Source organism: Cervus elaphus, chromosome 12 (assembly GCF_910594005.1).
Source record: "Cervus elaphus chromosome 12, mCerEla1.1, whole genome shotgun sequence".
Classification (NCBI taxonomy): Eukaryota; Metazoa; Chordata; class Mammalia; order Artiodactyla; family Cervidae; genus Cervus; species Cervus elaphus.
In genome coordinates this window covers 25,616,291-25,733,980 of record NC_057826.1, presented here as the reverse complement: position 1 = coordinate 25,733,980, position 117,690 = coordinate 25,616,291, and the positions used below count along the sequence as shown (strand labels likewise).

Below are 117,690 nucleotides of genomic sequence, written 5' to 3'. Positions count from 1 at the left end.
TCCGACTCTTTGCGACCCCGTGGAATGCAGCACGCCAGGCTTCCCTGTCCTTCACCATTTCCTGGAGTTTGCTGAAACTCATGTCCATTGAGTCGGCAATGCCGTTCAACCATCTCATCCTCTGTTGTCCTCGTCTCCTCCTGCTTTCTGTCTTTCCCAACATCAAGGTCTTTTCCAATGAGTCAGCTCTTTTTATCAGATGGCCAAAGTATTGGAGTTTCAGCTTCAGCATCAGTCCTCCCAATGAATATTCAGGACTCATTTCCTTTAGGATGGACTGGTTGGATCTCCCTGCAGCCCAAGGGACTCTCAAGAGTCTTCTCCAACACCACAGTTCAAAAGCATCAATTTTTCAGCACTCAGCTTTCTTTATAGTCCAACTCTCACATCCATACATGACTACTGGAAAAACCATAGCTTTGACTAGACGGACCTTTATCAGCCTAGTCAAAGCTATGTGAAAGACTTTTAAAAGGTACACTGGTGCCACCTTATGGCCAAATTAAATATTTATACAAATTACAACTTATGATCACATTTTAATTTCCCAGAGAACTTATTAGGGACACAATTGTTTAGTTCAAAGATTATATGAGTAGATTTTAGGCTGTCCTGTTGCTTAATTTATCTATAATTTTTAATAATCACATTTTTATCTTTGAAAAGATGGGATAAAGTTAATACAAATAGAAATTTAATTCTTGGCACCACTGACATTTTGGCTGGACGATTCTTTGTTGTGGGGGCTACACTCTGTGCTGTAGGCTGTTCAGAACACCCCTGATTTACCTACCCACTAGAAACCAGCAGCAAGCTTCTCCAAGCCCCACCCAGCTGTGACAAGCACCTCCACACTGCTAAAGGCCACCGTGGTGAGGGGGACCAGCCAGTGTGATTAGGAACTGTGTGTGTCAGCCTGACAGGGCCGCAGGGCACCCAGAATGTGGTCAACCATTAATATGGGCGTGTCCCTGTTTCTGAATGAGTTAACATTTGACTCAGTAGACTGAGTGAAGACTTCCTCTCTCAAGTGAATAGCTCTCCTACAATCAACTGAAGGCCTGAACTGAACAAGGCTGACCCTCCTGAGAATAATGGAGCTTCTGCCTATTAAGCTGGGACAGTGGTCTTTTCCTGCCTTTATGAGTCTCAAGCTGCAAAGTTTGGACTGGAACTACCTCACCCGCTCCCCTGGGTCTCCAGCTTGCCACCTGCAGATCTTGGGACTTGGCCTCCATATTTGCATAAGCCAATTCTTTATAATCAGTCAATCAATCTCTTTCTCTCCCTTTCTCCCTCTCTCACAAACACAGACACATACACACACAGTGTGGTTCTGTTTCTCTGGAGAACCCCGATTAATACATCCTGGCTAAGAATCGCTGTTGCAGATTCCGCTACTGGAGGGATAGTAAAAAGGGAAGAGAGAAAGGAGCAAAGCAAGAAACTTCCAGGAAAGTACTAGATACTACCTTTCTTTCCAGAGATGGCAGCTGGGAAGCACTACAGACTATGGTTGATAAGAACTGGACCCACTGATGCATTTTTGCATCACACATCCAAAATATTACCTGGTAGAGACTACTTACCTCAACACTAGGAAGACAACATTTGGCAGACACTGCTGTAAAATAAGAACACATTCTATAAGCTGAGCTAATAAAAAGTTTTGTTTATGATCAAGCCACATTAATTTATTTGTCATGATAAAATACATGAAATTCACTGTTTTCATTCCAAATGGAGAATACAAAACTTTCTGAAAGAATATTTCTGAAGCAAACTCACAGTACATTAGGTGGAAGAGTTTAAGCATACAATATATTATTGATTTCAGTCTCTTGTATTATATGTTACTATGTGTTAGTAGTACTTTGAAGATTTCTTCAGGGGGCCTTTTTCATTGTACAGGTTTTGGGGTTTTTTTTTTTGGTTTTGGGGTTTTTTTGCCTGTGCCACATAGCTTGTGGGATCTTAGTTCCCCAACCAGGGATCAAGCCCAGGCCCTCAGCAGTGAAAGCAGAGTCCTAACTACTGGACAACCAGGAAATTTCCCTTTTCCTTTTTTTTTTTTGGTTTAAGTTTTTGAAATCCAAGTTTCTTTGAAAGCATTTTAAGTTGATATTTGATTTAATCTGACTAAATGACTATTTGGCACAAAATAGAAGAGTTGATGACAGTCCACCAATCGCACTGGAACAATATCTGCTAAGTAATCAAGTGTGGACAGATACACACTGAAGCAAAAAGGGTTCTGCAGGTCTTGAAGACAAAAATCACAGTCTGTAACTCCTTACATTTAAGACAGACAGGCTAAGGACTGTATAATCTCACCAGTCTTCAGAAAGTTCAAGCATACAAAAACAGAAGTACAGCAAAGAATAATAATTTACAGATTTCATTCTCAGGAATTTAAAAATTAATTATAATAAAATACCACAGAGCTACATTTAGTTTAAAACATACAAAGATACAAGTTACCTTATGAAATTTCTTCACACGGCCTATTTTTTACCTCAATTAGACAAAAAATGGATACTTGTCAAGGATCTGAGTTACAACGTCAAGAATTCACCTGTGCAAATAAACGTCAATGGAATTATACATTTTCCAGACTATCTTTTTCCATGATTAATAAGTATTTCCTTCAGTTTTAAGTGAAACCTTTTCCAATACTATTTTGATAGAACATAATAAATTACTATGTTATTAACCCTACTCTATTTCTTGTCTCTATCTACTTTTTAGATGATCTACATCAAAGAAATGAAAATGGTATTTTCTCCACTGCTTTTGTTCCTTTTCCTATATGTAAACAATGTTTGGGGGAACTTTCAATAACACTGAACTTGGAAAGTTTTCATTCCCAATAATGCCAAAGAATTACTATCTTTCTTGTTAAAGGCTAAAGAGAAATACTTATGATTAAACTAAGGTAGCATAGGAATTCTAGCAACTCTGCTGTTTCTAGAATATTTGTAAAAAGTAAAAATTTTGCCAATTAATTATTGAGTATTAAATAGCACATGACTGCCTCTGAAGACATTCTAGAATTTATCAGTTGGAATACTAAAGTTAAAGGTTTAGCTACATAAAAAATGCAGAATGTAGTTTTCTTTATATGGTTGGGTTTTTTTAAAAGTCTTTATTGAATTCGTTACAATACAGCTTCTGTTTTTATGTTTTGGTTTCTTGACCCATGAGGTATGTGGGATCTTAACTCCCTGACCAAGGACTGAACCGGCACCCTCTGTGTTGGGAAGTGAAGTCTTAACCACTGGACCACTGGAGAAGTCCCTATATGGTTGGTTTTTATCAATAATACTGATATAACTTACCACAATTTTAAAACAAATCCTCACAACACCCCTGTGAGGTAGGGATTGCTTTCACACACTTTACAGATGGGAAAGTGAATAATAATTCAGAGAAAGAAATAATAATTTCAAGAGTTAAATCCAGAAATGTTGGTTTTCTTATAAGGCAGACTACACTTATCAGATACTGAGTTTAACAATACGCTAACAAGAACAAATACTGCAACAGTCTGTTTTCCTCCAGAAAACAACTATATGTGGGATCTAGAAAAAAGGGAAAATTCTAAGCTGATCCAAAGGGGAAATGTCTGTTTAGCACTTGCCTGATACACTAAGGTGCACGCAGCATTTCCAGTTTTAAGAGTGTGACAATCATTATGCAGACAATACTATATGGCTAACATAACAGCTCCATTTTATAAATGATGTAGTCAAAATTAAAGCCTTTAGCTGGAGGTACTTTTTTATACAAGGTAGATTTTCTTAGGAATCATGTCTTTAAAAATACTCAGGGCACAATATTAGTTACAAAATAATTTTTAAAATATTCCTGTTGAACAAATGAAAAAGATAAAACTGGAATCATTCCCCACACCACTACTCACTGGCTCTCTGGAACCAAGATTTGGGGATTTTTTCTATAAAATGGAGTATTCATTTTCCCACTTCCTAATACAGACAGAATACTATGAAGATGAAGGAAAGAACACTTGCTTTGAATTCCTAATATTAAAAGGAACCTTATGAATAAGAATAAAAATACAGTTAATCACTCCTTTCTTAACACTCAACAAAGTAGATAAATGTCTGCTTTAAGTTAACGTCTATTATGGACAGTCAGTCAAAAGCAAACTCCTGCCTCATCCAGACTCTGCCTTGAACTGCTGTCCTACCCACAACTCATATGCACACTAAATCCCACCCTTTAAGCTACACACACTTTTTGGGTCAAGGACTAATGACTGAGCAAGTAGGAAAGAAAACAGAACAGAAAAATCAAGAAAATTTTTATCTAAACAAGGAAAAATAAAATTTTACTTGCAGGAGGCTAGGGAATATATCCAGAATAGCCTAAGATACATGAAATCAACGTTAATATTTGTGTTCACCTTATGTGATGAAATCATTGAGGACAGTGTAAGTTTGAATAATTGCTGAAATGATTTAAGAATATGATTAGATGAAGTTCTGATACTAAAGAGCAATACATTTGTTTTAACTACTGACTGATACAACTGACTTTGCATCAATAGCTACTTAGATTTTGCTCTTAGCATGTTAATCCTGACCCCACAAGGCTTCACATCCTTGTCTAGGACAGTTCAACCACCTTAGATAATGCCCATTCGTTTTCCTCATCCACTTCTTAAGAAAAACTTACCATTTCATAATCTACCTAAACTCACTGATAACTCAGAGAAATTCCTTGCACCCTTAAAACGAGATGGATTTCTCTCTGAGCTCCCTCCTGACTAAACTCAGATACTTAAGGAACTCTGATGTCAGGAATTGTAAAGTGTGTAGTCATCAGGGAGATTAGAGTTTTTGTATGCAGTTAAATTCTAAGTTGTAGAAACCAAATTTATTAAATTTACTAAAATACTTGTGAGAGTTAGAATTTAACAGGGCAACACACAAAAAAGACGAGGGTGTTCTAAAGCCTCTCTCTTTGGTTATTCTTGACTATCTAGTATTTAAAATTTAAACATATCAGAAACAATTTAGATCTATCCTCTATGGTGAAGTTTGACCAACTTTTTCCCAGCTACACACAGCAGGAGAATCTGCCATTCGGTCCATTAATTTTAATTTTTCTGGAGTTTTAGCTTTGTAAATTTCACTATTAGAAAGGGGAGTTAAGTTGACTCACAGAGGGAAGGCTGGTCATGATTTTTAAACATAGTTCTAGTACACTGACTATATCTACTCTGCTGGTTTTATGTACCAGAAAAAAAGTGAAAACTGTGCCACTGAAAAAGTACCTGAAAAAGTACCTTTTCAGGTTTTTGTTAGAAAATTAATGTCAACTCAAGCAGCCTATAAAATCTTCTGATACTATGGATAGAAAGATAATTTGTATTCTATCATTTTCCTCTTAAGCTCATATAAACCTCTTGTCATAAAAAATCTCAAACTGCTCTTAAGTTCTTTAAGAAAACACTAGATTAAGGTAACAACACCAGGGTGTCAGTCCACACAGATGTGTCTGAACTGCTGTCTCTAACTCTGGAGGCATCTACGCTTACCTACGTATGTGTATCTTACTGACTCTCTAAGTTTTTGTATGTTTCCGACTCTTCTCTTTTTCTCTCTTTTAAATAAAATATTTTTTGAAAATGAGGTATGCTCAATGTTAAATAAATAAAGTCACATAATGGCAACCCACTTCAGTTTTCTTGCCTGGATAATCCAATGGACAGAGGAGCCTGGCAGGCTACAGTTCATGGGGTCACAGTCAGACACTTTGTGGGGTCACAAAGAATCATACCCCAGAATCTGTCTGAATGACTGAGCATGCATGCAAGATGTTGCCCAACTAGCAAATAAACAGTAATTTAAAACTACTCATGATTTGGTATAGTTATGCCCTCAAACAAATGTTTTATACATTATAACATATATTTATATACTAATATAACTATTAATTTCCTATATGGCAGAAAATATTTTAAAATAATCCTCATAGGGGCTTGATTCATGTGGAACATTAACCAAAAGTGATAGTTTAGAACATTCTTTAAAAAAGATTACACTTATTTCATATTCAATTTGCCTTTACAGATTCTACAACCTGAAAAAATTTCCATACTTCCACATTGATTTCTCATTTCTAAGTTGTCATTTAACTGAGGAAAAGGCAGCCCCAGTGGAAGGTTACATTTTGGCAGCAATGTATTGATAGATCTTTACAATAAAAAGATGTAGTATATACAACCTTAGAACTATGGACAAATGGTAAAGAACTTGAGGAGGAAAATAATTTATGAATAAAAAAACACATGTGGAATTCCTTTTTCAGAATTGATATAAAAATTCTGAAGGAAAAACTGCTACTCAACCAGGATCGTGTCCACATTTTCTTGTGTGAGTTCTGATTCTAAGGCACAAGATGAATCTAACTGTTCTTGTGACAAACGAGAACTTTTCAGGGGGATGTCAGACCAGCTGTCACAATATGGCGGAAATCTCTGGGCTAATGCATTACCGAACCTTTGGCACCGGTTATACCTGTAAGATTTACCTTTGTGTGTGTACATGTGCTCCAGCAATTGGCTCTTTCGGAGAAACTTATGACCACAGATGGTACAGCTGATTTTTCTTTTCCTTGAAAAAGAAAAATTACAGTTTAATTCTACTGGCTCGGTGTCTTTGGAGATCAAAGACACCTGACTGATCTGCAAAGGCTCTGTGGCACCCCGGTTTGAGAGGTCAGGCTGCTGCTCATTCTCCTTGACAATAAAGGAGCTGAGCCCGCGGCAGTCAAGAGCCTCGCTATTTTCATTAAGTGGATGCACTTCACCAAGGTCATTACTCTCCAGAATGGAAGCAGGGACACCAAATGGGAGGGATCCAGACACGTGGGTGTGGAGATGTTGTCTTAGATTACTACGGGAATCAAAACGTTCCCCACAGTAATGGCATAAGTGTATTTTGATACCGCTTTCGGTGAAAGTGGGGCCTGTCACCTCTGATGAAGGTGAGGGGCGGCTCTGGGAGATCACAGATTCTGGGTCACATCTCTCCTGCTTGATGGACACTGGGGGCTTCTGGTGCTCCTCCAAGGCCTGGGAGGCAGGATGGGCCCTCTGCTGGTCTGCAGTGCCATCATCCAGCCCAATAGCAAGAGAGAGCTGCAACTGGGGGTGGTCACCCTGGACAGCAGCTCTGTTTCCACTGTTATTGGAAGGAGCTTCCTTGACCTCCAGCCCTGGTTTGACAGCTGTTTTTTGGGTCGTTGAGATCTGAATGCCATATAAATTTGAGGACTGCACAGTCTCTGGTGAGAACACTTGATTCATTTCAGTTGCAATGTGAGAAAGGTAGTCGGCGTGAAGAAATCGAATCCCTTCCTCCAAACGACTATGGTCCACAATCTGTTTTGGCCCTTTCCCCGTGTACATAATGTGCAACAAATAGCTGAATATGTCAGGCTGGATGTCAGTTGGTTGTATTTTTATGCATTCACTGTTAAAAACAAAAAAACAGACCCACACAGAATGAAACAACCCAGTTGGCCTTTTTAGTTAACAGCATACAGTCTTAGGCTAAAGCAGTTTCTTCCTAACTTCTAATTTAACAATCTGCCTTGATGAAACACAGTAACAAAAGCTCAGATTTTCATTGTATACCAGTTTTATGGCCCAGCACCAAGTCTTCAGGTATTCAATCTACTGCCTAAAGTTAAGAAACACAGATATTCTGATTAGTTCAACATTTAGTGACTCCCAAGTGATATGCACTTAAACTGCATGCAGGGGGTAGAAAAATGGATAAAACAGATACCCTGCCCTTAAGGAACTTAACAGTCTATTGGGAATATAACCAAAAGAACTGAATTCAAGGAGTCAAACAGAAATCCACAAACCAATGGCATTTTACATTAACCAAAAGCAGAAAACCACCCAACTATCCATCAATAGATGAATGGAGAAACAAAATGCAGTATATACATACAGTGGAACGTTACTCAGCCATAAAAAGCAATCAGGTTCTGATATATACTACAACATGGATGAATCCTGAAAACATGCTAAATGAAATAAGCCAGACACAACAGGACAAATTTTATATGATGCCACTTGTAAGAAACATCTAGATTTGGAAAATTCAGAGACAGAAAATAGATTAGAGGTTACCGGGAACTTGAGAGTGGAGAGGATGGGGGTTTATTATGTAATGGTTACAGTTTCTTTCTGGGGTGATGAAAAGTTTTAGAAATAGGTAATGGTGATAGTTACACAACACTGTGGATATGATTCATGCCCTTGAACTGTACAATTAATGGTTAAAATGGTAAATTTTATGTTTATATATATTTTGCCACAATAAAAAATAATTTAAAATTTTCAAAGGGCTTATTGGAATTGGTATCATATAGAATTTAAATCATACTCACCTTATTTTGGCTTCCAAGTATATTAATATATCTACTCTTTAGATCACAAATGAATACAAGTGTAATTTTGAAAAGCTTTAAATTAGTCTCAAGCCCAGTTTTTCACATATGAATCTAGAATTCAGAAGATAGATGGAAATAATCGTGTAACAAGAAATCAGGAAACACTGTTAAAATTAAGATAAAGAGAACCTGAGGGAGAGGTTAGATAACAAGGAACAATGGAATCAGTCGATGGACATACCTTCCCTGAAACGAAAGTTTGCCTCAACACATCAGAAAGCAGTCTGGATGCCAGCAATCCATTTCTTTAGTCCTGATATTTTAGGATTCCCTCTTAGGTTTCACTCTTACCTCTGACCCACTCACTGCCATGGTCTGTGGCAGGGTTTTTTTTTTTAGTATCAGCACAGAGGTCTTTTTAAGTGAGGAATTTTACTCAGCAGAAATATCACAGAGTAGGCCTGTTACCTATGCATCTCCTGAATTTAGCCTAGCATGGTGCCTGGTAAAAAACAGGTGTTTTAAGAGCTAAACCAACTCACTGCTCTCAAATGAGGCTGATGTGAAGGTAGCGTTCCTAATCTAGTTTCTACATTGACACTTAAATTGGAGAGGAAACTTGTGTGTGCTGGAAAAGGCTACCCATGACCTGTCCCGGACTCTAATCTCCTCTCCCCTTTTTATCATACATGCCAATCATTCTGATTTACTCCATTTTTTGAATGTGCTAGCCTGGTTCATAGCTGCATATGTTTTCGTGCATTTATTTCCTCCACCTATAATTGCAATTATTGGCATTCCTCTGTAACATCTGAAAAACTCCTCCTGATCCTTTAAGATTCAGAGTCTCTGTAAAACCTTTCTAACCCTCTCAAAATAAGTCTGCTGACACTCCAGTCTACTTTGTGCAACACTTCGACTATAGACATCACAGAAATTATTAATAGCAGCAGCTAACAGTGCAAAGCTCTGATGCAAACACTTTAATATTATTAATCCATTTAATCATCTCAACACCATGGAGTGGATATACTAGTGTTTTACAGAGAAGGAAACTGAGGCACAAAGAGATCAATTACACTGCAATTATTTTCCTTACATGCATTACCTCTCTCTTAGACTATAAATGTCTTTTTTCTATTTTTGGCCAAGCCACCTGGCCTGTGATCTTAGTTCCCTGACCAGAGATCGAACCTGCGCCCCCTGCAGGGGAAGTACAGAGTCTTAACCACTGGACTGCCAAAGAAATGCCAAAAGTAAGGTCTTCTAAAAAAGCAAAGTGTTCCATCACTTTTAACCTAAGATGCATTAAAGCTATTCTTTACCAAGAACTCAGAATCTGGATACCATTTTATACCCCTCTCCCTATCCATGTTGAGTTAACCTAAATTAAAAAAAAATTTTTGAAGAAATATTCGAAACAAATGACCTTTGAATTACAATATGGAATATCGGCCCACCCTCCGTGGGGACGGCGCCACTGGACCCAGGGTCGAATTCAGCGGCGCGGCCAGAAACTGGGGCTGAGGACACCGCTGCCCGCTGACAGGCGGAGCCCGCAGAGGAAAGAAGGGTGGAACCGACTGCCCCGCCCATCGGCGGGGCTCCTCGCCACCACCACGAGGTGGGTGGAGTTATGACATTGAAATCTTGCTATGAAAATGTTAAGGAAAGAAATCAACAACTTAGTGACTAAGAGTACAGATTTGCATTTGAGTTTCACTTATTAGCTGTGCGTGTAATCCTAGATGGACAAGTTACTTAATAACTCAATCACAGTTTCTTTTTCCCTAAGAAAGTATGGATAACGGTAGAATTTACATTAGATACATGCTTAGTGGTTGGTTATGGGATTAAACAAATAAATAAACTTTACTTATTATTGTTTTAATTCTTATCTTCCACCATGGATTCTATACAGAGCTTAATTACAGATGTGTAAAAAAATGATAATTTTTTTTATTATTTACTAAGGTGATCCCATAAAAAAAGAATACCCAAAATGATGTTATAATAAAGCTTAGCTATATCACGGTATTAAAAATTCTTCTGATTTACAAAAGCACCTCCTTACCTTGTTTGGTGAATAAATATCATCTTGAAATAGTTAGAAAAAGCAGCAAGCACTGCTCTGTGGGCTTTGAAGTAGACGTCTCCAATAGCAACGGTGCAATCACACAGAAAACCAAATTCTCGCTGCATGTTCAGCTGCTGCAGAAGGACAAGGCTATGGCTAGCTGTGTCCATTGTGGCTCTGAGAAAAAGGACAATATATATATATTTTATTTACCAAATTGGCTATAGTTCACACAAACCTACAGAGGACTGGGAGACCTAAATCTAAATGAAATTACTCAACAGTTTTCAATACTGTTAATCTAACCCTAAACTTAGCTAACATTAAATACCCCATTATGAATAACTGATATCAACCCTACTGAAAATGTTAACACATGGCATTTTTAAAATCTGGTAAGAAAGTGACTTGCCCTGGGTGCCAAAGATGTGAAAGAGGAAGTCTGTCCTTTTTTATCTATGTGACCACAATGTTTCTAGTCCTCAGTTTCCTCACTGGCAAAAATGCGAATGAGGTACTGATCTTTGCCTCAGGGCCAGATGAGATAAGTTACATGAAAAGCACCTTGCAATGGAAACTACTGTTCAAATGTCAACTATAAATGTTAATAACATTACAGTGTGTCCTGGCTAGGCAAGAGCTCTCCCTGCTCCTTAGGGATCCTCTGCATACTCAGGGGACACTGGTCGCCTATCATATAAAGTTTGGGAAACTTATCAGTCACAGAAGCCCTTAAAATAGATGTCACACCACATGGGGCTTGGAGCCCAGTGGGAAAGAACCTAAGCCCTGATCTTAACTGGACTCAGACACAGACAAGCATGGAGGTTCCCGAAGAAGTAGAATGCTGGATGGGACCACTGCTCTGGGGGTGGGGGTGGGGGTTGGTGGGGAATCATGCCTCCTGAAGAACGTGCAAAAGAATTCTGGTGGAGAAGCCTAGTGTGAGCAGAGCAGCAAGAACATTTGAGGGCGCCCTGAAAGCGGGAGGGTGTGCCGTCCTCTCCATCCACCTTCTCCACCTCAACTGTGCAGAGAGCCCTGATGCTTCAAAGAGAAGGCAGCTGTGGCATAAAGGGCATCACTAGGGTCTGGGAGAACCTCCTCTAAAAGAGCAGGTCCTAAAAAAAGAATGAAGCTTTCTCACTAACCAGACAGATCAAAGTCTTAAGGAGGTCAGTGATGAGAGTGGGGGGTTAGCTGTCGAGACTGGCAGTAGCTTGGGATGCAAAATGCTGAGTGATGGGTAATAAAAATCGTCAACTGTTTATAATGTTTCCTGTGTGTCAGGAATTTTTCACTCATTTACTTTTCAATACAATTCTACGAGAAAGGAAATAATCAATCCATTTTACAGGTGAGGAAACAATCAGCACAGAGAGTTAACTGACCCAAGATCACGCTGCTAGTGAGATGCAGAGCTGGGGATTCAAACCTGGGCACTGGACTCCAGTCCCCCAGGGTCCTCCTCTCCACCTCCCAGAAAAAGACACCACCCACCAACTCAAGGAGCAGAGGGAACAGTCAGCAAGCACCCTGGGAAGTCTCAGAGGAATACCTGGAAAGAAGAACCAGGGAGAAACCCAGATTCCTGCTACTTAAGCAAATGTGACACAGCAAAATAAACATTTAAAACTGGTAAAAACTAAAGCAATTATTACTGATAAAAGGTTAAAGCTATTTTTGTTAAAACCATGTATTTAATGTACTAATATGGAATAATCTCCAATACATACTAAGTAAAAAAAGAGCAAAATGTAAAATTGTGTAGAGAAGACTACTATTTATGAAAAAGTGGTAGAGTGGTTATTTTATTTTTAAAGGTGGGGTAAGAATTTATGCATAAATATATTCTTGTTTATGTAAACATGTCTGGAAAGGTTCAAAGAAACCACTTTCCTTTCTGCCAGGGAAACTAGGGAGCAGGGACTTAAGGGGGGGGGGGGGGGGAACTATCCTGTTTGAATATGCTGAAGTATTTCAGATAAGTAGATAAAGAGAACAATGTAACAAGCACCCACCTCCCATGCACCTGGCCCTGGGCACAGAAAGTAAACAATTACAAATAGGGTAGAAAACCACTGCATTTCTCCCTCATTCTATCCCCTACCCACCCCCTACTCCTTGCCTCCAAAGGCAACCACCATCTTGATTTAGTGTTTATGACTCTACTGTACATTATCATATTTCTACTCCATATGTATATATCCCTTGAAAGTGAAAGTGAAGTAGTTCAGTCGAGTCCGACTCTTTGGGACCGCATGGACTGTACCCTACCAGGTTCCTCCGTCCATGGGATTTTCCAGGCAAGAATACTGGAGCGGGTTGCCATTTTCTTCTCCAGGAGATCTTCCCAACCCAGGGATTGAACCCGGGTCTCCTGCATTGTAGGCAGATGCTTTACCATCTGAGCCACCAGGGAAGTCCCATATATCCCTTAAGAAGGTTTTTATATGAATAATATTATACTTTAAGAATCCTAAAACTGCTTTTAACTCTATATTCACACACTACTTTAAAAAATTCTCCTAATTCAGACATTAATAGTTTCCCCTGGTCCTCCCTCAAGTAACGAAACAAAACCCATATCCCTTTTTATCTCATTTTAAAAGCTTTTAAGCAGAAATAAAATAAGAAATTAAAATAACAGAAACAACAGCGACCTGAGCCTATCCTCTAAGAACATAATAAAAAATCCAAGTTGTGGGTATTGTTCCAAAAGGCCATTTAATCAAAAGTCATTATTTATTTTATCTACCAAATTTCCCTGATTCTAAAATACCACCAATTTATAAGGAGATTAAAAAACCAAATAAAAACTTTATATTGGATATTTCAGTATGTGAAAAACAGGTCTTAGATTCAATAAAATAGTTAAGCTTGAAGTACCTTAAACCAGTCTTACAAATTGTCTCCAAAAACCCCCCTTGGATCATAAACATTTTCAACAGTTCTCTCTCTCTCTCTCTCTCTCTATATATATATATATATATATACACACATGGTGTATATAAATAGTGCATTAGTATAGTGAACTATTGAACCATGTAGAAATGAAAATAGCACACACTAAAAAGTCACATATATAAAAATCTGTGGTTAATGGTCTATGAGTAACAGTTAAATTCACTTATCAAACAAATACTTTGTGAAGAGAAATTTAATAAAGGAAAGTATTTGAAAGCATGCACCGTACAAGGCACAGGGACAGAGAAAAATCACAGTGATGTTGCAGTCAATAAGCTAATAGGGGAGACAAAACATAAAACAGAGTAACTATGACATGAAGCAAAAGTGATTAAGTGCCGTAAGAGCAATTGGACAGCATGAGGGGGAGATAAATGACAGGAAACCCAATGAGAAATAAGCCATTAGAACTGGATTTAGATGAAAATGGAGAAGGTGAACATAGCATTCCAGGCAGGAAAAAATAAAAAGCCAGAATGAGTAAAATCATCATTAGGCCTGAGAATCAAGACTGCTCTAGTAGCAACAAATATAAAAGATTAACAAGGAAAAGGCATGGAGCAATAAAGACCAGCAAGTAGTCTTTCGTAACATCCAGATAATGGCAGTGGGAATGAAGAAAAGAATACAAGAAGATATACCAGATGGAGAACTGACAAGCATTGGCAGAGAACTGGATGTTGTCAGTCACAGGGAAGATCAAGTCAAAAGTGAGTTTCAGAATTCCAGCTTGGGCAACTGGAAGCATTCATTCATTCCTCGGGGTCCTATTTGCAGAGTGACTGCCATGTGCAGTGTTGATATACAGGTGGTATAGCAGAATGCCAGAGGAGAGGCACAGAAACTGACTTGGTAAGAGAGAAGCTTCACTTTGGATACAGTGAGTTTGAGGTGTCCACCCTAGGACATCTAAGTAGAAATGTTCAGTTACCAGTGGAGACAACAGGCAGCACTGGAGAGGAGGTCCTCCGAAATCACTGGGCTGAAGTCACCAGGAATGGATGGGATTGCCAAGTAAAATAAGAAAAGAGTAGGAAAAAAAGCTAAAAATGAATCCTTGAGAAACACGGATACAACTAGACAGACAAAGAGAAATAAGAAAATATATTGTTACTGAGGGAGGTAAAGAAAAGGTGGATCCTCTGAAGGGAATGGCAACCCACGCCAGTCTTCTTGCCTGGAGAACCTCATGGACAGAGGAGCCTGGCAGGCTACAGTCCACGGGGTCGCAAATAGTCGGACACGACGCAGCGACTCACACAACACGAGAAAAGGTAAGAACCTTTTAAAAAAAAAAAAAGAAAGAAAAGGCAAGAACCTTGATGGGAGGGGTGGCTGAGAGACATGGGGATGAGGCCTATTACAAACACCCCCCCAAGTGTGCTGACCAAGAGGTTTCTCTCAACTGGGAAAGAGCAAAGTATCTGATTCCAGTGGGATGTTAGAATGTTAGAAAGCAGAGGCCACTGAGGATAGGTACAGATAGAACAGGATATTGAGGGAACTACAGATCAAAGACTTTCAGGCCGAAGAGTGGTAGAATCTCTAGAAGCTGCGGATAGAATCAAAAGTATAAGTGCAGCAGTGAGCCATGGAGAAAAAAAAGGATCTTTTTTTTTTTTTTGATAGTGGGAAGCACATGGTTGAGGTAAGGAGAGAGAATCTCAGAGTACTCTTAGATGGCACTGGTTTACAAACTATGAAGTCAGTCTACATGCAGAGGAAAGAGGTGAGTTTAGGCCTTGAAAGAAACCCATTAATCCCTGATGTTAATACAAAGTGTTGACGTTTATAGAGAACTTTCACACACAGTAATTTCTCTTTCTGCTTCAGATACAGATCATTTCCATTTACCTATCTTCAAGTTCACCATCATTCCTTAACCCATTTTTTATCTCAGATATAGTTTCAGGACTAAAATTTTCATCTCACTTTTTCTATTTCTCTGCTGAGATTTCCAGTTTATTCACATATTATGACCTTATTTTCCTTTACACCCTTCAGCAGTTACAGTAGTTGCTTTAAATCTTCTCAGTTAAACCCAACCTCTGGGTCATCTTGGGGTCAATCTCAATTAGGATGATAGTTTCCTGTTTCTTCATGTGTCTCATCATTTTGGATAATATCTTAGACACTGTCATTACTAAAGATTCTAGGTACTATAATATTCTTCCAAACAGCACTGATGTTTTTTTGCTTTCTTTTTGCAAATTAAACAAATTTTTAGGCAAATTAAAATTTAAAAAATTAAATTTAAAAAAAAGTCTTTTTGTTTTGTTTTTGCAAATTAAACAAATTTTTAAGCAAATTAAAATTTAAAATTTAAATTTTAAGCAAATTAAACAAAATTTGCAAATTTGCAAATTAAACTCCCAAGTTCTGCCTCCACTATGGTTTGGGGTTTTTTTTTTTTTGTTAGGTGTGCTGTTTGGAGGCTGCTCAACACACATATACATTTCAGGGTTGGCAAGAGATTTAAGCTGAGTTTATATTCAGTATTTGGGGGTCCCTGCAACAACCTTTCTGGATTTTCCTACTTTCTACCTATATGGTCACTTTGAACTCTGTCCTCTTTTCTTCAAGCAAGACTACAGATTACTATCACAGTTTTAGGCATGCCCTCAGAGTTCCCAACTCGGGCCTTTCTCTGGTTAAAAGCCATAAAAATGGAAAACTATTCACAACTGTTCTGTTCTTCCAAGCGTAGACCTCCTTCTAGTTTCTGCTTGCTTTTTATCACTCTCTAATGCCATATGGTCGTTTTCAAACTTTTTTTCAAGTTTACAATTTTCACTTGCATAATTTTCCTGATAGAACTACTCAGTCATTACCCTTTATCAGTTTTTCTAAAGTTTTGTTCTCCAGATTTATTTACACTCTTAAGAAAAGTACTAAGGGCTGTTATGTGGGTTATGTTCATCACCATTTATCATATTCAGAATTAGAGTGAGAAATTTTAAAAATTTTAATGTTTAACAAAAAACCCATTACATATTAATATAAATAACACATATATTCCAAAACATAACTTCTTAAAGTGAGATGGGTGGCATCGGTTTTTAAAAATATTTATTTTTGGCTGCACTGGGTCTTCACTGCTTTTTGTGTATGTGTGTGGGCTTTCCCTAGTTGCAGCAAGCTGGGGCTACTCTTCGTTGCGGTGCGTGAGCTTCTCACAGCGGTAGCTCTCCTTGTTGCGGAACACAGACTCTAGGCACTTAGGCTTCAGTATCTGCAGCACGTGGGCTCAGAAGTTGCGGCTCGTGGGCTCTGGGGCATGTGGGCTTCAGTAGTTGCGGCACACAGTCTCAGTAGTTGCGGCTTAAGGGCTCTAGAGCATGCGTTTAGTAGCTGTGGCGTGTGGGCTTAGATGCTCCGCAGCACATGGAATCTTCCAACACCAGGGATTGAACCTGTGTCCCCTGTACCGGGTAGGTGGATTCTTATCCACTTTGAAGGGTGGCACTTATAGTCTGCAATCTTCTTTAATACCTGGCTTTAAAAACTATAGCTGGGTTCTTTTCTCTGCCTTTTCAATCAATCTATTGCCACATGTTGTTTTGGTTCAAATGTATTAAGAGAAACTGCCTGGCAAAAGGGAGATACTTGTAAACCCACTGAAAGAAATTCAGGAAACTTCAAGGTGTCCATGGACCACACTTTGAGAACCTCTCTCCGACACTATCTTTTTTTGATCCTATGAGGTACTAAAGCAGATCCTGTATTATTTCCATTTTCAGGTTAAGAAACCATAAGCTCAGAGAAGGCAGGAAAGGTACCCAAAATCAGATAACTACCCGTTAAATGGTACTGGCAGAACTTCAAGTCTGATCTTAAACTCAGTACCCTTTCTTCAAAAATCCCCATCTAGAACTATCAACATATATACTGATGGCAGATTTTGCAAGTATATTGAACCAAATAAGGGGATAAAATGTTTCAAGTTTATAAAATGAAATAAACTCAAATCTGTTAAATAAAAAGTCATATATATAAGTTCATTCAAACTTTTTTGCATTATAGACATGTCTTAAGGCAGCACAACCAGACTTTACCTCATGTTACTAGAACCAAAACATCACATAGTTAATTCAGAACGTTTTCTAATACAACTTACTTTACAAATTATTAGAGAGGCTTTTAATATAGCCTTTGCTCATCATTTTTTGTCTACTCATTTTATTTTCTTTAGTATGTGGAACAGTCAAAGTTTCTTATGTGTACAGAAACATCTTAGAAGTTACATGTGAGAAATTTTGGTGGAGATTTAAAATGTAAGAGAGGTTGCAATAAAATAACTTACCATTGTATTTACAAATGCTATAGCCAAATGTAATGGTGCTACATCTTAAAACGGTTTGTCTGTTATCAAAGTGATATTTATAATAATAGCACTGATATTTAAGAGACTACAAAAAATTGTTTACTTACTAGACTGTAATAACTCTGGATTAGCTCAATCTAAGTAAGCTAGAATAGTTTCAACGTTACCTTGATATCCAACATCTTTGAGTTTATTAAAAAAAAATCTTATAATAGACAGACTGGACTCTCAGATCTGGACTCTCAGATCTATGACAGCCAGAATAATGTCCTACAACATGCAACTTTTCATTCAGGCAGGCTATAAGACTTCAATAAAAGAATAAACAAAAGAAGTAAGACATCCGTTTCTCTGGAAAACACTTATTTTCTTTGTGGTTTCTACCACTGTTACTTTAATTATTAGGACATGGAGACAGGAAAGTTGGCCTAGGAATGTGTATAGCTTTTTTGAGATACTTACTCATGGCTATAAATACAAAGGTAAAAGCAGAAATATCCAAAGTGCTACTTACTAAGAATTTATATAATGATTTTAACTTTTTAATTTACCTTCACATGATTGTGGCAGTGTAATGTTTTATAACCAAGAGAAAGAATGTTTGCAGAAATCATTTTAGACCAGAATAGTGGCTCTAACTGCCTTGTAAAACCTTCCATGCAGAGCTGTACTGATGTCTGAGTCCTACTCCAGATTAACCCAAACAGAACTGCTGAGGGTGAGGCACAGAGCCTTTTTTAACATCCTCAGGTGATTCCTGGAGAAGTTAACAGCAACCCACTCCAGTATCTCTTGCCTGGAGAATTTCATGGACCGGGGAGCCTGGCAGGCTACAGCCTGTGGGGTAACAAAGAGCTGGACAGGACTGAGCGAATAACATACAGGTGATTCTAATATAATGCCTCAATTAAGAACCACTGCATTAGAAGAACAAGGGACCCAAGAAATCCAAGAGACTATTTCACACACTAAAATTACAGAGAAAAGCTATTTCACAAGAAGGGCTTAAAATGTGGGAATTATATGAATTACATTAAATGAACCAAAATCAACCACTGTCATTCTAATTTTAATTTTAAACTAAAAACTTGCCAGATCAAGAAACAGAAATACTCCCAAAGTAGTATGGGTCTTGGGGGCAGATGAAGCACATACCATTTTCAAACTTCTTTTTTAAAAGTACTTAGGAAAAAGAGGTATATTCACTCAGACACCATTATATCTATTTTTATAATATCTGAAAATCACATGGAAATTCAAAATCTGAAAAGTATTGTGTGAGGTAAAACCTGCAGTAATTCTAGGCATTTGCTACTGAAAATATCTCTGAGAATGTAAGAGAAGAGGGTAAGGAGCAGACGTGGTAGATGATACAGGAAGAGCAGTTAAGCTCTAGAAACCTTTAACGGAACAGGGGAAACGTTAGTTTGGGGCCTGCTGCCTGTTGGTAGACACAGCCAGCCTACTACATCTCTACCCCCATCTAACCAACACGTGGGATGCCTGATAAAGCCGCAATGCCAGGCAAACAAGAAAGCTAACACCGGTGAGTGCAAATTGCTGCTGGATCTTAAAAATATCAGAACCCTGTAAAGGAAAGGAAAAGTTTCCTCTCAGTCCACTAAAGAAAATTAAGTCTGCATTTCTGAAAGAAAAAGCAAACCACTGACAGGGCAGGAGAAAACTGGAAAACAACAATGCTGGTACAGACCTGGAATACAGTACAAACAAGAATGATTATAACTTCTGAATATAGATGAACCAAGGTTTCCTTTGCCATGGAATGTTCCACAAACACATTATCCACATGCATTAATGAAACCCTTTGCTTAAAGTGCCTAGGATTTCTCAGGAGGAATTAAAGAGCCGTTGTATGATTGATTTGTAACCAGGGAAATAATGAATTAGAAAAATATTCAAAAATAACTAACTTAACACTATAAACACTTTTTCTCCAGGTAAGACTTTTTTAAAAAAGAAAAAAAAAAAATTCCTGCTAGAAAAAGCAGATGTGTTAATAAATTCAACCAATAATCCTGAAACTACTGTTTACTTCAAACACTTTCTTTCCTCTTCCTCCACTCTCCCTAAGCAAGTTCAAGCAGCAATATCTTTTCTAGAGGAAATATTGTTAGTTATCAACAGCTATTATTATAGAGTAAATAGTATGTGTAAGGCCTTGTGCTAAATGCTCTATGTACACTATCTCTTTTAATCCTCACCATGACTATATGTATTCTTTTTTTTTATATGTATTATTTCTATTTCCACTTCACAGATAAGAAAAAACCTAGGCTTAGGACATACAACAAGCAAATAGTACAAAGTGGGGATCAAAAGCTATATTTGACTCCACAGCCTGTGCTGGTAACTATAAACTGGAACAGTATTTTTCTTAGCATTCTTCTCTCAAGAGACTGAAGTTCACATGCAATTTGGAATAAATAAGCAGAAAGGGGGCACAGGAAGTGGTGTAGAAGTACTTTATAATTTATCAAGATAAGAGCACCTGCACTGCTCTTTAAGACAAGGAAAAAACCTGCAATAATATAAAACCCCCAACTCTTTTCTGGCCTTTATTACTAAAATGTACAGGTTTTTCTTTAACAAGATGGTCAAGCACCATCTACGGACCATAGTAAATAAATCACTTTGGTTCAGTGTTGGGGAGGGCATTATGCAACACTTCCCAGCACAGCCCTGACCAGGATAATTTATGGCCAAGGCACTTGGGCCCCTCCTCCCCAGCTAGACAGCCTGGCTCCTCCGCACTCCCCTCAGGAGATAGGGTGGAAGCACACAGCTCTACTTTCTAAGGCATAGAGGGCAGCTGAAAGTCCTGCTCAGCCTCTCTGGGCAACCACAGGCGCCAATAAATCAGCCACAGGCGATTCACTCATCCCCTTCCTGGCTTGAAGTGGTAGCAAGATCTAATGCAAAAGAGCACTGACCAAACTTGGGAGATAAAGTGATTTAGCCTTGAATTCTACTGCAAATGACAGCATCATCGAAGCCAGGTAAATCTTTCTGAGCCTGTTTCCTTGCTTTTAAGATGGGAGACAATACTACCTCCATTTTGGTAAGTATTCATAATTCATCTATGAAAGAGCAGCGGGCCACTGCAGGTTGCTGTTGGGCTGTTTACTCAATAAACAAGGACCAAATCCATCTCTACCACCTCCAAATAAGACATTCAGAGCTGCGCTGGGAGAAAAGGTATAGCAAGTTATAGGAGGTCCCCTCCTGTCTTCTTGCTGATTATCCCTGTGATGTTCTACTGGTTCCTGAAAACCTCCCAACCATCAGGACTCATCCATTCTGCTTCCTATCCCATCAGTGTTTTGTTCTCTATTAAAGAGCTGATGTCTGATAACGGATTAATACTTTACTCTTAATTAAACCATATTCAGATTGCCAAAGTGATCTCTGGTGCCTTTACCCAAGGAAGCAACTAATGCTGCACATCTTGGTTATTCTTGCAGAAAATAGAGCTGAATGTTTTTGTGCGGGGGAGGGGGACAAGCTTTGAGCTCAAAGTACATTAATAAGCAGTCTATTCCACCTAGAAATAGTGCCAACCACATTCCTTAAGAGCCAGAGTCATCACACTAGCCAAGTCTGATTTCTCAATAACCGGAATCAAGTATAATCACCTCTAGCAGATAAGTCTCTACAGTGAGTGGGTTAAACTGGCATCGCACTCCTGGTGTGGTGAGGACTGTGAAGACCAAGACATCTAGAGCCCTGGAGTCTAGTTACTGAAGAGGTATGGGATTTCGATCAAGCTAGTCTTTTGGCCTGGTGTCCTCACCTGTAAAATGAGAGGGATGAACTGCATTTTCTATTAGGCCCCTTTGGCTTTAAGACTTGTGATTCTAAGGTGTACTTTACATACTTCACAAAATCCTGTGAGAATAGCAGCTTTGCCAAAGAGGAGTCTCAAGAGAATGCATGCCACTGGGGGGAACCGGGGCGTTAATTTATGAAACACGTCAGCTGCTGTCAATTTCCAGGTACGGCGCTAGGCGCTGCCTAAGCAATTTGACAACAGCTTGATTTCTCCAAATAAAGAGTGCTAAAGAAGGCAGCGATAGATGGAGCAGGCTTTAAAAAGAAAAACTGACTTAGAATGAGATTAACATAATCTGAAAAAAGAACTATGGAGATGAGGGGGAATTCCGGCCCTAGACACGGGTAATCACAAACGGGGCTGTGGAGGGGAGACTGAGGACAGTGCCTGCAGCATCCCGCAAGTGGCATCTGGAGACCCGCCCACTGGCGAGAGGGGTCGGGGGTGCAGCAGCCTGGAGAATGCCTCAGGCCCGTGGGGGCTACCCACACCGGGTCGCCCCGGGACCCCGAGCCGGAAGGTCTCTGTCCCTTTGAAGCGCCCCGGAGCCCAGTCCCGGCCTGCGTCGGGCCCGGCGGCCGCCTGGTGTGGGCAGAGAAAGGCCGCTCTGGATATCCTCCGCCCAGCTCTCACTGACGGTTGCCATTTTCCTCCAGTGCCCTGATTGACATCTCAAACGGACCAGAAACACCCATCTCCCCAGCTACTTGCATCTGTCCCGCGACCGGCGCAGCTGCAGGCCGCCGCCCCAGGCGGCTCGAGGCGGGAGGGACTGAGCCCGGGGCAGCCCATAGGGGCCGGGCCGCGTCGCTTACCCAGAGGCCGCCGCGGCAGGCAGGCGGCCGAGTTCTCTGTGCGGGAGGGGCGCCTCCCGCGCCGCGTACGTCACGCGGCGGCGCCGGCTCACGCACCCCGCGGCCCGCTCTCGCGCGGCTTCCCGCGCCAGCCGCCCCGCGAAGGGCCCCACGTGACCGCGCGCCTCGTAGCTGAAGAACCAGAGGCGTGGGGGCCGAAGTGTGCGTGCGTGCGTGCATACGTGCGCGCCGGCCCGCCAGCTCAACTGGCCTGGCGGGGGTCGGCCCGCGTTCCGGGTGCCTTCGCCACGGTTGCTAGTCGTGACTCTGTAGGCGGAAGCGTGGAGACCAGCCTGAGCGTCACAGGCTCCCCCCCACACACAACCGCGTGACCCGGGGACTTTCCCCAGGGTGTGCAAAAAACACAGGCACCACCTCAATTCAGAGATGGGGGCGGGAAAGGGTGCACCCGCGTCTTCGCGGGAAGAGTGAGGGCGCGGGGCCAGGGAAGCTTAAGCCCTGGGAGCCTAGGAGGGGAGGCGGGCTGGGCGGGGTGGGGCATGGCGGGGGAAGTGACTCAAGGCCAGAGGCGGACAGGCCCACGGAAGGCAAGCGTGGGGGAGGTGCGGGGAATGGGCGACCCTGAAGCGACTGGTAGCGCACGGGACGGGACGAGGGTTCCGGCGCCCCCGAACGCTAGGAACGTACTGTGAGGGAGGGTCCCAGCTGCTGGGCCCTCTGGGGCCGGGCTCTGACATCTGGACGAGTGGGAAAGCAGCAGCCTGCCCTTGGGGAGCCGGGAGGAGCCCAGTCCCATCCAGCTGTGCAAACAGGAGGAGGAGGAGGTCCCAAGCCTACCCTTGGGAAAGGGGCGAGAGGGGTGGTCAGGCCGCCGCCGCGCCGGCCCCCGCGGTGCGGGTTGCGCCAGCCTCCTCGGAGCCCGACGCAGAAACTTGTTGCAACAAACAGGCGACCGCGGGTGCCCCTAGCAGCCAGCGGCGGAGTGGGTGGGCGGTCGAGAGGGAGGGGAAGGCTGGCGGACGCCGCAGCGAACTGGTGGGCAGACCCGGAGTCGCCGCGTAAGCGGGGCCGGCTCAGTGCGGTGCAGCAGGCGCGGCTGTGCGGCAGCGGAAGTCCTTTGTTGCAGCGCAGTCCCTGGCAGAGCCAGAGCCTCTCCGCGCAGCCCAGCCCGAGCGCCGCGCGCCGCCGCCACTGCAGCTCTCGGCCCCTTCGCCTCCGCCCGCCTTTCCCGCTGCCGATTTGCCTTAAACTCCCTAAAATCTCCGCAGCCCCGGTTCCTGCTGCGGCCGGTGAGTATGTGCCAGTTATGGGGCTATTTGCGCAACTTTGGCCCGGGCCGCAGGGCGAGGGGCGGCGGGCTCGGCGGAGTGCGGGACCCGAGCGGCGCCGACCAGTGCGGGGAGCCGGAGCGCGGCGGGCGCGCGGCGAGGACCCGGTGACGGGTGACTGCCGGGCCGCCTGCTTGATCCCGCCGCCCGCCAGCGCGCCCAGTCGGGGACGTGCGGCCTCCCCGGGTCGGAGGCGAAGCCCCCACAGAGACTAGTTCCCAAATTAGTTACCTTCTTTTCCCTTTCTTTCTCTGCCTTTATTTTTTTGAGGGGGGAGGGGAGGGGAGGTGTAGACGGGAGGCGGGAGGAGCCGGTTGATTGACGTGCCCAGAGCCCGCTTCTCTCAACTTACAGCCGCGGCTCCTTGGCGTGTGGGAGGGGAAGTGTCCCGGAGCCCGAGGCCGCAGACTTGGGCGCGCTCCGAGGGAGGAGGCGTAAGAGCCGTGCAAATTCTTGCCACGCTTTTTCCCACCCCCTCTTGCCGGCACACTCGCTTTTTTGTTCAGTAAAAAGTGGTAGGTCTCGGGTTTGGGGATTTTTAGTGGAAAGATCTGTTTCCTGGGAAGAAAGTGCTTTCCTTTCCAGTGGTGGGCGCTTACTAGAGTTCTGTTAGTGTTCGGTAAATATGTTGGATGTAGATCGGGAGCAGTTACCACTAAAATATGTAGATTTGGGTCTGAGCTCAGCCACTCACTCCGTCTCCTTTCGTACCTAAGCAGCGCATCTGCGTGATCTGAAAGGCTGACATGACATTTTCCAAGCTGGGAGCGTCAGGGAGATGTTGATGAAAGTCCTTGATGTTTTCTGGGAACAGTACGGCGTTTGTATGTAATAATATTTCTAAATCAAACTGGTAGGCACGCGCAGGTTCTTTACTGGCGCGTATATTCCTATGCAATATCTATCACGTCAGGAAAACTATGCCAGGAACGAAATATTTCCCCTTTGACACTCGATCCCAAGATGTGGTCCCAGGCACTTTGAGACTTAGAATCAGTCGTTTGAGCTCAAGTTCAAGGCACTCCAGAGCAGATTTGGTGAAGGATGCCGTTCTCATGATAACTACTAAGCAATCACCACATTTTCCTTTGAAATCAGGAAATTTTGTCATTGTAAATGGATATGATGAAATTTGGAATACAAAACGATGAAGCTTGAATGCTGGCTGGCCATCAGAACCTCAAAACTTTTGAGTCACTTGCTAGATATCTAATAAAGTCTCAGTAATAACTGAATTGATTTGGGAGAAGCTAGATGGGGCTTCCTTATCTTAAACAGAAAAAATTGAACCGTAGTGATGGTGAAATACTTTCCCAGAGATTGATAAAATAATGATAGTCTGCAAGTAGAACCCTCAGTCAACATCTTACATTCATTTTAAAAGCAGGTTTCTCCATTACAACCAAATGTTCATGGTATCGAATAATAACTGCTCGAGTTAAGCAATCTTACCCGAAGCCTTTCTGTTCTTTGTACCCCCGTGTGGCCTAAATTGGAGGCAGGGGGTAGCCCTGATGCATCGTTGTCAGAGTAAAGAGAAACCGTATTTAACCAGGACCCGAGCGGGGCAGGGCAGTCTCAGACACTTGCTCTTGACCTCGTGTTTGATTTCGCTTTACTGCAGCTAAATTTTTGTACTATTTCCTCGTTCCCCTCTCTTGCCAGGCTCTGGGGAAGATACAGTTCATGGAGCTTTTTAAGGGTATCTCTTTGTTCCTTGCAGAAGAACCATTCTAATGTGCAAGAGAAAAGAAGTGTCTGCTTTCAGGCTTCTCCTCCATCCAAGAGAAGTGCTAAGCCTTTGCTATTAAGCTCTGGTCCAAAGGGGAGAAAACCATTTGAGATAAGAATACAAAAAATTTTCCATAAATTTTATTTTTAAGCTACAATCTGTTGTCTTCCCCTCTGCCCCAAAAATTTGAGATACATTTGAAAACAAACAAAAAAATTTGCTTGAGAGGTCACTTTGGTCCCTGTAGGATCTTGTCTCCTGACATTTTCTTGTGCTGTTATCTCTTACCGTAAAAATTGAAATTATTCTAATACTCTTATGGGAACCAAATTAAAAGTGATTCATGTCTTTTTTTTCCCCCTCAGAATAGAAATGCTTTTTTAAATATAAAATTCATTTTCTTTATAAAAATTCAACCTATACCAAAGTACATAAAAAACAAAAATGAAAGTAATTTTGACTCCCACTCCTTAGAGATAATCACTGTTAACAGTCAATTCCTTGTTTAAAATGAGAGGGGGCAACATTTGGTCATACTGTGCTGCTGTGTGTACCCACCCTGGCTAGGGACAGCCGTGATGATTCATGGGCTCATGAACTCATGCTCTCTGTTCACTGTTCTGATTGGTGAGAATTGGGGAGGTAGAGAAAAAGGGAAAGTTTTGCATTAGAGTGATTTAAAATTCTATGATTAAGTAACAGACATGAGAGTTTAAATATAACAGGGCTGCTATTTTGGGTTTGTCCTTATGAAGTACTTACTGTAGCTTGGCAGGCTAGTTCTCACACTTTTAATGTTAATGTTGGTGTCAAGCCTTTGATGGGTTGATTTATACTGGCCAAACTCACTAAAGCAAAACCAAACCCTCACATTTGTAAAGAGTTTCATAATTTATAGTTGGGGAGGAGTAGATATACTTATCTAAGACCACTGCCAAGTTATCACTGTGCTGATATGAGGTGAGAGGTCCCTCTGGATCTGTATCCAGAGGTAACATGCCAAACATCAAGGAAAGGAAGTTAGAGGAAAGAAGATTAACGACTGTGGGTTTCAGATGTGGCCTAGAAGGAGACAGTACATATTTAAGTTAGATTTCTAAGTATAATCATATTGTGGCACATATAAGAAGTCTTAAGAGTACAGAATCACTTATTTCTTAGCCTGGTATTTTCAAGTAGAGTAAGCTGTGAAGTAGTTGATATTCTGAAAACAAATTGCTGAAATAGTACATAGAAGTTAAATTACAACATTGGTTGAGAGTGTTGAGGACATGAGTTTTTTTTTTTCTTTTTCTGTGATTTGAATTTAAAATCACTTTCAAAATAAAATTAGAAAATTAAAAGAATTAAATATCCAACCAGATTTTCTGTTGTTTGAGATGTGATCATTTTTAGAGATAATTGAAGAGCTCCACCCTCACTTTAAATCTTTTGTATTAGAGGAGGGCTTCCTTTGATGGGCAGTGGGAATCAGCAGATGGAAGAGGAAATGGGGAGGGCAGGGTATTCTACCTGCAGTGTGGGGTTTTAGAAGAATGGGATGATTCTGGGAGGCTTAGAATGTCCAAAGGGACACTTCATTTAATAGTCATTTGCCAGGAAGAGTGTTTTCTGGCTGAAAACACTGAAACTTAGGGCTCTGAATCAAAAGAGTCAGAGTTTGAGTCCCATCTTATAAGATGAGCACTTGAGCATCAACTACTGAATCTGTTTCTTCATTCACAAAATGAGGATGGTAAAAATACCTACCTCAGGGTTGTTGTAAAAATCAGTTGTATAATGTATGGAAAATCACATTGTAATTTTTGACTATTATATAAAAGTAGCCATCATTGAAATAATGCAAAAAGTTGATAAGCAAAATAAAACTTGCCTTCTTCAACACTTATTCATTCAAAAACTGATCAAATACCAACTAAATGTCAGGCAACTGTTAGAGGCTTGGGACACAGAGATGACTAAGACAGTGCCCTGATCTCAGGGAGCTTACAGTGAAGCAGGGGAACCACATCATAATAATCCCTGCTGTTGAGTGTGGTGATAGAGCATCCCAGTTTGGATGATACATTATTTGTATGAAAGCAAAAAGGTGTTTGCTGTGTTAGTTTGGGATGAGGGGAAATATTAAATAGAGTTAAGATTTTAAAATGGAGTTAAGCTTCTTAGAATAAACATACTTTTTTTTTTTTTTTAATTTTTTCAAAATTCTGGAGGCCAGGTACTTTTTGTTGTTGTTTTTAATGATTTATTTATTTTTGGCCGTGTTGGGTCTTCATTGCTGCACAGGCTTTTTTCTAGTTGTGGCAAGCAGAGGCTACTGTCTAGTAGTGGTGCACGGGCTTCTCATTGGGTGGTTTCTCATGTTGTGGAGCACAGGCTCTAGGACACGTGGGCTCAGTAGTTGCAGCTCCTGGGCTCTGAAGCACGGGCTCAATAGTTGTGGCACATGGTCTTAGTTGCTCTGCAGCATGTGGGATCTTCCCAGATCAGGGACTGAACCAGTCTCCTGCACTGGCAGGCAGATTCTTTACTACTGAGCCACCAGGGAAGCCCCTGAATATACTTTTTATGGTACTCTTTTTTATTGGTTTCAAGGTGTGTGAAGTTTTCAGGATTTTGGTTAAAATTAAAAATTTAACACTTGGAGCTACACAATTGAAAACAATACAATTAAAAATATATGTGGACTTGCTGAAAAAGGAAGCTGGATAGTCCCTCCCATCATCTTAGAGCTGCCTCACCAGTTTTCATTCAGCAACATTTACTGAGTACACACTGTGCTGCAGAGAATCGAACAAGCTAAAGTCCTGGCCTTCAAGTTGCTCAGAGTCTAGCTGGGAGACCAACATGTGGATAGTTGTGGTAACTTATTCTTATTTAGCAGTTGCTCCATGACACACCTCCTTACAGTAACCCTAAACCCTAGGGAAGATTGTGTGTTAGTTGTTCAGTTGTGTCCAATTCTTCGTAACCCCATGGACTGTGGCCCTCCTTGTGCCTTTGTCCATGGAATTCTCCAGCCAAGAATACTGGAGTGGGTTGTCATTCCCTTCTCCAGGGGATCTTCCCGACCTAGGGATCAAACGCAGGTCTCCTGCATTGCAGGCAGATTCTTTACTCCCAGAGCCACCAGGGAAGCCCCAGGGAGGATTATCATCCCCGTTCTCAGATGAGAGAATTGAGGCACAGATGTAACCTGCTCGAGTTCATACATCTACTAAGTGACAGAGCCAGAATTTGAATCCAGGCAGTCTGGTTAGTCTGTGCATTAACGTCTGCTTTATGTTGCTGTTCTGATGATTTAAAAAATAGCATAGTTAATGCAAAATAAAGAAATAATACACAGTAATATCAAAACCTAAAACACCGGGAGAGGGAGGTCTTACAGAGGACTTTCTGGAGAAGGTGATTAACTGATTCTTAAGAGATATGTGGTGGGTTCAGACAGTTAGCTGAAAACAGACAGCTAAAAACCAGTTAGCATGAATAAAAATGGAGGTAAGAAATACATGAAGTATATGGAGTTGGAGGATAGGGGAGGTGGCAAGCAGTTTGATGCTGCTTGTCTGAAGTTTGAAGCAGTAAGTAACCACATAGGAGACTAGATGGGTGGACAGGAAGGGCTTTTGTATGCTTTCCTTAAGGAGTTTGCATTTCAGTCTGAGGGTATGTGAAAGGACTCAGAGAAGCAGAATGACAAGGTCTGATTTTTGTTCTTTATGATCATCTGAGGGTGAACGATAGATTTGAGGAAGCAGTTAAGGAGCCTATTGTAATAATTTAGGACAGGAAAGGTAAGGATGGAATAGAGGGGCAAATTTGAGAAATATTTAGTGAGAAAATTGGTAAAACTTAGTAAACTGAGGCAGAAGTCCTAGGTGACTCACAAGTATCTGGATGGTTAGTGCATGATGGAAGCGGGGGAAGAGCAGTTTTAGGTGGGTCTCAGACAAAATCACAGAGTGAGCATGTTGAAGAATAGGGTTCCACAAAATGAACCCTAAGAATATGAATGCCACGTGCAAAAAGGGACTTCCTGGTGAAGCTGCCTTTTGCTGAGATAAGCCTGCTGTTCACCCAGTGCCCTCTGGTGGTCAGAAGATGCCATGTTGCCTTCTCAGGATGAACAGATCAAAATGTAGACTGAATTAAATGCTTTTCCTTTTCCCCTCCTGGAGAGAGAAAATATTTCAGAAGTCACTGTTTCCTTTGCATTCTGTGTGAATAAATTCATTTCCTAGACCTAGTACCTTGCCTACAGTAACACCTCAGTTATTCAGAAGTTATTTGGTTGACAACCTCAGCAAAGAGTAAGGCAGTTTGTTGCCTATCAAAAATTAAGATAGGTTAAACAAAGTGCATGAATTAAAACCTTATCATACTCATAGAACACTTCCCTAGTCCTCACAGAAAATTAAATTATTTATGTAGACTCAGTTTCAATGAGTTTTTGTTGAATTTCATAACCCATAACAGAAGTGCTGGGCTACAGGAGATCAGCAGACCTTTTAGAGGTGACAGCAGTTGGCCTGGACAAGTAAGGAGACAGAAAAATACTAACCACCCACAAACTACACTCTCCAAAAGTATAATAGCCTCAGGCCGTTTTGTGTAGGTGCAAACAAACCTTGCAAATTTGAACAGTTCCTATTTTTCAGAAAAACAAAACTGATGCAGAGGAGCTAGTAGACAGCCAGATGTTGCTGTATGTGGGGGGCAGCTGTTAGAATTTTAGGAGGAGTCCCAGACCAGAATTAAAGAGACCAAGGTCCTATCCTGTCATCTACAAAAATTAGATATGACTTTGAGTATATGACTTAATATCTCAGGGCCTCAGTTCATTTTCTCATCTATAAAGCAGCAGGTTGAACTTGATCACTTGGTAAAATTCTGTGAATTTTGTTCACAAGGATGACATTAATGTTTAAGAAAAATTCTATTGCTCTTGGATTAGAAAGACAGTTTTCATCTCTAGTTTATATACGAGTTCCATGAGGAGTATGGTTATCTCTATTTTATAGTTGAGAAAGCAGGCTCAGAGAGGTGAAAATTTGTAGTTGGGTAAGTAGGAGAGCTGGTATTCAAATCTATCAATGTCTGCTCCCTGGGTTCTTATTTAATATTTTCATTTAACAAGCATGCATTAAGTGCCAACTCCATGGGAATTGTGCTAGGCACAGGGAACACAAAGGCCATTAAGCTTGTCCCCGTCCTAGAGAGCTGAGTGTAGTAGGCATTGCTGTATAGTCCCTCTGTTAGTGCTAAAGGTGCAAGTATTAATACTACTACAGAACGGTTGGTGCTAGTGGTAAGGAACCTGCCTACTAATGCAGGAGACTTACGAGACATGGGTTTGATTTCTGGGTGAGGAAGATCCATTGGAGCCGGGCACGGCAACCCACTCCAGTGTTCTTGCCTAGAGAATCCCATGGACAGAGGAGCCTGGTGGACTACAGTCCATAGGGTCACACAGAGTCAATCACAACTGAATTGACTTAGCATGGCATGCTCTGCACAGCACAGCACAGTTAGGACAAATTAATACACAGCCTCATTGGGGTTCTTAAAAGACTTTATGGTGTGAGGACAGAATGGAGCCACCATTTATAGCTTTGTTTCTATGGGAATATGTTTTAAGTTCCAAATAAAAGTTTTGGAACATAACCCAGTATAATTTCAGAACTTCCTGTACTAACTACTGAATTTGCAGTCTAATAATCAGTCAGGATGCCTATTCTAAAAAGTGAATAAAATACTCTAAACTTTATCATGACTGTCCAATTTCAGTACCTTGAATAAAAATCTGTTCTCTTTAGGAAACAAACCTGTATAACCAGTTCTTCCTGGAAATCTCAAGGAAAAAACCAAAAGAATTTTACTTAGGTTAAATTTAGAGATTGGAGCACTGTATACCCTGGAAAACGGTATTCTAGGAAGAATTTTGCCAAGGTGACCTTATTTTTATAGGCAGCAAAGTCATTAAGGCTATGATCTCAGGCTCAAGAGTCATATTGCTTGTGTTCTAATCTCACCAAGTTCTCTATGGTCCTAGGAAGGTTATAGAACATTGTGTTCTGTTTTATCTGAAAATGGGTCTTAGAACATACTTTGTAGGATTGTTATGAGGATTAAATGATCAAATGATATACATATTTACATGCACATATACATGTTTTATATATAATACTATATATCTTACTATTGACATGCCAGGCTCCAGTTTAAGCAGATGTTACACACACACACATCTGCTTGATAGTAAGGCCAGTGAAACAAATTTATCTTCCCTCCCATTACATTTTCAAGCTTTTATTTTTGCTGATGTGTACCTCTCCCCAGTTGTTTTACGTACACACCAATGCAGATATCTGAAATGTCTTTCCCCTTGCTTTCTACTTTTCTTTCTTATCCTCATTTATGGAGACTTTAGTCAAATCCTTCCTAAAAGCCACTGTTCTAGTACAATTCATGCTTTTCTCTTACTGAACTTTATTGAATATAATTTAGTATTTAATTTTTCTCAAATTGTTTCCTGGTTTAAAATGTAATCCCTCAGGGAATTCCCTGGTGGTCTTCTAGTGATTAGGACCCAGCACATTCACTGCCGGGGCACGGGTTCAATCTGTGGTCGAGGAACTAAGATCCCACAAGCTGCACCACTCAGCAAAATAAAAAAATAAAATGTAACCCCTCATATGGAATTAGCTCTACCATATCCCATCCTTCTCTACCCTCCACCTCAGTGCTTTATGCTGTGTTAGGAACATGGTGGGTGTTTAATACATTCTGATATTCTGGTTTATAAGCAGAAGAGAATCCTTTCACTATATTTCAGGCTTCTTAGGAATCTAGTCTATAGCCCTCAAGTTAAGTCCATAGACATACATTTATCATATAAGACATAGAAATAGATATGAGGAAATGAACGTATGTACTTACAATTACCTTTGAGACCCAGAGGTAATTGTTAGTAGTTCAGAGATTCGGATGCTGAACTGTAAACTCAACTGCGTGTGTGTGCTCAGTCGTGTCTGACTCTTTGTGACCCTGTGGACTGTAGCCCTCCCAGGCTCCTCTGTCCATGGGATTTTTCCAGGCAAGAAGACTGGAGTGGGTTGTCATTTCCTTTTCCAGGGATCTTCCCAACCCAGGGATTGAACTCAGCTCTCCTGCATTGGCAGGAAGATTCTTTACTACTGAGCCACCTGGGAAGCCCTGAGCTATGCAAATGGTTCTCAGAGGAGTGTTCTTAGTAATGCAAGTCAGTGACACAGATTAGAGGGTGGTTATTCGCCTTATGGAAGGAGTCACTCCAAAATTCCTTTAACTTACTTTTTCATTTACTTTATAGGCTTATTTATAGACCCTTACCTTATCATTTGACTAAAGCTATGGCAGTACTCTTGCCTGGAAAATCCCATGGACAGAGGAGCCTGGTAGGCTGCAGTCCATGGGGTCGGACATGACTGAGCAACTTCCCTTTCACTTTTCACTTTCATGCATTGGAGAAGGAAATGGCAACCCACTCCAGTGTTCTTGCCTGGAGAATCCCAGGGAGGGGGGAGCCTGGTGGGCTTCTGTCTATGGGGTCGCATAGAGTCAGACACGACTGAAGCGACTTAGCAGCAGCAGGGCAACAGAAAACATCCAGCAAAAATGTTTTTTTCCATTTAAGAGCTTTAGCAATGAAGGAAAAGTATTTCTGAAACCTTACTATGTCAGTGAGAAATTTACTGAAAGAGCTTAAAGTATAATTTAGGGAACACATCTACTGAATAAGACTAGATGCACATATACAGACACAACCACATTATAGATGGAGTTCAGATATTGTATAGTTTCTTGTGCAAGGATCTTAATAAATCTCGTGTTGAGGACTCATGCCCAATCCTTGCTGACTGTTCTTTGCAGAAGGGCACGCTGCAAGGAGTATGTAGTAACAAGACTGTTTAGTGGTTAGTACCATCTGGATGGTCAGGAATACCAGTTCCTACTTTATCACAGTTAGCCCTCCTTGATACATTGTTTTAACAGCGCTACATCACTGTCCTAGGAAATATGCCTGTTGGACCAGATTATATCTCTAAACTCTAAAAGCCTCTGAGTATCTAAATTACTGAATATTCTTAATGTGCTTGGTAGCTGGTTTTGAATTTGAGAAAGCTGGTTAAACTTTTTCAAACTAAAATTTTAAAAATCCAGTGCATCACCTAACTCCTTACTCCTCTAGAGAACTACATCCACATTGGGTTTCCTTTTAGCCTTGGGAGAACCCTCGGCTTTGGATCAACTTTGGTTTCTGCTCTCAACCCCAGCCTTTGACGTGTAGCTGTACAAACTTGCTCTACCAGTGATGCGGCTAGTAATATACAAACAAAAGCAATCAGAATATCATTATAAAAACAAGACTTGAAATCTAAACATTTGTTAAAAACAGGTAACAAGCTTTACTGTAACAAAGTTCACTGTGTTTTTGGGGTAGCATTATTAAAGATATAAAAAAAAAAAGCAAACTTCTTTTGGAATTTGAGTGAAACTTGTTTTTTCCTTCCCCCACCCCCGCCGCATGTCCAAGTGAAACTATTGTTTAATAAAAGTGAGTGAAAATAAAGATTTTAATGCAAAATTATTCTCAAGACATAACAAGCTAAAAGTCTCACAGGAATTTAGATCTTTCACCTCCTGCCTTTCTGTTTGTTTTTGTTTTGGTGTTATTAAGCCGCCTTAAAGCTTTTCTGAATGAGGCGTAACAAGAAGAGAGTTGTTCATGCTAATGTGTGAATGATTGCTATTAAAGGTTACTCTCCCTAAAATCAGCTTTACTCAGAACTTGGTTGTAATGTTGTGGAAACTACAGTTTTAGATCAGCCTAAGAGCTGTAGTGTTAGCATTAATTTATGAGGGGAAAATAGAAATACAGAGATGTGGTGGTGGGATTCATACTCAGGTCTGTTGGACCCTGAGCCCTTGTTCTGTCCATCGCGGCACATTGCCTTCGTGCATAGTAGGTGAGTATGTGTTGAGTGAAGTAACTCATCTAGAAAAATAAGTTGCCCTCAGTGATGTATCTTTGAGATTATAGGATACCTATGTTGTTGCTGATTCTCAGTACTTTATACAGTGCCTGGTACACCAAAATACTCAACAGATTTTTTAGTTAATGTGTGTTAAAAATGCTCTTGATTCTTTTACTTGTCTTAGTGTTTTGTTTGACACAGAATGTATGTTCAATAATTTAAGTGAATTATAACTGTAGCTACAGATGCGCCTATCATATTGGTCTATGTGGCTGCATTCATTTTGCTTGCTGACCATAAAACTGCTTTTCCTTTAGATTAGAAAGGTCTTTGGAGCTTTTAGGCTCTTAATGTCATTATTTCAATCATAAGACATTTAAACCTGAAACTTTTAACAGATAAACTGCTGGCTTTCATACAGATGGGCTCTTATTTGGAAGGAAATTTTAAGACTGTCTAGTCAGACTTCCCTCCTGTGCTTAAGGAAGCATCACCACCATCACAACTGCCACTATTACTTCCATTAGTTATCACATGCCAAGCACTAAACATTTCACACATGGCTCCTGTGAAGTCTCATGTTGATACGATTTTTGAGGTGTAATTATCCCCACTTTGACAGTTCAGAAAATTTGGGGTCAATGAGGACAAACAGGTTATCTAAGGTGGCAAAGCTAAGTTGGAACTCAGGCCTATCTGACCCAAAGCCTGTGCCCTTTTCACTGTACTGTCCTCAACAAAGTTTCTTCCCTGCTTCTAGATGGGACAGTCATTATCCTCTAGATGAGTTTGTTTCATTTTTTAACAACTCTTATTATTAGAAGAAAATTTGAGATAATATCTATCCTTCTACCTCTTTATTCATTAAAGGTCTCTCTGAATCCTGTAGAACAGTGGTGTCCCCAGTCTTTTTGGCACCAGGGACCGGTTTCGTGGAAGGCAAGTTTTCCAAGGTCTGGGGCCAGGGGGGTAGTTTTGAGATGAGTCAAGTGCATTACATTTATTATGCACTTTATTATTATGCACTTCATCAGCTCCACCTCACATCATTAAGCATTAGATCCTGGAGGTTGGGGACCCTTGCTGTAAAATGTCTACAGATCTAGAAATCTCATCCTACATAAAATGGGCTTGAGGTCAATACTTGTGTGTGAATGTGTGTTTTAACTCTTTAAATAAGGTTTTGTTGCTGTTGTTTTATGTTCTTGTAATCTTTATATAACTTCATAGCTTGTGGTTATTTACTTGACTTTCCATCCTGAAAACTTTTCTCATTTTCTTTTATAGCCTTCATTCATAAATATAATTTTCATAAAGGCCACATGACAGTGAATTTTAGGAAGTGGATTTACCTTGGTTTACTTACAACTCCCTTATTACCAGGCATTTTGAGTTATAAATAACACATTGATAAATATCTGAGCATACGTTGCATTTTGTATATATTTACATACTGAACATGACTCAATTCTGGTATAGATACCTAAGTTACACAAGGTTGAAATATTATACCTACTTGTAATACTACATGATCTGGCTTCTAGAAGAGGCCCAGACGTTTCAATTTAAAGATGGCAGTAGGTCTCATAAGCCCTTTTCATTTCACCAGGGGCACATCCCTACTGTGTAACTCTGATTTCAGGCAGGAAAAAAACAAGCAGGGTGATCTTTAGGCAGTGGGGGACAGGGGTATGTGACCCACATGTGATTTGTGACAGATAAAAAGCAAGTAGAAGTAAGCAAATTTAGATAATTTCTAATTATCACTGCAGAGATTAAAAGGTTTGGAGACATGGATGTTTTATTTTTCTGAACAGCTTGTTCAGTTGTTCTTTTTATGTTCAGTCAAATTGCGTAGGAACTTGTTTTCAAGTAGAAGATAGATTCTGAAGTTTTATTTATACAGGTTAAAAATTAAGGCTAAAATTGGCTCTTCCTTTAGCTTTGTAATATAACTGGACTTACAGTGCTCCTCTCTTTATTCAGCATCAGCTCTGTACCTTAAAAATATTTATATGTTGATAAGTGAAGAAAACTAGTTGCAGAAAGGTATATACAGTACAATATCATTTAGGTTAAAAAAAAAAAAACCCGAAGTAAAACTATTTGTATGGTATGTAGTGGGTACTCAATAGCTGTTGACTCTGTATGCATACATATAAACAGATCTGAAGATAAATAATTGGAGAGGTTATCTCTGGAAAGAGGTATGTGACCTAAGGTGCGTTTTTATTCTATGTACTTTTATGTTTTAATTCTTTTCAATAACCATGTGTTACTTTTGTATATCTTTTTTTAATGATTGAAAAATGAAGAAAAATTTACAATCTAAGGACAGATACCTCCTTCCCAAATAGGTCCCCTGTTTCTTTATACAGAATTATTCCTTCTCCAATAAATTAAGAGACAGGCATTGACCAAACCTATTTGCTTGGTGCCATTTGCATGTAATCTAATAAGCTTTAGCGAGTAGAATTTTTCTAAGGAAACTTTCAAACATACAAAAATAGAAATAAATCTACCTCTTAGCTTCGATAGTTATCACCACAGGACCAGTCTTATATCATTTATAGCCCCATACCCACCCACTAGATTATTTTCAAGCATATCCTAGATGTATCATTTCATCAGTAAACACAGCAGTATGTGTATCTAAAAGATAGGATGCTTTTAACACAACCAAAATACCTGTATCACACTTAAGGATGAGCAATAATTCCTTTATATCAATCACCTGAAGAGTTTTTAATATTCTGCAATTGAATTACTATCTTTAAATTCAAATTGCTATTTTATTTGTTTTCACTGTTTATATTCTTCAAGTACTTTAAAACTAGTGTCTTTTTTCCTTTCAAATTTAGTTTGAAATTGCATGTTTCCTCCTTGAGTTGTAAAGAAACCAAAATGATGGGTTTTGCTTTTGATACCTTTGCTTGTATTTTGTATTTCTTAAAATAAAAATGAGAAGCTTGAATAAATGGCTGGGTATCTTCACCTTTAAGTTTTAAAAATGATTCAGGTATATATTAATTGAGTTTTACTACATTAGAATGGACAGCTTTTTTTTTTTTAAGTGCTTTTCTGATTTCTTGTCTGACTTTAATGTTTTTGTTTTACATAGGTCTCTACTAGAAGATGGCAAAGCCCAGCCACAGCAGCTATGTCCTTCAGCAGCTAAACAACCAAAGGGAATGGGGTTTTCTTTGTGACTGTTGTATTGCAATTGATGACATTTACTTTCAAGCACACAAAGCAGTTCTAGCTGCCTGTAGCTCCTATTTTAGAATGTTTTTCATGAACCATCAACATAGTACTGCACAACTGAATCTCAGCAACATGAAAATTAGTGCTGAGTGTTTTGATCTCATCTTGCAGTTCATGTATTTAGGAAAAATTATGACAGCTCCTTCCAGTTTTGAACAGTTTAAAGTGGCAATGAACTACCTACAGCTGTACAATGTTCCTGACTGCTTAGAAGACATACAGGATGCAGACTGTTCTAGTTCAAAATGTTCATCTTCTGCTTCTAGCAAACAGAACAGCAAAATGATATTTGGGGTGAGAATGTATGAAGACACTGTGGCTAGAAATGGCAGTGAAGCTAATAGGTGGTGTGCAGAGCCAAGTTCAACAGTGAATACACCACATAATAGAGAGCCTGATGAAGAGTCGTTGCAATTAGGTAATTTTCCTGAGCCATTATTTGATGTATGTAAAAAGAGTTCTGTGTCCAAATTATCTACTCCAAAAGAACGTGTATCACGACGCTTTGGACGGAGTTTTACCTGTGATAGTTGTGGATTTGGCTTTAGCTGTGAAAAATTATTAGATGAGCATGTACTAACCTGTACTAACAGACATTCATACCAAAACACAAGATCCTATCATAGATTAGTGGATATTAGAGATGGAAAAGACAGTAATATCAAAGCTGAATTTAGTGAAAAGGATTCTTCTAAAACCTTTTCTGCACAGACAGACAAATACAGAGGAGACACAAGCCAGGCTGCTGATGATTCAGCTTCAACCACTGGAAGCAGAAAAAGTAGCACAGTGGAGTCTGAACTAGCCAGTGAAGAAAAGAGCAGAGCCGCTGAGAGGAAAAGAATCATCATTAAGATGGAACCAGAGGATATTCCTACAGATGAACTGAAAGACTTTAACATTATTAAAGTTACTGATAAAGACTGTAATGAGTCCACTGACAATGATGAGTTAGAAGACGAAGCTGAAGAGCCATTTTATAGATACTACGTTGAAGAAGATGTCAGTATTAAAAAAAGTGGGAGGAAAACTCTAAAACCTCGGATGTCAATAAATGCTGATGAAAGAGGTGGTTTAGAAAACATGAGGCCACCGAACAACAACAGTCCTGTACAAGAAGACACTGAAAATGCTTCTTGTGAGCTGTGTGGGCTCACAATAACTGAGGAGGACCTGTCATCTCATTACTTAGCCAAACACATCGAAAATATCTGCGCATGTGGCAAATGTGGACAAATACTTGTGAAGGGTAGACAGCTTCAGGAGCATGCCCAGAGATGTGGAGAGCCCCAAGATCTGACCATGAATGGGTTAGGAAATGCCGAGGAGAAGATGGACATGGAAGAGAATCCTGATGAACAGTCAGAAATAAGGGATATGTTTGTTGAAATGTTGGATGACTTTAGAGACAATCATTTCCAGATAAACAGTATCCAAAAAAAGCAGTTATTTAAACATTCTGCCTGTCCTTTTCGATGTCCTAATTGTGGCCAGCGATTTGAAACTGAAAATCTAGTGGTTGAACATATGTCTAGCTGCCTAGACCAAGAAATGTTTAAGAGTGCCATCATGGAAGAGAATGAAAGAGATCACAGACGAAAGCATTTTTGTAACCTGTGTGGGAAAGGATTTTATCAGCGGTGTCACTTAAGAGAACACTATACTGTTCATACCAAGGAAAAACAGTTTGTTTGTCAGACATGTGGGAAGCAATTTTTAAGAGAACGTCAGTTGCGTCTGCACAATGACATGCACAAAGGCATGGCCAGGTATGTCTGTTCCATTTGTGATCAAGGCAACTTCAGAAAACATGACCATGTACGGCATATGATTTCTCATTTATCTGCTGGTGAGACTATATGCCAGGTCTGCTTTCAGATATTTCCAAATAATGAACAGTTGGAACAGCACATGGATATTCATCTGTATACATGTGGAATATGTGGAGCAAAATTTAACTTGAGGAAAGATATGAGATCACATTATAATGCCAAGCATTTGAAAAGAACATAAGGATTTTCTACTGTATAATGTTTAGCTGATAGGAGACAAAACACCAAAGCAAAGGATATGACCTGTTTAGAAAATGATTTTATAAGATGACTTGCTGAAAAAAATTTTCAAGGCCCTTTTACCTTTAATATTTTTGTTTAGGATCTTAAGTATCTACATTTTAGGTGTTATTAAATGTTTATCATTTTTGTTATTTCTTAATAGAATTCTTTGTTTTTAGTTTGTTTTAGCTATGATTAAAATTACTTTTAAATGTAGATTACAAGTGGTTGTTACCCCTTCAGTGACTATTGAAGCTTAGGTTGTTTTTTTTTTAATCAATAATGTGATGATGTCACAATTTTTATTTTTTATTTTGTTTTTTAAGGCTACCTTGTGAAATTTTAAACCCAATATCATTGGCCATTCCTGTTTAAATTAAAAAAAAATTTTTTTTAAGTAGTTATTTAAAACTATCCCATTTACTTTAGCTTTTTTTTTTTTGTAAGTTGAACAATGATTTAGCCACTGTTTATTTCCCTGTCTTACCAGTGAAATTCATATTCTTAAATTGAAAACTTAGTAGGCAGGTTAGGTGCGCTGAATCTAACCTTGAAGGTTGACATGGGCTCAAACTTGGCCTAAAAAGATTGATGGACCTAAGGAAATTCCTATAAATGAATATTTCCTATAATTGATAAAATATTATCATTTAATAATCACATTTAAAACTTATATTAAGTGTAAAAACCCAATGACTTTACTCCACTTGACAAATTAGTGGGGACAAGTCATTTTGTTTTGTGATATTAAATTTAACTATGATAGTTAATTAAAAAAGCATATCTTGTATTCATTTAAAATAATTTAAAATATTTTGATTTCTAAAGTGTGTTAGTTTATCAATTATTTTTGTTTATAAATAGACTTTAATAGCTTTCTAGGAAGATGACATCTAAAGGAAAATGACTTTTCACCTTTAAAATGACATACTTTTGGAACTTACTTTGAGATTTGAGAAAGCTGCCATGTATATTGATAAATCTAATAAAATAAAGAAATCAATCACAAATCTGGTTGTTCTATAAAAGTAGAGTGTGCAAAAAAACATGTCTTGTGTTTTATACTAAGATTTGGAGAAAGTGTGTTATGGAAAATTAGTTTATCAACATGCTTTTTTTTTTCTGTAAAGGACTATAAAATTTGAGGACTATAAAATAATAACAGAATATATAAATGGAGACAGTTTATCATTTTTTAGATAAAGTAGTATTACTGTTAGTTGTTGCTGACACGAGGTCTACATGAATTACATGTGAATTAAAACTGGCCCACAAATCAACACATCTGTTGGATAGAATGCGTTTTAATGTAAATTACTTGCATAGTAATACCCGTCTCATAATGAAAGGGATTTTAAATAACTCCTATATTTAAAAGTATAATTTTGTGATTATGAACAGTAATTTAACAGTATTGTTCTTTTTGTTTACATCACATTTTAAAGATATGCAAGTCATATTTTTGTATACAATTTGCATAAAAGAACAAGTTTGCCAAGAGAACTGAGAGACATATTGACTAGCATAGATTTAGTTGAAAGAGAAGACCAGAGTGTGTGCTCAGAGATTTGTGAGGACATGTTGAGGTGTTAAGTAAGAACTGAAATAGTACAGGAGCCATACAGTATTAGAACAAAATAATGGGAAGTAGAGATAGGGGAAATACACAAAAAAGACAAATGAGAAATCAGGATTTTTTTTAAAAAAGCCATATAGCAGAAAAAGCAAGAAAAATGATTCATCTTAGTTCTTGGATACAATAGTTTATCAAGTTATTAAATCTGAAATGCAACTTAAAATGAAAAATGTATATACATTACTGATAGAAACCTGATAAAAGTTCTGTAACAAACCCAGAGACCATCAGAGAATAGAGAGAAGCTCTCAAACCAAATTTCCAAAGTATATAGCATCTTAGTAGACATCACTTTCTTTGGACGCACTTTTTCCATGACCCTCTTCAAAGCCTCTATTGCAATGGCTTTCCCACCATTAAAGAACAAGTTTGTTGCTTAGTCCCTAGGTTGTGTTCGACTCCTTTTGCGACCCCATGGACTGTAGCCGGCCAGGTTCCTATGTCCATGGGATTTTCCAGGCAAGAATACCAGAGTGGGTTGCCATTTCCTTTTCCAGGGGATCTTCCTGACCCAGGGATTGAACCCATGTCTCTTGCATTGGCAGGTGAATTCTTTACCACTGAGCCACCTGGGAAGCCTTTAAAGAACAGAAGCCTTTCTAAATACTACCACTCTGTAAAAAATGATTTCTAACCCATTGGGAAAGGGGTTTAGTTTTAGACACATACTAACAGCCAATTAGCAAGCAAATATAGAAACATTAAACATAATCTCTAATTTTACATAACTGAGATGTTTATAGTTTCACAAAGCCACACCGCAGGATGTGTTTTCCCCGTGTGTTACACAGGACACATGTCTTTTGTTTTGCAGCTAGCTACAGCAGTACAAGTTTCTTTGAGTATATGTATAATTTTCCTCATTAAGAAAGAGTTCATTTAATGACTACATGCCTCCTTTTAAAACTAGGGGGAGTGAAAACTATCCAACACCTCTCTAGCCCAGTTTTCTCTCACTTCTTCCCTCTCACGGAGTGGAGCTACAGAGCTGTGCCTACTTAATACCGCTTCTTGCCCTCCAGTGCTATGAAGACAGTGAATCAAGGTTGTGGATGTTGCCTCCTCCTACTGTCTTTGTCATTTACATGATTAGGCTCCAAATGTGCAAATGAAGGGGAAATCTAGATAGGTATATGTGGAATCTTGTTTTTTCTTACAAATACGGTCTTTCTTAAAGGGCCTTTTGTTCTCCAGCAAAAATCTTGGGGGAATGGATTCAGTACTTAGCAAGCTTGCCACCAATTCCAGTGCAGCTCAGATGTTTATAATTTTTAGTAAACAGGACTAAGAATCTCAGAGATTAGTGGATTAGGACTCAGAAATTTGTCTTAATCCTGTATTTTTAAAGTAAGAATATTCAGAGAAATGACTTACATGAGTAAAATGGCTAATGTTTAAAGTTTGGGTATAAACAAAAAGAAGCACTCCAAGGGCTAGATACAAAAATTAAATAATTAAAATAAGGACAGAGTTTTCTAGAGTAGTCAGCACCAATTAAAAGGAAAAATAATAGACTAAGTAAAAATCACAAGTATTGTAGTTAACAAAAATATGAGACAGGTGGAAACATTGAGTTAAAACAAATGAGGTGAGTAAATATAGAATTTGATAGGCTAAAATAATCTGATTAATTCCATTAGAGCTACAGAATGCCTAATGAAACAGCTTTTATGAACATGCCAAACATAAACATGTGAGATAATATTCCAATGTTTATAAAAAGTGGGAAGAGAAGCTGGTGGTGGTTTGTAACTTTCTCTGGTTAAATAATACATGTTCCTATATATCACTAGTTAAAAAGAACTGTATTTAATAGATCTGTGGAAAATTCCCCAAAGAACCAGAGTTAACAGTAAGTTAAACATAAAACTTGTTAACAAAATGCTAAATTAGTATCAACCAGAAGAGAAAAACCTGAACATGTATATGCATACATAGTTGAGAATAAAGTAGTTTGGTATATTTAATTCTAAATGGGTTTTATGAGTTACACATTTTTTTTTTTTCGCCATTAATCTACTTTGATTAGCTCCTCATCATTCATCACCACCCCAACCTCCTTTGTGACATTTGCTTCTCGGTGATAGAAGTGCTCTGAAGGCTTTGACAATGCCTAAGATTCCAGGGTACCAAAAGGCTCTGTGGGAACATACCTTTGTGGAATGTCTCCTATCTCCTGATACCTGAGGTGCAGTAAACAAAGGGATAGAATGAATGCCAGGGAACTGGCAAGTAAAGTTAGATTTGGTGTTAAGAACTTGTGTCCCAGATTTGGAAATCTATGAACTATCCATCCCAGGGCTCTCAGTAATCCCATCATCCATTTCATTAACACTCTTTTACTCTGCTAAACACTTGATAGAGATGTAATTTTAATGAATCCTCATGGCCTTATGAGGTAAGTATTCTATCAATAACTTTCCAGATGGGGGACTGAGGTTCAGTGAGACTGAATCTTTTTCCTAAGATCATACAGAAACTAAATACTAGCACTGAAACTTGAAACTAGACCTATTTGATTCCTACATTCCTGTACTTAACCATTAAGCAACATACTTTACCAACCAAGAACTACAAAGAAAAGCCTTTTCAGTTCAGGGAACACGTATGACAAAGCTCCTATGAGATTCTTTGCTCCTTGTTCATCATCTGTCATCTACTGTGCCTGGTAAGATAGTTGGTAATAGTGGTACCTAAATGAACATGTTGAATAATGTGAAAATATATCAGTCAGAAGCAAAACATTTTTATTTGATAATTCAGAATGATGTTTTAGAAATGAATATTAAATACTCTATGTTTTAATTTTCCTTTATATTTCTACCTCTGTGATGTTTTGCCTCTGTTTTCCCTATTCCTGATTGATATGTTTTAACCTCTCTGACCAGCCACCATTTGGTTATATGATAAATCATTTGAAAATCTCCATTGTGCCCCCCTCAAATCAGGACCCCAGAATGTTTTCCTCTTTTTGCCTTAGCAGGTGATGTGGATAAGAAATTCTTCATTTATTTGGCTAAAGACAAAATCCCTAATTATCATTTTGTAAGGATTCAAGTTTACAGAGCAATCTAAGTCTGTCTAAAAATAAGTTATTCTAGCTATTTATAATTCAATTTACCAAAAATATCTATGTATTTCTAATGTAAACTTACAATCTTACTTGTAAAAGAAATGAAAGATAATTTCAGGAAACAACAATTGTATATCCACCCTATCCTAGCAGCAAACTTTTAGGAAATGGAATAGTCTACTGGTTTAAGTGAAACAACATCCCTCCCCATCTAATCAGATTTTAATTTCATGCATCTACTGCCTGATTTCTAAAACCTATGCAATAGGTTTTCTGTTCCTTAACAAAGCCTACTACTTCAATGATCTCTCTACCATCTGCCAAATGCTATTTTCTTAAACAGTGAGACTAGAAGAAGGAGAAGGTGAAGATTCCGTACAAAAGATCTACACAGTCTTTTAGGTGGCCCGCTCTCATTGCCTTCTATCAAACTCAAGGACATACTCCATGGTAACATAGGGATTGTTGCTGTTTAGTCCCTAGGTCATGACTCTTAGTCATGACTAAGAGTCACTTTAGTCACTTTAGTCCCTAAGTGACCCCATGGACTAGCCCTCGCGGCTCCTCTGTCCATGGGATTTCCCAGGCAAGAATACTGGAGTGGGTTGCCATTTCCTTCTCCAGGGGATCTTCCTGAACCAGGGATTGAGCCTGTGTCTCTTGCATTGGCAGGCGGATTCTTTACTACTGAGCCACCAGGAAAGCCCCAACATATGGGTCAAGTCTAGACCAAGTGAAATTTAGCTACTTATAAATTTATATGCTGGCAAAAGGTGAAAGTGCAAGGATTTAGAATGTTTGTCTCTAAATACTGGTAAATATAAACTAAATGACAATAGCAGCTTATAAATTTATGCTAATTTTAAACCAGTTTAATAGTATTTACATATTTATATGCATATGCTTAGTAAACTTAGCATTAAGAAGTTAAATCCATTTAAGTTGCTCCCTTACTATATTTAGGGGAACCAAATCACTAAGGTCCATTATTAGTGACAAAATTTTTCATCCTTTCTGTCAAATTCCACCACAGACCACTAGTGGGCAGGAAGCCATTTATATATTTTTTTTATCATCTTACTTGCAAGAAAAAGATTGTATGAAGATTATAATTCAGTATTTGCCTCTGAATTAAATGTATCAATGTACTAATCACCACTGTAATAAGTAAAAACAGGAAACTCTAGGGCTGAAGGATGACAAAAATGTAAAAAACATGACTTCATGAGTCAGGAATAGTAATAATTTTATGTGCGAACATTTGAATAACTTTGTACTTACCTATCTGAGAAAAGAATCGGTAGACATTTCATGAAATCCCAGTTAAGCTTTGTTTTGAAAGTTACTACGTTGTTTTTATTCTACTTAAACCAATTGCTTATAGCAGAATCAGCAGAACTCATTTTTAGATGACAGAAATATAAACGTCTTGATTATGAAAGTCACTGTTTCTTTCAAATGCTTATGTGTTCCTTGATGTGGAAAAAATAAAAAGAATTTCTTTTATTACAAAATTAGGGCAAATCATTGCTGCAAAAAATAAAATTCTACCCAGAATCATTGGGGCAGGTTAGGAGCGCTATGAACTTAGGAATTTGAAGGAACACTCCTTTTTGTGTGTGGGTGTACTTTATTTCCATTTGCAGAGTGTAAAACAATATTTGAAGAGAACAATGTTAGCCTGATGGCTGAAGGCACTCATAAAAAGAACATGAACTTGTTAGATATATGTTTCATTCAGAGATTTGCTATTAACAAGTACATTGTAAAATTATTTTATTTGAAGGAAAATACTTTTTAACTGCTTCCTTCCTCCCTACTTTACCTGACTGTCCTCCTCTTGTTTCATATTTATGAGTCCTACCCATTCTATGCTAGCCCTTGTAAGAAAAAGTTGCCCCAATGCTGAAAAATTATATTGGTGAAAAGAATACCTTATATTTAAAGGGCACAGTGAATTATATTGGGGAAGAAATTAAGTTTTAGGATCTGTGCTTTTGTTCCCATTTTTGGTTCAATTAACTGTGTGCTGGCCTGGTGCCAAAAGTCATGAAATTCTGACCTAACTAAGATTTATGTTGTATCTTGTAGAGCAGTCAACTTGTAATATTATTTTTCTTGAGTTTTGTCTTTTTCTGTGTGGCAGTGGTCAAATAGGGCCTTCTAAACCTCTGGAGAAGTGAGATCTGAATTTGGAGAGGACATGGGGAAGAATCAATCAACAGATAATCTTTAAGTCCAGACCCAGGAATATCAGATCTGAAGTGACACCATCTTTTCTGTCTTCTGACAAACCTCATCAACCCCAAAAGTTCCAGTTGCAAGGATCCAAGAAAACTCAGTAAAGATCACTTTGGAATCACTTTGTTGTGACAAAATCGATTCACAGTGACTCTATTATTTGTGAAAAATCTGCTAAAGAAAACAACAACATCAGTGATTAAAGCTACACTGAAATGAAACTTTATATGCTAATTATCTTCAAGAGTCCCTCCTAAAATAAAAGGGCTTGTTAGGCTATTAGAAATACATTATAAAGTAAGATAATCACCTACCTGTGTAAACACATATAATTCTAAACTTAAATGGAATTAAAGTTTATATATCATGAAATGTAGTTAGTTTCAAAAATTACATCCCAAATCTGTAGTTTAGGTTATAAATAAAAAGATGTGGGTACAAAGAAGAAGACGTGTAAGACCAATATTTTAACAAGAAAATCTAGTTATTGCTTACTGTAATGTGACATTTGCCTTTTTTTTTTTCACTGTATATACCAGTCACAAATCTTGATTATTAATATTAATGAGGCTCCCTTTTAAGTCTGTTGCTTTAAGAAAAAACAGAAGTGGTATTACTTCCACAGTGGTATATATTCACAGATCACAGACAACCAAGAAGAATGTATCAAGTCACATTTTCTTTTCAACTTAGCAATGTAACCTAATAGGCAGAATAAGCTTCTGTTAAACCTTTATTCTTGGTATTAATACATAATACCATGCTTCTCAGTTTTCAAATTTCAAGACAAAATTCAACTAAGTATTGAATGAAACAACTGTTAACATGTTTAAAAAAAGCTTTCATGGGAAAAAGAAATGTTTGATGATATTTTAACCTGATGATAGATATACATACATTTATCAACCATACTAATCTGACAGCCATATTATTTGCATATTGTGAATATATTTGTAGTTTTGGTTAACTGTGTAGTCAACTCAATATCATCATCATAATCATTATTGTTTCATCTGCAATATCAAGATGTATATATTCAGAAATGGTTATTTTGTTTTTATGCCCATGCCATCAAATGTTTTAATAGGGAGTTGCACAAAGAGATCTAACTTAAGAGCATACTTAAGAGCAGATGCAGAATTTAAGTCATTTAACATCTCTAGATATAAAGCAGGATAATAACATGAATATTCTCATAATAAGAATAACAAAAAATCAGAAAAGTTAATTAAAATGTGATACTGGGTACAGGGGTGAGAAGGGAGATAAGAAATCCACTAAAGATTTCAAATTCATAAGAATTCATCTGCTTTAAGAGAAATAAAACAAATAAACTTAGAGAAGTGTTACAGTCTAAAAAACAAAAACTATAGCCAGTTTCTTCTAGAAATATGAACAAGCATATAGAACTGCAGACTTCCAACAAGTAAACAGAAAACAGTAAAGATAAAAGAATACTATCAATAATTCAAGGTGCCAGATCAATGTAGTAGAAACTCAACAATTTTTGATTACTGGTGGAATTAGATTTACAAGAGAAACATGGCTTAAATTTTGACTGTACTAAACTACAAATGTAATAAATCATAATAATTATAAATGATATAAATGCATTCTATAATGTGACTACTTTCTGTATATTAGTATAAAATGGAGTATTGGGTTACATAGAGAATTTTTGTTATACTTTTTAATCCATGCTTTATCTAATAAAATTTCCTCCTCTATGTTCAGAATTTAAAATGTCTTTATATTACTTTTTTTATACTGTACTTTTCTAACCTTGCTCTTTTTAAAAAATTATTTGGCTGAAAAGTTATCTGTTCCTTTCATTCTATAATACCAGAATAATAAAGTATCTGATATAGCTAATTATAGTATTCCTGAGCACCTTAAGAAGTGCACAAAGAATTAACTAAAATTCTAATTTCCAAATCCTGGTTTCTTTCAATACAGAATGACTAGAAAAGTACTATCTCATGGCAGACAGATGGTAACAAATTAGGTTTCCTCATAATATAAAAATAGGTAATTATTTATAAAAATTCACTGACATAGTATTTAGTTCTTTTAGAGGCTTAATCTATTTCTCAAAATAACAATTTATTCAGAGAAATAGCTACCTTATCAATGTAGTTCATTTTGTTAAATTTCCGTTTGAGAGTTTAAAAAATTGTTTTTCTTTTTTCAAGTGATCAGCAATGAGTTTTCTCTTCATTTCAGGTAAGTTCTGAAAGATAAGTGCCATAATTTCACAGAAGTTAATAAGTATTAGCAATGATGGTGTATTGAATTTGATTCTCCATATATAAGACAACACCTTCACTTCTTTTGTGAAAGTTGCTCAGTTGAGTCTGACTGCGACCCGATGGACTATACATTCGCCTGCAATGCAGGAGACCTGGGTTCAATCCCTGGGTTAGGAAGATCGCCTGGAGAAGGGAAAGGCTATGCACTCTAGTATTCTGGCCTAGAGAATTCTATGGTCTGTATAGTCCATGGGGTCGCAAAGAGCCGGACACAACTGAGCAACTTTTACTTTTACTTCTTTTAAATTATTTCGGAGTATTCTACAAGAGGCTTGTCTTTGAGGTTAGCACTCTACAAAACTGAAGAAGGTACAGTTTGTCTGCTATTACACAGATTCACTTTTCTAGAAAAGTCTCTCTTCCAGGTTTGGGACCGTTAGCCTTCCATACAAGGCAAGGTAGTGTCCTATTCCAATTATTGTGTATCTACAATTCAAATAGAACTTTTAAAGACTGAGTGTTTTAAGATTCAAAGAAACAGATGGTGAAATTTTAGTAACAGGTGATTGGAGAAATGTTTTGGGACTGGGTACATCCTAAGAATTATAAAATGGCAGTATTCATAGAGATCTTAAATATAATAAGAAATTGAACTCCAGTTTGCTGATAGGTTCTCAAATTACAGGCTGCTACTGACTCCACTCCTCTCTTCAGGGCAACATTACCTCTTCAATCCACAATCTTTATGAAGCTTGTACCTGGGTAGGGAATGAGAGGGTTTCAGAATATCCGTAAATTTCTTTACTAGTAATTCTGGAAAAAATGTATTCTTGCTCAGGTAATCTCCTTAGGGTAGGCCTTACTACCACCAGCACACAGTTTTAGACCTCATCTCATTCATCTTTGTATCTCTAGGTACAAGTATTTTCAGATGTGAATTTGTTTCAATTTTTGGTCTCTGCAGTATTATTTAGTACAGAAATGTAAGAGGCAAGCAAAGAATCTTCCTCTTATACAGGGAAAAAGTGAAGTTACTATTTCCAGTTTTTAACATGTCTCAGATCACTTTTCATAAACACTGAGCAAGTGAATTACTACTGTGTTCCAAGTACTCTTCTGGGTTTGGGGAGTTCATCAGAGAAAATTTGACACACATATAGTTTTTGTTTCATCCAGACTGTGTAAAATCTCAGTCTTTGGATTTTAAAAATATTGTGAAACACCCTAGTATTTATAATCTGCCAAACAGATCTCACCTGTTGAAAATCAGTAGTAATTTCTATGTAAATAGTAGGATTTGTGAATTGTATTTCAGTTGAATGCTGATAGCCAAGCTTTAAAAATCATCTGTTAAAGAGAAAATTTAGAAAAATTACTGATAATCCCACCCTCTAGAGATAACCATTTTTGATGCAATTCTCATATATATGATTATCCTACATATAGGATAAGATGATACAAAATTGTTGTATCTAATTTTTCCACTTAATTATACCAAGAACATTTTCCTGTGTCATTAAAAATCCTGTAAACAATTTTTAATTCATGACTGTAGGTCAAATAATTATTTCTTATTGTCAGATATTTAAGCCATTTCCCCTTTATCACTGTTATCATAAATAATATACCTGCATGCTCCATTATCTCCCTAAGATAAATCCCACATAGTAATGCTAAATGAAGGGTATGGTCATATTTAAGGTAAAGAAAAAATATTGGACTCCCCTGGTGGTCCAGTGGTTAAGAATTTGCCTTCCATTGCAAGGGGAGCGAGTTCAATCCCTGGTCAGGGAGCTAAGATTCCACATACCTTGCAGCCAAAAAAACAAAAGCAATATTGTAATAAATTCAATAAAGACTTAAAAAAAAAAAAAAAAAAGAAAAAATATTGTCACATAGTCCTCCAGAAAGACTGTACTATTTTACATTCCCACCAGTAGGCAGGGCTTTACCTGTTTTGCCGCACCATTACTGAAGTTGATGAATATCATTTCATCTTAAGTTTGCTAAGTTTGATCATTTTTAATGCGCCACAAGTTTAAGGAATTATGAGCCACAATCATAAAATAGGAAAAAAATTTTTTTAATCAATACAAATGAGGAAAAATATTAAAAAAATCCAAGAAAGGTCAGTATATGATAGTGTTCCAGAACTGCAAAAATTTATTTCATATAAAATAAAAGTGCAAACACTGTGTCTTTTTGGGACAAGCTCAGGATGCCATTTAAAGTATGAAACTTATGAAACATCAATTTGCTGAGTGAAAAGTGAGAGCAGAAAAAATACAGCTAATGAAAATACAGACAAAATTGCTACTGTGGTTTCAGAAAGCTGTACTAAGGAATGTGGTAGTTAGATGGCAAAATGTAATAACTGTGCAGACAGATAGTTACTATACAAAAGAACCTCTCCCTTCTGAAGCTCTAATTTTGGTTTTTGTGTGTAAGAATTGGCATGTCTGCTTTTTCACAATCTTGCTTTGCTTAAGGTAAGTTTGTGAGGACTGAATACAACAGATCTGAAGAGTCAGTGTTTCTCACAGTTCTCTTTTGCTTTCAGTTGTAGTTGGGCCCTATCTCTAAATCACATATCATTAGTTTTATAAAAACTGTGTATTGCTCTCCAGCCCACTAACTCCCTGAACTCCCCTTTTTAACTGCACAAAAGACAAAAATTTCTAAGAATAAAATCAAGAAGTCTGTACTTACCATTTAAGGCAACTTCAATAGAAATTTTTGGTTTGATCCTCGTATTCCTAATTTTTAAAAAAAGTTTTCCTAGTTAAAATTTTTTCCTTAACTTCTTTAATGGAAAAAGAGATGGCAATTGTGAAATGAGATTAACAAAGTAATAGCAAATGTACTTTTAAAAATTGGAAATTACATGCACAACTAGATAAAAGAAACTTAAACATCCATTGGTTAACTTTATAGGATTCTGTCAACGTTATTTTTTAAATTATAGATAACTTTTGTTTCTCTCAAAAACTTTTCTCCAGCACTGTCTCAAAGAACTTGGATATGAACCATACATTAACTTCCTTCAAAAGATGCTTCTCTCCGCGACCCCATAGCCTCTGGGAAAAGATCATGGCATATCCCGTCCACCTGAAAAGACTGTTTCTTATTTGTATCCCCCCTCATGTACTGACACCAACCTTCAACTTGTAGTTGCCCCCAGCACAGATTGCTCTCATCTTTGCCCATGCTACAACCCATGCAAAGAATGACAAAGGTCAGAGGCTGGCATGTCACCTCTTACAGGAAGCCCTCGGGAACATTAGTTTCCCCTACTGGATGCGCTGCCTCCTTTGTGTTCCCCATAGCACTTCTCTTGACCTATTTTTAGCTCTTTATTGAACTGTCAACCTCATAAAGACACACTATTGCACTCGTAGTCTTACTCTCACATCCTGGGACTTGGTAAAGCTGAATGAACGTCTCCAGCTTCCCCACAGAAGGTGAAGTGTTATCGCTTTTTTTTTTTACTGTCTTCCTTCCGGAGCCCATTTATAGGCGCCTGCTTCTATCACCTATCCCATATTACTCTTAAACACGACAGAATGAATTGCGCTCCTTTCTATCTACCTCCTCTGAGAGTTCTCCCTCAGCTGAGTCTACGCTCGCCTGGGTTAAGAGAATCGTGAGAGGCGTGAGACCGGGTTATTTTATACTTCAACGTGTGGGGTTTGACCACAGACGTCCCGGAGAACTCGAAGCGGCGGATAAAGCACTTGAAACGGAAAATAACAAAAGCAGTGGCGAGAGAACAGGGAGATGAAACTAGGAAGCTTAAAGTGGTAGGACAAGCAGGGGAAACGCAAAGTGAGGTCAAGAAAGGGGACGAGTTTCAACCACGCCCATGCCTCCCTCCCACACTGTAGGCCGCTGCGCGCAGGGAAAAATGGTCAGCCTCCCCGGTAGCTCTCCCGGTCTCCTGCTGCCCCCGCCCGCCAGATAAGATACCCAGAGCTCACACCAAGACGCTGCGAAGCACGCAAAATTAAATTACAGGACGCCGACTGCCCATCCTAGAAACTTCATTTCTCACTCCTCCACCCCACCCAGCTCCTCCTCCCGGGGCCGTAGCCGCCCTCACGCCCAGGCCACGCCAAGCCAACGCCCACAAGCGGGCAGAAGAAAAAAGCCAGCTCTGGCTCTAGTTCTTCGGTGCCACCAACTCAGAACGAATTGCCCCACCCCAGAGAGCTAGGTTGGCCGAGACACTAGTAACTGATCGACACTTTAGGATTTAAGAACTGAGCGAACCGTCTAGATGGTTCCCTTCTCCCGGTTCTGCTTCCGCGACTCCTCCCAGCGCCACGCCCCAATCCTTTCTTCCCCGCCCTACTTGGGGGTCCGCGCTACTCATTGGCTGCGTGCCCTGCCAATCCAACTGACTTCGACGAATCCCGCCTCAGGGAAGGTGAAGATCGAGAAAAAGCGCGTACACCTGGCCTGAGGCGCGAGCCTAACGCCCCCAAGCTGCAGGCCGCTCTGGGGCCGCGGAGACTGCGGGCCGCCTTGGACACGTGGGAGGGGTCTCATTTGCATAACGGCCGCCCCTCGCGTCCTAGCGCGGCCCGGAGTCCCGCCCCTCATCCATCTAGAAGTCTGTTGGGCCTCAGGCCGGTCACTCCGATCCCGGCAAGCCTGTGGCGGGCGGTCCCGAGAGCGGATTGGCTCTGAGAGTTTCCAAAAGGCGGCTGGGAGGCGACTATAAGAGTGGGGAGCCGAGGGAGGGGAGTGAGAAACGCTGGTTGCGTTCGCGGAGTCTGGGGCTAGGTGACCGTTAGTTGAGGCCGCAGATTTTTCTGCCCCAGGTGTTCTCATCTAACGTCGCTTGCCTGTCTTTCAGTCAGGATGTCTGCCCGCGGCCCGGCTATTGGCATCGACCTGGGCACCACCTACTCGTGCGTGGGGGTCTTCCAACATGGCAAGGTGGAGATCATCGCCAACGACCAGGGCAACCGTACCACCCCCAGCTACGTGGCCTTCACCGACACCGAGCGCCTCATCGGCGATGCAGCCAAGAACCAGGTGGCCATGAACCCCACCAACACCATCTTCGACGCCAAGAGGCTGATCGGTCGGAAGTTCGAGGACGCCACAGTGCAGTCAGACATGAAGCACTGGCCGTTCCGGGTGGTGAGCGAGGGAGGGAAGCCCAAAGTGCAGGTGGAGTACAAAGGAGAGATCAAGACCTTCTTCCCCGAGGAGATCTCCTCCATGGTCCTCACTAAAATGAAGGAGATTGCCGAAGCCTACCTGGGGGGCAAGGTGCAGAGCGCGGTCATCACCGTCCCGGCCTATTTCAATGACTCGCAGCGCCAGGCCACCAAGGACGCGGGCACCATTACGGGCCTCAACGTGCTGCGCATCATCAACGAGCCCACGGCGGCGGCCATTGCCTACGGCCTGGACAAGAAGGGCTGCGCGGGAGGCGAGAAGAACGTGCTCATCTTCGACCTGGGCGGCGGCACCTTCGACGTGTCCATCCTGACCATCGAGGACGGCATCTTCGAAGTGAAGTCCACGGCTGGCGACACTCATCTGGGCGGGGAGGACTTCGATAACCGCATGGTGAGCCACCTGGCGGAGGAGTTCAAACGCAAGCACAAGAAGGACATTGCACCCAACAAGCGTGCGGTGCGGCGACTCCGCACCGCCTGCGAGCGCGCCAAGCGCACCCTGAGCTCGTCCACGCAGGCCAGCATCGAGATCGACTCGCTCTACGAGGGCGTGGATTTCTACACGTCCATCACCCGCGCCCGCTTCGAGGAGCTCAACGCAGACCTTTTCCGCGGGACCCTGGAGCCGGTGGAGAAGGCTCTGCGCGATGCCAAGCTGGACAAGGGCCAGATCCAGGAGATCGTGCTGGTGGGCGGCTCCACTCGCATCCCTAAGATCCAGAAGCTGCTGCAAGATTTCTTCAATGGTAAGGAGCTGAACAAGAGCATCAACCCCGACGAGGCAGTGGCCTACGGAGCCGCGGTGCAGGCGGCCATTCTCATCGGGGACAAGTCAGAGAACGTACAGGACCTGCTGCTACTCGACGTGACCCCGTTGTCCCTGGGCATCGAGACGGCTGGCGGCGTCATGACTCCTCTCATCAAAAGGAACACCACGATCCCCACCAAGCAGACGCAGACCTTCACCACCTACTCAGACAACCAGAGCAGCGTGCTGGTGCAAGTGTACGAGGGCGAACGGGCCATGACCAAGGACAATAACCTGTTGGGCAAGTTCGACCTGACCGGGATCCCCCCAGCGCCCCGCGGGGTCCCCCAGATCGAGGTCACCTTCGACATCGACGCCAATGGCATCCTCAACGTCACCGCCGCCGACAAGAGCACCGGTAAAGAAAACAAAATCACCATTACCAACGACAAGGGTCGTCTGAGCAAGGATGACATTGACCGGATGGTGCAGGAGGCGGAGCGGTACAAGTCGGAAGATGAGGCCAATCGCGACCGAGTAGCCGCCAAAAACGCTGTGGAGTCCTATACCTACAACATCAAGCAGACGGTGGAAGACGAGAAACTGAGGGGCAAGATTAGCGATCAGGACAAAAACAAGATTCTCGACAAGTGTCAGGAGGTGATCAACTGGCTCGACCGGAACCAGATGGCGGAAAAAGATGAGTATGAACACAAGCAGAAAGAGCTCGAAAGAGTGTGCAACCCCATCATCAGCAAACTATACCAAGGCGGCCCTGGCGGCGGCGGCGGCGGTTCAGGAGCATCCGGCGGACCGACCATCGAGGAAGTGGACTAAACCTGCACTCAAGACAGCGTAAAAACCTCTTTTCCTTTCTATTTTCTTTTTCCTTTTGTTTCTGTTTCTTCTTTGAAATGTCCTTGTGCCAAATACGAGATCTATTATTGGAAGTGTTTAACCGGTGTATGCATATGAAAGGAAAGGTGTAACAACTTAGTTTAATGATACAAGATTAGTTCTAAAGTTTGATTTTTTAGAAACATTGAGATATCTCTTTAATGCATTTTGCTTGTTTGCTGACTTGAACGTTTTTTGGTTAGCTTAGTTTGTGCATGGAGATTTGAGACGGGAAAACTGAAGTTTTCACACAGGTTCTGTAGAAGTTTGGTAACAATAAAATACATAGAAGCTTGAATTGCTTATTTGTATGTACTACTTGAAGAGAAAAGTGAACATTGCAGTAATGTTAAAGAAAGGCATACTTTTTGCAAACGCATAAATACAGATTTAAAAGTAAAAAGCTGAAATTGATCTAAAAATTACTGTCTTGGAGTTTTCAATTTTGTATTCTTACTGTTTTACCCATGTGGGTCTTTAACTAAATAAGGTATTAGTATAAGGTGAAATTTGTCTAACTCAATCTTATCTAATTCTCAGATGAGTTTCCTGCTTTGAATTACCAGCAACTTAAGGGGAGAAGATCTGGGTAAACTTTACCCTCCTTTTAATACAGAAACCAGAGTTGGCATAAATGTTCAAGTGAAAATCCACCTGAATATTCCAGCAAAATACAAGCTGTATTCCAGGGTTAAGTACAAAGATTCTTTCTGTAAACAAAAGGAGTTGTCTTCTGAAAATAGCCTAACATAATATGAAACAGGTTTGCTTTCTGCTGCATACAGGTGTCTGAAACAAGATCCAACAGACAAAGGTTAAAGCCACTTAATATTGAGTTCAAATTCAAACTTTTGTCAACTTCTAGTAAAACAGTTCAAATTCTGGGCATATGACAAATTCAAGAAGAATATGTTTTCAGCACTTAAATTACTTGGATGGTAAAGGAAGATAATAGTTTTTTGTTGTTGTTCTGATTTGACGATCATAGTGCTTTTTCAATACCTGCCTTAAATCACTAGAATATATTTCTTTTTTTAAAAGATAAACTGCAAGATAGTCCTGTATTTTGTCAATATGCAACTTGTTCATTTTCCAATATTTCCAATTTGAGATTGTTACAGATAGAAATATAACCCTTTGAAATCCACTGTCCTGGGCTTAAGCTTTAAAAATCCATATCCTTGGAAGAAGGGGGTTCATGTTTATATTTTAGTGGACTGACTCATCTGCTTTGTACTGATTTATTCTCTTTAAGGAGAATTTGGAAGAAATTGAGTAAAGCTGATTGGAAAATGCATAGTTAATCTAATGTTTTCACCATACAGACAATTTAATATCTCCTTCCAAGTGATGTAGATTTACTTCCTGTTGTTCATAAGATAACAGTGACATATAGAAGCTAATTTTAAACTTACTAGTGGACTCTTCCATATCAAGCAGAGAGAGGAATTTTTGAAATATAAAAACTAGAGAACAAAATAGCCTAAAAGTATTGAGCTTCGGTCACAGTCCTCTCATGTAAGCGCTGACTCTTTGTACCTACGATTTTTTTTTTTCTTTTAACAAGTCTCATTTGGGTAGGGGGAGGAAGATAAAAAGGCAGTTGTAAAATTGCTTCAAAATAGACATTTTTTTAAAAGGTAGTTGTTCCTTACATTCTGAAAGGTGAACACAACTTGAGTTTTTCATTGCTGTTGCCAGAGTGGAAAGTTTTCAGCAAAGAAGCATTAAGGATATTTCATTGCAGATAGCATCGCATAAATATTTGACAAGTTACCTTGGTATTAAGAGAGTCAGGTAATTAGTAGCCTTAGAGTGACGTTTCACCTGAGTTTTTACCAAGATAATACTCATTCTGTTAACCTTTTGTTCTTTATTGAGTGTTTACCCCTTGCTCTAACTTCAAAGTATACAAAGTATAGTGGGGTCTTTAAGTGCAGTTTGGTATTAGTTTGACTAGACCTCATTTTTAGAAGATACTAGTTTCTAAAGGGTCAAAAAAATGCCAAATGGTCATCTCTTTGATCCTATAGCCTGACCTCTGGTAACTTGCTGTAACACTAACATCAATCTACATAGATACTTCATTTTCTGTTATTTTGAAAAATAATTTGTAAAACTCTTGAGTACTTTTAATTTTGTCTTCTCAAATTTACCTAGATCTAAACATTGCTTAAGATAAAAAGCCACTAAAGTAGCCATTCATGTTTCCAGGGTCAGTTGAAGTTGGTAACCCAATAACTCATGGGAACCCTTTAGCAGATGTTAGATCAGCCATAGTCAAATGACAATGGAAAAAATACTTGAGTTCAGGATGAGGCTAAATTACAGTTTAAGGAATAATTAACATCACTTGCCCTTGAAAGTAATACTATGCTAGGGACTAGTGGTCATGACTACAGCTAATGAAATATGTATAGAATGCTTAGGGATTGAAAAAGTACCTTTCTCATAACAGGGACTTAATTTCTTCTTTCTTGAATGTCTAATTAACATAACTGTCCCTGTTTTGAGGCAATGAATCTAGACACCTGTCAAAATTGTTCAGAGTATTTCAGTTGTATGAAATTTCAAAACAAGATTACTCTAAATTTGTTATCATATTAATTTATATGTATAATGGAAGTTAATGTACCTGACTTGTGCATTAGGAGATACGAGTGCTCTTTACATCTTTAAATTTAGCATGCATATTAAAATACATAATATATTCTGCATGTCAAGGAGAACTAAAAATATTCTGTGTATAATCTTAAACATGGATATAATCTGACTAGATGAAATCAAAAGGTCTCTCTTATGAAGATCAAATACTGGGCTCATGATAAGGTATTTCAATTGGATGTAGTTTTTAAAAGTTGTGAGGCATATTTGTCTTGCTTTTGAACACTGGAACTGAAGTTTTAAAGATTCTCAAATCCATATGATCACAAGACAACTGCTAAAGGTATATATATATATGTATATATATATACACACACACATATATATATAACAACTAATATTCAATTGTTTCTGTATATTTAATGTATGAGGCAACTGTTTTGAAGGACTATCCTTAAGCATTAAAATTAGATATAAAATTTAAATCCTTCAAGAAAAATTATGGATCTTTAGAAGAAGAGCTCAGTATTTATTCTTTTTACAGCTTTTTACAAGTATTTACAGCTTTTGGGATGGAGATATTTTAGGATATATGTATTTCTAAAATTTAATAGTGTGCTACTTAATGTTGAAATGTTTCTCCCTTAAACAAGTGAAAAAGTCAGACTCTTCCTCCATCCCTTTAAGTACAGATTAGGATGTTTGAATTGAAGATTGGAGAAATAAGCACCAGAAATGGAGTTGCTAATTCAAATACTGGTATTGCTGTTTCTTATATTAGTTTTAAAAGTAGAATTATAACATTTTGAAAATCTGTCCACTGATTTTTTCATAGTATAAATATGCATAATAAACAGTTAATATCTTGGGCCTAAAATTTGAGACAGTCAACTTAGTTTTATGTCATATGCTGTTAGTTCTTTGATCTTGAGAACTTAATTAGGCCAAAAAAAAAAAAATTTCCCTTACAGGGCATTTGAAATTATTAAATATTTAGACAGCACCTTTCCCCTACTTCATTGCATTATGACTTTGTTTTTTAAGAGAAAATTATATTTCCATATTAGGTTATGAGTTTCTAATGTCATTAAAAAAAACTAACTGGGGGAAAATCTAATTGATGAATGGGTCACTTTAAAAATAATGATTTAGAGTCATAAAAACAATTTTTACTCCCTCTTTCCTTAGGGTCTAGTGACACAGAAATATAAGATGGTACCTTCAGAGTTATCCAGGGTTTCCTCTAAGTATTAACATGTCCCTCTGGCAAAGCTGTGGTAACTTGTCATGTAACTTTTATGTAGGTCATTATTTTGGGTTCTCAATTCCTTTATTTTTACCTTTAGTTTTGTATATTAGACAGTCTAAAGTTAAACATGGTAAGGTATAAAAGATCTTTGGTTTTCTGTTAGCATTTCTTCACTCATTTAGCTAAACTGAAGAGGTTGCCTGGAAGTGTGGTAAATTGGTACCACCCAGAGTCCTTGTTCTTCCTTGGTCCTTTTTGGAGCTTCAACTCATTATTTCTCCTTGTTCCCACCCAAAGTTAAATACCCAGGTTGGAGACAAGCATTTGATGACTGGGATATTTTGGTGAATTATTTTCAAATGAGTCATCTTATAATAAGCCAGCCTCTAAGGCCATAGCCTCAAAAGCAACATTGCCAGTGTACTGGTGGGTTTCCTTATATCTGAGCCAATTGGAGCAGTTACCAGCAGTGGACTCGAGAGTGGATCATGAATCTTGGTGTTTACAATTTTATACTACTGTGAACAGTGATTGTGTGTTACCAAGTAGACTAGGATGGTGGGGTTAAGGGGAAGCAGTGGAGTGTCTATTGCTCTTGTTTGTAAAGTTTATGCGAGGAACTTCCCCGGTGGTTAAAACTCCACCTTCTGATGTAGGGGGTGCCAAATTCAATGTCTGGTTGGGGCACTAAGATCTCACATGTGTGCAGAGTGCAGCTGAAAAAAATAAAAGAAACCAACTAGTAAATGGGTGTTACCCATCATCCCACCAATGTAAAGTTTATATGAAAATAAAATCAGGTATTTACTGACCATCTATTTAATGCTAATTAAGTTGTGGGGCTAAAACAAAAGCAGAATATATGTGGCATTCCCAGTCATATAGTGTTATTTAGCATTGCTTACCATCAGTGTTAGGAGGGGGAAAATACCAAACAATCTGCATATCAACTCAGTTGCAAGAAGAAATTACGAGACACATGGTTTGAAAAGTAAATGCAGAAATGAAGTTGAACGTGGACTTCCCCAGGTTGCTCAGTGGTTAAGAATCCACTTGTAAAAGCAGGAGAGAGGGGGTTCCATCCCCTGGAGAAGGAAATGGCTCCCTACTCCAGTATTCTTGCCTGGGAAATCCCATGGACGGAGGAGCATAATGGGTTACAGTCCATGGGGGGCTGCAAAAGAGTTGTACACAATTGAGAGACACTGTTGAATACCCATTGACACAAACCAAGGTTCTTCGCTTTCAGCCACACTAATTCTCAGTACTTTACTTCAGGGTGATGCTTTACATACATTGCTCCTTAAGAATCCTCAAACACCGATCATTTGGGTATCTTCAGACGACTTCAGACTTCCACATCTAGTTATGCTGCAGAACCCAGTTTCAAAAACCTTGATTTTCACGGTTGCGCCGCTCACGCCACGCCACCCCACTCGCCACCCCACCCCCCACCCCACCCCACTTAATTTAGTCCCAGTCTGGATTATTTTTTTTGTTTCTCCAACCTGGATTTAAACTTCATTTAGTGCTAGCAAACTTGGGAACAAAGGGAGCTTCCCTATGGAACTGAATCTAGTTTTTCTAATTAAAAACAAAGCCAGTGACGTGGTTGGCTTCTCGGTGGGAAGGCAAGAACTGACCCCTAAGGAAGAAACCCTCGGGCAGCTTCGCAAAGAGACGCCAGTGCGCCACCGCAGCCCAGGGTGTTGGCAGAGGCGGGAGCTACGCCCACCAGCCACCGCGGCGTAGGAAGCAGGGTCCCGCCCCCAGCCCCGGCCCCGCCCCCAGCCACGGTTTCCAGGCGACGCTCTGAAGCGGCCCGCTGGAGACCATGAGCACTGTCCCGGAGTTTTATTCGAGGCGGCGGCGGTGGGACTCGCACTCTGCCCAGTCGGATGTAAGTGCAGCTTCGGCCGACCCCCACCCCACGGCGGGTAGAAGGACAACCCCGCGGCCCCCGCCCACCTCCGGCGCCCGAAGGGGCTCGGTGGCTGGGCCGCGGCCTTGCCTTCCGCGCTCCCCCGGCGGGGCGCCGCCGTAGCCTGGGGCGAGCCGCACTCGAAGAGACCTGGGCAAAGTGGTCTACGAAAACCAGATGATGGAGGTGTGTTCAGCAAACGGTCAGAATTGAATTCCGGCTCCCCACGCTGATATCCAGATGTAGGGAAGTTCCACCTCACCACCTCTGATGGGTTGTCTGCGAAATAAGAAACCCTCGGAGGAAGCAGTCCTGCTCGGTCCGGCTGGGACCCCCGGAGAGGAAAGGCTCCGGGCTGGTAGCTACGCAGCCTTGGAGAGCGCGAACCTGTAGTACGCTCGCTTGCTTTTGAAGGCCTGGGTCAGGGTTACAACAGGTGCTTAACTTCTCTGAAAGATTGGGGCCGCCTTGGGCACCAGTTTATTGTGGTCTAAGTCCCAATTAATCGGTAAATAGGTATGGTGAGCCTTGAGGTGATGCAGGCTCTTAGCCTTCCGCTGTTCCTTCCCTTCCTTCCTTTCTCCCCTACTTTCCTCCCTTCCTTACTGTTTACTGAAACTACACCCCGAAATAATAAGATAAAATCCTGGCATCAAGTTAAAAAAAAAGTTTAAGGCTCTATAGCGTTAAAGAGCAAATAGAATTATTGTTAAAAGTTCATTATGACGTGTTGCTTTTAAATTGAACCTTTAATTATTTTTGCTGCAATCATTTCGTTTTACAGCAATTGGGATTGCGATTAGGTATGTGGTACTGGAAAGATGAAACCAAAACACTTGAATTCAGAAGGTAAATTTTAACAATTTTATTATATTATAGCTTTTATGAAAATTACATGTGTTTGTGTAAAAAAAAATTCAAGCAATACAGAAGAGTACAAAGAATAAAATGAATGTCTCCTGAACTCTCACCATCTAGAGATAACTATTTTGGCAGCCTTCCAGATATCACTTTCTGATGACGTTTATCAGCTGCTTCCTATGTACCAGAAACTGTGCTAATCAGTTTATTAACCCTTTGAAACAGCTGCATGTTAATCCACTTTTATATATGAAGAAACTGATGTCAAAGGGCTAAGAAGTTTGAGGAAAGCTAACTGACTTGGCCAGATCACACAACTCAGAGGTGACTAAGATGTTTTAAATCTAGGTCTACTTGGTTAACACTCTATATTATTAACTACTTTATAAAATTGCTTTTTGAGTTATAGAAATAGAGTTTTACATTAATGAGACCATGTTATACCTGCTGCAATAGACAGTAAATTTTACAAGGTAAAATTATTAGATTAGAAGAAAGAAAGTGAAAGTCACGTCCGACTCTTTGTGACCCAGGCCAGGATACTGGAGTGGGTAGCCTTTCCCTTCTCCAGGGGATCCTATCTTCCCAACCCAAGAATCAAACCCAGGTTTCCCGCATTGCAGGTGGATTCTTTACCAGCTGAGCCACAAGGGAAGCCCAAGAATACTGGAATGGGTAGCCTATCCCTTCTCCAGCGGATCTTCCCTACCCAGGAATCGAACCAGGTTCTCCTGCATTGCAGGCGGATTCTTTACCAACTGAGCTACTAGGGAAGATTAGAACTAGTTTTAATTCTCCACTGGGAAAATATTGACTCTATTAAAAGTGTTTTTGCTAAACTAACAAGACTAGCCACCATCTGCTATGCACCTGTTATGTCCCAGGCATTTGCATATTTTTCTGATTCATAAAACAGCCTTGAAAAGTGAGTGCTAATGTTTCCTCTCCACTTCATAGATAAAGAAACATGGCTCAGGGAGATTAAGCAATTAAGCCAAAGTTACATAGCCAGAACAGCAGAAATGACATTTCGAACCAAGATTTATCTGATGCCAAAGTCCTTTCCACTTTAAACAGTATCTCCCTCCAATAGACTGTAAGCCCTCAGTGGCAGGAGCTGTCTTAGTCATCTTCACATCCCTGAAGCCATCTCCAGAATTTCACAGAGTAGGCACTCACCAAATGTCTACTGAACAAGTGCATACTGTACTGAGGACATGGGGGCTGTGGGAGGGAATTTGGAGTGTCATATACCCAAATAATCTGCTTTGCAAAGTAACAACTTGATCTCAGGAGTATTCAAGTTCTATCACATCAATTTAAGACCTTGGAAATTTCTTCCATGGTTTTGGTCTCCCTCCACCTAGGGTAGGTAGACCACCTTTTACACCCACTAGCCAACAGGAGTTCACAGACATCTAGGTACTCTCAGATTCAGGTCAAGAGAAGATGACCCCTTTTCCTCTCCCCCACCTTGCAGTTCCTGGCATCTTTCCTGGATGAATGACACTGGGACTCTTACCGTTCAGAGAAGTAGTGCCCTATTCACAGGCAGAGTTTGTCTGACCTTTGCAGATTATACCCTGAGGAGGATAACTGTATCAGAATATAGCAGTATACCCATTATCTCCATGCATGAAATGACACAGTAATGGGCAGGGAAAGGGTAGTCATTATTTCTCAAGAAAAAGACCATGGAAAGCAGTTTGGAGGGAGACCTGGGTTCAAATCCTGGTTCTGCTACTAATTTGGTGGTCATAATTTGTCAAGTTACTTAGCCTTGTTAATTATAAGTTCCCTTATTCAGAAAATTAAATAATAATGCCTTCTGAGGAGTAAATGAGGGCATTGCATAGTTCATCAGCTTGCATGCCCATTTCTTTCTTATTTGTTAAAGAGGGAATACCTCGGAGACTTCCCTGGCTGTCCAGTGGTTAAGACTTCATCTTCCAATGCAGGAGCATGGGTTCAATCCTTGGTCAGGGAGCTAAGATACCACATGCCTTGGGGCCAAAAATCCAAACATAAAACAGAAGCAATATTGTAACAAATTCAATAAAGACTTTTAAAATGGTCCCCATCAGAGTATCTTTTACAAAAAGGAATACCTTTATTCACAGGTGAGTTGGCCCACAAGACATGCATCTCTCTGACAGAGTGTCTGTAGTTCTATCGTTTCATGTTTCAGGTGCCTTCTACTTCCAGCTGAGAGAGAATCAGCCCCTGTCTGAGTCTTTGCTAAGGTCATGGACTCCCCTGAGGATGCACAGGAAACTATACCTTCAGAAGCCTTGGACTTATTTTTCACCATAGCCTAAGAAAAGACTCTAGTAACCCCTGAAGAGCTCTAACTGGTGTGGAAGCCAAGAGTGGTCCAACCCTCTGCATCTTAGTGATGAGTTCTAGGAGAAAATATGACTTTTTTCTCATTTGTTTCAGGGCAAAGGAAAATGACATGATTGTTCTATAAATATCAGGAAAGCACATCAAGACAACATGGTCTAAATAGGTTGCCAGATTGAAGGGGGGACTATGAAGATTGGAAGAAAGTATGGATCTAGGTCAGACTGTGGTTTGGGAGCCAATCAGAGGTGCAATTTAAGGGACAGTTTTCAATTATTACTAGTGCTGCTGCTTAGTGATTCCAAAAGCACTGTGAGCATAGTCTGCTTTCAGAGCTATGGCAGGACACTCACAAGGAGGAATCCATCTCACCATCTGAACCAGAGGATGACTTTAGTCAAGTTAAAAACCACTCAGACAAGTGTGGGAAGGTGTTATGTGTCCAGAGGTCATAAAAATAAAGATGAAGGTTTAGCAGTAAATGTCAGACTGTTGGCTAAGGGCATGCACTGCCACAAGTTCCAAATGCTGAGACATGGTCAGTCTCTCTGAGCTTTAGTTCTCCATCAGTAAAATGACATCCATGTACTGGATGATTTTTTTGATGTCCTCTAACCCCAAATTCTATGGTCTTATGACTTTATAATTCTAAGTTCACTTGACTTAGTTCACAGACCTGAACTGTAAGATCCCAAATGTGTCCTTTTCCTTATCATAAGGTTCTCTCATCTCCAGTTTAACTCAGGCAAACTAATAGGGGAAGAAATGTTGAATTGTAGAGATGGATCTGAAACAAGGTTAGGAGGGAAGCAGTTTCATTTGATATTAACTGAGATTGGGTGTTTCTATATTCTCTCATCTTCTAGAGAAGAGAAACCATGGGAAGGGCTGGTGACCTGAAATTTCTTTAGCCCGGGGGGAGAGTTAACAGCCAATGGCTTATAAGTGCCCAAAACACTTTGATGGTCCAAGGGAAAACTGAAAACAGCTTTGTGTTCTTATACAGGGTGGTTATATTAATATTAATGCTGCACATTAGATATCCAGCAAGCAGAATGGACTTCACAGAGCTGTTAGAAAATGTCTGAATGTTTAGGGGAATTGACCATCTTGTTAAAGACTAAATGGTCTGTCAATAGAATGTATTGACCACACCACTTCCTCTATACCTCTATCAACATTTTTTAAGGTATGTGGGTTATATATCAGTACATTCTTTTTATTCTTGGAGGAGGAAATGGCAGTCTACTCCAGTATTCTTGCCTGGGAAATCCCATGGACAGAGGAGCCTAAAAGAAGGCTACAGTCCAAAGGTCACAAAGAGTCAGACATGACAGCATGCACGCGACACAAATTCTTGTTATTACAGAAAAAAAAACAAACCTCAAATAATACAAAAGTATACAGCTCTCTTCATCACCACACCACCTCTCTGTCCTATCCAGTCCCCATCTCTCTCTGGAGATAGCCACTATCACCATTTTGTATCCTTTCACTTCTTTTTTTCTCACCATTCCCTCAGTATTTCAGCACACCCTCCCCCTAAATACCCAATCCATGGAGACCAGTGATAAGAAGAGGACAAGAAAGAATGAAAAGTTCAGGAATCATCCACTAACCAACTTGGTGCCAATGTTCTGAAAAAAAAGAAAAAAGTCATTCCCTTGAGGTGACATATCTAAAAGCATATACATGCTTTTAGATTCTAACCTAGTTTTCACTCTGAATATTGCCAGGATGTTGGCAAAAACTCCTGGAAGAAGAAAGTACCAAACTGATTAACTTTATTATTCCCATGGGAGGTATTTCTCTAAAATTATGACTGTGGGCAACCAATGCCAGAAAAAATGTAAAGGAAGTTGTTTCAAAACTTAACGTTGACAAGGAGATGATAAGAGTGTATGTTCATGCTTAGAGAATGATTAGTCTGGGGAAAAGTGCTGCTATGTACTGTATCTACACTTAAACTTAACAAAGAGACCTGTAACTGTGGGCAGAGATTAAGCGTCTAAGTCATGTTATCAGTGTGGCATTATTTCAGGCAGAAAAATAAACATCATAATCCACAATGGCTGCCAAACTAATGTATTTGGTAGACACCACAATTCTCTTAGAAAGTGCATTCTTTATAAGGCAGAAACTGCATCCTGCTGATCTTTAAAACACTTTTTTCTGTTTTCCTATTAAGCATTTCCTAATAATCCTGAGAGTCTGTGCATTGACTGTAATCAGACAATGGTTTTTTTTTTTAATTTATTTTTTTATTGAAGGATAATTGCTTTACAGAATTTTGTTGTTTTCTGTCAAACCTCAACATGAATCAGTCATAGGTATACATATACACCCCCCCACCTTTTGAACCTCCCTCCCATCTCCCACCGCATCCCACCCCTCTTGGTTGATACAGAGCCCCTGTTTGAGTTTCCTGAGCCACACAACAAATTCCCTTTGGCTATCTATTTTACACATGGTAATGTAAGTTTCCATGTTACTCTTTCCATTCATCTCACCCTCTCCTCCCCTCTCCCCATGTCCATAAGTCTATTCTCTGTGTCTGTTTCTCCACTACTGCCCTGTAAATAAATTCTTCAGTACCATTTTTCTAGATTCCGTGTATGTGTGTTAGAATATGATAGTTATCTTTCTCTTTCTGACTCACTTCACTCTGTATAATAGGTTCTAGGTTCATCCACCTTATCAGAACTGACTCAAACGTGTTCTGTTTTATGGCTGAGTAATATTCCATTGTGTATATGTACCACAACTTCTTTATCCATTCATCTGTCAATGGACATCTAGGTTGCTTCCATGTTCTAACTATTGTAAATAGTGCTGCAATGAACAATGGGATACATGTGTCTTTTTCAATTTTGGTTTCCTCAGGGTATATACTTAGGAGTGGGATTGCTGAGTCATATGGTGATTTTATTCCTAGTTTTTTAAGGAATCTCCATACTGTCTTCCATAGTGGCTGTATCAATTTACATTCCCCCCAACAGTGCAAGAGTATTCCTTTTTCTCCACACCCTGTCCAGATGATGGCCATTCTGACCAGTGTGAGGTGATATCTCATTGTGGTTTTGATTTGCTTTTCTCTGATTATGAGCAGTGTTGAGCATTTTTTCATGTCTTTGTTAGCCATCTGTATGTCTTTGGAGAAATGTCTGTTTAGGTCTTTCCCCCACTTTTTGATTGGGTTGTTTTTCTGGCATTGAGTTGTATGAGCTGCTTGTATATTTTGGAAATTAATCCTTTGTCAGTTGTTTCATTTGCTATTATTTTCTCCCATTCTGAGGGTTGTCTTTTCACCTTGCTTATAGTTTCCTTTGCTGTGCAAAAGCTTATAAGTTTAATTAGGTCCCACTTGTTTATTTTTGCTTTTATTTCCATTATTCTAGGGGGTGGGTCGTATTTCTATTCTAGGGGGTGGGTCATTATTCTAGGAGGTTGGTCATAGAGAATCTTGCTTTGATTTATGTCATCGAGTGTTCTGCCTATGTGTTCCTCTAAGAGTTTTATAGTTTCTAGTCTTACCTGTAGATCTTTAATCCATTTTGAGTTCATCTTTGTGTATGGTGTTAGGAAGTGTTCTAATTTCATTCTTTTACATGTGTGTTCAGTTTTCCCAGCACCATTTATTGAAGAGGCTGTCTTTACCCCATTGTATATTCTTGCCTCCTTTGTCAAAAATAAGGTACCCATAGGTGCATAGGTTTATTTCTGGGCTTTCTATCTTGTTCCTTTGGTCTGTATTTCTGTTTGTGTGCCAGTACCATACTGTCTTGATGACCGTAGCTTTGTGGTGTAACGTGAAGTCAGGAAAGTTGATTCTTCCAGCTCCATTCTTCTTTCTCAAGACTGCTTTGGCTATTTGGGGTCTTTTGTGTTTCCATATGAATTGTGAAACTTTTTGTTCTAGTTTTGTGAAAAATACCATTAGTAATTTGATAGGGATCACATTGAATCTATAGATTGCATTTGGTAGTATAGTCATTTTCACAATATTGATTCTTCCTACCCAGGAACATGGAATATCTCTCCATCTGTTTATGTCATCTTTGATTTCTTTCATCAGTGTCTTATAATTTTCTATGTACAATTCTTTTGTCTCCTTAGGTAAGTTTATTCCTAGATATTTAATTCTTTCTGTTGCAATGTTGAATAGGATTGATTTCCTAATTTCTCTTTCTGATTTTTCATTGTTAGTATATAGAAAATGCAAATGATTTCTGTGTATTGATTTTGTATCCTGCAACTTTGCTAAAATCACTGATTAGCTCAAGTAATTTTCTGATACTATCTTTAGGGTTTTCTATGTACAGTATCATGTCACCTGCAAACAGAGCTTTACTTCTTCTTTTCCAATCTGGATTCCTTTTATCTCTTTTTCTTCTCTGATTGCTGTAGCTAGGACTCCCAAAACTATGTTGAATAATAGTAGTGAAAGTGGACACCCTTGTCAGACAACACTTACTTTTGATATTACAGCAATGCCTGACACAGAGTATGGCCTCAGTATATATTTATTGTTGCTTAATTGTGGTCCATTGTTAGTTAGGCCCATTACTACTCAATAATGGTTGTACAAAAACTAAAGAGTCTAAGAAACCCTGAGTTACGTAAAGGTCCTGAAACCTTCTTAGAGATAATCAAGCTTTTAGAAGAGTCCACAGCGATGACAACTGAGTCCTGCTCGGGAGGCAGAACTGCCTGGTGAGTAAGCACATGGCTCTGTAGCTAGAGAACTGGCTCCAGTTCTGGCTCTGGCACTTGCTAAGTGATCTTGGTCAGTTTACCTGATCTCTTTCTAAAATTCAGTCTTTCTCATAATGGACAAATTGTGACAGTAGTAATATTTTCCTCATAGAGTTGCTGTGAGGATTGAATGATATCATACTTCGAAGCACTTTGCACATAACAAGTACTCAGTAAATAAAAAAAAATCCTTCCAAATTGATCACAAGCCTTCTATTTCTTGTGAAGTTACAGCTGGATTTTCAGATGAAATGTTTTGTTTATGGTGATATTCTGGGGTCTAGTGATATGTAGATGCTGAATACAAAGTCTGATTTTTTCATTTTTTCCTCGGTGGTTGTTCCACATGTGAATACATGGATTAAGTGTGGATGTGCCTCCAATTCTCTCCAGGACACACAATACGTATCAGTCCTAAGGTTCCATGAGCCATGGCAATGCTCTGATTAGTTTCTCCCAAGAAAAGATGAAGTTCCTAATTTTCTCATTTCTATTACAGTTTTACACCTGCAGTAGAACTCAAGGAAAGAGGAAAGAAAGGCAAAGCAGTTCACTTTGTTGAAATTGATGGTCCAGCTTCAGACAGGTAGCTTAACTACCACCATGGCAGTGTTGCTAATAGTGCCTCTTAGCAGAATGGCTTAAGCCTCTACAAACTCTTAAGAAAATATCACTCCCATCATCTTAAGTTGAAATGTAAATACGCATCAAGGAAAGAACATGCCCTATTTCAGAATTATGATGGGAGTTAGTCATCCCAGTGTATCCTTGTGATAATTTGGCTACAAATGAATTTTCAGCTTCTTATACTTCTAAAAAGAATTGAAAAGGATAGATGTGCCAAAAATAGATGAGCTAAATGTTCTATTTTGGGTGAAATTGATATTTTCATTTTATGTCAGGCAGTATGCATTCCTCCTATCCCTAGCATAGTATATGCAATGTTTAATAAAATATATTCCAAAATGATCCTACATTAAATGAAACCCACGCATAACACTCAGGGTCTTCTTACTTTATAGTAAATACTTTCTGTGCCTCAGGATAGATTAAATACAACTAAAACCTTTCAAAGGACTACTAAAGGGCTTCCCTGGGGATTCAGTGGTAAAGACTCCACCTGCTGTGCAGGAGATTCGAGTTCCATCATCCCTGATCCAGGGAGATCCCACATGCTGTGGAGCAGCTAGGCCCATGTCCCACAGCTGTTGAGCCTGTGTTCTAGAGCCTGGGAGCGATATCTACTGAGCCCATGTGCTGCAACTGCGGAAGTCCAGGTGCCCTAGAGCCTGTGGTCCCCAAGAAAAGAAGCCCTGGCAATGGGAAACCTGCTCACCGCAACTAAAGAGTAGCCCCTGCTTGTGCAACCAGAAAACCCCTTGCAGCAACAAGGACCCAGCATAGCCAAAAATTTAAAAAAAAAAAAATTTTTTTTAAAGCACTACTAGAGACTGTCATGTCCCCTAACAGGTTAACAGATAAACGGTTTGCTCTAAGAGATGATAAGTCACCCAGAGGCTTGGAGAAACGGAGTCAGCAGGGCAACGTTACACTCCACGATGCTAAATGTGAGTAACTGTGTCATCACCCTTACATGTGTTCCCTGGTGTCAGCCTCTAAGGCAGCAGTTTGTTCCTCTTTCAACTGTCCATCTTCTCTCCCTTCAGTTGTGGCTTTGCTTTTACTACAAGATACTGAGATGCCGCGTATCTGTTCCTTTACAACATTTATGAGGTATGTAATGCTTGTGAGACATTTTAGATCTTTTATCTTTTATTTTGAAGTCATTCCATCTGATAAATGATGAAAAATCTGAGTTTAGGAGAAAGAGCTGGCTCTATGCTAGCCATCCTCTCAGGATTCTGTTTCAAAGACTGAGACCAAAGGGAGAAAAAGTCAGGTCACAGGAGCCCAAAATAAAGTCAAGGAGTATGGAGAGCATATTGTCAGAGTTCCAGCAAGTATGCACTGTGTGTATGTTAGTTAAAGGGTATGCTCACTTACTGAAGATCAGTGTTCTCCACTAGTTAAGTCTGGCAGCCCCAAGTACTAGGTGTGTGACTCTGGCAGAGCTTCTTGTCCTTCCTAAGTGTCAGTTTCCTCAGATACAAGTTTGGAAGTCCTGGTGTCACAGGTAGCTGTGTGTGGAAGGTGCTCCACGTGACAGCTGCACTTGCGACTGCTCAGTGGAAAATGGGTGTCCTGAACTGTGGGAGCGCCCTCAGATTCCCTCAGCATTCAGTGAAGACCATTCATGGCAAACATCTGAGAGTCTCTGCCTGATGCTTTCTTTATTCTATGGCAGGAGCACCCTTGCCCCTCAGGGCAAGCTTGGGGCACTAGGGAGTCAGCGTCCCAGAAACAGCCTCCAGTCAGTGATGTGCTGGAGGGAAAGTTGGCAGATAAATAGCCCACCTTCCCCCTGTCAGGATAACTCTTGAGTTTTCTGCACTGTCTCCCAGAGTCCCCCATGGGACTGAACTCCACAGTGATAATGAACTTGTTAGCACCCCTTTTCTGTCTCACCTCTCCGCTGCCTTACTGATGTTTACTCTGGTCACTTCCAAGTAAACTACTTACTCTCATATCTGTTTCATGCACGTTTCTGAGAGAACCCAGCCTAGGACAGGTAATTATTAATATCGTGGAAAAAAAAGTCTGCACTGCTCATCTTCATCTTGCTCTCAAGGTATGGTTAAGGAAAGCATGCCACAGTAAACATTTCCATCTGGGGCTAGAAAGGAAGCAGCAAAAATTTTGTAAGAATATTTGGAAAGAAAACAAAGGCTTTTAGTTTTAAAGCACATGATGTAGGACTGTAAATCAATGCAATCTTTTTGGAGAGCAAAACTTATATGAAACTTTAATGTACAGATATTCTGTGTCCTAGCCTTTTCACTTCTAGGAAGTTACTAAAAAATGTGGCTATGAGAATGATTACTGCAGCAATGTCTATAATATTTTTTAAAAACCCAAATATCCATCAGTATAGGATTAAATTATGAGCTACAGAATACTTTATCCAGCTGTTGAAAAAAATGAGAAAAATCTGTACATGGTATCATGGAAAAGAGGTCCATCCTACACAGATAAGTGACAGAAGCAAGTTTCAAAGACTTGTGTATACAGCATTGTCCCATTTGTTAGAAAAAAATTTAAGGCATATATTCATGCATATGTATGTGTGTTGGTAGGGAAGGACCTTATATGTGATTGTCTGTGCTCTAGAAAGGTTAGGATGGATTCATGCCAAACTCTTAACAGTGGATTCCTCTAAGGAGTAAGATGGTGACCTAAAGAGTGAGGGGAGAGCCTTTTTACCTCATACATTTGTGTACATTTTTTAAGCAATAAAGTTACCTATAGTATAAAAACTTTTAAAAAATGAAAACTAATTGATAAGCAAAATTGTAATTCAATTGTGACCTCCTAAAAAGTTTTGTTTATAAAAGTCAGATTTCTTATATCTTCAACAGTTATAGTAGATAGAATTTTAAATGTAAATTAATTGTGTGATGGGTATGCTGACATGTGTTTCTACTTCTTCTTGTGTGCCTATGTATTTTTTTATGACTAGCTTCATGATTGAAATACATTGTCATTATTTTCTTTTAATCTCCTCATAGGAATAAGAATCTTGACAATTTCCTTATGGCATTGTTGTACTACTTATATTATTACTTGGAAAAAATCTCACAGGAAAAGAAACCCAAAAGCTATATGATGTAAGTAGAATTTTATAGTGCATTAAAAAAAATTGATTTATTTATTTCTGGCTGAGCCTCGGGGCTTCCAGGATGTTAGTTCCCCACCAGGGACTGAACCCAGGGCCCTGGCAGTGAAAGCACCAGTCCTAACCACTGGACCACCAGGAAATTCCCCATAGTGCACTTCAAAGCTTTATCACTGCCAGTATTAAAACTAACTTTTGTGTAGACTACAGAGATGATGGAAATTGAGAAATCTTGGATTATTAAGATAAAATGTTATTTAGTATTTCTAAGATAAAAAATAAAATGTTTATTATTATTAAACATTTTATAGGGAGGAGTTCTCCAGTTTTTTTTTTTTTTTTGAGTTCTCCAGTTTTAATGCTCACTGAATAATTCAGATGGGTATTCTGTTAACTAAATATTCCAAATAATATAGACCAGCACTGCCCAATAGAAGAGTATGCTCAACTTTTGAGAGCTATGTATGTAATTGAAACTTTTCTGATAGCTATATTTTCAAATTGTAAAAAGATACAGGTGAAATTAATTTTAACAAGGTATTTTATTTAATCCAGTGACTCAAAAATATAATCATTCCAACTTGTAGTCAATGTTAGGAAGTTATTAATAAAATACTTTGCTTTTATTTAGCAAGTTTTTGAAATGAGGTCTATTTTATAATATTCCTCAATTCAGAGGAATTGAACAATGTGGATATAGATATTATTTCTGTTTTTCATGCTTACAAAGTTCTTGCTAAAGCATTTGTAAGCATCTAATTAAAAAAAACTAAGAATTAAAAAAAATTAACGGGTTTGACCCAAATGATTTTCTGCATTACAGAAGAAAACAAGATTTCTTAGGCTACATATGAAGAATTTAATCACTTTAGGTGGAGGTGGCTCAGAGCTATACAGGGCAAGAATCTGGGAACTCAGCGTCCCAAGCGGAACAATGCCTCTCAGGCATGGTGACCTTTGCAAGCCATGAAACTTTCCCAGTGCCCTCCCCAGTACATGTGGAACCAACCCAATGATTTAGCTCTTAGAAATGTTGGATAGGAGTCATCAGTTTGTTGCTGTGGAATGTTTTCAAAATGCAAAATCCTTGCACATAAACAAGCAGCCTAAAAAAAAAAAAAAAAACAAGCAGCCTGAGAAACATTTTGTGGACAGATGAATGTATTGGGATAGCAGTTTTCTAAGGAACCAAATAAATAATTCAAACATTGCTGCTCCAGTAAAGCCATTATAATATGCAACATCCAGCAGAGCAGCCAGAGATTATGAAGTGTTTCTATGGTAGCAGAGGGGCTCAAGCTAGCCGTGGGCTCAGAAACTTTGAGGAGTCTTACTGTTTCCAAAGATGAAATTTATTAGACTTTGATAGCATATTAGCTTTTATTTTGTATGGTGTTTTCAAATTCTGTAGATTATTGCTACTCAAGTCAGAGACATTGTTTTGGTTCTTAAGCTATAAGAATAGATAAAAGAAAGGTTTCTTAGTTATTTTTGAAATGTACTAAAATTATAGAACCCAGTAATATTTGGTTGGGGGTTCCTTGGTGGCTCAGATGATAAAGAATCTGCCTGCAGTGCAGGAGACCTGGGTTCAATCCCTGGGTTGGGAAGATCCCCTGGAGAAGGGAATGGCTACCCACTCTAGTATTGTTGCCTGAAGAATTCCATGGACAGAGTAGTCTGGGGGCTACAGTCCATGGGGTTGCAAAGAGTCAGACACAACTGAGCGACTAACACTCACCTTTTTTTTCAGTGATATTTGTATATTTTCATAGAATGAATCAGTTACAGAATGACTGAAAAATTCAAGCCTTAAAAGTAATGGTTCTGTGGTGTGATTCTAAAAAAGCATAACTTCATTTTCAAGTTTCCATTAGTTGATTGGTTTATTTATTAAAATAGAAACAAATTAAATTACATTGAGATATCTGGGCATAACTTAAAAATTAATTTCAGTCAAAATAATGAGGTCTAACAGAGAGATAATAGTTAGCACTCACTTTCTTTTTTTTATTTATTTATTTATTTTTTAATTAGTTGGAGGCTAATTACTTCACAAGCACTCACTTTCAGTTATTGTCCAGATTAGATAAGATAATACATTTTATCCTAACCTAGTGGTTGGCACTTGGAAGGAAAGCCTATAACCTGTGAGAGGTGAGTGGGAAGAGATATAGAAAGATGTCAAAGATACACTTAAGATGTCAAAGATACACTTTGATGATCTTAGATGACTAAAAGACCTCATTCCAGAAGAAGAAGCCTTATCCCCATTTTACCGATGATGAGGCTAAGGCTCAGAGAGTTTAAATAGCTGGCTGGAGGTTACCTGCCAAGTTAGTGGTGGAGCTGAGACCGGAACGCACGCCTCTGATTCCGCAGTCTGTCTGTCCCTCACTAGTCAGATTGGCTTTCTGTCGCTAAGGCTGTCCATTTGTAATTAGGACTTACAGCTTCCGAACAAAGGCTCAATTATGTATGCAGTTTTAAACATCATAAGTATTTTCAAGTTGTTACAAGCTTCAGAATTATAATTTTTAATGTTGGCATAACGTTCCATCAAGCCACTGTATGTTAGTGACTTATAGAGCTGCCTGTTAAGAAGCAATGTAGTGTAGTGATAACGGCACAGACTTTGGTGCCTGGCTTAAATCCCACAGGGACTCATATGTTAGATCCTTGTCAAGTCCTTAAACAGTAACTGGCTGTGTTACTCCAGCCTGTATTACTATTCCTATTATCCCTCCATTTTATATATTTTTGGAGTCTCCAGTTTTTCTGATAGACATAAATAATTGCATTGATATTTTCATATGTTACATTTCTCCCCTAACTTTGGATGATTTTTTAAAAAGAAATTTCCAGGAGAGATTGTTGGATCAAAACTTATGACTAATTGTGTGGCACTTGAAATTATTACCAAAATTTTTTTCCAGAGGATTATACCTGGGTTTGTTTTAAATGCTAGGCTCTACCCAGACTTAATGGAACCAAAATCTGAAAGAGGAGTTGACATTGGAAATTTGGACTTCTAGCAAATACCCCAGGTGAAATTTTTTACACTATTAAGACTTGAGAACCATTTGCCCAAACATTTCAAACCATTTCTTCATTGTTGTTTGGTTTGCTTTGTTTTCAGCAGCGAAAGGAGAGCTTAACTATTGGCAGATCTGGCAAAGTAGAGGTAAAGGCTGAAGGTGGTGCTTCTGAAGGAAACAGGGAGGCAGGAAACAGTGATGGTCACTGGGGTGCTCGTGGGAGCGTGTGTGTTGGGTTATATGATATTTGGGCATTTAAAGTTGGAACCCACTTTTATCTTTTGCAGAAGCTCATGTTATTCTTATGACTCACAGGCCTTCTCACCATGTGTGATAAAGTTTTGTGCTTAGAAACCTCTATGTTCTCCTTAAACCCACTCCCTTTCCCCACAGCTTATCCTCCTGTGGTTAGTCTAGTGGTTAACAACAGAAGGGCCAGTATGCTGTTCCTGTTGTTTAAAGTGCATTTCATCTGGTTTAAATCTTTCTGAAAACAAAAGGGCAGGAAACAAGATAGTGACACTTCATTTTTCAATAGCAACCACTGGAATATATTGTCGGCAATATTGTTTCCTACTGTATTGTACTGCAAAGCTTCTAAAATTAGGCTTCAGACATGCTATAACCTAAAAACAGATTGTCTTTTAGAAAGTACATTTGCAATTCAATTGGATGGGGCTGTGTTTTACTGGGAAGCAGGAAGGTGATTGTAATTGATGCCAGAGTTCCCAGAGTAGTTCCTCACTAGTGCCTTTTTAGCAAATAAAGAACTGAGGGTGGACAAATGTTGAGTAGTTCAAACATTGAGCCCCCAAACGTAGTAGGAACGTCAGAAAACCCATAGGCAGCTAAGGTGGGAAAGTCTCCATGGCTGTTATAGCGAAACAGCAGGAAAGTGGGCTACTCACTGCCTCAGAAACTAGGATAGGGAATTTGTTACTTGAGCTGTTCTCAATTAGGACTGTCTGTGTATAAAATTAAGGGTACATCAGTTCAGTTCAGTCTCTCAGCCATGTCCGACTCTTTGAGACCCCATGGACTGAAGCACGCCAGGCCTCCCTGTCCATCACCAACTCCTGGAGTTTACTCAAACTCATATCTATTGAGTCCGTGATGCCATCCAATCATCTCATCCTCAGCCCCTTTTCCTCCCGCCCTCAATCTTTCATAGCATCAGAATCTTTTCAAATTAGTCAGCTCTTTGCATCAGGTGGCCAAAGTATTGGAGTTCAATCCTTCCAACGAACACTCAGGACTCTCAAGAGTACATAGCACAGTATATAAAGAATCTTTAAAAAATGAATACTCAGGACTTCCCTGGTGGTACACTGGATAGGAACCCCCCTGTCACTGCAGAGGACACAGGTTTGATCCCTCATCTGGGAAGATCGCTCAGGCTGCAGAGCAACTAAGCCCATGAGCCACAACTACTGAGCCGACGCTATAGAGCCTGTGCCCCGCAACAAGAGAACCCAATGTAATGAGAAGCCCTCACACTGCAATGGAAGAGTAACCCTTTGCGACTAGGGAAAGCCCGTGTTCAGGACCGAAAACTCAGCACAACCAAAAATAAATAAATTAATAATATTCGGCATAAACTGGAGATGCTGATTACAATGATAAATGTCAAGGACTTGGAGGACCTTCCTCTGCCCCAGCTCAAATAAAAAAAAAGAAACGATAAGTGAAATGTGTTGACTCACTTCTGTTTCTTTCAAACTAGTTTATACTTCTGACTTTTCACTAGTTGATAAAGACATTTACCAAATTAATCCAGATTATTGTTTTTCTTTTCAGGGGGCCTTGTAGAGAAAAAAGAAATTAATCCAGATTTTTGTTTTTCTTTTCAGAGGCCTTGTAGAGAAAAAAGAAATGGAAATGATTATCAGTAAGTTAGAAGCAGCACAGAAATACTTGGCACAGAAGTACTGTGTCCTCGTCCTGGGCTTGGGAATGCCTGATAAGCATCACATGAGCTGCGGAAAGTAAGCACCCATTTAGATCTTCACTTGTGTGTATATCCACATCCTTACGACCCTTAACTTTGACTTTTGGTGCCCTTGAGAAAGGCTTATTCTTTGTTGTACAGAATAAGTGGGCTCAACTGAGACTGTCCCAAACTCACGTAATGTAGTGTTGGGGAGAGCCAAGTGAGTCCAGGAAGAACCCCAGAATCTCAGCTGATTTTTTTTTTCTTTCTTTCAATTAAAGTTGATTTACAATGCTGTGTTAGTTTCTAGTGTGACAGGTATTTTAACAACCTGCTACCACTTGGGTTTAAGTTTCTTTCAGATTGAATAGGATTGAAACATATACATTACCATATGTAAAATAGATAGCTAGTAGGAAGTTGCAGTATACACAGGGAGCTCCAGCCTGGTGCTCTGATGACCTAGAGGGGTGGGATGAGGAGGGACGTTCAAGAGAGAGGGGACATATGTTTACTTACTTCTGATTCACGTTGTTGTATGGCAGAAACCAACACAATATTATCAAGCAATTATCTTCCAAATAAAAGAGTAAGAAGAGTAAAAGTAAAAAAATTCTCTCAAATTATATCAGCTCAATGAAATCTTGCTTTCCTGTTACCAGACAAGGGCTACTTGGCTGCCTTGGGTAAGAAGCCGAGTGATGGGCCAGTGTTGAAGTGGGTATTGGGTGTGTCCTCTGCCCTTCTGCTGCTTGTTTTTTAGAAACAGTTGTGGGTATGAGTAAGGTAGGAGTAGTAAAATGACCCCATTTGTGGAAGGATATTTTTTACCTTAGGAATGACAGTTTATAATAACTAATATAATTAAAATTTTAAACTGTCATATCACAGGAAAGTTGGGGATCACAGGAGAGAAAATTCCAATCCTTAACCCAAAATCTCCCTCTCTGAGTACTAATTTCACAATAGGCTCAAGACCCGTCTCTGGTCATGGTCAAACTTTTAAATTTTTTTTTAAACTTTATTGGCAAAGAACCCAATACATAATTTCTCTTGTCTCCACATTCCCCCACATTTTTCAAAATACAAATATTTGTATTGTATATACTTTTTTGTGTTCCACATTTTTTCTGTGAGCCTTATTCTAGTATTCTGCTTATATAATCTCACCTACTACTTTGAATAGCACTGTGGTTATTCTGTCATATAATGTACCAGTTTGCTTAACCATTCCTCTTATGTACGCTTGTGTAGTTTCAGTTTTTATGCTTTCTGTTTTAACATTGAATATCTTTATATAAGTAACTTTGTTCATTTGCGCTGTTTTTTTGTTGTTGTTATTCAGTCACTGAGTCATGTCTGACTCTTTGCCATCTCATGGATTGTAGCACGCCAGGTTTCTCTGCCCTCCACTATCTCCCAGAGTTTGGTCAAATTCATGTCCATTGAGTCAGTGATGCCATCTAACCATCTCATTCTCTGCTGCCCCCTTCTCCTTTTGCCTTCAATCTTTCCCAGCATCAGGATTTTTTCCAGTGAGTCAGCTCTTCACATCAGGTGGTCAAAGTATTCTAGCTTCAGCTTCAGCAAGTCCTTCCAATGAATATTCAGGGTTGGTTTTCTTTAGGATTGACTGGTTTGATCTCCTTGCTGTCCAAGGGACCCTCCACAGTGTTCTCCAGCACCACAGTTCAAAAACATCAGTTCTTCAGCACTCAGCTTTTTTTATGGTCCAACTCTCACATCGGTGCATGACTACTGGAAAAACCATAGCTTTGACTATGTGGACCTTTGTCAGCAAAGTGATTTCTCTGCTTTTTAATATGCTGTCTAGATTTATCAGGAATAAAGTGGCTAGGCCAAAGTAGAAACTCAGTTGTGGCTGTCTGGTGGTGAAAGTAAAGTCCAATGCTGTAAAGAACAATATTCCATAGGAACTGGAATTGGAGTTGAAAGGAAAAATATAACAAATCTAGACAGCTTCCTAGTATCTTTTCCTCTTCTTTAAAGGACACTAATCCCATTATGGGGCCACATCCTCTTGACCTCATCTAAACTCAGTTATCCCCCAAAGGCCCCAATTCCAATTATCATCACTTTGGAAAGGTTTTAAGGGCTTCAACATATGAATTAGGGTGGGGGAAAGACACATTCCATCTATAACAGGGTTAAAAGAACACTCTAAAAAACATTTTTAAGTACATTTTTATTACATTGTATTTTTTTATACAAACTTTTAAAAGAACTCATGTTTATAAGTGATTGCCTCAGTACATTACCTAGAGATGTTGGTCTTTCTGCCATTGTGGGCCATGTCACCTGCTTTGGAGAATAATCAGTTTTTTAGCTCACTACCCCCATTCACGTAACAAATTTTATATAGGCCAAATTGCTGAACAATGGATATTGAGTAAAACAGATTATAACATGACTTTACCAGAAAAAGTTGTTAATCGGCCATGGGTGTTGATTATATCCTTGCATGAAGTTTGTATTGCTCTTTTTGGTTGTTTTTATTTAGAGAAGATAAGGACAATGTTTTTGCCAGTTATGAGTTATGAACTGATTTTAACATTATTTAACTTCTTCCTGTTGTGAACAAGCTTCTATTTTGTGTATTTTCTGACTTTTTTTTCTAATGTATGCATACTTAATGTTGGACTAGAAGACCTTATGCTGTTTATCTCTGGAGATAAAGATTTCAGTAGAACCAGTAATTTAGCGGCTGTTAATTTAGTGCTTTCATGATTTTTGAGAAGTAGGAGGACATGTCTTTCTGTTCTAAATACATCTGTGAAATCCTGATATTACAAAAGCTTCAGCAAAATTTTGATGAACTTGTTGAGTAAAAGTGCTGTGTTTTCCGGGATAGATGAGAAAACCTCCAAATGGCACAAGCCCATGGAACTGGATTTGATCTTTGGTTATGGCCAATTCTGGCTCCAACCCCACCTCTACACTAGAAGACATACCCTCCTCCTCTGCGCTCAGGGCACGTGTCATCTGACTGGCGGTGGGGATGGGAATGGGGACAAAGAGGTTTCTTTGAAGCTCAGGTGCTTAAGTCATCTTTAAGTCCTTCTTCCCAACCCTTACCTTCAGTCACTTGCACCAAGGCCTCTTTTCCCTCCCCCAAGCACATGCCTTTGAAATTTCTCTTCCCTTGTACAGAGCAGGCCTTGACCATCTTTTAAACCTAAGGCTGCAGGGGTCCTAGTGGGAACACAGTTTTTTTTTTCTCTCCCTAGCCCAGAACCCCATGGCTCTAGGCTTTACACACCTTCAGGAATGACTGAAAATATGATTTGGTTTAGAGCTAAGAGTCTCATTTAGCATGAAGGAAAAAGAAACCACATAACAGACCATGACAGTCTCTGAGTTTACCAACAGCCTGGCTTCCCCCTCTTTCCTTTGGATTTCACCCTCACGGGTAAATGTAAGCCCTCTTTGTTGACCAGCATGGCAGCCACTTACCGCCTGTGGCTACTGAGTGCTTGGGATGTGGCTGATCCACATTAATATGTGCTATAAGTATAAAATATGCACTGTACAAACAGTTTAAAAGTGAATAAAATAGCTCACTGATAACTTAAAATATTGATTATATATTGAAATGATAATATTTGGGGGTAAAATAAGTATATTATTAAAATTAATATCACCTGTTTCTTTTTACTGTGACTCCTAGAAGGTTTTAAGTCACATTTGTGGGTTGTATTATATTTCTTCTGGATTACGCTCTTATCAACCTGTGTCTGTTTTGTTTCTGACTCTTTTTGTATCCAATAGCCATAACCACTGTTTGAGATTTTTTTTTCTTTATTTTAAAGTCAGTCTCTAGTTCTTTATTTCCATTCCTGCTAACACCTTGTGTTACCTCTTCACCACTGTTTCCCTCTTCTCACCTCCTGGACATACACTTTACCAGATATATTTGGAAGAATACATTTCCTCGCTGGCTTGTTTATCCTGAATTTATACTCATTATGTATATCTTGAATTTCTATTAATTTATTTTAGCTTTTTCTATGAGTCCCACTTTATTTTTTTTAATAAAGTGTAGTTAATTTACAATGTTGTGTTAATTTCTGCTGTACAAAGTGATTCAGTCACATAAACATCATTTTTCATGTTCTTTTCCATTATGGTTTATCACAGGATATATTGATTAACCAAACACTAGGGGTTTTGAGCTGGGTAACCTCGGAAGTTGAAGAAGATGACATTGGCACTCATTCACAGTGCCTTTTTGATAGCGTTTATGTGAGTAAATAGTTATGAGATCATTGGTAATAATCTGCAAAGAGCCCTTTTGAAGATAAAGGATTGCCTAGATCACTGAAATATTGAACTTCCCTTTTAACCTATAGTTGTGATTTGTTTTATTTCAGGGGAAAAATATCAGATACACAAAAAGACTGGAAATTCTTTGAGGTGAGTTACTTACCTTTGGGGACTCTGCTCTTTGACATGAAACATGAAGTATAGCAATAACCAATAGTTACTTTTCAGGCACATATTTTTAGTAAATATCTTCTAAAAAGGATCCTAATAAGCTGTGTGCCATTCCTTAAATCTTTGGTCTGATTTTCCTCCTGCAAAAATGAGTACGTGTATAAGTTCCCACAGCTCTTCAGGCATGTGGAGAGAGTGGGTCGTCTTGGTTTGCGTCTCCTTAGCGGTGTTCCATAGACAGGAGTTTCCCATGTCATTTTTCATGTCATTGCTGTGGACTGTGATTCTTGTCTGTCTTCTGTCGTAGTCCTTTTATACATTCTGTACATACGTAGCCTGGATTGTCTTCCGACGTCAACACTTCACAGAGATTGAGGAAGAAATAGGAAGGCTCTTTCGTTCCAACATGTTCAACATTCCTCGAAGGAAGCGCGAGGATGAAGAGTCAGGAGGGGAAAAGAAGCGCATGACTTTTGTACAATTCAGGTATGACCTTTTGACTCTCCTAAGTTCAAGGACGTTGCTAGAAAACAGGATGATGTGACCTAAATGTCATCCCTGCTTCTCCCTGCCAGGAGAATGATGGCAAAACGCCCAGCGATTAAAAAAGCCATTCACATGCGCTCTCCAGTCATGTCCACTCTGCTGCCCTCTCTCAGAGAAAAAGCTCAGAATGTCTCTGAGAAAAAGTACCGTCAAATAGGCACGAAATTCCCAGCCCAGATGCAAGAGCCCAGGGAAACTCTGGACTCTTTGCACATGCCAATGTAAGTGGCCCCAGGGGAGAGGAAGGAGAGACGGAGAGTTGTGTGTGGCTTCCTAGTTGGGACCCAGGAGGGGCAGGGGCTCAGACACAGTGCTTCTGCCAGAAAGTTGAAAAAAGGTGGAAACACAGTCTTCCCACCATCCCTGGCTCCTGTCCACCTGTTTTCTTTCCAGATCAGCTCTTGGTATACGCATCTAGGCTAGAAAAAACTAGAAAGTTATACTAGACTTCAAACAGTTTTAATTTGGTGAAGTGAGTAGCAGACTTTGTAAGACTGAGGTTTTCCCATTAGAAGAGTAATCTTTGGGAAATGTGGTACAAAATCTTGCTCGGTGTCAAGTTTTTGGACCCATATTTAAGACTACAGTGGTGGTTCATAGAAATAGGGAAAGCTTAAAAAAAGTAATAGGTGCATAAATCTGTGTGGGTGTGTGTGTGTGTGTGTGTATCAGTCTTAGCTTTATACACATACAAAGCACAACCTTAGTTGTGCCTTAGTCTTTGACCTCAGCAAAGATTCATCTATACCAATAATTCTTTCCACAGAGTTGGCATCTTGGGGGAGCCTCGATGTCAGTTCAACCCCCATACCCTTATCCCCCTTGATCCAGAAGAAAGCATGAAGTCTGGGAAATCGTCTTCCCTGATAGAAAGAAATAACTTGAGGATTCAGGATACACTGGACTTAGTCATGAGAACACTGTCCTCTCAAACAACATTCCCTAAATAATCTATACATTCCACTTCTGTAGTTAATTCTTATATTTGAAGTAAACTACTTTGACTTAATCACTTATATAAGACTAATGTTTATTATTAAACTTTAAATCTTATCCAAATTATTTTGCTAACAGTTCAACAGTAGACTAAAGAATTCTAGGAAGCTTTTGAAAAGCTCATTTTGCTATATTTAATAGTTTGTTTTGTTAATTATTTACTTTCTTGGCTTTACATGACTATTTAGAGTAATGTATTAGGACATTTGCCTTTTTATACTTCTCAATGAACAATGCAAAGAAGTAGAAGAAAACAATAAAATGGGAAAGACTAGAGATCTCTAAGAAAATTGGAGCTATCAAAGGAACATTTCATGCAAGGATGGGCATGATGAAGGACAAAAATGGTAAAGACTTAACAGAGGTAGAAGAGGTTAAGGAGAGGTGGCAGGAATACACAGAAGAACTGTACAAAAAAGGTATTGATGACCCAGATAACCATGATGGTGTGGTCACTCACCTAGAGCCAGACATCCTGGTGTATGAAGTCAAGTGGGCCTTAGGAAGCATTACTACCAATAAAGCTAGTGGAAGTGATGGAATTCCAGCTGAGCTATTTAAAATCCTAAAACATGCTGTTAAAGTGCTGCACTCAATATTTCAGCAAATTTAGAAAACTCAGCAGTGGCCACAGGACTGGAAAATGTCAGTTTCCTTCCCAGTTCCAAAGAAGGGCAGTGTTAAAAAATGTTCAGAAGTGAAAGTTGCTTAGTCATGTCCAACTCTTTGTGACCCCATGGACTATAGCCCGCCAGGCTCCCCGTCCAGGGAATTTTCCAGGCAAGAATGCTGGAGTGACTTGCCATTCCCTTTTTCAGGGGATCTTCCCAACCTGGGGATCGAACCTGGGTCTTCTACATTGGAGGCAGATTCTTTACCATCTGAGCCACCACACCACCAGACAACTGGGCTCACTTCCTATGCTAGTAAAGTGAAAGAAAGTAAAAGTCACTCAGTCATGTCCAACTCTTTGCCACCCCATGAACTGTACAGTACATGGAATTTTCCAGGCCAGATTACTGGAGTGGGTAGCCTTTCCCTTCTCCAGGGAATCTTCCCAGCCCGGGTATTAAACGCAGGTCTCCTGCATTGCAGGCGGATTCTTTACCAGCTGAGCCAACAAGGGAAGTCCAAGAATACTGGAGTGGGTAGCCTATCCCTTCTCCAGGGGATCTTCCTGACCCAGGAATTGAACTGGGGTCTCCTGCATTGGAGGAGGATTCTTTACCAACTGAACTACCAGGGAAGCCCCATGCTGGTAAGCTTATGTTCAACATCCTTCAAGCTAGGCTTCAGCAGTACTTGGATGGAGAACTTCCAAATGTACAAGCTGGGTTTAGAAAAGGCAGAGGAACCAGAGATCAAATTGCCAACATTCGTTGGATCATAGAGAAAGCAAGGGAATTCCCCAAAAACATTTACTTCTGCTTCATTGACTACACGAAAGCCTTTGACTGTATGGTTCACAGCAAAGTGTGGGAGGTTTTTAAAGAGTAGGAATACCAGATCATTTTGACCTGGCTCCTGAGAAATGTGTATGCAGGTCAAGAAGCAACAGTTAGAACCTTACATGGGATAACAGACTGGTGCAAAATTAGGAAAGGAGTAAGACAAGGCTGAATATTGTCACTCTGTTTATTTAACTTATATGCTGAGTACATCATGCAAAATATTGGGCTGGATGAGTTACAAGCTGGAATCAAGATTGCTGGGAGAACTATCAACAACCTCAGATATGCAGATGATACCACTCTAATGGCAGAAAGGGGTACTGAAGAGCCTTTTGATGAGGGTAAAGGAGGAGAGTGAAAAAGCTGGCTTAAAACTCAACATAAAAAAAACAAAGATCATGGCATCTGGTCCCATCACTTCATGGCAAGTAGAGGGAAAAGAGTGGAAGTAGTGACAGATTTTTTCCTTCTTGGGCTCCAAAATCACAGGCTGGTGACTGCAGCCATGAAATTAAAAGACCCTTGCTTCTTGGAAAGAAGGCTATGACAAACATAGATAGTGTATTAAAAAGCAAAGGAAAAGAAAAAAAGCAAAGACATCACTTTGTCAACAAAGGTCCATATAGTCAAAGCTTTGGTCTTTGTAGTAGTTATGTAAGGATGTAAGAGTTGGATCATAAAGAAAGCTGAGCACTTTAAGAGAATTGATGCTTTTGAACTGTGATGCTGGAGAAGACTCTTGAGAGTCCTTTGGACAGCAAGGAGATCAACCCAGTGAATCCTAAAGAAAATCAACCCCAAATATTCATTGGAAGGACTGATGCAGAAACTCCAATACTTTGGCCACCTGATGTCAAGAGCCAATTCACTGGAAAAGTCCCCGATTCTGGGAAAGATTGAAGGTAAAGTAGAAGAGGGAGGCAGAGGATGAGATGCTTATATAGCATCACCGATGCAATGGACATGAACTTGGGTAAACTCTGGGAGATGGTGAGGGACAGGGAGGCCTGGTGTGCTGCAGTCTCAAAGAGTAAGACATAACAGAAGAACATTCTGTTTCTTCATTTTTGAGTTCCTTTTTGTTTTATGAGAGAGAGTAATTGGTACATCTGAAAACAAAATATCATAAAAAGGCAAAATAAAATTTTTTTAACATTAAATCTCTTTCTATGGCTGTATTATTATTGGCATTGGGATATAAAGTACATCTGACTCATTTAAAGGCCTTTTAGCATGTACATTTCATTCATTTTTTTCATTTGTTTATTTAAAAAAACTTATGTTTCTAGCCCTTGCTCTATCCACAGCCTTGTGCTGGTTTATGTAAGGAAAAAAGATCATCAAGACGGAGACCATATCCTCTGGTCTGAGTAGTCAAGAGAGGATCAGTAAAACATATGCCTGCTAGTGATACAACACTGAATGAGTTAGACCTTCAAAGAGAGAAATCCAAGTGCCCTTTGAGGACAGATCAATAGATCGCTACAGCCCTCACTTCCAGGGGAATCGGGCTTCCCTCATAGCTTAGTCGGTAAAGAATCCACCTGCAATGCAGAAGACCTGGCTTTGATCCCTGGGTTGGGAAGATCCCCTGGAGAAGGGAAAGGCTACCCTCTCTGGTATTCTGGCCTGGAGAATTCCATGGACTCTATAGTCCATGGGGTGGCAAAGAGTCGGACACAACTGAGCGACTTTCACTCGCACTTGTCACTTTTCCAGGGGAATCAGGAGCGTTCAGATTTTGAAATTGGTGTTGTGGGGACTGGGTGGCACTAAACAGGAGCCTCCAGTCGAGAAAGACAGTTTGTAGAGGCACAGAGAGGAAAAGGTATGTCCTGTGACCGAGGAAGGCAAGAGTCCTGTGTGTACAGGGGGAGGGCGTGCGAGGCGGAGAGGAAGAAGAGCGGGCTGCAAAGGGGAGCCTAGCCCTGCATGCCCTTGCAGGGAGCCAGCTGGAGGAAGCTGTTTTTTGACTGCTGATTGTATACAGTATTATCCTTTAAAAAGTCTTGTAGGAGTTTCACCAACTAAAACAACTGGTGTATTTACCTTCCTGTGGCCATGGGTTTATCCTCAAATTTCAAAAATCCTCCTTTTTGCATTTAGCTAAAGGTTCCCCAGATTTAATATCAAGAACAGAGGAATAGCAGCTCCAGCCTGTTGATCATGCAGGGCATCTTCTGTACAACACACAGCCTGGCTTCACTGTCATCCCTTATGTTCCAGGTCAACTCCTGTTACTCATGTTAAAATTGCAGCATTTTTCTCAAATAAAGATCCTGGGGGGAAAAGGCGGGGAGAAAAGGAAAAAATCTTGAACTATGAACTAACCCCTGTGGAACTTTTTATTTGCTTAGGGAATTTGGTTATAATGCACTCTGTCATAACAAATTTTTATCTAGAACATGTTGACATGGTTTTATTTTTGTGGGTTTTTTTTTATATTTAAAAAAGTAAATTCTGGGAATTTTGAGACTTTTATTACTGTCTTTACTAAGGCACTGGGCTTTTTTTTTTTCCTCCTGCCTTCTTTCTGACCTGTGAGGCTTTATTGTCCTTTATTTATTAATTCCTTCAATTTTTATTCATTTTTTTCATTAACTCTGTGCTAGGTACCATGTTTGGTGCGGGGAATTCAGTATAGAAAAGATACAGGTAGTTCTGACTTGACAGTCTTGGGGAAGAAGCTCAGTCTTGGGGAGGAATTCAGGTAACTGATTGCAGTGGTGGGGAATGCTGCAAAAGAGAGGTCATCTGCTTCCAGCATGACTCAAGTGGTTGTTGGCAGGACTGAGTTCCTGGCATGCTGTTGGCCCAAGGCCTTCCTCTGTCCTTTTCCACGAAAGTCCCTCCAAAAAGAGCTTACAACATGCCAGCTGACTTTATCATCGTGAACAAGTGAGACAGGATATGCAAGCAAGAGTGAAGTTGGGTCCCTACTTTATATTGTATGTAAAATTTGACTCAAGTAAACCGTAAGCCTAAATATAAGGGCTAAAACTAGAGAACTCTTAAAATGTAGGAGTAATTTTCCTGATCTTGGGCTAGGTAATGGTTTCTTAAATGTGAATAATATCAAAAGCATAAGCAGCCAGAGAAAAATTGATCAATTGGACGTCATCAAAATTAATAACTTTTGTGCTTCAAAGAAAAAATTAGGGGGAGTTACCTGTTGGTCTGGTGGCCGAGACTCGGCACTCTCAGTGCAAAAGACCTGAGTTCAATCCCTGGTTGGGAAACTAGATCCCACACACTCCTACTAAGACCCAGCGAAGCCAAATAAAAATAATAAAATAGAAAGAAAGAAAATTAGGGTAATGATTGTACCACAATTTGTGAATATACTAAGAAAATGGAATTGTACACTTTAATGATGAATTCATGGCATATGAATTATATTTTAATAAAGCTGTTAGCAATTGATATATAATTCAGTATATACATTGTTTGTTTTTATCAATAAAGCTGTCATAGAGAAAAATGTGAAAACACAATCCACAGAATGGGAGGAGATATTTGTAACTCCTATATATGATAAGGGTCTAGTATTAAGAATACATAATAAACTCCTACAATTTGACAATAAAAAGTAATCCAATTTAAAACTTGGCAAACAAACAAACAAAAAAACAAACTTGGCAAAAGGTTTGAATAGACATTACTCCAGAGAAGATGTACAAATGGCTACTAAGCACATGAGAAAGCATTCAACATTTTTAGTTGTTAAATCAAACCCACAGTGAAATCTCACTTCACACCCACTAGGATAGCTATGAGCAAAAAGCTAGAGAAGAGCAAGTGTTGATAAGGATGTGGAGGAATCAGAACCTTCACATCATTCCTGATGGGAATGTAAAATGTTGCAACCATTTAAGAAAACTTTCAGTTCCTCAAAAAGTTAAGCATATACCACACGACCTAGCATTCCACTCTTAGGTATATACCCAAGAGAATCGAAAACATATGTTTACATCAAAACTGGTCCACAAATATTCAAAGACAAAGACATCATTCATAATAGACAAAGAAGTGGAACAAACCAAATGATCAGCAATTGATGAATGAATAAACGAAAATATGGTATATCCATGCAATGAAATATTATATCGTCATAAAAAGGAATGGTGTACTAATTCTTGCTACAAGGTGAATGAAACTTGAAAAGTGAAAGAAGTGAAAGAAGCCAGAAGTGAAAGAAGCCAGACAGAAAAGGCAACATATTCTGTGATTACAATTGTATGAAACGTCCAGAATAGGGAAATCCATAAAGACAAGGTACGTTAGTGGTTGCCAGACACTAAGGAGAGGAGGAAATGGGGATTGACTGCTAGCAGGATTTCTTTTTGGGGTGATGTAAATGCCTTGGAATTAGATAGTGCTAATTTTACACAACTTTGTCAATAGATTATCCCTGATAAAAGAGTGAATTTTATGGTATGTGAATTATATCCTAATTAAAACAAGGGAAGTCTGAGAAATTGCCATGTGATGACTAAGTCTAATCTAGTATCCTGGATAGGATATGCAGAAACTAAGGAAATCCTAATGAAGTATGGGTTATAGTTTATTACAATGTAGCAGTATTGGTTCCTTAGTGTACCATGGACTTTCCAGGTGGCTTGGTGGTAAAGAATCTGCCTGCCAATGCAGGAGATGTGGGTTCCATCCCTGGGTCAGAAGATCGCCTGGAGAAGGAAATGGCAATCCAATCCAGTATTCTTGCCTGGGAAATCCCATGGACAGAGGAGTTTGGTGCACTACAGTCCATGGGGTTGCAAAATAGTTGGACACAACTTAGCGACCAAGCAACGGTAATAACGAATGTACCATACTAATATAAAATGTTAATAATCAGAAACTGGATGTAGGGATACAGGAATCTTCAATATATCTTTGCAACTTTCTTTAAAACTGTTCTAAAATTAAAAAACTTTAAAAAAAAAGTTCAGCAGATATTTATGTCAAATCTGATGTGTGGGCATAGAGCTGGACCACATATGGTCTTTATTCAGGTTGCTTTCTGGACAAAAGTGGAAGGATAAGATAAGCACATGTACAGAAAGGAGTCTAGAAGTCAGAAATCAAGAAACACAATGCAATAGGTCTTAAAGGAGAGAGCCTCTCAGGTCAGGAGATTGGGAGATGAGCATAGAGCATTGGTCTTGCAGCACATTTTCCAAACCCCTGGAAGATGTGACAGGTCTGGAGAGGCAGAGATGGGGTGGGAGTATCAGGGGCTATTTCCTGGGTTTCTAATAGGGTTCAGACCCAAAAACCAGGTGGCAATGGGGCTTGTGCAGTTAAGCTGGGCTGTGGGCTTGGTTAGGGAAGCAGGGAAGACTTCGTGAAGCAAAGATCATGTTATTTCTTAACCTTTTCCAAGGGCTGCAAAATGTTTTCTATTGTCTTTGTTCTCAGGCTGACCCCTGCAGGCTCCTGTAACATTTGAACTGTCACCCTCTTCTAGGATTCAGCCAGGTCAACCATGTCAGCATTTCCATTCTTACCTCTGTTTGAGCTTCAGTTCCATCATAGATACAAATCACCCCACTTAGAACTTGACATATGGCATTCTGGTCTCTAGCTAATTTTTTTTTTGGCTGCACTACAAGGCTTAGAGGATCTCAGTTCCCTGACCAGGGATTGAACCTGGGCCCAGAATCCTAATCACTAGGCCACCAGAGTGTGCATGCTAAGTTGCTCAATCAGGTCCGACTCTTTGCAACCCCATGGATTGTAGCCCGCCAGGCTTCTCTGTCCATAGATTGTCCTGGCAAGAATACTGGAGTGGGTTGCCATGCCCTCCTCCAGGGAATCTTCCTGACCCAAAGATCAAACCCATGTCTCTTATATCTCCTGCATTGGCAGGCGGGTTCTTTATCACTAATGCCATCAGAGAACTCTAGCTAATTTTTTTTTACCAAGAAAGAAAAATAAATGTGCCTCCTCCAGGACCATTGCCCTTCAGCTCTCCTCCCTCTGAGCAAGTTTCAGGTTGCAGAAAGCAAGCGGTTTCAGGGCACCAAGAGCACAGGGTGAACTATGCCCTTGTTTTTGCAGGATGTCTCCAGAGCAGTCTGTGTCTGGCAGTGGGTTTGCTGTTCTCTGCCTGGAGTTTCTGTCTGTGGGCAGGGCCTGAGGCAGTCTAGGTGGGGGAGCCATGCCAAGTGGCTTGATGTCCTGCACCACTGGTTTTGTACCTTGGCCCCCCTCATCCTCTTTGTACAGAAGTGTTTGATCTCATTTCCCTTACTTCTCCTGTCTCTAAGCCAGAGGCCTGGGCAGAGCAATAGGAGAAAGCCCTGGGGCCCAAGAGCTCAGGTCACTCTGAAACCCTGCACGAAGATGGCCACCCACACCTGGTACCTTTGCAGGGAACACCTGTCCCACCCCAACTCGCCAGTGTCAGAACACTGGAGCTATTTAGAATCAAAGTCTATTTGTAGTTGCCCCATATCAACCTGTACTTCTAGGAATGATTTTTAATGCTACCATCTGCCTAATTTACATAATTAATCCTTGTTCAATGCAAAAAAAAAAAAGAACCTTAGAAAACACAAAGAAAAAAAATGCCCATAATCTCATCACTCAGGATAACTCATTGTTAATGTTTAGGTAAATCTCCTTTCAATCATTTGTGTGCATGTATGTACAAACAAAAATGAGGTCGTGCTGTGTACCCTTGTCTGCAACCTCCCTCCTACACAAAGTGATACATCTCAAACATTCTCCGTGTCAGCCAGTACCCATCTAAAACATTTTAATTATTTACTTTTAAAATATTTCATGTGGAACCTAGTTCCCTGAGCAGGCATCGAACCTGGGCCTCCTGCACTGGGAGCATGGAGTCTTAGCCACTGGGCCACCAGGGAAGTCCCCTTAAGACATGATTTTAATTACCCTGTGGTATTCTATATTAGGGCTTCCCTGGTGGCTCAGTGGTAAAGAATTTGCCTACCAATGCAGAAGATGCGGGTTCGATCCCTAGGTTAGGAAGATCCCTTGGAGAAGGAAATGGCAACCCACTCCAGTATTCTTGCCTGGAAAATCTCATGGACAGCGGAGCCTGGTGGGCTACAGTCCATGGGGTGGAAAAAGAGTTGGACACAACTTAGTGACTAAACAACAACGATCTATGGTATGAATAGGTCACTATGTCCTTGCCCAATCCCCTACTTTCTTGTACACATACTGCTTTTTTCCTTAGGATAAAGGCCTGTGAATGACATTGCTGCATCAAAGATCACACACCTTCTTGAGAACTTATGATTGCCAAACTCCCTCCCCAAGGCCATCCCAAAAGCATGCTACCTCCGTCTGGTATGAGAATACTCACCCCTCACCTGGGCATTACCATTCCTTTGAATCCTTGCCAATTCTATGGTAGTGAAAAATGGAATCATATGTTTGTTCTAATTTACATTTTTCATTAACAGTAAGGATGAATAGTTCTTCATACTGGTCATTTGTGCTTCCCCTTTTCTGATTTACCACAGAAATAATTTGATGTATGAGTTTCTTGGAGTAGATGCATTGCCCAATCCAAGAAACTATGTTCTAGTGTCACAGATAATAAAAATAACAGTACCTTATCATAAATTCTAGATCAAGGCGAATGGTCTCTAGGTGTTTGTTCTTAGTTGATAAAATCTATTTGTCCGTCTTTTAACTCAGAATCTCAGAATGCTTTCCAGATCCCAGTTAAACCTGTTAAAACGCTTTCTAAGGTACTTATGATAGGAGTTCCATCTGCCTCAGTAACTTCTGACCCACCAGCCTGGTGTGCTGCTATGCTGTGCGTGCTGAGTCGTGCCCAACTCTGCGACCCCATGGACTGCAGCCTACCAGGCCCCTCTGTCCATGGGATTTCCCAGGCAAGAACACTGGAGCAGGTTGCCAATTCCTTCTCCAGGGGCTCTATCCCACCCAAGATGGAACCCACATCTCCTATGTTGGCAGGCAGATTCTTTACCACTGAGTCTCCTGGGAAGCTCCCCAGTCTGGTAGTGATAGGAGAAAAACAATATGAACACAAGAACCTGATCGTTAACCCATTCATATCCTTTGCTTATTTTTCTATTAATGGACTTTGTCTTTCTTTGATTGATATGTCATTCCTTGAAGAAATTGCAAAAGTTCCTATGAGGAAAACAGGTCACAAAAAGCTGAAGATAGTAAAATCCCATGTGTGTAAAAACCACATATCATTATATATGTTGAAAGTCTGGAAGTAAAGAACTAAATTACTAACAGCGATTCTCTCTGAGAAGTAGGATTATGCATGACTTTTCTTGAAACATGTATTTTCTGGGTTTTTTTAACAATAGATTTTTTTTTTCCCCAAAGGTGTCCCTGATTTCTTGCAGCGTGTTGACATCTACCCCATCCAGCACAGTACAGTGCAGAGTGCTCTGGAGTGTCTAGAGCATAAGTTATGAAGAGGTAATCAGTCACAAAAGGAGAAGACAAATGACCAGTGTGATGGGGTATTCATTCTCAGTACTGATTGGAAGTATAAATTAGAACGTATGATTCCATTTTCACTTCTAGAATTGACAAAGAGTCCGAGAAGTGATAATGTTTAATCTTGGCAAGTGGGTGGGGAAGTAGGCATTCTCATACACTGATGGGAGAGTATACTCTCGTATGAGCCTTCGGAAGAAAATTTGGCAGTAATAGATTACCTTTTGAGTATATTTGGGTATTTTGTGTATGCATTTACGGCTGGTTCAGGTATCTGGCTCCTTCATGTCAACTTGTGATGGTGTTGTCCATCACTGATTTAAAACTCATTTAAAGTGTGAGGACTTCCCTAGTGGTCCAGTGGTTAAGATTTTGCCTTCCAGTGAAGGAGGTGAGGGTTTGATCCCTGGTTTGGGAGCTAAGATCCCACAGGCTTCTTGGCAAAAAAAAACCCAAAAATTAAAGAGAAACAATATTGTAACAAATTCAATAAAGACTTAAAGAGTCACTTCCAAACAATAAATAAATGAATAAATAAAAGCTTATTGAAGGGTGAAACTGTCTTTCCATGCAGCCCTGTGACCAGAGAAACACTTCAGAAGTGCTTTTGAGGATGGCTCAGAGGTTAAAGTGTCTGCCTGGAATGCAGGAGACCTGGGTTCAATCCCTGAGTTGGGAAGATCCCCTGGAGAAGGAAATGGCAACCCACTCCAGTATTCTTGCCTGGAGAATCCAGGAGGATTCAATTGGAGGGAGGAGCCTGGTAGGCTACAGTCATGGGGTCGCAAAGAGTCGGACACAACTGAGCGACTTCACTTTACGATAGTGATAAAGAACTTTTCTTGAGTTTACAGACAGTCATCAGTCATTTACTAATAGTCTTCTCAGGGCTCAATGCCTTGCAAGGTTTACCAGGGACTCAAGTATAGGGTAAACTTCTTGTCCTCAGAGCTGACCTACAGAGTCAGGATGAAGCTTAATAGCAGCCGCAGGGAACGTGCAGATAGGGCGAAACTGTGACCTGGAGACTACAGGCTCAGTAATGGGTCAGCTAAGAATTATCTGTGCAGAAACAGTGAGGATCCTGGAGAGGTGTGGAAACTTCTCACGTCCACTGGTCTCTCCACCTCCTCCTGCACCAACGCTTTTATGAACATTCTTAGCAAGCAGCGTGGCTAGTGCATTTGAATTTGCCTCTTTTCCAATACTTGGGCCACCTGATGTGAAGAATTGACTCCTTAGAAAAGACCCTGATGCTGGGAAAGATTGGAGGCAGGAGGAGAAGGGGACGACAGAAGATAAGATCATTGGATGGCATCATTGACTCAATGGACGTGAGTTTGAGCAAGCTCTGGGAGTTGGTGATGGACAGGGAAGCCTACAGTCCATGTGGTCCCCCATGAATTGCAGCATGCCAGGCCTTCCTGTCCATCACCAACTCCTGGAGTTTATCCAAACTCATGTCCATTGAGTCGGTGATGCCATCCAGCCATCTTATCCTCTGTCGACTCCTTCTCCTCCTGCCCCCAATCCCTCCCAGCATCAGGGTCTTTTCCAATGAGTCAGCTCTTCGCATGAGGTGGCCAAAGTATTGGAGTTTCAGCTTCAGCATCAGTCCTTCCAGTGAACACCCAGGACTGATCTCCTTTAGGATGGACTGGTTGGATCTCCTTGCAGTCCAAGGGACTCTCAAGAGTCTTCTCCAACATAAACAGTTCAAAAGCATCAGTTCTTCAGTGCTCAGCTTTCTTCACAGTCCAACTCTCACAACCATACATGACCACTGTAAAATAGATGGATCTTTGTTGGCAAAGTAATGTGTCTGCTTTTTAATATGCTCTCTAAGTTGGTCGTAACTTTCCTTCCACGGAGTAAGTGTCTTTTAATTTGATGGTTAGAATTTTACCATCTTGCAAAACCTTAATGGAATAACGAGTCCCTGCAATGATTATCACAAGTGATTAACATCACGAGAGACATCTGGTCCTCAGATGCCCAGATGGGAAGATACAACACCACCTATGAGGTGTTCCTTCCAAAAAACAAAACCCAAAGCTGATTGAGCCTCTAAATCTAACATTTGATTTATAGGAAATTCAAGGGAGGAGAAATATGCTAAATAATATGACAGAGTTTACATCAGAAAAATTTAAAATGCAGGAAACTCAACAGAAAAAAAATACCCTTCTTTTTTTTAATCTTTATTTTGTATTGGGGTGTAGCCGATTGTGCGAGTTCCTGGGTGGGAAAGGTACCCTGGAGGAGGGCATGGCAACCTACTCCAGTATTCTTGCCTGGAGAATCCCATGGACAGAGGAGTCTGGCAGGCTGCAGTCCATGTGGTCGCACAGAGTCGGACATGAAGCGACTTAGCACGCATGCAAGCACATAGCCAATTAACAAACAATATTGTGATAGTTTCTGGTGAATAGCGAAGAGACTCAGCCATACATACATGAAAAATAATCTCTTCTTTTTTTTTTGTTTTTGTTTTTGTTTTTTTTTAACCTCTTCTTCATAAATGAAAAGGGGAATAAAGGACGGAGAGAGAAACTTTAGGTTAAAAAAAGAGACTTAGAAGACATCTAAGGTCCTTGCTTGGATCCTGATTTGAATAAGCTAATTAGTTTAAGATATAAATACTATATAATGTGTTGTACATATGTATATGTACAAGGGAAATTTACTACTAAGGAAATATTTGTTATTGAAGAATATTTGGTAAATTTGTTTTGGTGTTATTGTTTTCTAACACTCCATCCATTTTTAGAGGCATGAACTTAAAGATTTATAGAAGGGGAAAAAAAGGCAGGCAGTGGAAAGGAAGATGAGAAAAAAATGAGTAGCTATCAACTCTCCGTATGTGATTGCAGGTTGATTTTTATACCATCTTCCCCAGTCCTGTTACTTTACAATGAGTGCGGACCAAACCATGCGTGAGTGTGTTAAACCAAAACAGTGCATTAAAGCAAAACATACCCTCCAGAAAAAGAAAGCAGTAACAAAAAGCAGTGAATCGATGACATGCTCGCAGAGCTAGGATCAACCTGAGACCCTGCCAGCAGCAGGGCAGTGGGTTTAGAGCATACTTCCTCCTTCAGGGCCGTGCGTTCTTCCGTGTGACTTCTCTGAGCCCACTGACTCTGGATGAACGTGCAGCTTCCTCCCCACACGCTGCTGCTTTACTGGGGGGTAATGATCTCCTCCCCCACACGCAGCCTTTTCCCTTCACGCACGTGCCTCACCGTGGCTGATAATCACACGCTGATGCAGACATACAAGGCACAAATGGAGCGTTTGCTTGAGGACTGAAGAGTCTTGTGTCACTGCGCACAGAGAAGAAACGAGGAGGAGCCCTAAATGTCATTGCACACTACCCACTAACATGCACGCATTAAAGAACATAGTGGGTGGGTTTTTAGAGCTGGAGAAAATTTTTCCATTATTTCTCACAGCGAACCAGGAAGAATGGGGGTTACACTGCTGCCTTTTCAAGCCAGGATCCTGAGTTACAGAGGTGTTGTTACCCTTTAAGAATCATCAATTTGTCTTACTAAAGCCTTGCTTTTATTTTGTTGCATTTATTTATTGTTAGTCACTCAAGTCATGTCTGCCTGTAGCCCTCCAGGCTCCTCTGTCCATGGGGTTCCCCAGTTAAGAATAATGGAGTGGGTTGACATTCCCGTCTCCAGGGGATCTTCCCGACCCAGGGATCGAACCCACGTCTCCTGCATCACAGGCAGATTCTTTACCATCTGAGCCATCAGGGAAGCCCAACTCATTGCTTAATTATTTCACAAATATTTGTTGTGTACCTCTGCATGAAGCCCTGAAGATACTTCTATGACAAGGCAGACATAGCCTGTGGCCTTCCACATAGCTGGAGCCCCTTTCTGATAGGGGGTGGATTGAGAAGGAGTTAGCAGGGAGCAGACAGTTTGTGCTCTGTGGGTTGTGGCAAGATGTTGGGACTTTATCTAATTGGGATAGGGATCAGATGGAGAATTTTAGGCAAAAGAGTAATATGATCCCATTTCATTTGAAAGGATTGCTGTGGCCACGGTATGGAAAACAGGGCTGGGGTGGAGGATGGAGAGTGAAGGCTGGGAGGCCTGTTAGAGGCTACAGAGGTGGCCCAGGAGAGGGAAGATGGCCTAGTGAACTAGGGATGGGTTCCGGATAAGGAAGGGTTGACAGGATTTGCTGGTGGATTGGATGTTGAGGATGAGAAAAGTGAAAGCAAAGAAACCTCTAAACTCTTTGGCCTGAGGAATTGGGTGATTGGTGCTTCCACAAGGGACAGTGTATGAGGAATAGGTTGAGGGTGAAAATCTTGAATTCTATTTGGGAATGTTAAATTTGAGATGTCAGCCAGCCACCCATGCAGAGATGAGTTGGCCTTTGGATGTAGAGATCAGGTGTTCTGGGGAGAGCTGGGGATACAGATTTGCAGGTAACTGGCCATGGGCCTGGGTAAGATGACCTAAGGAGAATGAAGCTGGAGAAGACAAAGGACCAGCTTAGATCACTCTCCAGCTGAGAGGGGATGGAAGAGGAGCAAGCAACATGCAGTAAACCCTTCCATGCTCCAAAAACAAAACTCAACTTCAGAATGTGCCACCAGCCAGTAAGGCAAGAGGAAAAGTCATGGAAGACCAGAGGAAAAAATGTGACATGCTGGGTAGAAATGCTGCGGAGGGAATTAGTAAGAGGACAAGAGAGAGGTGACCGTCAGATTTGGGGGCGTGGAGGACAACTGTGCAAACTTTAAGGTGTGGAGCCCCCTTGAAATGGGCTGAGGTGAGAAAGTGGATAGTGGATACTAAGACCATGGACAATGGAAGGTTTGCTGTGAAGGGGAGGAAAGAAATGCGGCAGTATACCTGGGGAGAGGTAGGATCAAGGGGGTGCAGTTTTATTGTTGGATTGTCTTGGATTTTGGCTTTATAGAGACAGGAGATGGGCTGGGGGTGGGAGATGGAGAATGGAGTCTGGAATGTGTCTGTACACTGATACAGATGATCCGGTAGAGGAAGGGGATGTTTGTAGGAGCTGAGACCTTGAGGGCTGGGATGTGAAGCACAGGTTGGGGGTTGCCCTAACTAGGAAAGGCACCTGGAGTCACAGGACGGAAATCAGAGGGTGTGACACTCTTTCCCCAAGTTCTTTTGATTACCTTAGATGCCCAGAGGCCCCTTCTGTGTGTACTACTTGAGCAAGGTGCAGTCTCTGAATTTTCAGTAGACTTACTTAGCAAAAGTACTTAGCCAAAGAAGTGCATTCTAAATGGTGGACTTTCAGACACTGCAGGAAGGAAATACATCCCTGGGCTGGGAAGTGTCTTTTTGGTTTCCCTGAAGCCAAACTTTTTGGGTGATCATCTACTCCACTTCTGTGTAAGACCAGCTGGGAAAGTTGTATCATTTTTTTCCTCTAAGATTCATTAACCAAGTCATGGACCATCAAGGATTAAAAAATTAACGGCACCTGAGCTCTGAGTCAGCTTCAATTCTGTAGATGTTTTTTTGTGCCCTGTATGTTCTATTTTAAGATTAAGTTCATTTCTTTTCTAGAATTGACTGCCAGGGAAAAGACAGTCTCTTCTAAAATTTTTCTGTGATTTTTTTCATCACAGAACAAGACTATTTAACTTATCATGGTTTCCTCTTTATCTTTTGCTTCAAGGAAGCACAGAAATAAATTTACTGCTTAATCGTAAGAACTTAGAGCCCCAGTCTCTCAGATTTTTTTTTCTATCTTCCCGATTTTGTGTTGCTTATATCTTTTTTTGTTGTTGTTCCTTTTTAAAATTAAATTTTAAAATTTTGAAATTTTTTGGCAGGTTTACATGAATTTGTAAGAAATAGTACAGAGTGATCCTGTGAACCCTTTACCCAGTTTTCTCAGTGGTAACATCTTGCACAATTACAGTACAGTTTCACAACCAGGATATTGATATCGATCCAGACAAGATACAAAGCATTCCATTCCTCATATTGCCCATTTATCGCCACATACCTCTTCTGTCTCCACCCTCAGCCTCTGACAACCATTAATCTGTCCTCCAGTTCTATAATTCTGTCATTTCAAGAATATTATAAACATGGAATCATACAGTAGCTAACTTTTGGGCATTGGTTTTTTTCACTCAACATAATTTCTGGGAATTCATCCAGGATGTTGCATGTATCAATAATTCATTCTTTGAAGCACTATTTACAATATCCAAGGCATGGATAGATGAATGGATAAAGAAGATGTGATATATACAATAGAATATTACTTGGACATAAAAAGAATAATGCCTTTTGCAGCAACATGGATGGACCTAGAGTTTATCATACAAAGTGAAGTAAGTCAGACAAAGACAAATAGCATATGATATCACTTATATGTGGAATCTAAAAAAATGATACAGATGAGCTTTTAAAAAACACACTATTTACAAAACAGAAAATAAATTTATGGTTATCAAAGAGGAAAGGTGGGAGAGAAGGATAAATTAGGAGTTTGGATTAACATATATACATTACTATATATAAAATAAATAATAAGAACCCACTGTATAGCACAGGGAACTCAGCTCAAGGTTCTGTAATAACCTATATGGGAAAGAATCTGAAAAAATTAGATATATGCAAATATATAACTGAATCACTTTGCTGTACACCTAAAACCAACACAACATTGAAATCAACTATACTCCAATATAAAATAAAAATTAAGAAAACTAGTTTGTTCCTTTTTATTGCTGAGTTGTATCCTGTGATGTGAATGTACCACAACTTGTTTAGTTTACCCTTCTAAGGACATATGAGTTGTTTCCAGCTTGGAGTTATTACAGATAAAGCTGCTATCAACATTTATGTACAAGTTTTTGTTTGAACATAAATTTTCATTTCTCTGAGCTTATATATTTTATAATTAATTTTATCAGATCTTTTTCTGTGAGTGGATAGTATACAATCATAAGTAAACAAAAGACCATCCACTAATTTTGTATCATGATTGTTGTTATCATGTTATTATCCTTCATCTTCCAACTCTTCTCCTGGCCTGGAAAAAAGCAGATGAAACTTGGAAGAATTACATAGGGTGTTTGCAGGTCCAGTGGAGACTGAATTCTGATATGTGTTCTCTACTTCTGGCTTTTTGTGGCTACTATGAAAACCACTGTGTGGTTCTTCAGGTAGGGTTTATTCCTTCTTCCTCTCTCCAGAATCCTGGTCAACATGAACTGTATTTGGTTTTGAGTTGCTTGCTTAGGAAAAGCTCAGAGGTATGGCTGGATATTCCTTCATGTGTGTAGGCAATTGAAACAGAAGTCCTAAAAGATGCAGGTACAACTGACTCCTAAATTCACTTCATCTGGACTCTTATATTTGAAATTAAGATAACAACTACATGGCACCATGGTTTTATGCAAATCTCTGCTAAAAAGAATGCTCACTTTAGAGAAAGAGGCAGAAATGAATGCACCACAAAACCCAAGCCATGTGTTTTTGTTGAAGCCATGTTCAACCAACCATAATGGAGGAATGAAGGGTAAAAACGCATGTACACCTGTTCGTTTCTGAGGCTCTAAAGTGACACAGATAGCCAGGTACAGTTCTTACCCTCTCTGCCTATATTAGTCTAATACCTGGCAATTAAATTCTATTTGCTCTTTTATTTCACTCAGCATTTTGTTCACTTTGTGTCAGGGACTGAAGTGGGGACTGGAAATTGGGAGATTAATAAGATGCTCTTCCTATGCTCATGGGGATCACAGTCCAGTGAGAGGGAAATGTGATGTCAAAAGATGATGTGTGAAGTGCTATCCCAAAGTCTGCAAGTGGTGTGGTGCCAGCAGCAGTGACCAGGGGTGGTGGCAGCAGGGGGCTCACTGGACTGGTTCAGCAGTGTAGTCTTGTCTGTGGTTATCGCAGGTGGCCCATTCTTTAATTCTTGATATTTTCTGAGCCTTCTTGGTGATTTTACCTAATATGCTCCTAGTAAGTTCTCTTTCTACTTAGATCAGTGGGTGTTGATTGATAGACTGCTTATTTCAGGTTATTAGGAATCCCTCCAGGATTGTTTTATGAATGAAAATGTGAGACCAAGCCTCATCCAGTTGTGAAAATGATGAAATACTTCTGTGACAGTTGGTATTGATAAATAAGCACTGCTCCCAGCCCCCCTGAGATGCCAGGCTTCCAGATCCCTCCCCTGGGACCCTCTCTTCTTCCCTACAATCCATCATCTCACTGGTTACACTGGGAACAGGTGCTCTGGTACTACACGTATTTCTGATTAACAGGTACCTCTGGTGATGCATCTAAATGTACACAGTATACATTGTAAGTGTATGTATATAAGTATATATAAATATCAAAAATTTAGGACAAATTCATGTCAAATCGGAACTTACTTCACATTCTGTGTGGCTAATGTAAGATCTTTTTGCATATGTACATGTAGATTTATTCCCTTTTCAAATGACTGCTTCATTACATTAACTATAAATGATTTAAGCAGTTTGGGGAGGTTTTAAAAAATAGAGATGTCCTTCCCCCATATCTCAATACCACCTGCAAAAGTGTGGACAAGATGACAGAGTAAGTGAACCCGGAGCTCATTTATTTCCACATTCACACCAAAATTATAGCTCTTTATAGAGCAACTGTCAATGAGAACAACCCGAAGATTATCAGAGAAGATCTTCTACAGCTAAAAATATAAAGGAGACACAAGGAGATGGGTAGGAGGGGTGGAGTCAGGGTATAGTCAAGACCCACATCCGCAGGTAGGCGACTCACGAATGAGAGGATGATCACAGTTGTGGAGGTTCTTCCCAAGAGGTAAAGGGTCCAAGCCCTGCTTTGGGTGCCCGCCAGAAGGCCCTGCCCTGGGCGAATGAGCACTCAGAACATTTAGCTTTAAGCCAGTGGGGCTTACTTTCAGGAGATCATTAGGACTGTGGGAAACAGACTCCACTCTTAAAGGGCACATACAAAATCTCACACTCTGGGACCCAGGGAAGAAGCGGGAATTTGAAAGGAGCCTGGGTCAACTCACCTGCTGACCTTGGAGAGCCTTCCAAAGAGACAAGAGACAAGTGGGGCGCCCCCTGGGGACACACGCACTGGTGGCAGTCTATTTTGGGAGCTCATCTGTCTCAAGGATGCTGGTGCTGGCAACTGACATTTTGGAATCCTCCCTCTTGAGCCCAGGACTCAGACCTGCCCAGTACCAGTCCTGGGAGGCCCCAAGCCAAGCAGCTAGCTGGACTGGGACACAGCCCCACCCATAGGAGGTCAACTGCCCCAGGCTCTTCTGAGCCCCCAGACACCCTGAGACCCACCCTGCCTGCCACTGGGCTTAGGAGCACTGGGACAAAGGCTCACACATCAGTGGGCAGAGGGCAGGGGGTACCAGCCCTGGGACTCCCCAAGCCTCAGCCGTGCCCACCAGCAGTCCGACATCAGCTCTAGGATTCCCAAGGCCCCACACCCAGAGATCCTGGGACCCAGCTCTACCCACTAGAGGGCTAGCACTAGCCCTGGGACCCCCGCCCTGCGGCCAGCCGTCCAGATCTGACCCCACCTACCAGCAGGCCAGCAGTAGCTCTGGGACCTTGAGTCCCACAACCAGAGACCCTGAGATTTTGTATGATGACTCATGGTAACTAGACTGCTCTAGGTGGTTATTTTTTGTTTATTTTATCATTTTGAAATATATAGAAATATCAAATCAATATGTTGTACACCAGGAACTAACATAGTGTTGTAGGTCAAGTATATTGTACTTCAAAAATGAATAAACAAACTCATCAAAAAGAAGATCTGATTTGTGGTTACCAAGGGCAGAAGAGAGGGCTGGGTTGGGTGGGTGGAGCGGGGAGCTAGATGAAGGTAGTCAAAAGTTACAAACTTCAGTTTACAAGATAAATAAGTACGAGGAATGTAATGTATGACCTGATAAATGTAATTAACACTGCTGTATGTTATATGTAAAAGTTAAGAGTAAATCCTAGGAGTTCTCATCACTAGGGAAAAATACTTTTTTCCATTTCTTGAATTTTGTAGCTATATGAAAGGATGGATGGTCGCTTAACTTGTGATAACACTTTCAGGTTGTATGTAAGTCAAGTCATTATGCTGTATACCTTAAACTTGTGCAGTGCCATATGTTTGAAAGTGAAGTGAAAGTTGTTCAGTTGTGTCCAACTCTTTGCAACCCCATGGACTATACAGTCCACGGAATTCTCCAGGCCAGAATACTGGAGTGGGTGGCCATTCCCTTCTCCAGGGGATCGTCCCAGCCCAGGGATGGAACCCAGGTCTCCTGCATTGCAGGCAGGTTCTTTACTAGCTGAGCTACCAGGGAAACCCGTATGTTTATTATATCTCAATAAAACTAGAAGAAAACAAAAACAGAAACATCAAAAAAAAAAAACACACCACCTACAAGATGGAGAGTCAGGAAATATAAGGAGAAGTTGACCCTGTGAATTTTCCAAACTCTCCAGGTGGTTCTCCAGGTCTGGGATTTATTGGCATGAGCCATGCATCAGTTGACCCTGCAAACATGAAAACAAAGAAACAACCATAAAATTTCCTTTATAAAAGAAGGCCTGTGTTCTCCTTTATAGGATACAATATATAAAATAAACAATATAAAAACCTGTGTTTTAAAGACTTCCAATCCTTAAGTTTATAGTTGCCCTGGCTTGCTACCAGATTGTAATTTTTCTCTGTTTAGCAATAACTAAAAGGAATGCCAGTCTAGAAACAAAATGAGAGCAGAGCCCTCACAAGAAGTTCCAGATATACAGGCCAAGCTTTTGCTTCCAAAGAACATTGCTGTCCCTCCTGTATTTAGAATAAATTCAATCTTGGTTGTCTTCCAGAAACTGGGCAGTGGCCAAACATCAGTATTTCTTCAGATTTGGAAGTAAATCGTGATTGTTTTTTTTTTTTCATAAGTCAGCAAAAAGCTCAGATAATCAAGTATAGTTCTTGGAAAGCATTAAAACGTGAACTTAGTTCAACACTCCCAGGCAATCTGGAAACCAGAAAAATATACTTGTGGGAAAAGACTTATATGAATACTTTATCAGTGACCCACATGATAGAGCTGAGAATAAGCATCTTGTGTTGGCTGATACCAAATTAGGTGGAGTTGCTAACGTCCTAAATAGTGAGAACTTAACTCATCATGACCCTTTTAAATTGGCCTTGACACATTTAAAAAAAAAATGAGCCATACCGCAAATACAAGATGAGAAATGGCTCACAAGAGCTATAGTGAAAAAAAAATTATGATGAGATTTTTAAAGTTAGCAACTATGTCACTAGCAACAGAATTAGTCAGCAGTAGAGAAACTATTGAGAAAATAAAACAACACGATGCTGGAATGTTAATGAGGAAAGATAAGCAAAACTGAATACTTTTCCCACATATGGCCTTGATCAGGCCTTAACTGGAAAATATTCCTATCCAGTTTAGGCCTTCATAATTTGGAAGTCAGTTAAAAAATTAAAATGTGCCCTGAAAAATGTGGGTGACTTATAAAATAGGAAAAGAGGGGAAATCTCTGGGAGGAAAATTAAGCTAATTTAAATTGCAGAAATAAAACTCAGAGCTTTAGAACCCTCTTCAAATATTCATGGTGTGATTATAGAGTGCCAAATATCTTTTTTGCACAAAAGACACAACTGGAGATGAAGAGGTCAGTCAGTTTAGTTGCTCAGTTGTGTCCAACTCTTTGTGACCCCATGGATTGCAGCATGCCAGGCTTCCCTGTCCTTTACCAACTACTGGAGTTCGCTCAAACTCATGTCCATCGAGTTGGTGAATCAAGAGGTAAACATTCAGTAATTTGGATTAACTTGGATCTAAGGCCATGTTTGGGCTTCCCACGTGGCACTAGTGGTAAAGAACTCGCCCTGCCAATACAGGAGACATAAGAGATGTGGGTTCAATCCCTGGGTTGGGAAGTTCCCCTGGAAGAGGGCATAGCAACCCACTCCAGTATTCTTGCCTAGAGAATCCCATGGACAGAGGAGCCTGGTGGGCTACAGTCCATAGGGTCGCACAGAGTTGGACATGACTGAAGCGACTTAGCATGCATGCAAGCAAGGACATGTTTGCTAGAGGTAGATTAGTTGTACTGGGTAGCTGTGTTTAACACCTGGAATGTAGAGACTGTGGACCCTGAAACCGGCTTGGGTTTAGATCCCACCTTGGCCACTTAATATCTATGAGCCTGACTTACCCTCAGTCTGCCTCCATTTGCACATCTAAGAAGTGAGAGGTCAGTACTGACTGCCTCATGAGGTTGTGGGGAGGACAGTATGAGATGATGCAGGCAAAGTCCTGAGAAGGGTGTGATTACTGGTTGACCACTAAGGATAGTAAAACTTCTAGAACATGTACCTGGAGGGGATCCATGAGTCTTTTCTGAGGCTGTCTCAAACTTGCAGTTAAATGTATGGTTCTAGTTTGAGTCAACTCTGTGAACAATACATGGTGTCTATGCAAAACACTCTCACACAATATTTTTGCCATCATTTCAAAACTGCCTCACTCTATCACATTCTTGTATCTCAAAATTATAAATCTTGTGCATTCAATGTGGCTGTCTTGCCCACAGTACGCATGTACAATCACATGAGTGACAAACTTGGACATGGCTCATGAGAATGTTTGCTCCTTGTTCTTTTGATACTGCAGATATATTATCATATAGGCTTCCTGTCATACTGTGAAATGAAAGTGAAAATCGCTCAGTCGTGTCTGACTCTTTGCGACCCCATGGACTATACAGTCCATGAAATTCTCCAGGCCAGGATACTGGAGTGGGTAGTCTTTCTCTTCTCTAGGGGATCCTCGCAATCCAGGGATCGAACCCAGGTCTCCCACATTTCAGGTGGATTCTTTACCAGCTGAGCCACAGATAAATTCATATCTGAATTTTGAGTTAATGAACCATTTTAACTCAATTCAAATAAATTCCATTCAGTTCAAGTAACCATTATTGAGGATGTAGCTAGGCCTTTAGAATGACAAACTACTCTTTTTCTCTGCCTTTAGAGATCTCACAGTCTAACAAGAAAAAGAAGATGATTAGTTCACTTTAATATCACGTGACAGAGGGCACGTTTCAGGTGCAGACTGCCATGGAACAGAGCCTGATTGATGATTTTTTCCTAGGAATCACCAAAGGCTCCCAGAAACCCAGACACTTAAGTGAACTTTGAAGAAAGAAGGGAGGGGAGAGAAGTTCTGAGGTGAGGCTGAGAGGAGGTCTAGAGAGCGACAGTTTCTATTGGATCCAGGGGCTAAGGGGATTGTCATTATGCATTACCATTATTACTTTGCCTAAGTCAAGTTGGCACAGATCGGTGACAGTTCTAGATAGACATGAACATGATGCAGTACTTGAGGCAAAAGAACTCAGTGGTCATGGGTTTAAGTTGTACCTCTGCTTTGTAGAAAGATTTCAAAAGCACCAGTAACTGATAACTCAGAGTAATCATCTTGGTGTGTGGGACTTCTCTGGTGGTCCAGTGGCTAAGGCTCCACACTCCCAATGCAGGGGGCCTGGGGTTTGATCCCTGATCAGGGAAATAGATCCCATATGCTGCAATTAAGACCCAGTTCAGTTCAGTTCTGTCACTCAGTCATGTCCAACTCTTTGCAACCCCATGGACTGCAACATGCCAGGCCTCCCTGTCCATCACCAGCTCCTGGAGTTTATCCAAATTCATGTCCATTGAGTTGGTGATGCCATCCAACCATCTCATCCTCTGTCGTCCCCTTCTCCTCCTGTCCTCAATCTTTCCCAGCATCAGGGTCTTTTCCAATGAGTCAGCTCTTCACATCAGGTGGCCAAAGTATTGGAGTTTCAGCTTCAACATCAGTCCTTCCAATGAACACTCAGGACTGATCTCCTTTAGGATGGACTGGTTGGATCTCCTTCCAGCCCAAGGGACTCTCAAGAGTCTTCTCCAACATCACAGTTCAAAAGCATCAATTCTTCAGTGCTCAGCTTTCTTTAGAGTCCAACTCTCACATCCGTACATGACTATTGGAAAAACCGCAGCCTTGACTAGATGGACCTTTGTTGGCAAAGTAATGTCTCTGCTTTTAATATGCTGTCTAGGTTGGTCATAACTTTCCTTCCAAGGAGTAAGCCTCTTTTAATTTCATGGCTGCAGTCACCATCTGCAGTGATTTTGGAGCCCCCCAAAATAAAGTCTGCCACTGTTTCCACTGTTTCCCCATCTATTTGCCATGAAGTGATGGGACCGGATGCCATGATCTTAGTTCTCTGAATGTTGAGCTTTAAGCCAACTTTTTCCCTCTCCTCTTTCACTTTCATCAAGAGGCTCTTTAGTTCTTCACTTTCTGCCATAAGAGTGGTATCATCTGCATATCTGAGGTTATTGATATTTCTCCCAGCAATCTTGATTCCAGCTTGTGCTTCTTCCAGCCCAGTGTTTCTCATGATGTACTCTACATAGAAGTTAAATAAGCAAGGTGACAATATACAGCCTTGATGTACTCCTTTCCCTATTTGGAACCAGTCTGTTGTTCTATGTCCAGTTCAAACTGTTGCTTCCTGACCTGCACACAGGTTTCTCAAGAGGCAGGTCAGGTGGTCTGGTATTCCCATCTCTTTCAGGATTTTCCACAGTTTATTGTGATCCATACAGTCAAAGGCTTTGGCATAGTCAATAAAGCAGAAATAGATGTTTTTCCTGGAACTCTCTTGATTTTTCAATGATCCAGCAGACGTTGGCAATTTGATCTCTGGTTTCTCTGCCTTTTCTAAAACCAGCTTGAACATCTGGATGTTCACGGTTCATGTATTGCTGAAGACTGACTTGGAGAATTTTAAGCATTACTTTGCTAGCGTGTGAGATAGGTGCAATTGTGTGGTTGTTTGAGCATTCTTTGGCATTGCCTTTCTTTGGGATTGGAATGAAAACTGACCTTTTCCAGTCCCGTGGCCACTGCTGAGTTTTCCCAATTTGCTGGCATATTGAGTGCAGCACTTTCACTGCATTATCTTTTAGGATTTGAAATATAGGGTTGAAGTGCAACCAAATAAATCAAAATAAATATTTTAAAAAAAGAATCTAAAAGAAAAAAAGAATCTTGGTGTGTGTGTGCATCCATCTATGCACTTATTTATTTATTTTTGCCATTCTTATACATTTGGACCAAAACAATTTGTACATAGTAAATGCCAGAGAAAGAAGTCCTGTCTGTGATAAATAAAAAGAGAAGGAACTCTTTCTGGGTTCTCATTTATTTGTAAGGGTTCTGGTCACATCTGCCCAATCATAGGAGTGTATGAAGAGTAGACACTCTTCCCCTTTATCATTATGGTCCAAACTGGTGAAAGCATAGAATACTCTACACATAATAAGGGAAATGTCCAGAAATCTCACCCCCCTGCATGCTGTTCAGTTCAGTTCAGTTCAGTTGCTCAGGCGTGTCCAACTCTTTGCGATCCCATGAACCTAAGCATGTCAGGCCTCCCTGTCCATCACCAACTCCCGGAGCCCACCCAAACCCATGTCCATTGAGTCAGTGATGCCACCCAACCATCTCATGCTGTTACTGATGCTTAAAGTGACCTCTATACAACGATGCTGAATCAAATCTTGGAGAAAGAGTTTTGGGTGAAGTAGAAAAGAATAGCTTTATTCCTTTGCCAGGCAAAGGGGGACACAGGAGGCACAGCCTCAAAACCTGTGTGTCCTAACCTGGGGGCATTTTGTGAAGAGTTTTATCTTGTGGCTCAGATGATAAAGAATCCTCCTGCAATGTAGGAGACCTGGGTTCGATCCCTGGGTTGGGAAGAATTCCCTGCAGAAGGAAATGGCAACCTACTCCAGTATTCTTGCCTGAAGAATTCCACGGACCGAGGAGCCTGGCAGGCTACAGTCCATGGGGTTGCAAAGAATCAGTAGCCATGGTTCAAGGGTGGGGTTGCTGATAAGGATCAGGGTGTGTGCAGGGCCTATTTTCCTTTTTTAATCTGGCTAGGTGATCTTCTGGTGAGCTTCTGTGGTTTCTTTAATCTGACTGCAAATTGTCTCTTGATTTTCTCTGAAAATGACATCAAGTGGTAGCATCTTCCATTTGTTGTGGGTTTTAGTTCTGCAGAAGAGCTCAAAGGTATTGTTATATGTACTGCTTGACCTACAAACAAAAAACAGGACACGGAAAGGCTTTCAGGCCCCAGGAACCCCACAGGGTCTCACAGGTTGAGCCGGAGTTCCAGGGGTCTCTCCTAATCTCCCTCCAGGCAGTGAGCTTGTTCTCTTGCTGATGTTTTCCTCAATAATAAGAACGGAATCCTGTTACAAGATAGGCCCTTCCTGGGGTTACAAGGAGGGCAGCGGTGGCGCCACTGACCAGGCTGGTCCCCACCCAGTAGACTCAGGATCCTTAGGGGACAGAGCTACATGTCTGTCCCTGGGCGCTGGCAAGTCCCTGGAATGGCAGACAGCCTGGCACCATTAACAGGAAGGCTTTATTTTCAGGGCTGGGTTGGGGAGAGGCAGCTGAACGAGGACTGTTGGGTGCTTTGCAATGGGGCAAGGTCAAGGCTTTTTTCAAAGCAAATGACAGATTGTTCTTTGTCCATCTGTAGCCAAGTGACACCCGAGGCCCCAGGAGGAATAGTTGGTGCCCATCACGAGACGCCACGCCCTCATCACATGCTCGTGTCAGGCTCTAAATGGAGCCTGATGAGCCGGCCTGAGGCCCTGCCCCTGACCTCTGGCCGACAACTCTACTTTCTCCTCAGTCTCTTCTTCAGTGTCTGGTTTCACAGATGCCAAATAAAAACCTCATTGATTCAGCATTTGAAATCATTGGAGCTGAACTAACTAAAGTTTTCCCTTGCAATACATTAGCAAAATGTTTAATAAATAAACAAAGATAAAAAGTCATCAGAGGAAGAGGGGATTTAACCCAACTAAAATGATAAATGTATTGAAAAGACTTTAGGGTTGATTAGTCCTTGGTGGTGGATGGATTATATATTTTGGCTCATTGCTAACTTATTGACAGAATAAGGAAGATTATACATTAAAAAGAAAAAAGGAAGGAAGTGCTGTTTATTTAAAACAACACTGTGATTTGTTAGCAATGTCTCTGCTGGGCTTGAAGAAGACACAGGAGTGGTGGTAAATAGGCCAGGTATTTGCTCCTTTGGGTTTCTCCCAACCAAGTACTAACCAGGCCCGACCTTGCTTAGCTTCCGAGATCAGACGAGATCGGGCGCGTTCAGGGTGGTATGGCCGTAGACTCCTTTGGGTTTCTCAAGTGGCTCAATGGTAAAGAATTCCCCTGCCAATGCAGAAGATGCAAGGTTTAATCCCTGAGTCAGGAAGATTCCCTAGAGGAGGAAATCTCAACCCACTCCAGAATTCTTGACTGGAGAATCCCATGGACAGAGGAGTCTGGAAGGCTACAGTCCATGGGGTCGAGAAGAGAAGAACACAGCTGAGCAACTGAACACACATCTGTGCATTTGCTTCCTTAATAAAGATCAAATCTCTTTTAGAAACAGAGCTGTGTAGAAAACAAATACAGTGAAAGTAAATAGCACTAGTTAATCCTTTATTGTGTTCGAGACCTATGCTAGAATCAATGGGAAATTGTCACCTGCCATGGGCACTTGTCATCTACCTCTACAAGGATTAAATCATGTGTTGCTGCAGCTGATGATTTTCAACACCCTTCGAAGGGAGTTCAGGGTGGAGAGCAGAAATGAGGCACACTGTGTTCTGGAAAAACTGGCAGGACAGGTCTTAAGATAGTTAGATATTTTCAGGAGCTGATTTTATGAGCCCAATTCTAGCATCTCCTCATATCTAGAAAAGCACTGAATTCCTTCATGGTGACATTTGTGACGAGCAGAAACCTTCTGCAAAACTATGTGCTTGATTTCATATACTTCCCCCTCACCAAGATCACATATATACTGATCTTCCCCTGATTGTTTGGAGCAGTTTCTCAGTTATCTGAAATATTATCTCCTGGGCTATAGGCCTCAGTTCAGTTCAGTTCAGTCACTCAGTTGTCTCCGACTCTTTGTGACCCCATGGACTGCAGCATGCCAGGTCTCCCTCCTTCACCAACTCCCGTAGTTTACCCAAACTCATGTCCATTGAGTCGGTGATGCGATCCAACCATCTCATCCTCTGTCGTCCCCTTCTCCTCCTGTCCTCAATCTTTCCCAGTGAAGAAGGAATTCATAGGGCCTGGGTTCCATCTCAGGCCTGTCCATGCTTGTCGTGCGCAGCCACCTCTCCAGTGGACTCTGAACTCTGTGCTTAGCGCCTGTGGGAATGACAATGGAAGGATAACACCCCCTCTGGGCAGGGGAATCTTGAAGATCACATCCAGGTTACTCATTGCCTAAGAGAAAACAGACACTAATCACCCCTGCCTCCGGACAGTATCTATCGGAATGTAACCACAGGCTTATTGATTATTAACTGTTTGAACACATAACACGTGAATGATGGGGTTATTGTGATTGTATTTACCCTTCCTTTGTAAGCCTCAAGGGATTTGGGCTGGTGGGTTTGGACACATGGGGTATAAAAGATTTTCACAAATGCTGGTCGGGGTCCTTGGCTAAGAGGAGACTCTGCCTTGGGCCCACCAGTGTAGTAAACTGCACTCCACTATCTGCATTGTCCTTCTGAGTGAGTTTGTTTCCCGGAAAGCATGGCTATAACACCAGCATCAGGGTCTTTTCAAATGAGTCACCTCTTCACATCAGGTGGCCAAAGTATTGGAGTTTCAGCTTCAACATCAGTCCTTCATTGGAAGGATTGATCTCCTTTAGGATGGACTGGTTGGATCTCCTTCCAGCCCAAGGGACTCTCAAGAGTCTTCTCCAACACCACAGTTCAAAAGCACCAATTCTTTGGTACTCAGCTTTCTTTAGAGTCCAACTCTCACATCCATACATGACTATTGGAAAAACCGCAGCCTTGGCTAGATGGACCTTTGTTGGCAAAGTAATGTCTCTGCTTTTAATATGCTGTCTAGGTTGGTCATAACTTTCCTTCCAAGGAGTAAGCCTCTTTTAATTTCATGGCTGCAATCACCATCTGCAGTGATTTTGGAGCCCCCCAAAATAAAGTCTGCCACTGTTTCCACTGTTTCCCCATCTATTTGCCATGAAGTGATGGGACCGGATGCCATGATCTTAGTTCTCTGAATGTTGAGCTTTAAGCCAACTTTTTCCCTCTCCTCTTTCACTTTCATCAAGAGGCTCTTTAGTTCTTCTTCACTTTCTGCCATAAGGGTGGTATCATCTGCATATCTGAGGTTATTGATATTTCTCCCAGCAATCTTGATTCCAGCTTGTGCTTCATCCAGCCCAGCATTTCTCATGATGTACTCAGCATATAAGTTAAATAAGCAGGGTGACAATATATACAGCCTTGATGTACTCCTTTTCCTATTTGGAACCAGTCTGTTGTTCCATGTCCGATTCAAACTGTTGCTTCCTGACCTGCATACAGATTTCTCAAGAGGCAGGTCAGGTGGTCTGGTATTCCCATCTCTTTCAGAATTTTTCAGTTCATTGTGAGCCACACAGTGAAAAGCTTTGGCATGGTCAATAAAGCAGAAATAGATGTTTTTCTGGAATTCTCTTGCTTTTTCAATGATCCAGCAGATGTTGGCAATTTGATCTTTGGTTTCTCTGCCTTTTCTAAAACCAGCTTGAACATCTGGACGTTCATGGTTCACGTATTGCTGAAGCTGGCTTGGAAAATTTTGAGCATTACTTCATTTCGCCTCAAATAAAACTTAACTCACAACTCTCAAATTGTGCATTTTTTAAAAGTAAGCATTAGATACTGTAAAATTTTTTCATTTGATTTTTACCGTACTCAGAAGAGTAGTAATGATCATCCAGTTTTACAAATGGGGAAATTGAATCCCATAGAGATTAAGTTGACAAAGGCCAGATGGCCAGTCAGGTTAGCAGAGTCAGGTTTCAAATTCAGGTTTGGTAGATTCCAAAGTCCACTGTTATTTCAATTAAAATATAAAGGCGGAGGCGGGGTGGTGGTTTCCCTGATGATTCAGTGGTTGGGAATCTGCCTGCCAGTGCAAGGGACACAGGTTTGATCCCTAGTCTGGGAGGATCCCACATGCCTCAGGGCAACTGGGCCTGTGTACCACCACTACTGAACCCAAGCACTCTAACTACTGAATCCCATTTCACCTAGAGTCTAAGCTCCGCAACAAGAGAAGCCACGGCAGTGAGAAACCCACACACAATAACTAGAAAATAGTCCCCGCTGCAACTAGTGAAAGCCCACATGCAGCAACAAAGACCCAGAGCAGCCAAAAAAAAAAAAAAAAAAAAATTAAAAATAGAGCTTCCTTGGTGGTTCAGTGGTAAAGAATCTGCCTGCCAACGCAGGAGATTTGGGTTCGATCCCTGATCCGGGAAGATCTCCCAAGTCATAGAGTAATTAAACCTGTGTGCCACAACCACTGAGCCTGTGCACTAGAGAGCCTGTTCTCTACAAGAGTATGACAAGAGACGCCACTGCAGCTAGAGAGGAGCCCTCAATCACCACAACTAGAGAAAAGCCTGCTCAGCAAATGAAAACCCAGCAGAGCTATAAATAAATAAACACATAGTGCTTGAAAAAAATATATAATGCATTAAATGAATCAGTATGTCAAAAGACTTCAGTATGTGTGAGAACGCTTTCAATTAAGATAGTTTAAGTGGAGGTAAAATGAAATAATTTAAAATACTAAATTAATTCAAAAGAAGAGAGAAAAAGAGAAAAAAGGAATGAAGACAAGTTGTGACAAATGGAAAACAACTAGCAAGATGAAGGTTGTAAATCCAACATAGCAATAATTACATCAAGTATAAATAGTCTAAGCCACCGCTAGTAAAAGTCAGAGATTATCAGATAGAAATTAAAAAGCTGGATCAAACTGTAGGCTGCCTATAAGAAACATACTTTCCATATAAAGATGCAAGTTGTTTAAAAGTAAAAGGATAAAGAAGGATAAATCAAAAGAATGCAGGATAGATTAAAAAATAAGAAATATTACCAGGGATAGGAGGTACATTACATTAAGATAAAAAATAATTTTATTGAGAAGACATAACAATTCTAAATGTGTAGCACCTAATAATAGAGCTTGAAAAACTGATAGAATAGAGAAATCTATAATTATAGTTGGAGATTTCATGACTCTTCTCTAGTAGCAAGACAGAATAAGCAGATAGAAAAATGGGAAAGATAGAGAAGACCAAAACTATTCGCCAACTTCACCTAATTAATCTTTATAAGATACTCCACCCAAGAGTGGTTCCCCACTCTTTTCAAGTGCACATGAAATATACCCCACTATAACCTGGACCCGAAAAACAAACCTTCACAATTTAAAAAGAATTGACATCAAAGTATGTTCTCTAACCACAGTGAAATTAAGCTAGAAATCAATAAAAGAAAGATTTCTGGAAGTACCCCATGGATCAAAGAAGAGATCACAAGGGAAATTAGAATATTTTGAATTGAATGCAAAGTCAAACATGCTGACATTTTACAAAGTCCATCTGGTCTGAATCAGTGTGATTTGCCTACAGCTTTTGAGGCAATGTGCCACTGAGGCTACTTTATTAAAACACAAGGGCAAGGATACCATGCCTTCAGCAGTCTTTAAAATGAAGAGCATGTGAGTAATGTCTGTACAGCGCCCTCCCCTCCTGCTCCCACTCTTTCTGCAGCCCTGGCTCTTCCCTGGTTTCAGGGAAGGAACACATACACAATAGAATTTCACTTTAGACACTGTGCGTGTGTACTAAGTCACTTCAGTAGTGTCCGACTCTTCGAGACTCCATGGACCATAGCCCTCCAGGCTCCTCTGTCCATGGGATTCTCCAGGCAAGAAGACTAGAGTGGGTTGCCAAGCCCTCCTCCAGGGGATATTCCCAACTTAGGGATTGAACCCATGTCTCATTATGTCTCCTGCATTGCAGGCAGGTTCTTTACCACTGGCACCAGCTGAAAAGCCCCCTAGACACTATTGTGGTGTGAAGTATTTCTGGGACAGCATCTTGCCCATGATAATAAAATCACTGTGCAATGAAAAAAGAGACAGGAGGCTTTCACCTCAATGAGCAGGAGTCATGGCAGTGATGATTTTTAAATGTATTGTTCACCTGATTAAAAAAAAAAATGAGCAGGAGTCAGCTATCTTCCTGGCTCTGTGTTTAAACACTTTCCAACCACAACACCAAGCATGTCTTGCCCTGTGGCAAACCTCTGAAGAGAACCAGAGGCCTGTGGGAAATTCGTGCCATCATCATGGGTGACACAGGCAGAATGGGGGCTTACATGACAGGGAAAAAACCAACCTAAGTAGGGGGAGGTATAGATTACAGTGTTATTAATATAATCACAGCATGTATGTACTGCTCACTCAGTCCCAGGCATCATCTCTTTGGACCTTACAGTAACCCTATGAGGTGGGTCCATTCTGCAGAGGAGAGACTGAAGCCCAGCAAGTTAAATTACTTAGAATTCCATAACCAGCAAGTGGACAGGAGTCCACATGGATTCCATTCAAGCAGTTTGCTCTGGCAGCTGAGTGGCTCCAGGGGTTTCATACTAAAATACATGGTCTCAGCTAGTCCCCACAAGGACCCCGAGGGAGGCCTTGTATTCAAATGGGGAAATGATGCTGGGGAACTGACAGAGATCTGGAGAGGTTAAATGACTTATCCGGGGTCATTAGGCTGTTACAGCAGGTCTCAGGCTAGGACTCAGTCTTTCTAACCCCCAGGCCCATGCCCTTTGTGCCACACAATGCTGCCTCCCTCACCTGGGAGCCCTGGGAGAATCACTCATATTTCTTCCATCCTGCTATTATACTTTCCAAAGTACCAGTGTGACCAGGTGTAGATTCACGTGTAGATACAATGACCAGAGCAGAGGCGGGATGACTGCGGCCCGGTTCAGAGAACTGCCAAGTATGGGAGACAGGGGAGGGACTGGGAATTACAGGACTATGTGGGTCCATATAATTAGGGCTCTGGTCCAAGAGGCTCAGGCCATACATATGAGCTGTGTGATCTCAAGCAATTTACTTAATTTCTCTGAGCCTCTATTTCCTTGTCTAAAAAATTGGGGTAAAAGTATTAATGATTTCATAGAGTCACTGTGAATATTGAAGGAGTAAATGCACATAAAGCATTGAATCCACTGCCTGGCACGTAGGAAGTACAAAAGCAACACAGGGACATTTTCTAAGAGTTTCTTCTAAGTACTTGCTTGTATCTATACTCCTATAGCTATAACCCCTGGATGGAAAAAAAAAAAAAACAAAGTTTTTCTCTTCCCTCTTCCCTTCTTGAGAGGGGTGGGTTTTGCCTGTGTG

General features: G+C 40.3%; 4 protein-coding genes, 1 long non-coding RNA gene and 2 other non-coding genes across 20 annotated transcripts; 3 read left to right on the top strand and 4 right to left on the bottom strand.

Annotated features, from left to right (window-relative positions):
- Positions 1–212: 212 nt before the first annotated feature.
- On the bottom strand, positions 213–22,836 carry ZBTB25 (zinc finger and BTB domain containing 25). 4 transcript variants are annotated; one of them, XM_043919737.1, is made up of 4 exons: positions 22,470–22,836; positions 10,511–10,690; positions 6,559–7,502; positions 213–1,624 (listed from the first exon to the last, which is right to left on the bottom strand). In XM_043919737.1, exons 2-4 carry the CDS (start codon positions 10,681–10,683, stop codon positions 1,398–1,400), a joined length of 1,344 nt encoding a protein of 447 aa, XP_043775672.1. In that variant the 5' UTR covers positions 10,684–10,690; positions 22,470–22,836; the 3' UTR covers positions 213–1,397. The 4 variants fall into 4 exon arrangements, with proteins under 4 accessions (XP_043775672.1, XP_043775674.1, XP_043775673.1 ...); XM_043919739.1 differs by lacking the exon at positions 22,470–22,836 and adding an exon at positions 22,366–22,455; XM_043919738.1 differs by lacking the exon at positions 22,470–22,836 and adding an exon at positions 21,458–22,449.
- TRNAC-ACA lies at positions 12,864–12,935 on the bottom strand. Its single transcript has one exon. It is a non-coding gene; the product is annotated as a tRNA-Cys (tRNA).
- On the top strand, positions 21,554–48,606 carry ZBTB1 (zinc finger and BTB domain containing 1). 5 transcript variants are annotated; one of them, XM_043919734.1, is made up of 3 exons: positions 23,472–23,758; positions 37,668–39,579; positions 46,720–48,606. In XM_043919734.1, exons 2-3 carry the CDS (start codon positions 37,682–37,684, stop codon positions 46,754–46,756), a joined length of 1,935 nt encoding a protein of 644 aa, XP_043775669.1. In that variant the 5' UTR covers positions 23,472–23,758; positions 37,668–37,681; the 3' UTR covers positions 46,757–48,606. The 5 variants fall into 5 exon arrangements, with proteins under 5 accessions (XP_043775668.1, XP_043775669.1, XP_043775666.1 ...); XM_043919731.1 differs by lacking the exon at positions 46,720–48,606 and adding an exon at positions 35,417–35,485 and having other exon boundaries at positions 37,668–40,874; XM_043919732.1 differs by lacking the exons at positions 23,472–23,758; positions 46,720–48,606 and adding exons at positions 33,122–34,537; positions 35,417–35,485 and having other exon boundaries at positions 37,668–40,874.
- On the bottom strand, positions 44,853–53,503 carry LOC122704768. Of its 3 annotated transcripts, none has more exons than XR_006343926.1 (5): positions 53,333–53,503; positions 51,773–51,819; positions 50,320–50,410; positions 48,938–49,044; positions 44,853–46,045 (listed from the first exon to the last, which is right to left on the bottom strand). It is a non-coding gene; the product is annotated as an uncharacterized LOC122704768 (long non-coding RNA). The 3 variants fall into 3 exon arrangements; XR_006343927.1 differs by lacking the exon at positions 53,333–53,503 and adding an exon at positions 53,041–53,114; XR_006343928.1 differs by lacking the exons at positions 48,938–49,044; positions 53,333–53,503 and having other exon boundaries at positions 51,773–53,160.
- On the bottom strand, positions 49,004–49,072 carry LOC122706062. The gene has a single exon (XR_006344313.1). It is a non-coding gene; the product is annotated as a small nucleolar RNA SNORD2 (small nucleolar RNA).
- Positions 53,504–53,722: 219 nt separating the features above from the next.
- HSPA2 (heat shock protein family A (Hsp70) member 2) lies at positions 53,723–56,322 on the top strand. Its single transcript, XM_043919735.1, has one exon. The coding sequence runs from the start codon at positions 53,927–53,929 to the stop codon at positions 55,838–55,840; it is 1,914 nt and encodes a 637-aa protein (XP_043775670.1). The 5' UTR covers positions 53,723–53,926; the 3' UTR covers positions 55,841–56,322.
- Positions 56,323–61,553: 5,231 nt separating this feature from the next.
- Positions 61,554–84,344, top strand: PPP1R36 (protein phosphatase 1 regulatory subunit 36). Of its 5 annotated transcripts, none has more exons than XM_043920980.1 (11): positions 61,554–61,653; positions 62,459–62,523; positions 70,133–70,219; positions 71,104–71,201; positions 71,301–71,367; positions 73,260–73,358; positions 78,255–78,389; positions 82,726–82,768; positions 83,097–83,275; positions 83,365–83,556; positions 84,102–84,344. In XM_043920980.1, exons 1-11 carry the CDS (start codon positions 61,588–61,590, stop codon positions 84,283–84,285), a joined length of 1,215 nt encoding a protein of 404 aa, XP_043776915.1. In that variant the 5' UTR covers positions 61,554–61,587; the 3' UTR covers positions 84,286–84,344. The 5 variants fall into 5 exon arrangements, with proteins under 5 accessions (XP_043776915.1, XP_043776919.1, XP_043776916.1 ...); XM_043920981.1 differs by having other exon boundaries at positions 61,564–61,860; XM_043920983.1 differs by lacking the exon at positions 70,133–70,219 and having other exon boundaries at positions 61,564–61,860.
- The last annotated feature ends 33,346 nt before the right edge of the window (positions 84,345–117,690 follow it).

Excerpts from the sequence above, each read along its gene's own strand:
- ZBTB25 (XM_043919737.1), bottom strand. The coding sequence starts at position 10,683 with ATGGACACAGCTAGCCATAGCCTTGTCCTTCTGCAGCAGCTGAACATG. Across the intron at positions 7,503-10,510 it reads ATATTTATTCACCAAACAAG|TGAATGCATAAAAATACAAC; the intron begins GTAAGGAGGTGC and ends TGTTTTTAACAG. Across the intron at positions 1,625-6,558 it reads GCACATGTACACACACAAAG|CAGTGTCTGCCAAATGTTGT; the intron begins GTAAATCTTACA and ends CTTATTTTACAG.
- ZBTB1 (XM_043919733.1), top strand. The coding sequence starts at position 37,682 with ATGGCAAAGCCCAGCCACAGCAGCTATGTCCTTCAGCAGCTAAACAAC.
- HSPA2 (XM_043919735.1), top strand. The coding sequence starts at position 53,927 with ATGTCTGCCCGCGGCCCGGCTATTGGCATCGACCTGGGCACCACCTAC.
- PPP1R36 (XM_043920980.1), top strand. The coding sequence starts at position 61,588 with ATGAGCACTGTCCCGGAGTTTTATTCGAGGCGGCGGCGGTGGGACTCG. Across the intron at positions 61,654-62,458 it reads CGCACTCTGCCCAGTCGGAT|CAATTGGGATTGCGATTAGG; the intron begins GTAAGTGCAGCT and ends TTCGTTTTACAG. Across the intron at positions 83,557-84,101 it reads GACTCTTTGCACATGCCAAT|AGTTGGCATCTTGGGGGAGC; the intron begins GTAAGTGGCCCC and ends TTCTTTCCACAG.